We start from the raw sequence: 144,179 nt of genomic DNA, 5'->3' as shown, positions 1-144,179 counted from the left end.
GAAGATTACCTCTAAGTAATACGACATTATTCCCCATTCTGACCCATAATACTCAGAACTGAGAGGTAAATGTCCAGAGACAAATGTTAACCATGTGCTGAAATAACTTTCCTCAGACAGCTTCAACTCCTGATAAATCAAACTAGGTGAGAATGTGATACAGAATTGTTTTATAGTTTTCCAGTAGCTGAAAGATTCCACTATCAGGGAATGCTTCTTTGCTGCCCTTGAGGGGTATGTAATCTATGCTTGCAGCATCTGTCTGCTGTGCAGGCTGTTAAATCACCAGACATGCAAAAAGTACTAATAATAAATCAAGGAGTTATCTTTTGTAACCTAGACAACCCTTTTACATGAGTTTTAATGAAGGGACGGACTGTAGCAATAGTTTACGAGCATCAGATTTTTATCATATGTTTTTGTATTGTGCAGTTGAATATGCTAATGCTATATTTTCTGTTGCTAATATTCATAATTAATCATATGCATGTATTTCCAATGACAAATTGTATCTAATTTGCAGGCATGTAATTCCATTTTTCTTGACACATTCTCAAGCTAATATTTAAAATGAATTATTGTTAGTTAATCAATCACAATGCTTAAAAACATAATGACCCTTACATGTTTTCGTAGTGTGTGAAATTCTGCAAACCCCTTGGTAATATTAACACAGATTTTCCTCTTGATTTTTAGATGTGTAATGAATTTATCATTCTATCATGTTTATTTTTTTGCACTGCTTACATCATGACAAAAAATTGCAATTCTAGTAACTCCTATGAGAAATGGTTTATAATACTTTGGGCCTGATTCACAAAAAGCAGATTTGGACCCATAGATTTTCATCTATGTGCAGCTGCACATTTATTACTTTTGGGGACTCACCAACATTCCCAGAAGTATGCTAGGAAACCTACTCCAGGAACAGGTTTTGCGGCATACTTCTAGGAATCTAATGGGACAACTCCAAAGGACTTCTATTGTCACTGTACAAAGTGGTCCAGAGCTGAGAAGACAGCAGAGGGAAAATGGAACCCCCATGCAAATGCACATAGCTTTTTATCTGAAAGGAAACCATGATTATCTGTATAGCTAGTATGTCTGGGATGAACCCTGACCCTTTGTTGGACTGGGCTCTTTTGCGAGGTCACCCCACAATTTAGCCTTCCATTGCCTCCCTTTGCTGTACCCTTTTTTGTTGCCTTTTAGGATTCTGTACACTTTACACCTGCTATTCAGAGGTAAAGTGCTAGCGCTCTCCCATGGAAACATGGTAAAATTGGCCTACACCTAAATGGTAGACTTTATTTTACTTGTAAGTCCATAGTACATGGTAATACTCACTATAATTCAATGTAGCTAAAACAGAGTTGCTACATTATGATATGGGTAGGAATCCCTCTGAGCTGCCCTGCATCTTTTGGCCCCCAGAGTCTTCTAACCTTGGCCAACCTGTTAAGACAGTTCATAACCTGGGTGTGACTTTTGATTGTACCCGTACCCTAGAGGCGCATGTGATGATAGTGGTGGGCTGTTGCTTGGCCATTATTTGCTCTCTTAGAAAGATCTTCCCTCTATTACCCCATCAGGCACGAAGCACGATACTCAGTCGGGCTGATTATTGTAATGCCTTGCCCCTTGAGTCTCCTAAATTTTTACTGGATAGGCTGCAGAGGATGCAATCTACTGCAGCTAAATTGGTATGAGGCTGGCCGAGACGGTCCTCCACCTCCGGGGCCCTGGCGGAGCTGCACGGGCTCCCTGTGACACAAAGAATTAAGTTTAAATCTTTGTGCCTAGTTTTTAAAGCTCTGCATGGAAAGGGAACTAGTTCCCTTCAACGCAAATTTGAATGGTATATCCCTGGCAGAACTTTGCGCTCCTCCGGGGAAAAATTTATAAACGTCCCCCGCTTTAAAAATGTTAGAGCAGGAGGCATATCATTTGGGGTTGCTGCTGCAAGGCTGTGGAACACTTTACCTTTTGAACTGAGACAACTCAGTGAACTCCTACCGTTCAGAAAGAACCTAAAAACATGGTTATTTCCTAAGAATTAAGGTTGAGTTATAGGGAGCTTTCGCCACGATGGTCAATTTGAGTTATGAGCACCAAGATGCCTGTTAGGTGATAGTGCGCTATACAAATTAAATAAATACAAATAATATAGGTAACCAGAGCCTGTAAAATAAATGCTACTAGTGGGCTGTAGCACTCATTGTGCAATCCACTAAAGTAGCACTGTAAACTCCTGTCAGTGCAACCTTTAGTGCAGATTCAAAGTGTTATTTTGACATGGTAAAATAAACCTTTTGTCAGTCCTAAAGCTTCCTTTTTAATACTTATATCACACCTAAAGATTCATAGGGCAGGGTGCACAGTATTTAAAAAGTACGATCTGTGCTTTTTAGTTTACATGTCCTGACAGTGAAAAACTCCTAAAGTCATTTTTCTCTTTTGAAAGGCTATCTCTCCCATAGACTAGCACTCACTTGTCTTATTCCACTTAATAGGTGATGAATTCAGTTTGGGAACAGATAAAGAAACGCATCTACCACTCAAATGAATTTTTAACTCCAAAAATCCCCTCTGAGGTACGTTACCTAAATAAAGAAATAAATAAACTGGTTAGAGCCCAATATCTATCCTTTATTCCTGGGCGTAGACAAAGAATTTCCCTTTTGAGAAGAAGGAGAAAAAGGATAAAGGCTAGATTAAAACGTGAGAAAGAAGATGCTCTTTGGATCAAACTCCGTGAAGCATCAAAGAGTGGGCAGTCAAAGACCTTTTGGTCACTAATTGGGGAGGGATGTGGGGTAAGAAGCAGACCCTTTCCGATATCTATAAATGAGCAAACCTGGGTTGATTTTATCCAATGCCTTTACAGCAGTAATGGTGAGAAGTTTGATTCCGCCAAATTACAGGAAGATTTATCTCCATATGATCCTCCTTCTGAACTGGAAATCGTTGGTGCAATTAAAGCATTGCGCTCTTCTGGTGCATTAGGCCCAGATGAAATTCCGATTTCAGTACTAAAATTGCATAGTATCCTATGGGGAAAAATCTTATATCCAGTTTTTAAAGTTTGCTATACCGATGGCTTCGTTCCATATTCCTGGAAAGGGAGTTTGTTATTCCCTCTCTATAAAAAAGGGGCTAGAGATTTACCCCAAAATTATAGACAAATTGCCCTCCTAGATGCCATAGGCAAGGTTTTTACTAAATGTTTATTGAATTCTTTGAATGATTGGGTGTCTGTGTCTGCAATACTACCACTAGACCAGACTGGCTTTAGGAAACAGCATGGTACTTTGGATAATCTTACTGCTCTTCAAATCTTGGTAGAAAAATATGTTACTGTCCGTAGAGGAGGCGTTTATGGGGCTTTTATTGACTTCTCTACGGCCTTTGATAAGGTAGACAGATCCTTGTTGTGGAGTAAGTTAATTAATTTAGGGATACCTTCCAGCTTGTTGAAACTAGTTATTGCACTACACACAGATACCTGGAGCAGAGTTTTAATGGGTGGTGAGAGAGGACTATCTAAAGTTATACCCACAAACAATGGACTTAAACAGGGCTGCCTACTGGCTCCACTATTGTTTTCTTTATATATTGCTGACCTCCCCAAGGCTCTATCGTCTTCTAGCAATGGTATTGCACCAGTTTTGGGGAGATCTCCAATTACGTGCTTAATGTACGCAGATGACATCTTAATTTTGGACCTCACCCCAAAAGGCTTGAATTGTCGATTACAAGCTTTGTTCTCTTACGCTGAGGCTCATTTTTTAAAAATAAATACTTCAAAAAGTAAAATAATGTGCTTTCAGGGAAAGAGAAAGTCCAAATATGAAAATTACTGTTGGTCCGTTGGGGGAGAAAGACTAGAAGTAGTCACATCTTATCCCTTCCTTGGGAAGATAGTCATGAATAACTTAAACGAAAAAACCCATACTGAGACCAATAGTAGGAAAGCTCTGGCTCAAGGGAAGAGTCTTATCTCTCTTTACAAAGCGACAGGTAAAAGGCATTTTTCCATATTGCTCGAGGTTTTCCGAGCAAAAATCCCGGCATCCCTAATTTATGGCCTAGAAATAGTGGACATGGCATGCTGGAATTTTTTGGATTCTATCGAAGGAAAAATACTTCGTAACCTAGCTTCTGTAAATACGGCAAATTCTACGTCTTCGTTAAGACAAGAATTTGGACTGCGCAGCTCTCGGGCCCAGGCAGCTGCGAGTGTGGTGCGGTGGGTTTTTAATATAGCTGGAGGAATGCCTGGCACATTGAGGTATCAAATAAAAAATGAGCTGCTGGGTTCCTTTAATGCTTACTCTTCAATTGTAAGGAATTTCAGACAGGCGATCGCTTTATTGCAGCTAGATGAACAAAGCCTCTTTTCACTGTCTATAGCCCAATTAAAATTATCTCTAAAGACTGCGTCTTGGGAGCTAAGTTTTAGAATAGATAGTAGGACAAACAAAGTAAAAAGAGGAATGTTATCTATCGGTAATTCTTGTGAACTAAAAAAACCTCAGCCATATCTATGTTGGAATCTCCCACATGGAGTCAGGCGATTTATCCTTTTGCTAAGACATAACTTACTCCCTCTGAACTGTCTTCTGTCAAAATGGTATGGTGGTTCTGATATTTGTGATCTTTGTAATTTCAATTCCCAGGATTTATACCATGTTGTTTTTGTTTGTCCAGCACTTATGGCATATAGGCGCAAATGGTTAAAACCTATGTGCCTTCAACTGGGTATTTTTACTGCCTTTGATTTTCTTGCAGCAATGCTGAAACCCCCAAATGAAATGTTTTGTTTTAAATTGTTTTATTACTTTAAATGTTTCTTACCATTGTATTGATATTTTTATTCATTTTGAAGAAATTCTGCTGTTTTTTGTTAAATTGTTATGTGGATCTCAATCGAGTTCCGTTATCATTAATAAATAAATACAAAAAAAAAATACAATTTTTTTATTTGAAATCCTCATTAAGATTAAAGTGACTGAGAAATGGACTGGGGCCGTAGCAACCACACAAAGTGCCCTCAATAACTTCTTAGATCCAATTCTGATATCGAGGCTGAGTCTAGAGGATTGTGAATTCCTAGAAGGCCCCCCTTCTTGGGCAGAGATTGCTGCTGCATTAACTATTTTACCCGATGGAAAGGCGTCAGGCTCTGACCTTATTCCAGTTGAATTTTATAAAGTCTTTATCAACGAGACATTTAAAACCGTGCTTGGACACATTTGTACCTGCTCTGCCCCTCCTTGATCTTGGTCACTTGCAAAAATCATTATCTTCCCCAAAAAAGATAAACCTCCCCAGGAAATGAGCTCTTACCGCCGAATCACCTAAATTAACAAAAACTCTAAAATCTACACCAAAATGCTAGCCTCCCGTCTATCAAAAGTAATCGATAGACTAGTTTCTAGATGGCAACAAGGATTAATTTCAAAGAAAAGCACTACCGATCAGGTAAGGAGAAGAAATACATTGTTCGATGCAACTCAGGTTACAGGAGACCCGATGACGCTAATCTTGCTTGATGCCGAAAATGCCTTCGACTGGGTCTCCTGGCTTTTCCAGTTGACCATCATGCGTAGAATGGGGGATAGGGCCCGGTTTCATCCAGGCTGTTAAAGCATTTTATATAAATCCCTTGGCTAGTGTTATGATAAAGGGGGCACAGACTGAGCAATTTGCTATAACACCGGGGACCGCCAAGGCTGCCCCTGTTCTCCCTTGCTTTTTGCTATTTATATTGACCCATTTATCGAGAAACTAGAAATGAATCCTGGGATCCTTTCAATTCACAGGCATGGATTTCACACTGAAATTATGGCTTACGCCGATGATTTAGTGCTTGCAACCCCTGATCCCGCAACGGCAATTGAGGCCATTAAACTGGAGACCCAAAACTTTGGAGAGGTTTCCGGCTACGCTTTGAAAAAAAGAAAAAACTCTGATTATTAAAAATTAGAAAATTTATTGGGCCGATCATAGGGTGATTAGCAAGGCCAGATAACTTGTGGTGAATATTTTGTCCAATACTGATTTGATTGTTGAAGAGAATCTAGCCCCTTTAGCCTCAGAGATGAAAACTTTATACTTCCCGAAACTTTATACTTTTTTTAGAGCCATCCCCCTAGAATTTACAAATCCAATGTTAAAAAAAATGGATAACCTTTTTACACAGTTTGTATGGGCTTATGCTCAGCTCAGAAGATCTTTAAAATATTTAGCACTCCCAAGGGAGAGAGGCGGTTGATTGCTCCCAAATCTAAAGCTATGCTACTGGTCCACCATTCTGCAGCTATGCCCCGTATTGCTGCATGATCACCACCGAGCTTCAATGTCAGAACTTCCGTCTCTGTTTGAACTTCTGTGGGGGGGGTGTTAACACTCTGTCTGTACGTAAATGTATATGTTTCAATATGACAATAAATAAAATAAAAAGAAGATTAAAGAGAGATTTTAAGTTACTATTCGAAATTGCAACTATTAAAAAGTTGTCAGTTTTCTGCCTAAACCTAATGTGCCTTTCTGTTAGGGACCAAGATTACATGACAGTGAATGCCTCCCATCATGCAGTGCTTAATTTAAAAATAAATAATTGCTAGGGCCCTCGTCATGAGTCCACTGCAGCTTGAACATCCCATTGCCCCGGCCAGAACTGCCAATGACAGTACTTAGAAAACTACTAACCATTGCACTGCTACCAGTGTGACAATCCCAACTATTTCAGGACACCAACGCTATAACAGAATTCTGGGTGGCTGGTATTAGTCATTTTAATGTACATTGAATTAATAAACAACTTTTGTTTTTATCATCTTCAATTACACAAACAGTGCCACCATGTGACAGACAGCCATAGGTGCCATGGCTGACAATTATGTGGTGGTGCCGAACACCGGAAACCACTGGCTCAAATTAAGAACAGCTGTCGTGTTTTGTGTATTCTTTCCAGTCAAAAGGTCCTTAGGTGTGGGAGCAGGGTATTCACCTACAGAGCATGATGTCCTGTTCGGTTGTACTCAGCCTTCCTTATCTTCAAAGGGTAGCCTCAGGGCTTGCCCAATACCTTCCTGACTTCTGAGGCCTACTTGCTCTGCCACTGACAAATGCACCCACACATAAGCCTGTCTTCCCTTTGTTACCCTAGACAGTTTGCAGCCAAACCCAGGAAAGGGACAGGTTAGACAATTGGGACTGCTGGTAGTGGTGATAAAAGTGGCATCTTCAGAACCTCTCATCAGGATGAACCTGTAGAAGATTCAGAAGAAGGACTGCTCTACTGTCTGAAGAAGGAAGAGTGCTTTGAAACCAGGCTCCAAGAAGTGACTCCAAGGGTCAGTTGTCTAACCTTCTGTTTGAGCTAAAGTAACAAGACAAGCTGCCAGAGGCCTCCTTGCAACTGCCTAGCTGGTCAGCCCCAACTGGACCTGCCTGAGTCATGTTGCCATCCTCTGCTGGTGTAATTCATAATCCCTAAGGGGTGCCCCCCGGGTCCTGGGCACTTGGATTGCATCAGAGTGCCTTTCTCTTGCCTCAAAACCACAAATGCTGAGCTTCAGGTATGGAACCAGAAGTGTTTGGGTCCTTTGGGTAACTGCAAACAAACTCCTTGCATCACCCGCCAACCATCTGCTATGCCTGCTGAAGGGAATCTCTGGCAACAACCTGCTCTTTTGTCAGCTCAGCGATTCAGTGCCAATGGCAAATATCCACGCCAACCTCCAACATGAAACTCCAGTGATGGCTGACTCTCCGTACCAAACAGCGTCTGTCCATGAAGACCGACCTGCTCCTCGTCCGGCAATAGCCTTCTCACTGCAGCCACCTGGAATCGGAGAAGGTACAAGCTTCAGTAGTACACACTTGGTCCTTGTATGCGACACATGCTCCCTCGCAGTTGGTCTGAATATGTGACTTCGACCCTGTCCAGCACAACCAGATAACCACAATCAGTGCTTTGTGATTTTTGGATCTATTTTGAGTAAAAAAAAAAGAAAATTCTTAACTCTAATCCTGCTTAACAGATGTTTGCAGTTTTGGTTTCATTTTATTTATTTTAATTAACTCAATTTTCTAAATTGGTTTGGGTTTTTTCTTGTGTTGTGCTTTCACTTTATTATTGTTAAAGTACTGCATAAATACTTTACACATTGTCTCTAAGTTAAGCCTAACTACTTTTGTGCCACTCTCGCAGTAGGTTAAGCACAGGATTATTTATTGACTTTTCACTAATTCTCTGAGTGGGGTTTTCCCCCCTCTCAACAAATAGCCAAATCTCCTATACCCTTCCTACCCTTGAACAGGAGTTACAACAGCCCTTTTATAGAACAAGTCTTCAATTAATTTCACGTGAGAAAGGGTATCAAGAAAGTTTGGGAAAGCCCACAAACATGTATGTTTGTGGGCTTTCCCAAACTTCGTTGGCAAACCATGGCTTAGAACTCCCTCCTTGAGTGTGATTTACTAGTGTTGATTTCCTTTGAGGATTCCTGACCAGTATAAAAAAAGGATATTTGTTTCTGATCAATTATTATTAAATTTACCTTTGTTAATCGGGCCCATTATTTTTGTAAGCACTTGTTATATTTTATATGAAATAATATTTGTCATTATGCCTACTCTTTAGTAGATTGCAGCATGGGTCCATGGGGAAATTCCAATTTTAAAGAAGTGATGGAAGAGAGGCGAGAAGGCATTGCCATTAAAGAAAAATAAACAGAAATGTTAAAAAGGAGAACAATAAAAAGGAGAAGGTCCAAATTGCATGGGGTAAATGCATTTCAGACACGCCACCCACCTTTTTCCCAGCCCTCGCTTGACAGATCATGCAGACATTTTCCATCAAGGAGCCTAAACTTTTTGGGGGAACTTTTGTGAAAGACTTGTCAAACAGAGCCAAGATTAATATCAAAACAAAAAATGTGCTTCCTATTGAAACCCGATCCTAACAATAACTACACAATACCACAGTGTAATCAATCTATCTATCTATCTATCTATCTATCTATCTATCTATCTATCTATCTATCTATCTATCTATCTATCTATCTATCTATCTATCTATCTTAAACCAAGTAAAGGGTGTTAATTTAGTAGGCAAGGCTGCATACAGATGAGCTACTTATAAGTAGCTGTGGAGCTACTCGTTGTAGAAGCAGTTGTAAGGCAAAATATAAATTGTCCTGCTGTGGCGCTGCTCATGGCACAAAAAAATAAAAAAATAATTCCTGTTGTAGCAACTGCAGCCACTTCTCGCTTACTCCCTAAAGTGGCTGCCTTAATTTATATATGCCAACATTTGAAAGTGTACATGCAGGACAGAAATGTGTGTATTTTCGGAGCACATAAGCTGATGTATGTACACAAATAGTTGAATTCACAAATGTATATTAAAAGCTGATATTTGAAGTTTGGGAGACCTATTACTAATATTATGACCTCAGTAGCAGAGACATTGCAGCTTTCATTACTCATTATTGAACATAAATATCTCATAGTATAGAAAAGGTTGGATGCCCCTGACCTGGAGACCTGAAGATCTTTGCAGCGTTTCTTCACATTTTGTGCATGTTTTTTTAGTTGTATGAAGTTTCTTGATTTGAAACCAAGCAAAGAAAGAGAACGGGATCCCCTTGCACATCTGTAACTATTCTGCCCTTCAAACGTCCTTCCGCATCATGCAGCTGCATCTAGCATGAGATGCCACTTTGATGTGCACGAGCCTACTCTGATTCTATAAGCGGTGATATTGACTAAGCTGAAGTGCAGAGAAAGGGACAGCTGAGGGTGCTCTGTTTGCCTTTCGAAGCACGTACTTTGTGTAATGAATGACTTCAACACACTGTATAATTTAGTTTTAATACATTACGTTGTTGGTTCAGACTTATCACTACAGTTTGTACAAGATACCAGCATAATTCAGTTTAAAGATTTTATCTTTAAACAAGATTGCCAGGAGATGGTGTCCGGGGCTTTAAAAAATGTGTTATTATCTACAATCTAATCCTAATAGAGTTTAGAAGCGCTGCTCATACAAAGTAAACTATATCTATCCTGCTGCCGGGTGTATTTTAAACATAATTTGAGCTGCAGTTTAATGCAGAAATGTGTCAAATATCTAATCTCCAGTAATTTACAGCCGGTTCTTCCATTTTGTATCCACTATTTTTGCTGCCTACAACATAGGGAAAGGAGTTAGACTAGTTGTTGCTTTAGTGTGGATCTGAAAGGTAGGTCCAAACCCTACATAAGATCAGACCTTAAACATAGCACCTCTCACATATTTTTTATTATTAGATTTTTTTCTGTTTTTACAGGTCTTATCAGGTTTTTTCTGTTTTTACAGGTCTTGATATATTCAATTTCAAATGAGAAAGTGATAAGAACTGCTTCTGCTCTTCACACATGTGTGCATGTTATTTTCCTGCTTTACAACATGCCTGGATATGCCCCACTACTCTCCTGTGGAAACAGAATGGCCTAGAATTTAGGAATAAACGTAAACGTAGTTGAGGAAACAGTTTCAACAAGTATCTATACAAGGTTTAACATTAGTAACAGCCAACAAAACAGAGATTACAAAGTACTGCTCTATTTCATGATGGTTCCCTGAATGCCATACTCGCTCCACCATTGGGAAAAACAGTCTGACATGGGAGTAGAGATTCCCCATTCCTAGAAGATCAGACTACATCTCAGTTACCATCCTAGGGGCATATTATCAACGGCCAGAGATAATTATCACTGGCCGTGCTTAGCAATAGATTTTTTATCGCAGGAAATTATCGCCATGGTAGCGCTGTATCAACAACGCATAGTGCAATGGCGATAATTATTCCTGCAATAGCGGTGTTTTCCATGAAACATAGCTGGTTTTCTAGCGATGTTCCATGGAAAACGGCGATGACCTTGCTGATATGACCCTGTGGTCCTATCAGCATAATCCACCCCGTATGTTGTGAATAGGTAAATCAGGATTTTAGCAGATGTTAGTTTTTGGCAAAAGAAAACGCGGTTTTCGCCAAAAACGAACGTCTGCTTAAATCCTGATGGCCACCTATTAAATACTGTGATGTGCATTTTGCGATAATTCACAAGATATTCCATCAGGGGTATGCCCAGTGACGCCCACTTTGCATCTCATTAGAGATGTAAAGTGAGGCGTCGGCAAAACGACTGCTAACATGCGCTAATGCATGTTAGCACTGGCTTGCAAATAGGGCGATAAGATTATCTTCGCTTTTTTGGCTTTTAAAGCCAAAAGAAACGGAGATAAGGACCTTGTTAATATGCCCCCTAGTCTTTTAAATAGTCTTGCCGGCTTATTCTAGTTTCCAAAGTATTGTAATGTGTAACTAGGTCTTATGTGCAGACTTGCAAATACGTCACGTAGCCTCGGAACTTAGCATAAAAAAACAAGAAAAGGACTAATATCCATAAGAAATACAAACAAAAATCAATCAGGAAAAGCACCATAAAACAATATTGAATAAGGCAAACTAACCTTATGATCTTAAAATGAGTTACACCAAACTTTCTTCCTCTAACGCTGCAGTATTACCAATATGCTGTTGGGTGTCTTACCTCAAACCCAATAACCAGAGAGCGAAAAATTAAGTAAATCCAGTTTTGTGATCATGTAATAATATATCAACCTGCAAGGAGTATATCTTCTCACAGTCTGGCTTAATGAGTAGTTTACAATCTGACTGGTTTCTATACTATTAAAGACCATTCCTGAGGAGATAAACACAGAAATTGATTCAAAACAATTAATCCAGTTTTTACAAAGTAAATCTGTTGACCCTGATAAATATTTAGTTCTGTGATGTTGTTAGTTGTGTAAATGTTTGCAGTTTTCCATCGGTATTTAAAGTACATTCCTCTGTTTTAATCCTAAAAATCCAAATTACTCTCTTTTCGATACATAGGGTTCAAAATCACATCTTCTACTTATTGATGGGTGCTTGTCAGAATACACTAGCCTGAATTCGCAATCCAACAGCAGTGATGAACTTTTACACATTCCTCCATATCCACAGCTAAGCATACAACATATCAGTATGTGGGTTAATAGTTGCCAGAAATTTGATTATTAATCTGACGGTGGGTGACCTCTACCAACGCATTAAACAGATTCCCGTTCTGGGGGTCATTAGAGTGTCTTTGTTCAACCTCTTAAATCTGTAGTACAAGCAGCAAGCAACCCCCGGAGAAGTGGGAGTTAGGCTAAAGCAGTGATTACATTTTCCCAAACCAATCTAGAAAAATAGAGGAAAATGTAAGGAGAAAAAAGATACCAAAATCATAAAAAAGCAGGAAGAGAAACCTGAGATATGAATTGTTAATGTTTAGGACAAAAAGCACCTTGAAAACTAAAGCACCATTGAAAAGCAATAGTATGTGGTTGACCAGGGCCTAGGCACGGTTTCAGGCCAGCCATGGATTGCAGAGGTCAGATATACCAAGCGAGTTGTACCAGTCAAAGATTTTACCTTTGGTCTTAGGTGTCTGAAATGGGATTTAAAATCAGTGTGACAAGGTCCAAGGCTGAAGCAAGCAAGGATTCCTCTAAGTTGGCTATATCATTGTCAAGCTCCCACTGTAGCTGTTGGTTTTGGCATCAAATGCTCCAAGTGGGATAAAGCTGGATTCATACCTGCCAGAGATGCTGAGTCGTTGGCATGAACTTGCCACCTCATACTGTTCCAGCTTTGGACTTAGTCACTATTTTGGTTCTCAGGATCCTGTAGCAGGGCAAGGTTGGAAACTTAGCTACAGCTGGAAATGGCTCCATGAAGCCAGATACCTTTCCTATGAGTTCTTGCTGGTCCTGTTTTCAGCATGCAAACATGTCAGGTTCTGTCCTCCCTTGGATATGACCTCTGTGGACAATCCTCAGCACCATGTGCCCGTTGTCTAAAAGCAGAAGAAATAAACAAGTCCCACATTTCTCCAATTACCTGGGAAGTTCTTTGTGGTCCTTGGGAGAGGATTCCAGGCACTAGAGCTCTTTCTCTTTTGCAGGTGAGGACTCCTGAAGGATCCAATCCTCTCTAGACAGCTGGGCCCCCTTGGAGTACTTGTGCTTCTTGGGTCCCTGAATCGGGCAATCTTAAAGCTTCCTTTTGCAGCATTTCCTCTTTTATGTACTGTAATACCCCTAAATGCAATATAGCTAAACCCTTCCACCTGGTAAAGTTCCAGACAGGTCCATAGTCACACCTTGTTTTGGACGAGCTATCGTCTTCTTTGTTAGATTTAGAACATGTTTTCCTTCATGCTGGGGCTTGAAGCCAAAGGTTCTAAGATGTCTTTGTGAATGAATGGGAGCAGATCCTCTCAGCACCTAGTCAAAAGAAGAAGTGTTAACGCAACTTATTAACAACACTTCTGCCTTTCCAGGTCCAGAGGCCAGGTAACAGGCTGCTAGCAGGCGACATTATCAACTCTAGCCAGTAATGTGTATTGACCCCTCGAGATATGATGAGTGAACTGTTTCTAGGTCCGTTGTGGCTCAGGTATCCCAAATAACATTTTTTTAAGTACATTTTTCACTAAGTTGGATTATACCATTAAGCCAGATTTTCATACATTGAATCCAAAGTATTTTAGGCCTTCAGTCACTGTGGCAGCACCTAATTCAAATATATAATGTGCTACTTTTATATATTAGGCACCCTGCTCTGAGGGCATACAATAAGATTGACTTATTAATAGTTAAAACTGGGCTTTCTTATATGCCATGTGTTCAGGCCCGGGCTGGCCGTTGAGGGCACCGGGCAATCCCGTTTGAACCACAACCCAATTTTAAGAACAACAAATTTTCGAGACCCACCTACCTTTAATGGAAATGCATCCGAGTGATTTTTAAATGTAACTAAAGCATCATGTGGTAGTGCATTGTCATTTACAGAGAGCACATTTTCCAGTGACATGGCCAGTAAATTTGAACAGACATACAGTTTTACTGATCGAACTATATAGCATCCAAATAATAATCAGGTTTCTGTAAAAATGTATCATTTTTGCATCACCGATTAAAGTGTCTTAATTTGTTTTATTCTATCAAAATCTCTGTTTTCAGTATACTTCAGAATTACCCAAAAATGAGCTTCATTTTTGTGTTCTTTACTGCTGAATACATACTAGTTCATTTACAGGTACTTCCATTTTGTTGTTAGTTGCAAAAAAATGACACTCCACAGCTTTTCGTTTCACACTAGCTGTAGCAAGAATGTCACATAATTGCCTTTAAAAACTCCTCCCACTGTAGTCATAGAAAGAAAAGTAAACATCAATCCCAGTGTGAAAAGAAAAAGCATCAATTTGCCAGACTACATAGCCTGACTGTTGGAAATTGGGTTACTGGTTGAGAGGGCTCAAACCCTACTCAAGCAGCCACCGCAATTCTTGTCAAGGTGACGTCATAAGCAACTCCAAATTAACTTCTGCATAAACCTGTGCCCTCTAATGGTTTGGCACAAAAGCAGTCAGGCTTAACATAGAGGCAATGTGTAAAGTATTTATGCAGCACTTAAGGCAGCACTACAAACAGTAATACAATAAAAACACAACACAAGAATAATCCAACACCAACTGAGTACAATTTAATACATTCTTTGAGACCACAAATCTAACCAGTAGAACTGGAGATATGCAATTTAAAAAATGTAGGTGAAAATAGTGCCTAAAAGCACAACACGCCTATTGTGGTTATCTGGTCTCATCATACTGGGATAAAGTCACTAGTTTAGGCTGGCCACAATGAAGTGCAGACCGGATACAGCGACCAAGTTAGGCCCACAGAGCAAAGTACCTTAAATCCCGGTTTGCGGAGCGTTGCAAGATCCTGAGTTGAGGATGCGTTGTGCAGCGGCGATTCTGAGGAGCTGTGGGTCTGTGATGCAGATTCCTTTGGTATTGTCAAGGATATCGTCAACGAGGAACTTCTGATGTGAAGTCCTAAGTCAAAGATGTGTCATACACTGGCAATTTTGAAGAAGCTGTGGGTGTGTGATGCAGAATCCTTCAAAATTATCAAGGATACCATTGACAAGTGGCTTGAAATGTGAAGGCCTGTGGCGGTGATGTGTCACTGCATTTTAAAGAGGATGCAAGAAGATGCATCGAGCTGCGTCGGTTTTGCTCTCAGAACCACAGCTGTGCTGTCAGAGGATCTTTAGGTCCATTTCAAAGGGTCCAGGACTGAGGTGGCACCACTTGGGGAGCAAGACTCACAGCAGACTGAGTCCAGTCACCGGAGTCAAGGTGGTTGGAGCGCCTTCTGTCCATGAGACTCTAATCAGAAGGCTAGTCAACTTGAAGTTACTCTGATGGTCAGCGATCAAAATGCTTGTTCAGTCTATTTCACTCAAGCAGCAGAGTAGTAGTCTTTCTTGCAGCAGAGCAGCACAGCAGTCCTTCTGAGTCTTCCACAGGTCCAGAGGTCTACTGAAGAATTGATCCTGAAGGTCCAGAAGTTATACTTAGTTCCCATTTAGAAGTAGAAGAATGTTCTAAAAGTTTCCACCTCCACAGGTGCTTGAAATTTCCTGCCACCCTATCCCTGCCCAGCTTGGCTGTGGTCACACAAGACTGGTGTCAAAACTCTGTGAGTGTGATGGTCAGAGCCTTTGTGATGTGCAAGTCAGAGATAGCCAATCCTGCCAACACCTATTTCCCCCCTTTATCTCACTGTCTGGGAGCAATAGACAAAGACAAACTGGAAGCTACGCCTAGTCATGTGACCCAGGATATGGGCACACATGTTTTGGGACATATAAATTCCAACTTTCTAAAAGTGGCATTTTCAGAATTATGACTTAAAATCTGACTTTACCATGAAAGAGAGTTTTAATTTACAGTTCTTTAGACACCAAACTCAACATCCCTACTTGCTTCCAATTGAAAGTTAGGTCTAATTAAATATGATAAGGTAACCCAATGTTATCCTATGGGAGAGGCAGGCCTTGCAGTAGTGAAAAATGAATTGAATTTAAGAGTTTGCCACTACCAGGACATATGAGTTTAAAATGCATGTCCAACTTTTTAAACACACTGCTCTCTGCCCAATGGGCTTTGTAGGGAGTCACGTATAAGCAATAAAATGGAAGGTCTAGGCCTGGTATAAGGTTTATTTTCCTATATTGGAATGACAGGTTAAAACTGCATACAGAGGCTGCAAAGGCAGGCCTGAGACACGTTTAAAAGGGCTACTTAAGTCGGTGGCATCACCTGTGCGACAGGCCCTCTAGTAGCAGTTAATTTTATAGGCCCTTGGTATATTCAGTGTCACTTTACTAGTGACTTACACGTTGGCACATTTAATTTACTTGTAAGTACAGCAAAATGTTTGGGGGAGGACCACTGTAAGGATGACAAGTCTAAAACTGCCATTTGATTCTGTCTTTGAAGTATCAACAAATATTGTAAGATAAACACAGAATTTAAAGGCATCTTTACTTTCTTGTTTGGACTTTCCCGAATCACTAAAAATTGGCTTGCGACCCACAGTTTGAGAAATGCTGCTTTTTGTCACATACTGCAGCCACATGTGGCATTTAACTCTGTTTCATTGTTGCATTTTCTGTGCCATCCAACTTGTCTTCATAGGAAACCTAAATAGACCAATTGGGTGAAGCCAATTTTACCAATACCATTCTAGACCCAAAGCATACACGCTGTGGCAATGAATAGCAGTGTCATGGGGTGCATAGTCATAATATCAGCAAAAGTCAGAAATGACAATGCTTAAATGGAGGCTTTGCTCCCATTGGCAAATGTATTAGACCCAGAAAGATGGGAATAAGATAAAATAACTAAACACTGGACACTCCAACTCATCATTCTGCTAGGTACTGGCATCTGCTGGTTTTAGTTGATATTCATAGACAGGATTGATATTTTTAGTACCTTATCACCGTACTGAGTCTGAGTCTGAGTCATCTCTCACTTTCTAAAGAAAATATGGAACTTCACAACATCTTTATGCCTCACACTGTGTTTTCTAGTGGAATTCTGACATTTCTGGAAATGTGTTCAAACCTTCATCAAAATCTCATTCCCTTCTCTTACAAAGGTAAGTACATTGTGTTTTTGTGAGTATACACACTTTCCTTCTGATATCCATTCCATGTTGTCTTGTATTACAACTGTGATATAACATTCAACAGAAATATATTGTTCACACTGATACCAATAATTTCACTTTTGCATCACCAGCGCTACCTTAAACATAGAGGGGCATATGCACAAGAAAATGCCGGAGCGCGGTGGTACACCAAATTTGACAACGCCACGCTCTGACATTTAAAATATTCAGGGATGCGCCGTATTTACAAAAATGCAGCCCACCCCAGTGTTTTCCCTAGCGGTTGCACTAAAAAAGCTGCCGCCATGTTGCAAGGGTGCCTGCGCTGCCGGGGTGATTGTTTATGTGCAGGAAGGGACACCTTGAATAATCAATATTGGCAATTTGAGTTTTTTATCCATGCCGCAGTATACAGCACACATTGATTTCTCCGCTTAGTACCATTCTGCGACCAGGTATTACCTTGTAAATCTGGGGCAGCGTCAAAAAGCAATGTGTTGAGGTGGAACGCCCACTGCAACACCCACTAAACACCCCTTTGCTGCAGAGAACTGAAGCAGAAAGTGGCATATTTACAAGGTGGTGTTAAGCCACGCAGCTGCGCCCTGTGCAGCTCAGAGCAGTGGGGATGGATTGGGGTGAGGGGGTTCGACAATCACCAGGGAAAATTAAATAAATAATTAATTTTCCCTTGTCGTTGTATGATGAAATCCCCCCACCCGGTCCTACTGCCTAACGGCTCTGACCTGCACATGCCGCGTCTGAAGCCATGCTAAGTGGCTCAGCGCCACCTGGTATATATGGGGAATGGCGTGAGGCCAATGGAGCATAAAAAAAAGTGATGCTCCGGTGGAGAAATGGGCTTCTAAATATGCCCCCATATATCCATCATGTATCTCTAAACATTCTTTTCGTTTAATGTGAGACAGAAACTTTGGGGCAGATTTATGAAGGCCTTGCGCCGCCGGTGCGTCATTTTTAACATGGGAAAAAATGACGCACCGGCGGCGCAAGGCCTTCATAAATCTGCCCCTTTATTTTTTCTCACGAACATCTGAATCTTACATACAAAAGAACAGTGTTTGATTTATAAACAACAAACACGCATTCATGTAATCAACTAGAGCAGCATATTTTAGACTCCATCCTCTACATATATGTTATTCCTATGATACGGTATATAATCCATGAACTCAACATGTGCCTTACCTCATTAACTTGTGTGTTTAACTTTTATGCATTACCGTAAATAACCTGTTATACTCATTTAGAAATCACACAATAGTGTATATGAGTGAATAAATAATATATCATTTACATTTATTCAATATATATATTTTTTTATAAAGCGCAAAATCGACCCGAAGGTATCAGAGCGCTTTACATGAGCACCGGTTGCGTTACAGACAGACACATTAATATTTGTTATGCACGGGAAGATTAAGTGATTTGCCCAAAATCACAGGATGTTGAGCGTCCCTGCCGAAACTCGAACCCTGTTCCACAGCTTCGAGGTCAACCGCCCTTGCTGTTCAGCGACACCCTTCCGTTATAATAATGACAGCTTGATTTGTAAGGTTAATAACGTTGTAATGTGGCTCCATTTTGATTTTTGATCAAACCTAGCTTGACGTTAAGCCCTAGTTAAAATGCTATGCATCTGGAAACTGTCAGTAAGTTGTTTGTTCATTTATTTACTAGTGCGTTATCAAGCCCCTCATTAGCTAGAGAAAGGCTCATTATTCTGCATTAGACTGATTTCATGAAGATGAGAAGTTAGCAGCAAGGATAGGGAAATTAAGATTATATGAGTGTCTTGTACTTGGTGTACCAGGAGGATGCACCACAGATGAGCAGATGTGTACCTATATGTGTTGGGAAGGCAATTTAGTGGGTTGCTGGCTCCCTGCAAATGTCGCCTTGTGATTGGCTCTGAACTGTGGGAGCGAATTATTTATGTTCTGGGTCTCTCGATTGTGCTTTTGATTAGTGTTCCATAGCAGTTAGAGGGATACTTATTCCTGACTTGGAACAGATACCTCTCTATACTTTTCTGTATTACCCGAGTGTGAGGCTTCATGCCAAACACTCTTTCTACTTTCTGAAGTTCTACTGAGGTTCCATGATGCTGGCACCTTCCTTGATTCCCCTTCAGGAACTTTCATTGCTTGATCTAGTTAGTGATAGTTTCTTTATTGAACATATGAGTTGGGTTATTTGCATTCTTTTATACTGGCTATTCACAATCTGTACTTTACAATACTGAGATGTATAGCCTTTGGACATATTTTGCATTATTTCAGGAATAGAATTATGATTGACCTTTACCAATATATTGATTTGTTATAATTTACTAATCTAAAATAAACCTTTATGGTTTCATACTATCTCTCTGTCATTATTGTGGAACTTAATTTGTGTCACTTAAATGGAATTGGATTCCAAATGCCAACTCTCCCTCAACGCTTCAAGTCGACTCCCAAAAGTCTTTACAACCAGTGGGGGATTTAGTTTGATGACTGTACCAAGACATAAAGGTTTAAACACCACTGTTCCATCACTGACTGGAGACCTTCATTAAACAAACAGTGGGGTATTGCAATCTAGAAATTTTAACATCAAATATATGTAGAGAACTTAAGGCAGTAAGTAGCCACAAGATGTGATATTTCAAAAACTATGTGAATTATTAAGTTCCTGCCCCTAGAAAGAACAGGAGTCCACTTGGCTCCTGGCTTTAAAAATACATTTCTTTTGGGCTTCTCCATATGATTGCACAGGCAAAACTATGAACCAGCTTCTGAAAGGTTTAGCGTCAGTCAGCAGTACGTCTTTAACGTTAATCCAACACTAAACCCATTTTGAGATTCACAAGCTAATGCAAGCAAATATTTGTTTTGGCTTGTACAGAAAATGAACGCAAAGCAGCGCAAAATGCTGATTTGCCTTACTCTGTTTTAAGGGGGAATTACTTCGGTGGTACATGGGCGTTTCCATGCCACTACCCATGCTTTTTTATGCTAAACCCAATTCCCTAACATTAATGGAAATGGTTTAGCCCCAAAATTAATGCTGATGAAAAGCAGGCATTAAATTGAGAAATGTTTACATTTTCTGTGCTTTTCCAACTTTGCATGCGGGCTGCACTGTGCAGCTCACATACAAAGTAGGAAATGCTTTTGGACCTGTCTAGACATAGTATTTTTACAGGGGGGATACCCTTTCTGTACAAAACTTATGCTAGACTCAGGCATGCACCCTAGTGCCTTGTCGCTAAAATGTGTGCCTGGTGCAAGGCAGCTGAAATCAGCAGCGGAGCTAGGAAGAGGGGAGGGGAGGAGGGTGCCACCTCTCTGTGAACATGCGACTCTACTGTTCTCTCCTTGCCACATAACTCAGCACAGGCTCTTCGCAGGCTGCGTTGTGTTTCCGCGACAGTGTGCTGAATCTGGGCTCATTTTTCTTGGAGACCCGTTGCACCAAAAGAGGTCTGAGATCAAAGTGTAATCAAGCACCTAATAGAGTCAGTCTGGGAAAATTTGACCGGTCCTTCCTTTCTGCAGTGCTGTTTTCCGTAAAGCATGGACATCGCCGCATGCGTGTACAACACCCATGAGTAATTACCTTTCATAAAAGCAATGACTTTACCGTATGACTGCTTAGTCCACCCCAGATGAGAACTAAACTGCAGATTATGAGTCACTCAGGAAGTGCCCCACAAAACAATGATCAATGAGCCCGCCTTCTGGAGACCCACATGAGACACAAACTAAGCAAACTGTGCACTGCAAATTACAATGAGGGCAGACCTAACACCTATTTGATCGGTTTGTCGTATATGGTAAACCGTGCTCTGCTAAGTTTCACTTCACAACGTACAAAGGATAGGGTGGACAGATTTTGACAAGCAAAAACCAGGACAGGCCAGACATAAAAGTAGAACTAAAGTCTTTGGGATTACTTCTATATCTGGCCTGTCCTGTTTTTGTCCCTTTTTGGACCTCACTAGTACCTCTACTGCTAGTTCTTTTATCACACGGGCACAAACAGACAATCTAGGCTCCACAGTTGTTTGATTTACTTTGCACAACATTCTACTTATATTTGATCTACCTCTTTTGTTTCGATTTACTTTTCACATTATGTCATGTATACTTGGTCGACTTTTTTCTATTTTGATGTATAATTTTTCATCACTGATTGTAAAGCGCTCTGATATCCGCAAGGGTCTGGTTCGCGCTCTATAAAACTTTCAAAATAAAAATAAATAAACAAACTTTACAGAAAAAAATAATTATAATAAATATATATATATTATCAGCCCGTCCCGACGTTGTCCCGGTATCCCCGCTGTTACGCTGACTCTCCTCAGCCTCTTGAGAGTTCAGTGCGTGACAGCATGCATGCGATGCTGCGCGTGTGTGAAAGAGAAGCCTGTTTATTTTTTTTATCCCTGCTGGTAGGCTGACTCTCCTCAGCCCCCGCCTGAGCACCACTGGTACGCTGACTCACCTCAGCCCCCGCCTGAGCACCGTAGACGCTGCGCGTGTGTGAAAGAGCAGCCTGTTTATTTTTTTTTATCCCCACTGGTATGCTGACTCTCCTCAGCCCCCGCCTGAGCACCGCTGGTACGCTGACTCACCTCAGCCCCCGCCTGAGCACCGTAGCAATATGTTATGGTGTGTGTTGGCTCCAGAACGCATCCAGGATTTCCGGCCCATTTTCTACTAATGCCGCCCGAATGCCTTGCCCATCGCTGTATGCCCATGCCCCGACAGAATGCACAGGCCCACAAGGAAGTAGTGTGAATGCTTTTTTTTTCCACGAATGCCGCGCGAATGCCTTGCCCATCGCTGTACGACCACGCCCCTGGCAGAACGCACATGCCCACAAGGAAGTAGTGTGAAAGCTTTGTTTTTCTGAATGCGATTTTAATGTCTGAATGCCGCGCCCATCGCTGTATGCACATGCCCCCAGCACAACGCCCCGAGCAGAACGCCCACGCCCACAATGGACTACTTTGCCCCTAAGGTTCTTTTACCGTTCTAATGTATATGGTGGGCAGCTGTATAGCCTATGTCCATCTGCTGCAACTGTCCTTTCCAATGCTGTATTGGGTGTTGTGATTGGTGCCTTGGTTCCTGAGATTACCCGCCTCAAAGGTTTGGGCTCTCTATTTATAATATTAGTATTGATATATGTGTATATATACATATATATATATATATATATATATATATATATATATATATATATATATATATATATATATATCCAAAGCTATTTTTCGCTCTGAACCCCTGCCACTCACAACGGAGGGCCCAGACGGGATAGCGAATCCCAAGATATCTCCAAACTTGCATCCACAATTTGGTAAAAAAGAGTGGAGCTGAAATAAAGAGCTCGTTATTCTGCAACAAGTTGGCCTGGACATTCCTTTTTTACCAAATTGTAAGTTTGTAAATTTGTAAGTTTGGCGATATATATATATATATATATATATTCACTGAAAAAACCATAGGTTATAGACCATATATAGTTAGGAATTAGCATTTAAAAAACCTTATTTTACTCACACAAAACCATTGAAATTCCATATATAGTTAGTTGCACTAACTATATATCGCGCACCCGCAATCCACTGCTGATGATGTCACATATTACATCATTCATGACATGGTCAATGACATCACTGATGACATCACTGATGACATCTCAAATGACATCACTGATGACATCACTGATAACAACATCCAGTGATTTTATGTTTCTGTAAAGTTTAAATATGTCTTACATATTGAAGAATGAGTGGATGTATAAGTGTCTTGTCGAAGGATTTAGTAGGTGCATGACTGACTGTATGAGTGAGTGATTAAATGTGTCTCACTGAGTGCATGGGTTAGTGACTAAACTGTCTTAATTTGTGCATCATTATGTCTGTTGTTCTGTAAACTGCTGCATGTGTTGATCAGTAGCTATATGAGTAACTATATGGGTTATTGATTGATTGTCCAAGTATTTGTATGGGAGACTGAGTGTGTGTGTGGCTGGCTGGGAGGTGTGTGACTCTGTGCAGATCAATGTGTACTTATATCAATGATTGTATAACAAGGTAAGTATGTGTTAGTATATTTTTGAAAATGTAAGGTGCTCTATGTTTAACTGTATAGAAAAGAAAATGAAAGTGTGATTGATTCTTTACAGGACTGACTAGGTGTGTGAGTAACTCCATGGATGAGTGGCAGAGTGTGAGTGTCTGTATAGGTGTATGAGTGCATATGATAGTGTTGTAAAGATGAGTGATTGTATGTATGAATGATTGTATGGGTGAATGAGTGAATGTGTGTGTAGACGTAGGAATCAGTGAGTACATATGTAGTAACTAGTATTGGTGTGTCAATGGTTTCAAAAATTATACTCTGTATTTAACACTGGGTGAAACAGAGGTTATATTAAAATGTGAGGAGATGCATTGTATTGTCACATGAATGATATCATCAGTGATGTGGTCATTGATGTCAAATGAGATGTCATCAGTGATGTCATCAGTGATGTCATTTGAGATGTCATCAGTGATGTCATCAGTGATGTCACTGACCATGTCATGAATGATGTAATATGTGACATCATCAGCAGTGGATTGCGGGTGCGCGATATATAGTTAGTGCAACTAACTATATATGGAATTTCAATGGTTTTGTGTGAGTAAAATAAGGTTTTTTAAATGCTAATTCCTAACTATATATGGTCTATAACCTATGGTTTTTTCAGTGAATTTTCAAGGTTTTGTAAATGCTAATTCCTAACTATATATGGTCTATAACCTATGGTTTTTTCAGTGAATTTCAATGGTTTTTTAATAGCAAATATCATAAGCTGTCGAATGTCAAGTACGTGGTAAGTGAAAACATTTTCGTGTTTATGCACACTGATCTGCTTTGAATGGTGCCCCCCCCCCTCATTTCTATTAGGAGTACTCTCTCTTTGCACATAGTGAAGGGTAGTTAACGCAGGCCTTTGCCCCCGTTGTAATACGTCGTGCCTGCTTCTCTCTCCATTTGATTGATTGTTATCCAAGTATTTACTGTTTTAGAATTGGTTCTCTTTGGTTCATTCTCTATTTACAAACAAACACAGAGTCGCAATACTCTGTTTAGTCTTTGCAGATAACGAAAAATCGTGTAAAAAAAAAAGAAAAGGAATCGAGCAAAATCAGTAGGCCACTAATGGGATCTCTTTTTGACCTCGCTAAAATAGAAACATTAGGAACAACCCCTCATGACAAATACAAAACTAGTGAAATGAACTGAACTCCACACAATGATGGCTGCAAAACAGCTCGGCTCCGCCACCCACCCCGCCCAAAATAACGATAAAGAGCGGCTGCCATGATTGGTTGCGGAATGGCCACGACGGAGCTACGAAATGGTACTGCTCTCATGCTAACCCCAGCTTCAGTCTGAAACATCCAGAAACACTGTAGACTACCAATTCGATCAGTTCCGGTAGCGCCCCAATGTAACCCGGTAGAGAAGAACTAGCCCTCCCCTCTTTGACTGATGGTTCTTGTTGCCTGTCCCTTCTGTTGTCATTTAACAGAACTATTTAGCCTGCTGAAAGGGGTTGTGTTCCGACCGCTGGTTGGTGGAGACATTTTGACTATATTCTGGACCTGCGTTGTCGCGTAATGCGTCATATGACGCGCCGCGTTAGCGCATCCGGAAGTCATCCGGGGCGCGCAGCGCGTAACGTAAGCATAACAAGTCATGTGACTTGTTAATAAAACTTTTCATTGGTTCATTTTACTTTTCTTATTCTAATGATGAAAGGCTTGGTCATATGACCTAAAAATTACGCTTTTTATTACTTCCGAACATTATTTTTTCTTAAATATATGTTATAATGTTCCAGGCTAATGTACTTTCCCGGAAAATTTACAACTGTCCTGCAAGTAAAATATATTCTTTTTTCGAGAAAAAGAGCGTTTCTTCGTCCCATGACGGAGCCGTTGAGCAAAAGAGGGTCGACCTGCTGTCTTAGTCGCCGATACGCCTGAATATGAGATTCTTATCGATCACTTTATGTTGCAGGAATAGAAAACACAACAGCCCTTGACCATTTATCTTTACTGCGTTCCTTCGTATTATACCTTTTACCCTTCATGTAATTGGTCTGCTTTATTTCACTTGCCTTTTAATGATTCTAAAACAGTGACTATTATTAAAAACTTTACCAATGTATATACTACTACCATGTTTTCTTTTAAAAACCTTTATTGTGAAAATTTCATTATACAAATACGAGCCTATAACCACGTGGGCCGGCCACGGAGCAAACTGTAATCGTATATGATGAGTAGACATTTACACTGTAGAGGAACGTAACGGGCGGGCCATTAGGTTGCAAGAACTAAGGTGTCTAACAGTTACGGAATCGGTGGACGTACATTTTATAATTAAAATACGACAGGGCCAGTTACAATAAAATTATCTAGATATACATTTGCGGGCAAGTACCATGGGTGACGTTAATTCGAACTTTCAATAGTACAGTAATCAATATCACATCAGAACTTAATATCAATAGGGATGTCGAAATATTCAATCAATTCTCGTCCCCGCCCGCCATGTGCTTCAAAACTGCATACGTATCTCGTGATTTCAAGGTTCTGCAACCAGTACACAACAAGGAGTTACGAGTCCCATTTATTCCAGCGCCATTTTGGGCGAGGACGGGCAGGTCCAGGATATAGTCAAAATGTCTCTACCAACCATCGACTATGATGATGTTCATATGCTGTATTTATTAGAGTAACACTCATCTGTCCACATGAAATTAATTTGCCACAATCTAAACATGTCATTTTAATCTTTCCAAAGTTCTTCTAAATATTTGGGACCGTTTCCCTTGCCTCTGATGCTGTCAGTGCCACTTCTTTGATGAATGTACTAGCAGGTCAGGGGTTCTCCTCCAAATCTCTCTTTTATGCAGCACTATAATTAATTGGTGCCACCTCTCCATATGACGATGCATGGTATAGTTACCATAACTATATTTTTTTTCGGTTCCTCTGGAGAGTTCATCGTGGCAGATGAAGCGTGTAACGTACCGGGCATTTACCTTTTTTTGCATGTACAGGAAATGAAAAAAAAATCGAGCGTCCGAGTTCTAAGGTGTCCCAGGGCCATTTTAGTGGACCAGGCCCAAATCCAAAGAACAGGCCGCCATTTTGAGAGTCCTGTTGCAGCCGCCTGTCGCTGTAGCATCAAGAGCAGCCGAAACTCAGCTGAATGGCAACTGAAACGGTAAAGGGGCACCCCACTACAGCAGACGAGCCTCCACCTAGGAAGGCCCGTTCACGCCGCCTCCCCCCCCCCCCTTCGGGCACCCCACGCCGTTATTCGGAGCAGTATTGTAGGATGGCCACACCAGTGCGGCAACTTGCTAGACATCACCTCGGTGGTAACCGAATCTCAACGCCTTGTGGTGTCTTCTATTCAGAAAACATTGTTATGCTGCCTTCGACCTATTCGCCGCAAGTGCGCACGCAACTCAGCTGCATAGCTTGCTAGACACCACCTCGGTGCTAACCGAATCTCAGCGCCTTGTGGTCTCTTCTATTCCCAAAAAAATGTTGCGCTGCCTTTGGCCCCACGCCAAGTTTCAGCATTGTAGGATGACCACACCAGTACAGCAACTTGCTAGACATCACCTCGGTGCCATCCGGATCTCGGCGCCCCACTGCAGATGAAGTGCCTCTCAACTATGAAACCACCACGGTGACATCCGGATCTTGGCGCCTTGTGCTGGTTCCGGCCTATTCACACATCGGTCCGCTACTGACGCCATCTCACAGGCTAATGGGGCGCCCCACGCCGAGTTTCAGCATTGTAGGATGACCACACCAGTACAGCAACTTGCTAGACATCACCTCGGTGCCATCCGGATCTTGGCATCTCAACGCCTAGTGGTATCTTCCATACAGAAAATATTGTTGCGCTGCCTTTGGCCCCATTCGCACATCGGTCCGCAACTGACACCATCTCACAGGCCAACAGGGCGCCCCACGCCGACTTTTACCATTGTAGGATGGCCACACCAGTACAGCAACTTGCTAGACATCACCTCGGTGCCATCCGGATCTTGGCATCTCAGCGCCTTGTGGTGTCAGTCAGAAAATATTGTTGCGCTGCCTTTGGCCCCATTCGCACATCAGTCCGCTACTGACACCATCTCACAGGCCAACAGGGCGCCCCACGCCGACTTTTACCATTGTAGGATGGCCACACCAGTGCCACAACTTGCTAGACACCACCTCGGTGCCATCCGGATCTTGGCATCTCAGCGCCTTGTGGTGTCTTCTATTCCGAAAATATTGTTGCGCTGCCTTTGGCCCCATTCGCACATCGGTCCGCTACTGCCGCCATCTCACAGGCCAACGGGGCGCCCCACGCCGACTTTCAACATTGTAGGATGGCCACACCAGTGCGGCAACTTACTAGACACCACCTCGGTGCCATCCGGATCTTGGCGCGTTGTGCTGCCTTCGGCCTATTCGCACATCGGTCCGCTACTGACGCAAACTCACAGGCCAACGGGGCGCCCCACGCCGACTTTCAGCATTGTAGGATGGCCACACCAGTGCTGCAACTTGCTGGACACCACCTCGGTGCCATCCGGATCTTGGCGCGTTGTATTGCCTTCGGCCTATTCGCACATCGGTCCGCTACTGACGCCGCCTCACGTGCCAACGTATTTTCTCCGCATTTTATACCCTATGCCGCATAACAGGTCATGTGACTTGTTTATAAAACTTTTCATTGGTTCATTTTACTTTTGGTTTCCTAATGATGGAAGGCTTGATCATATGACCTAAAAACAACACTTTTCATTGGATGAAAACTTTTTTTTTTCCCAAACGATGAAAGCCCCACCTTGTTTCTGGATGTTTCAGACTGAAGCTGGCGTCAGCATGAGAGCACCACCATCTCGTAGCTCTGTCGTGGTCATTCCGCGAGCAATCATGGCAACCGCTCCCCACCAGAAGCCTACAGGAGTCGGGGGCCCCCAAAACTTTTGATGAATCCTCAAGGCGGAGGGGACGCTTTCGAGAATGGGGTCCAAGACCTAGCAGACAAGCGTCCGATTTCCAAGGTGTCCCAGGGCCATTTCAGTGGACCAGGCTCAAAAAGGAAACAGCCTGCCGCCATTTTGAGAGTCCTGTGACAGCCGCCTATCGCTGCACCGCAAGAGTGGGCGCAACTCAGCTGAATTGCGGCTTTTGACACAGTGGACCAAAAACGGACGGAATGGCAACTGAAACGGTAAAGGGGCGCCCCACTACAACAGATGACACTCCACCTGGAGAGGCCCGTTCACGCCGCCTCCCCCGGGGCGCCCCACGCCGTTATTCGGAGCAGCATTGTAGGATACCAAAACCAGTGCGGCAACTTACTGGACATCACCTTGGTGCCATCGTTCTGCTGCCTTGGAACTATTCGCACAACAGTTTGCTACTGATGACCCACCCCCCGCGACGCCCCACGCCGGAAATCTGGACGTTGTGCTGCGTTGGGACTATTCGCACAGCCGACCGCTACTTCGTTGTTTTTCCCTAAAAATGTTTATATGTTATTACTGTTTTTGTTTTCTTGTATATATTTATAAGTTATTAAAGTTTTATAATCTTACTACTTTGTCGGAGTGCTATATATTTTTAATGTGACACATAATTGTAAAAACTTTGATGTACAAAGAGTCATCCCTGGAATCTTCCGCTTCAGGCTCGGTCCCCTCCCCAATCACAATAGAGGATGGTTTTCAGATAAAAGGAACGCGTCTGCTGTGACGGATCTCATCGAGTGTGGGCCTTGATCTACTATAACTCCTTTGAAGAGGGGTGATTCTTTACAGCTGGGGCCATAAACTACATCTGCAGGGCTAGCTGATACCCTAGGACCGGCCTGGACAATCGGACACAGAGGAAAAGGTGTGTCAGAGGGTGCGGTAGTGAATAGGGCGAAAGGGAGGTGTCGGGCGGGCACAGGGTGTGATTCTCAGGGAAGAGCAGCGCAGATGGGGGGAGGTTTATTACCCATGCATAAGACAGAGAGCGGGGGTGACCACTGCCTGGGGGAGATGCTTGCGAGGGTGGGGAGCCATGCTAAGGATCGACAGCGTGCACAGAGTGGGTCTGGTCAAGGCATCTAAAATGGCTGCCGTGCACGACAAAAGTGTGGCATTTGAAAAAAGACAAGATGGCGCAGACAATGTTTTTCAACACTTCCTGATTTCCTTCGAATCGAACGTTAACAGACGTTGGGGCATATTACCAAAGTTAAGCGATATTTATCCCTCACGATGCTTAGCAACGATTTTTTTACCGCTAAGCATCGTCAGAAATTATCGCAGATAAACCTTGCTATTATCAAGGTTTATCGCAAATACGATAAAAAACGACCGCAATGCATTAATATCGCTGAAAACTCAGCGATATTCATGCATTACCGAGCTAATGCTCTTAGCCATGTTATCCACCTCCCATTGGATAACATGGCTAAGAACTGCTCAGGGCAGGTGCTAGCTTTTGGAGATATTCGCGCTTATCGCGAATATTTCCAAAAGTTGATAATAGGAGATAGCGATGTTAGCGACTGTTTCCAGTCGCTAACATCTTGGCATGCCCACTTTGCATGTCATTAGTGATAAATATCACTCACATGCAAAGTGGGGCCCAAGATGGTCGCTATCTCCTACTAGCCGTCGCTAACTGGTGTTAGCAACAGCTAGGTAATACAGATATAATTTTATCTCCGCGAAGCGGAGCGCTGTTACAGATATATATCTTGTTTTTGAACGTTAATTTCTCAAAATCCACTGAAGCACATATATTGAGACCTAGCAAAGGCACATCGAGCTACCAGTCCCTACAATTTTGCCAAGTTTCGTGCAAATCCATTCAGCCGTTCGATTATTATTATTATATTTTTTTTTTGCCCCGCGGGGCCCTTTTAAAACCTCCACATCAAACCTAAGAGGTCAAGGAGGATCTACTATGCCCCCTTATGGTCATTTGCCCCTTCGCTTTGGCCTCCTCTTGTCTCTCGATCCTACCGAGAGACAAGATGGCGGCCGCTACGGACTGTTTGCAATGTTTACAGACGCCGGAGAACCAATCAGCTTCGCAAACCTCCGTTACGCGAAGCGGAGCGCTGTTACAGATATATATCTTTTTTTGAACGTTAATTTCTCAAAATCCACTGGAGCACATATATTGAGACCTAGCAAAGGCACATCGGGCTACCAGTCCCTAATATTTTACCAAGTTTCGTGCAAATCCATTCAGCCGTTCGATTATTATTATTATTATTTTTTTTGCCCCGCGGGACCCTTTTAAAACCTCCACATCAAACCTAGGGGGTCAGCGAGGATCTACTATGCCCCCTTATGGTCATTTGCCCCTTCGCTTTGGCCTCCTCTTGTCTCTCGATCCTACCGAGAGACAAGATGGCGGCCGCTACGGACTGTTTGGAATGTTCACAGACGCCGGAGAACCAATCAGCTTCGCTTCACAAAGCTCCGTACCGCGAAAAGTCCGCGAACCGGAGCGCTGCCCGGTCCGCTGTTACAGATTTATATCTTTTTTTGAACGTTAATTTCTCAAAATCCACTGGAGCACATATATTGAGACCTAGCAAAGGCACATCGGGCTACCAGTCCCTACAATTTTGCCAAGTTTCGTGCAAATCCATTCAGCCGTTCGGGCTAAAAGTGAGGCCAACCGCCCTATGGAAAACTCAATGTTAAAAACACGTTTTGGGACCCCCCTTTTTTCTCGGCCCCCCCTTGACGAACCCCCCCCCCAAATTTTCAAGGGCTGCTCAGAAACAAAATGTGCCATTTTCCTGAAAATTTCAGCCAATTCCGTCCACAAACGCCAAAGTTATTAGACATAGAATTTTCAAAAATCCCATAGAGAAAAAATCCTAACTATATATACCTACTGGCGACCGCCAGTAGGTAATATATATATATATATATATATATATATATATATATATATATATATATATATATATATATATCTCCAAACTTGCATCCACAATTTGGTAAAAAAGGAATGTCCAGGCCAACTTGTTGCAGAATAACGAGCTCTTTATTTCACATATATATATATATATATATATTTGACCCCACCACTTTCTCCCTCACTTCATTGATTTTTGTTTTTTTCAAAGTTCTTTTTAATTTCCTTCTCTGATGGGTTATCAGCTGCAACAATGCTGCCAGGCCGCTTGCTTCCCAACTCATCCATCGTTCTCCATCCCCTTCACCGCCCGCCCGGCTCTTTTTCATTTTAAAAACAATTGATTTTTCAAGAGCCACTAGCACCAAGCAACTCATTTATACATATTTGCGAGGCATATTTTATTTCTTAATTTACGGTTTCCAAATAACTGTCCACATCTTGGTATGGTAAATAAATGATAAAATGCAATATAAAATAAAACATAATCACAAGATGTCCAGTGTATTTAAGCAAACATGCACATGCACTAGTGGCCAAACCTGGAGGAAAAAAACATTCCAAAATGACTACTATAGTGTGTATGGATGCATAGGTATCCTTAATCAACGGAAGAGGTGCTGTAGAGCATAGACTAAACCTCCTCGCACACAGACTTTACATAAACTATACAGCCCAGCTCGATTGGATTAATCTAAGAGCCATCCGGTCCTGTAAAGCAGAGAGGGCCAGATGTACAAAGCATTTTACTGGTCTCTAACAGCCCATTGGGCTCTTTGCGACTGGTAAAATACTTTTTGACATGTACCAACTCAATTTTGCGAGTCAGTAAACTATTACCGGCTCGCAAAATAGGGTTTGCAAGTCGCTATTCGAAAAAGGCGTGTTAAGGGCATCCCTTCCTAATAGCAAGTTGCACTGGTATGTAGGGTTGTTTTGTGACCGGGAATGTGGTTGCAAAACATTCGCAGTTACCACCAACTTCAAGTTGGTTGTTAAGCCATTCGCAGATTGAAAGGGAAGGGGTTGTTGGGAATGGGGGCACCAGCATTTTTTCCTTTAGGAAAAACCGGCTGCATTTGGAAAAAAAAGTTGCCTTATTTAACAGACATGGTGGTATGCTGCCCCCAGAAGGCCACCATCCCTGTGTTATTCCCTACACCCAACGGGTCACAAATTGCAACCTGCTTCATGAATATTGATAAGGCACGTCACTTGCGACCCATTTAAGAATCGCCAATTTGTCTGAGACACATTAGTGCATTTCATTTTGCAAGTCTAAAAAATTGCAATTAGAGACTCACAAACTGGAAAGTTCATAATCAGGCCCAGAGTTCTTTAAAGCAAAAGGATTATTTTCTCCTTAGGTTGACAGGAGGATTCTTATATTGATCCAATCAAGTTGGGCTCTGTAATGTGTGGATGCATAGGTAGCGAACTTGAATATCAAAGTTGTGCTTACTTTAGGGGCTGCTTTCACAAATGCCAATATAATCTTTTTCTAAGTTATTCCAAATAACTTTTAAACAATAGCTTGAAAATGCGACATCCCTGCCTGGTGTCTCGTGTGATCCCAATTTGTTCAAACTGAGACGAATGTTTGACAGCTGAGTCATGAAACATCTATATAATGCTTGTAGCCACCTTCGACAATGAGATCCAAACATCATGCTTTTAAGAAGATGCCATAAAAATAGTGAGGGGATAGCAAAAATTGTTTGGATTACATATAGTTAATCTTCATTACTTCGATTCTTCCATACTCATCATAGTAGTTACTTCTGTGAGTAATATGACAGCATTACTGCCACCTGTTCACCTATTCCAAAGCATGTTTTCACTTTCTATTACCACAAAAGGTGCCCACCCTTAAAACTCTTGTACCTCTCCATCACTTCCTGTACGTTACAAGCCCTTCAAACTAGGCAAATGAGAAAGTAGGGAGGGAGAAAAGGTCGTGAGTACTGGAACCAGCTACACCTTACTTGACCCATTCCATACTTTTGTGAGGTAATCCCAAGCAAAAATACCCCTCATCAGACATAAATAAAAATCAGAAAACGTGTTTAGGCGGTTACAGAAGAGGAGCAAAAGTAATTATTCGTCCCCTTTCTCTTTTAAAAATGGGCAGTCACTGAACATAGAAAACTCAAATTACTGTTACCGTCTTAAATTCTGCATTAGAGTGACATGATAGGAAGTGAGGTAGGGGTAGAAGAGTTTTATAGTGGGACTGCTGTCACATTACTCACAGAAGTAATGGTTTTGAATGGCTTTTTGGCATGCAGTGGAATCATCTTTACTTTTACCCCAACACAGCAAAGATGCTATTATAATATTTATGGGAGTTGTTTCCCTTGACCCTGGTTCCAGGCAGGTCGCTCCCAATGCAGCACATCTCCACCTGATTGTGCCCGTGTCTTGAGCCCAGCTGCTGCTGTTAGTTCGAGGCACACCTCCACCCGCAGGCTACCACCTGCACCTCATCCCTGGTGGCCAGTGGTAGGCCTTAGGTTTGCTTTTTGCCTGTTTTTACTGTTGTTTTTACTGTTGTTGCCTGCTCTGTACTGTTTATTTGTGTGCTTGTTTTTCTTCCTCCTTTGATTCCCCCTGCTTGTTGTTCCCGTTTTTGCCTCCGTTCCTTCGCCGATCCCGCTTTCCCACCGCTGCGTCCCCTGCGTCCCCAACCCCCCGCTCCCATTCGTCAGCTCCCCCCTTCCAGCTGCTCCTCCCTCCCACCTCCCCTTCTTATAGCGGCCGCTGTGCGGCCACGCCTTAGGCAAGCATGTCTGCGCCAGTCCACGCCTGGACCGCGCCCAGCGCCAGAACCCCTGGCCCCCACAAGCACCACAACCCCCGACCCTGCTACGATGACAGCACCCTCCACGCACTCAACACCGGACGAGCACACTCCTACTTCGAGGCCGCACCGAAGTGCACCCAAGGACCTTTCTCCTGTCGGAACTGCAGCTTCACCAGCGACAGACCCGCCAATCTACCCACCAGGACAGGACGCAACCAATTCAGATGCATACTCTAGAACATCCGCTCCGCACGTAAACACGCCATCGAACTCTGGGACCTGCTTGACACGTCCTCCACCGGACATCTCCTTCCTGACAGAGACCTGGATGAACGACCCCTCGGCACCCGACATCGCCATAGCCATCCCAGACGGCTACATGGTCACCCGCAGAGATAGCACCAACGGAGTAGGAGGTGGAATCACCATCCTTCACAAGTCCACCCTCAAGGTCTTGACCAACTACGATGACACCCTCAACACCGCCGAACACCTACAAATCCAGATCCACACTGATCCCAACACCACCCTGAGAGGAACTCTGATCTACAGGACCCCAGACCCCGGCCACAGTTCAGCGACCCCATCGCCGATGTCGTCAGCACGCACGCCCTTGCGTCCTTGGACTACATCCTCGTCGGGGACCTGAACTTCCACCTCGAGAAAAACAACAACACCAACTCCACCACCCTGCTCGACAACGTTGCCAACCTCGAACTCAAACAGCTCGTCGTGACTCCCACCCACTCCGCCAGACACACACTTGATCCCATCTTCTCCGCAAGGCCCCACGTCTCCTTCAGCCACACCACCGAACTCCACTGGACCAATCATCGCTGCATCCACTTCACCTTCCTGAAACCCATCACACACCACCGCACCCAACGGATCCCCCGCCGCTGCTGGAGCAAAATCACCGAAGACCAGCTGCACACCACCCTCGTTCGAAGCCCACCCACAGACCACAACGACCCAGACGCCGCCACCAGCAACCTCAGATGCTGGATCGAAGACTGCGCCAACACCCTCGCCCCAATCAAGAATCCCTCCAACAGCCGCACCAACAAGACTGCGGCTGGTTCACCGCGACCATCAGACCTCCAAGCAAAACTGCCGAAAGCTGGAGAAGAAATGGCGCCACGTACAGACACCAGAGAACCAAGCTGTCCACAAGAACACCATATGCCAACATCATCACCTCATCAGAGCCGCCAAAAAGACCTCCGTCAAGGACCGCCTCAACAACAACGCACACAACAGCAAAGAGCTCTTCAACATTGTGAAGGAACTCTCCAACCCCAGCACCAGCACCAAAGACACCCCACCTTCGCAAGACCTGTGCGACTCACTGGCCTCCTTTTTCCACCACAAAATCACAGACATCCACGATAGCTTCCACAACCAGGCCTCCACTAAAGCCAACGCAAGCAAACTAAGAAAAATGGGAAAGGAGGAAAAAATATCTGGAAAAATTCAACAATAGGGGACTGCTAATTCTCCTATATTGGTGGCACTAGTCCACTTATCTACCGTTTTATCAATGAACATACCATCACGACTAATGGAAAATGTGAATATACATTTTAATTAACATAATCACAGGAGAAAATTTTTCAATGATTTCAATAGATATCAAGTTTACATTATACACAAATATACATACATGTGTACACAACTATATACAGCAACAAAGGAGAAAATACACAATAATAATACATGCAATACATAGTCACAAACAAATCCATCTTCACCCGGACAAATTTATTAAAGCAAAAGTTAAGTGTCCTCCTATTAATTCTAGGAAGTACACTTCGAGGTAGTCAAACACAATTGGTTCAAAGCAACAGATATAGAACCTAAATATGAGGAATGTGTAAAAAGGAATAATTTCACTTTAATATCAGGCCTAAATCAGACTCCTCCTAGTGGAAAGTGTTGACGCGGTCACGTTTCGGCCTTCCAACAACTCTGGCCTCCTCAGGACAGGGTGATAAAAAAACAGCGATAGACCAAATCGGGCGGCATCCTTCGAGGTTAAAAACACAGGAGCAATTCTTGCAAAGGATGTAGTACGTCAGTGTGGACCACTCTCACACGGTGCTTTCAGTCAGGGAAACCAATCCCGGGAACAAACAACTTTCAACAAGTCAGCTACGGGTTGCCCAGTGATTCCGGGAATCTCTGCTCCACACAGCAGATCGCTAGCCACTACAGCCAACGACACCGCATACCACAAGGGCAGCCCCACAGCGACCGCTTTCTCACCTGGACCAACATCAACGACGACAACACCATCAAAATCATGAGCACCATCCACTCCAGCTCCCCGTCATACCCGGGCCCCCATCTCCTGCGAGACCGTGACCTTCCCGGAAAGCTGGAAGCATGCCGAGATCAACGCCCTGCTCAAGAAGCCCAAAGCAGACCCCAAGGACCTCAAGAACTTCTGGCCCATCTCCCTGCTTCCATTCCAGGCGAAGGTCATCGAGAAAACTGTCAACAAACATCAGATGACGTTAAAGTGCACTCACTTGTTGACATGATATACAATGGGCCAAGGACAAGATGCATATCGTATTTGAGTTAATTTACATAAGCCTAATTGTTTTTCAAATGATTGCAATCCAGAGTGATGGAAAGAGGCTTATCTTTAGGTCTTGCTTACAGACAACATTAGCAGTTTGTTGGCAACAGACCAATTCTATTCTATTAGACCTGATATCTTGGGGTGGTGTGCAGGAATTCTGCTCTGGAACAGGACTATGCTTGGCACCATAGAATATCAGTATGTAGGGACTGAGTCACCTGAGTGTCCATGAGTCCGGGTCAGAATAGTTATGGTGCCTCACTTGCCCTTCTAAACTTACCAGAGAAACAATTGAATTGGCACGCCCAGAACACAACTATCTCGACCCTCTCAGGAATCGCAGTAACGGGATACACCTTTTCGCTCTCTCACTCATACTTGTCCACAAAATGATAACCAGGAGACACAAAGAAAGTTTAGAATGTTTATTCCATCTATTGTGCTCGAAATGCAGTATGCGTGCCACAGTTAGAAAACAAATGCATAATAAAAATAGTGTCAGCATGGTTATTAATCCATATACCATGTAAAGAGCTATCATTTTATAGGACAGAGTGACCTAAGCCGACAGACCCCTTATCTCCGCATACACAGATGGATGCTCTACATCTAAGCGGACGCAATGCTCTTGTCTCAGAACTGTTGTTCCATGTGTGTCTTTGTGGCTAAAGTACTCACCTATATGATAGAATGTGTATGAGCATAAACAACAGCTGCATTCTTGTTATGTCTAGGTGCTAGTGCCTGGCCAGAAAGAATAACAAGGGACATTGTTGTTTGCCCTTGTCGTTGGTGCTCAGATTAAATCCCAGGAAAAGAACAGAAATCGAAACATTATGCAAGTTCCGTATGAAAGTACAATGTGGCACAAAGGCCAGCTTGTTTATATAGTAAGTTGTGCAAAGGAAAATGAAGCCTACAACATGTACAGTTAGGCGGATATAGGGAAAATACAATGGGCCATGCAAGAAACCCATGCCAGTGGTATTCCTCTTGACTTTTTACCCAAGCCCCTATTTTCTTATGGACTTGGCCTTAGGACTCTGGGCACTTTTCTCCTGCTAACCAGTGGTGAAGTGCATGTGCTCTCTCCCTAAAACGTTGTGATATTGGTATATACCTAACTGGCACAATCAATTTCCTTATAAGTATCTAGTATAGGGTACTACAGGTACCAAAGGCCTTTAAATATGTTTTATTACTGGGCTGCAGCTCTCATTGTGAAACAAACTAAAGTAGCCCTGCAAAACATGCTTAAGGCCTGTCAATGCAGGCTATGGTGCAGTTTTAAATTGCCATTTTGGCCTGGCAAAATGAGCCTTTAACCAGGCCTAAACCTTCCTTTTTAAAGCTTACAGGCCACCCCTAATGTAGGTCCTAAAGTAGGACACATGTACTTACGTTTTACCTGTCCTGTCAGTGAAAGTCTCCTAAAAGTAATTTTACACTGTATAAAGCTATCGCTCCTATTGACCTATTACACTTAATAATTGATAACTTTGGTATGGGAATAGATAGAAAAAATCATGTTCTACTCATTTGAATTGTAATCAAAACCCTCTTTAATGGTAACATCAGATTTTAACTTACTATTGTGGGGATACCACTTTTAGAAAGTTGGAATTTTTTCTGCATAAACCAAATGTGTATTTCTGCCAGTGTCTTGGATCACGTGACCATGAATGGCTCTCCTGAGGTATGTTGTGTATTCCTTCCTGACATGTGACAAAAGAGGCCTGTGTGTAGAAAGGGTGGGTTTTCCTTGCACGATGGCTGGAGAGGAGTTGTGCCCTGCATTTGATGCTAAATGAACTATTGTACAGGCTCTTGTTACTTCACCCCTTAACTATTGTAACATTATGTATTTAGGGGTGACTGCCAGGAACTTGAATATCTTGCAGAATGTTCAGAATGCAGCAGCTCGGCTGATTCTGAATATCCCCAGGCTGGCATCAGTAGGGGAAGCCTTGATGAAACTCCATTGGCTCCCTATACAGGCTAGGGTTACTTTTAAGGCCCTATGCTTTGGACATAGGATTCTCCATCAAAAGGGGCCGAGATTTTTGCTCCCTCCTATGACTACGTATCAACCTGCTCGTAGCCTGAGATCGTTGGGCACAGCCAAAGTGACTGTGTCCAGGGTATGTAAGGCTCGAGCAGGAGGGAGATCCTTTGACTTCCTGGTGGCTAAGACATGCCATGTGGATCTATGGATGTGTGCATAGGAAACTCTGTTTAGGGAAAAATTAAAAACCTGGCTGTTTCAACATTCGTATGGAGGACGAAAGTAGTTTCTCTTTTGACAGTCTGGAGGTCAGTGGCATTATTTAGGCTGCTAGCTTGGTCAGTTGTTAGGGATCTGTTGGTGTTGTAGCGCGGGGACACTCTGATTTGGAATAACCAGGCGCTTTATAAGCTAAATAATAATAATATTAATCAATTACACTTCAAAGTATCCTGACTGCAGCATACTTAAAGCAATCTGACACGACGCTTGCTCTTGCCTTTATCCCCCTTGACATTGTGAAGACAAACCCAGGAGAAGGGGAAAAACTTACCAGAACCAATTTGGGAGTAGGCCAGGGAATTACACCCACACAAAGGCTGGCACTAGGTATAAATATGCCACCATCAGAGCCTCTCTTCAGAGAACTCCTTTATCTGTAGAAGATTCAGAAGAAGGACTGCCCTGCTGTCTGGCACAGGAATACTGGACCTAATTGCCTTGAACCGAGGTGTCCAAGAAGTGACTCCATGAGTCAGTTGGCTGACCTCCTTTTTGAGCTGCAGGAACACAACAAGCTTCCAGAGGCAATCCATGCAATTGCATTGCTGACCAGAACCAACTGGACCTGCAGAGTTCTGATGGTGGCCTCTGCTAGTATCTGTTGGAGTAATTGCTGATCCGCAAGAGGTTCCCACCTTGTCATGGACACTTGGCTGTGTACTCCTCCTGAACCCCATATGCAAATCCAGCAGCTTTGGGATCTTCATGGCTGCAAACTGACTCTTTGAGCAAACTACAACCGTATGGGATGCCCGCTGATGCTAGCGGCGACTGCTGTACGCATCAGCCACAACAATCTGCATCAGCAGCTACAGTACCTTTTGACTGCTAACATGAAGCTCCAGAGAACACCGGCTCTTGACACCACAAAAGCAACTGTCTGTGACAGCCAACCTGCTCCTCTTGCTGACACCGATCTCATTGTAGCTTCCTCCAGTGCTTAACTCCACCTGCAGCCCCTCCGGTGCACCTGGACATGAAGGTAAAATCTTCAGCGGGATGTATCTGGTCTATGTGTCCTACCAATGCTCCATCGCAGGCCCCCTGAATTTGTGACATTATCTCAGTCCAGCGAGATCAAATAACCGTGAGTGGCACTTTTTGCTTTTTGATACTATTTTTAAAAGAATGATAACTCAGGTTCTACTTATTAGATGCATTTTTGTCATTTTGGTGTTATTTTATTTACCAAATGTTACCCTATCCATCTAAATTGCGTGGATCTGAAACTAGACTTACCTGAGCCCTTCTGTTGGCCTCTCCTGGAGTGAGTCCTGACCCCCAATAGGCATCGGAAAGCACTCCTCGCTCCCTAACTAAAGGTTTCTACAAATCCAGAACAAAGCAAGGCTAACCCCCTCAAATCCTCGCAGTGCAGGTGAAAGCTTTATCGGAACCAATGCAGAGAAACGGAAGCCTCACAAAGTGTCGCATAGACCTCACACCAAGGGCAGTAGGTACAACTCCCAGCAGGATGAATTCCATACAGCTCGTGGCCTAAGCTCCGTTGCATTCACCTGCACTAGCGACTTTGTCCCTGTCGAACATGACCAGATACCATAGTTGGCACATTCTGCTTCTTGGCCCTATTTTTTATGAAACTGTTGAAGATTTAATCTCAGGTTCCACTGAGGATTTTTGCTGTTCTGATATAGTTTAATTTATTAAATTGTATTCAGTTCTTTTAATTTGATTTGGGATTTTTCTTGTGTTGTGATTTCACTTTATTACTCTTTGAGTACTGCATACATTCTTTACAAATTGCTTCTAAGTTAAGCTTGATTGCTTTTGTGCCAAGCTACCAGAAGGTTAAGCAAATGTTTACTCAGTGACTTTTGTGGTTTACCGAGACAAGGCCAGTGTTTATTATTTGGGTGAGGCTTCCAGTCCACTCAACTAATAACTCAATTTCTTAAATTTGTAATACGTAATTGAGTATGTCTTGTTCACACCTTGCTCAAAATCCGATGGCTTTTTTGCCTTTGTCAGTTCCCTTCCATTGTTCTAGAGTATTTCAGTCTCAATATCCTTCCACTACTGATGCCAGACACTGCATTTCTGTGTATGAGGGACTACTTTTTTCTTCTCTCTGTCCATTCCATTTTTTTAACGATTTCAAGATGCCCCTCCATGCATTTTTTAAATCAAAAGAAAAAATATTGTAGGATGTCTGTCATAAAGCAGACATCTTGAATGACTTTTGTATTCCTTTATGAAAAATCAGTCCAAGATGGCAGCCTCGCAAAGCAAATCTGTCTTTGTCATGTGTCCTGATTGAGACCTATTGGTTTTACTAATGCTTGCTTGCTGCTCCGAAGAAATCCATGAAATGGTCATACTAGTGGCAGGTGCACCATCAGAATAAGTATTACAAAACATAGCAATTATAATTCACTGTTATGAGCACCGCTCCTTGTGGGCAGGGGCATACACTGGTAAAGCTCCTAAGCTGTATGAGGAATGTTAGGTAGCTTCCCGTCTTCAAAGAAAAGAAACAGGCATGTGCCTCTTACTCCTCACCACAAAACCTAAGGACTTTTAGGAGTCAGAAAACTCTGCTAGAGACTCTATCATCTGCAGGAGGAGTATTGTATAATGTATTGTGTAATCCCCTCCCTGCCCCTGGACCAGTAGACACATACAGTTGTTGGTATTTTACAATAAAGGGTTATTTATTATGCAATATTCATACATAAATCTTATGAATCAGAACAATGGTAATTATCACAGTAATTACACCCGTCATAATAGGATAAATATCAGCAATATCTCAAACATTTTATATCACTGTAGGAAAATGAACCTTTCCGAAGGGTCACCTCAAACTTTTTGCCTTCCTTCTCTTTTTCTTATCACCTTTTTATTGGCCTTAGAACTCTGTGCCCTTTATGACCAGTGCTAAAGTGCAAGTGCTTCTCCTTTAAACACTGTGACATTGGTGAATATCCAACTGACATATTTAATTTACTTGCAAGTCCCTAATAAAGTGGTATACCATATACCCAAGGCCTGTAACCTAAATGCTACTAGTGGTCCTGTAGCACTGGTTGAGCCAGCCACACAAGTTGCCTTTCAAACCTGTCTCAGGCCTGCCATTGCAAGACCAGGGTGTGCAGTTTACTACCACTTCAACGTGGAATTTAAAAACACTTGTCAAATTTTAATCTCCCTTTTAATTACACGTAAGTCACCCCTAAGGTAGGCCCAAGGTATCCCTTAGGGCAGGATGCTGTGTAAGTAAAATGTAAAAGGTAGGACACGTACTTTCAAGTTTGACATGTTCTGGCAGTGACAAACAGCTAAATTCCTTCTTCACTCCAGTGAGCCCTACTCCTGTCATAGGCTAGCATTGGGAATTCCTTAAAAACACTGATAAACTTTAATTCATGATTAGAACGGAATACCTACATCATGTTTCATATCTATGAAATAGTAATGATAAATCCTCTTTGATGGTAAAGTTGGATTTAACATTACTGATTTAGAAATGCCACTTTTAGAAAGTGTACATTTTTCTGCTCTTACTGCTCAGTGTGCCTTGCAGCCGATCTCCAAAACACCTCTGGGTGAGTGACAGCTACACTTTGTGCATTCCCTCTGCACAGCCATAAAGACAGGAAGAATGGGTGTGACCAAGAACTCATCTGCATTCATCTGCATTCTGATAGTTCTCCCTGGGCAGGAAGAAAGGGGGGAGCTGACACTTACACCTGAATAGGGGCTCCTGTGGGGTGATCAGTGATATTCTGATAGAGAAATGCACGACGGCAATACACAGGGTCAAGGTAATGTCAGAAAGGAAACGAACCATATACATCAAGAACTAAGTCGATTTATGAAATTGTATATATACAAAATAAGGTAGTAAAACAATACATATAAAAGGTTACAAGGTGAAAAATATTCTGTACAACAGTAGTGTATGGTGTCCCAGTGAAAGAACAATTGAACCTAAGCAAAGGAGTGACAATTGAGGTGACATATGTACAAGGGTTCATTTTTTAGAACATTTTGGTGACCATGCGAAATATAACACTGTGGTCTACAGTAATCTATCCAATCATAGGTACTGTGTTTATGGTTCGCCTTTTCGAACTGTCGACAGCGTTTCGACCCAATTTGGATATTGGGTCTCCTCAGGACCTAGCAATGGTGGGACACCAACAAGGAAATAAGAGGATACTATAAGCAGATGAAGACAAGACATGTTGTGATAAATTAAAAATAGGGATACTGTCTATTCTGGTGTACTCTTGGCCTAATATGGCCGGGGGCCCATTGGTAGAGCTAGTTCCATGTCTAGCGTTTCCCTGCGTACTGGTACCATGTTTTGACTTCCTCTTCCCTCCTCGGTCTAAAAAAGGCTGACCTGGGGGTTGTCTGAGCGGCTCAGTCCTGGTTGGGCGTCTGAGTCGCTTGAGTCTCCTGAGGACACGGAAAAAAGTGACCGGCTGGTTCCTCCTGAAATTGCCCCAAGTGTTCTGTCTGTTCTGTGCTCCAATTGTGCTGTAATAATCCTCTCTTAAGTAGGGGAAAGCCTTTTCTTTTGTGAAGTTTTTATTGTCTTTACTGACTTTGTCTGTCTTTTTCTTCAACTTGAAGGAGTTGAAGTCTTCAATAGCGCTGCGGGGGCTTCTACTGCTTATCCAGGTACAGTTCACAAAAGTGTGCAACATTTAGACGTTGTTACACGCGCATCCTCCTACGTATTACTAAGCGTCAATTTATTTTCCGCAGCACGCACTACGCCTCGGATTATACTAAGTCATTACCGGGCCAGCCGAAATTCATACCATCAGACCCTTGACCTTGCCAGGTAGGTCACTCCCCCCCCCCGCTGCAGCTCCACCAGCTCTGTGCCCTGCACCCTTGGTTGGTTTTCCTACCTATCCCTGGGCGCTGTTTTCCTCCCCCCGTGCCCACTGCTCTCTCTTTTCCCGCTGCTGCTGCCCCTGCGACCCGCCCCCCCTCGCCCATTCGCTCGCCTCCCGCCTCCCTCCTCCCAGCTGCTCCTCCCTCCCAGATCCCTTTAAGATGGCGGTAGCTGCGCAGCCACGCAGCGCCTATGCCAAGCCCGTCTGCGCCCGTCCGTGCCTGGACTGCGCCCAGCGCCAGAACCCCTGGACCCCGCGTACGCCACCACGCACTCAACACCGGCCGAAACCACACCTGCTTCCAGGCCACCCCGAAACGGACCCACGGACCCTTCTCCTGCCGCACCTGCAGCTTCACCTGCGACAGAACCACCAAACCCCCAAGGACTGGACCCAACCACCTCCGCTGCATACTCCTCAACACCCGCTCCGCACGCAAACACGCCGTCGAGCTCTGGGATCTGCTCGACACCTCCGCCCCAGACCTGGCCTTCCTGACCGAGACCTGGTGTAACGACTCCTCGGTGCCCGACATCGCCATAGCCATCCGGAACGGCGACAAGATCACCCACAGGGATCGCGCCAACGGAACTGGAGGAGAAATAGCCATGGTCCACAAGTCCACCCTCAAGGTCGCCATCCATGCAGACGACACCCTCAACACCCCTGAACACTTACACTTCCGGATTCACACCGACCCCAATACCACCCTCAGAGGAACACTCATCTACAGAACCCCCGGACCACGGGCTCAGTTCAGCGACTCCATCGCCAACCTCGCCAGCACCCACACCCACACACTCACCTCCACGGACTACATCCTCCTCGGGGACCTGAACTTCCACCTTGAGAACAACAAATACGCCAACTCCGCCACCCTGATCGACAAGCTTGCCAATCTCGGCCTCAAACAACTCATCACCGCACCCACCCACACCGATGGCCACACGCTGGACCCCGTCTTATCCACAGGCACCCACGTCGCCTTCAACCACACCACTGAACTTCACTGGACCGACCACCACTGCATTCATTTTACCTTCAAGAAACCATCCACGCACCACCGCACCCAACAGCTGCCTCGCCGCTGCTGGAGCAAAGTCACCGAAGACCGGCTGACCACCACCCTCGCCCAGAACCCACCCACCAACCCCACAAACCCAGACGCCACAGCCCGCAACTTCAGATAGAGGATCAACGACTACACCAACACCCTCAAGAAACCCTCCAACAGCCACGCCAGCAAGAGAGCCACCTGGTTCACCAACGAGCTCCAAACCTCCAAACGGAAATGCCGGAAACTGGAGAAACTATGGCTCCATGAATGCACACCGGACAACCACGCAGCCCACAAGGACGCCACCCGTAGACATCACCACCTCATCAGATTAGCCAAGCGATCCTCCTTCAAAGACCGCTTGGACAACAACGCACACAACAGCAAAGAGCTCTTCAGCATCGTAAAGGAACTCTCCAACCCCAGCGCCAAACGCCAACAACATCCCACCCTCACAAGAACTGTGCGACTCACTAGCCATCTTCTTCCACTGCAAGATCGCTGACATCAACAACAGCTTCAACACCACAACCACCCGACTACGCCAGACTCCACCTCCCCTGTGAACACCACCAGTGCCATCTGCCTGACCTCCTGGTCCAACGTCAATGACGACGAGACACGCAAGGTTATGAACTCCATCCACTCAGTATCTCCGTCAGACCCGTGCCCACACCACGTATTCAACAAAGCAGACACAGCCATCGCACCCCAACTACGGAAGGTCATCAACATCTCCTTCGAAATAGCGACATTCCCGAACACCTGGAAGCACGCCAAAATCAACGCCCTCCCCAAGTAGCCCAAGGCGGACCCCAAGGACCTCAAGAACTTCTGGCTCATCTCCCTGCTCCCATTCCTGGCAAAAGTCATAGAGAAAATCATCAACAGGAAATTGGCCCGCCACCTGGAAGACAACAACATTTGGACCTGTCCCAGTCCGGATTCAGACGAAACCACAGCACCGAGACAGCCCTCATCGCCGCCACAGACGACATTAGGCGTCAAGTAGCCAACGGCGAACATCAGCCCTCATCCTCCTGGACCTGTCGGCCGCCTTCGACACGGTCTGCCATCGTACTCTAAAGACACGCATCCTAGAAGCCGGAATCCAAGAGAAGGCCCTTGACTGGACCACGTCCTTCCTCTCCGGCAGAATCCAGAGCGTCCGCCTCCCACCCATTCCGATCCGAAGCCACTGACATCATCTGCGGCGTCCCCCAGGGCTCATCCCTCAGCTCGACGCTGTTCAACATCTACATGGCCCCCTCACACAAGAGGCCCACCATTATGACCTCAACATTATCTCCTACACTGACAAAACTCAGCTCATCCTCTCCCTCACCAAGGACCCACAAACCGCCAAAACCAACCTCCACGAGGGAATGAAGGCCGTCGCCAACTGGATGAAGAGCAACCGTCTGAAGCTGAACTCGGACAAGACGGAGGTACTCATCCTTGGACCCACCCCCTCAGCCTGGGACGACTCCTGGTGGCCGACCACACTGGGCACAGCACCAACACCCACCGACCATGCACGCAACCTAGGATTCATCCTCGACTCCTCCCTCTCCATGGCTAAACAGGTCAACGCCATCTCCTCCTCCTGCTAAAACACCCTTTGCATGCTCTGCAGGATCTACAAGTGGATCCCGACCAAAACAAGAAGAACGGTGACACAAGCCCTCGTCAGCAGAAGACTGGGCTATGGCAACGCACTCTATGTAGGAATCCCAGCCAAACACCTACGACGACTACAACGCATCCAAAACGCCTCCAACCGACTGCTCGTCAACGTCCCCCGCCGCAGCCATATCACCCCCCACCTGAGAGACCTACACTGGCTCCCCGTCGACAAGAGGATCACCTTCACGCTCCTCACCCATGCACACAAAGCACTCCACAACGCCCGACCAGCCTACCTTAACAGCAGATTCAACTTCTACACCCCCACCCGCCAGCTCCGCCTTGCCAGCCTCGCCCTCGCCGCTGTCCCCCGCATCCAACGAACGACCTCCGGTGGCAGATCCTTCTCCTACCTTGCCGCCAAGACCTGGAACACCCTCCCTACCCACATACGTCACACCCAAGACCTACTCGCCTTCAGAAGACTCCTCAAGACCTGGTTCTTCGAGCAGTAGCAGCACCTCCCCTACCCTCAGCGCCTTGATTGATTAATCACCACCTCTCGTACACAGTGCATTAACCCTCGCTCACCGGTAAGCATCCTTGCTTTTTACCATCACAGCAAGTTGTTTCTTTAAACACCCAATTCCACTAACACAATTTTCTTCCCCCAGAGAGCCCTACGTATCATCTACCGCTCTACTGCAGTGTCTAACGTCCTGCCGAGCTTCTTGGCGGCTTCTCCCACTCTCCTGCCTGTCCTTCATTACCCTTACATGGGGTAAGGTTTACCCTCTTTCAGAATTCCTCTATACCTGACCCACCATGCGCACATGTTTGCCTTACTTAATACCAAGTAATTTTGCCATTATTTTCACAGCACTCGGCCGGGTTCCCTGTGAGTTCTCTTTTTTCACTAATATTCATGGTGCCACTCCTTCTACCACCTTGAAGCAAAGGCCCTCCTTCAGGTATTTTGACATGCAGACCTGATGCTGACATGTCGGCAGTATCCCACATTGGCCACACGCTGATAGTATCCTCCTATTTCCTTGTAGGTGTCCCACCATTGCTAGGTCCTGAGGAGACCCAATATCCAAATTGGGTTGAAACGCCGTCGACAGTTCAAAAAGGCGAACCATAAACACAGTACCTATGATTGGATAGATTACTGTAGACCACAGTGTTATATTTCGCATGGTCACCAAAATGTTCTAAAAAATTAACCCTTGTACATATGTCACCTCAATTGTCACTCCTTTGCTTAGATAGATTACTGTAGACCACAGAGTTATATTTCGCATGGTCGCTGCAATGTTCTAAAAATTGAAACCTTGTACATATGTCACCTCAATTGCCACTCCTTTGCTTAGGTTCAATTGTTTTTTCACTGGGACACCATACACTATTATTTACTATTTAGCTGTTGTACAGAATATTTTTCACCTTGTAACCTTTTATATGTATTGTTTTACTTCCTTATTTCGTATATAAACTATTTCATAAATTGACTTCTTTCTTGATGTATATGGTTAGTTTCCTTTCTGACATTACCTTGACCCTGTGTATTGCCATTGTGCATTTCTCTTTCAGAATATCACTTATCAGCCCACAGGAGCCATTGTTCCCTCGCTAGCTTGCATACCCAGGCTCCCCCTGAGTAGGGTTCCCTTGTTCCTTTCCCACTTACACCTGAATAGGCAGTGTTTGTGTACTTCAAGGGCCTGCTTTGAAGTCAATGCTACTTCAACGGCACATTTGGGTATAAGTACTGGAGCTCTGACCTTAACAAGACGGTACACTACTGGACCTGAGAAGAACTTTGCAGGAGTAAAGACTACTACTGTGCTACAAGGATTAATACTCTGTTTGACTGACTGTTCTGAATGAACTGCTTCTCTGTCTTGCAGAGCTACCCTGCTACCAGCTGATCTCTGCCCTACTAAGACAGGGACTGTACCCAGAGTGACTGCAAGGACTTGCTGGCTTGCCCCCTGTTCTGAAGTTTCAGGGCCATTAAAGCCAGCTGGACTCTGCCATCTGTGAGTCCACCCTTACCTGAGATGCCAATCATTTCCTGGGCCTCAGAAGTGGGTTCTGCAGCTGTTTTGCTTCAAAATCAACACAGTGACTACTTTGGGCCGATTGGAACCGCCGAAGTGCCCTTCGATGCTGATGCAGTGCTGATCCGAGTGCGGCTCACTGACGACACTGGACCTGACTGCAAGGATCGATGATGATGAAGCGCCTGCATTGTAACAGGTTCAATGACAATGCAGGATCCGACTGTAAGGCTCACCGATGACGCTTCGATCAGACTCGTAACTGATGCATAGAGTCTTCAAGACTTGCTCCATCCACTGTACTTTTACAGTGGGCCCTGCATGGGTCTTGTAGTTGGCCTGTCTTCCATCTCAATCGACCGGAACCTTGGCATTCCCTAGTTCCAGTGCGACCTCAAGTAACCCCTAAGTGCTATTTGGGTCTAAGCACTACTTTTGATTTGTTCTTTAAAAATTGACAACTCTGGTTCTACTGGTTGGATTTTTGTTGTTTTGGTCTTATTTGCTTCATAAAATTAGTCTCTATTTTCCTAAACCTTTGTGGAGTATTTTTGTGGTGTATTTATTGTGTTGCTGTATGTGTGTGATGTCTAAATACTTTACACGGTAAACAACCTTTACAACGAAACTTTTACAACGCACTACCATTACAACGCGGTCATTACAACGCAAACCATTACAACGCATTGCGCTGGGGGGCGCTCTAGGATAGGGAATAGGTTAATTTACTATCCAATAACCTTCCCTAGTGTCCACGGGGACAGGAGTTGGAACAGTAAATTAAACTATTCACTATCCAACACCCAAAAGCACTATGCGTTGTAATGGATTGCGATGTAAAAACCGCGTTGTAAAGGCAGGCGTTGTAATAGCCTGCATTGTAACGTCATACATCCACTTTACACATTTCCTCTTTGGATAAGCCTGACTGCTCTGTGCCAACCTAACAGAGGGTTATCTATTAGTTTGTATCTAGCTTACTCTGACTAGGATTGTGGTCCCTACTTGGACAGAGTGCATAAGTCTGCCAACTAGAGACTCAATTTCTAACAATCACATGTTCCTACTCTGTTGATTAGAGTAGTTCCTTAATAATATCTATTATATTACTCATGGTTATTGTACTAGTTGAATGATTATGCCTGCATACTTCAAAAAGCCGCCAGGATTGAAGTCAGAAACAGTCCTTCAGAATTTACCTCTAACACTCGGTCCTCGTGTCTGCCCTCACATATCTTTGGTAATCATTATGGGCCCGATGTAGGTGGCAAATACCGGTCGGAAACGGCCGAATTCGGCCGTTTCCGACTGGTATTTGGCATCTTGAGATGTAGGGGGCCAGATTTTACAGATTCTTAAATTTACCGAATCGGTAAATTTACAGAATCTGTAAAATACCGAATCGGTATTTTTACCGGTTCGGTACCTTCCAGATGTAGGTGGGACTCTTCAGAGTCCCTAAGGCCTTACAGAATCGGTATTTTACCACCCAATCCAATTGGGTGGTAAAATACCGATTCCAGGTGTGCATGCACATGTGTGCATGCACACCTAGCCATGTGACAGACAGACATGCCCTTAGGGCATGTCTGTGTGCCACATGGCAAACATGCCCGTCTTTGGGGTGCTAGAGGGTGTCAAAGTGACACCCCCTGCACCCTTGCTAAAATCGGTATTTACCGATTCTGTAATTACAGAATCGGTATTGCCCATTGATTCCTATGGGCTTCAAGGCCCATAGGAATCAATGGGCAATACCGATTCGGTATTTACAGAATCGGTAAATACCGAATCTTAAAGATTCAGTATTTACAGATTCTGTAATACCTACATCTCCCCCCTTCATATTTATCGACTCTTAAATACCGAATCGGTAAAATTCGGTATTTAAGAGTCGGTAAATATGATTTACTTACATCTGGCCCTATATCTTCTCTCACAATGATTTTCTATGGAGAGGGGAAAGGGAACACCTTTGCAACCATATCATCATTCTTGAACACTAGCAGGCTTCTTTAGCAGAAGCACATGGAAGAAAGCAAATGATGCCATTTTATTTTCTTCCCAGTCTGATTTATGCAAGACTGGATAGCCTTGCATCTCTGACCAGTGGTGTAACAAAGGTGCCATGGGCCCCCTCATGCAAGGAAGGCAAATGCCCCTGCCCACAGTTTGGTACTGAACAGCAGCCATAATTTGGATCCAAAGGACCCTTCTTGGCCCAGGGCCCTGGTGCACTATTGGTAGCTGTACCACTTGGTCTATCATTTCATGTTGTCCTGCAGCTTTACTGAGAGTGGACAATTTTAGTTCTCTATTTTGATATAGCGAATAATGTCAGCTGAAAACTCTGAAAGAAATGTTGTTAGACCTGTCAGCCTTAGTGTGGTCCTCCCCCCAAACTTTTTGTCTTCCTCCTCCATTTTTCCTGATCTCTTTTTTGCTGGCATTAGAACTCGGCACACTTTACCACTGCTAAGCAGTGGTAAAGTGTATGTGCTCACTCCTTAAAACATGGTAATATTGGCTTATCCCCAGTTGGCATGTTTAATTTACTTACAAGTCCCTAGTAAAGGGCACTATATGTGCTCAGAGCCTGTAAATGAATGGCTACTTGTGGGACAGCACACCAATTGTGCCACTCACTTAAGTAGCCCTTTAAACATGTCTCATGCCTGCAATTGCAGAGCCTGTGTGTGCAGTTTTAAACTGCCAATTCATACTGGCAAAAGAAATTTTTGTTTGCCAAGCCCAAACCCAAGTCTTTTTAATACATATTTCACCCCCTATGGAAGGCCATGCACAGCCCAGAGAGCAGATTGCAAGGTATTTAAAAAGTAGGGCATGTATTTGTTTTGGGAAACATCCTTTACAACGCAACTTTTACCACGCAGTGCCTTTACGACGCAACTTTTACAATGCAAACCATTACAACGCATTGCGCTGGGGGGCGCTCTAGGATAGGGAATAAGTTTAATTTACTATCAAACACCTTCCCTAGTGTCCACGGGGACTGGAGTTGGAATAGTAAATTAAACTATTCACTATCCAGCACCCCAAAGCGCTATGCGTTGTAAAGGTTTGCATTGTAAAAACCACGTTGTAAAGGCATGTGATGTAAAAGCATGCGTTTTAATGTCCTACATCCATTTGTTTTATATGTCCTAGTACTGAAACACTCTTACAAGCATTTTCCACTACACCAAGGCCTAATTCTCTCCTTGGATAACATTTGTGTTGCCTTATTACATTTCATAAGTGTAATTTCCAAATGGGAAGATAACCAGCTCATGTTTGGTGTCTCTGACTTATGGTGAGGTCGGATTTTTATGTGGAATTCTGAGAAGGCCACTATTACAAAGTGGTCATTCCTCTGCCTTGGCCATTTAGTGACTGTAGCCTGTTTCTGGACACATGACTGGGTATAGCTGACAGTTGAGCTTTGGTATTCCTCCTAAACAGCCACACACAATAGTAAGTTTAGGTATGCCTGGATGGGTCATGGGGGGGGTGAGTGTCTGAAAGGTTTTCAGTGCTCCATCCATTATCTCCTCTTGTGTTTGCTTTGTTTGCCCTAAGTTGGCAGGGTATGCCCAGATGTGGGTCCCTTGCTCACTTTGCCACTGGATTCAAGCTACCCTGGCTGATGAAAGGTGTTACCCAGAAACCGGTCCCAGGATGCTTGTTTCCGGTTCAGGGAAGACCTGGCTTGGCAGTTTGTGCTGGACTGTCCCCATGAAGCACAGCGTCAAAACTGATTTGCATATAGCTGGGTCACTCTGAACTGAGGTGGCGAAGTAAGCTAAATGATGATGATGGATTCAACCCAGATCTGTGACTGGGGGTGAGTGTCTGAAAGGTTTCAGCGCTCCATCCATTATCTCCTCTTGTGTTTGCTTTCTTTTCCCTAAATTGTCAGGGTATGATCCTTGCTTTCTTTGCCACTGGATTCAAGCTAGCGTGGCTGATGAAGGTGTTATCCAGAAACTGGTCCCAGGATGCTTGTTTCCAGTTTAGGGAAGACCTAGCTTGGCATTTCGGGTTGGACTGTTCCCATGATGCAACGATCAAGGATCATTTTCAAATAGCTGGGTCTGAACTGAGGTGGCAAAGTGAGCTAAAGAATGATGATGAATTAAACCCAGATCTGTTATCGGGGTTGAGTGTTGAAAGGTTTCAGCGCTCCGTCCAATATCTCCTTTTGTGTTTGCTTTGTTTGCCCTAAGTTGGCAGGGTATGCCCAGAGGTGGGTCCCTTACTCACTTTGGCACTGGATTCAAGCTAACCTGGCCGATGAAATGTGTTACCCAGAAACCGGTCCCAGGATGCTTGTTTCCATTTCAGTTCAGACCTGACTTGGCAGTTCGGGCTGAACTGTTCCCATGAGGCTCAGGGTCAAGACTGATTTGCATATAGCTGGGTCTGAACTGAGGTAGCGAAGTGGGCTAAAGAATATTGATGGATTCAACACATATCTGTGACTGGGGGTGAGTGTCTGAAAGGTTTCAGTGCTCTGTCCATTATCTCCTCTTGTGTTTGCTCTGGATAGGTCATCACTGGCAGGATTGGAGGGAGGAGCTGGGCACAGCCGCACTTACACCTAAATAGACTGTGTGCTTTGGAGTGTGTGGAACTGACCTCTGCCTCAGGATTGTGGATTGCTGTGTCCTGCTCATCAAGGAGCCGCCTAGTGCCTCGCCGGACCCGCTTCGCGGGTCCCGCAGCGCTCGAGGAAATCACCTGGACTGCTGCTGAGTGTTGTAACATCGCTAAGGGAAGCGCGGGGCAGGCAAGTGTGTCGGCGGGGCTGCGAGCTTTCTGGCAGGGACTCCAGTGTCCAGGAGTCCCTGCGCGCCCAACTCGCAACACCTGGGCTGCTCTCCCCGCTGGCCACGCCCCCCGCCAACGGAGTAAAAACTGACTCGGCCCATCGCTTACTGGGACCCCTTTGGAGTGTGTGGAACTGACCTCTGCCTCAGGATTGTGGATTGCTGTGTCCTGCTCATCAAGGAGCCGCCTAGCGCCTCGCCGGACCCGCTTCGCAGGTCCCGCAGCGCTCGAGGAAATCACCTGGACTGCTGCTGAGTGTTGTAACATCGGTAAGGGAAGCGCGGGGCAGGCAAGTGTGTCGGCGGGGCTGCGAGCTTTCTGGCAGGGACTCCAGTGTCCAGGAGTCCCTGCGCGCCCAACTCGCAACACCTGGGCTGCTCTCCCCGCTGGCCACGCCCCCCGCCAACGGAGTAAAAACTGACTCGGCCCATCGCTTACTGGGACCCCTTTGGAGTGTGTGGAACTGACCTCTGCCTCAGGATTGTGGATTGCTGTGTCCTGCTCATCAAGGAGCCGCCTAGCGCCTCGCCGGACCCGCTTCGCGGGTCCCGCAGCGCTCGAGGAAATCACCTGGACTGCTGCTGAGTGTTGTAACATCGCTAAGGGAAGCGCGGGGCAGGCAAGTGTGTCGGCGGGGCTGAGAGCTTTCTGGCAAGGACTCCAGTGTCCAGGAGTCCCTGCGCGCCCAACTCGCAACACCTGGGCTGCTCTCCCCGCTGGCCAAGCCCCCCGCCAACGGAGTAAAAACTGACTCGGCCCATCGCTTACTGGGACCCCTTTGGAGTGTGTGGAACTGACCTCTGCCTCAGGATTGTGGATTGCTGTGTCCTGCTCATCAAGGAGCCGCCTAGCGCCTCGCCGGACCCACTTCGCGGGTCCCGCAGCGCTCGAGGAAATCACCTGTACTGCTGCTGAGTGTTGTAACATCGCTAAGGGAAGCGCGGGGCAGGCAAGTGTGTCGGCGGGGCTGCGAGCTTTCTGGCAGGGACTCCAGTGTCCAGGAGTCCCTGCGCGCCCAACTCGCAACACCTGGGCTGCTCTCCCCGCTGGCCACGCCCCCCGCCTATCAGCCCATAGCGGAGTTGCACAGCGTATAACAGCCCGTAGGGCCTCCGCTTCGCGGGAGCGCGCCGGGAGAAGCCCGGGACAAGGGCGGGACCGTCTAAGGCCGTCCAAGGCCGGAGTAGGCTGGGCTGGGCCTACTCTTTTGGCTGTGTCTTCTGGCTTTTGGCCCAAGTAAGGGATATAGTGCCCCATAGTCTCTATTGAACTCTAGACGCCATGCCGTCCCCAGCTAGGGAAAGCACCCCCATGAAACAGTGTGGAGTTAAAAATAAGACCTTAGAGAATTACTTTCCTCGGGCTGTGGGGGAAGGGGACAAGGAGAGCACTTTAAACCGGCTTAGGGCTGAGCGGAGACGCTCTATAGATAACCTGAAAAATAGACCCCTTGGAGAACATCTCACCACGCCTAGTGTAGAGTTGACCCCAATAGATGATGTCCCAATCCTGTTGAGGGATTGTATAAAAACCCCCCTAGCGTCACCCACGAGTTCTACCCCAGTGAGCAGTATAAGCCCAAGCAAGGTGACTATTGATCTAATTTCTCAACCTCCCCCAGCCTTGAAACCTAGGAAAGCTAAACCTAAGCCAGCTGCAGCACATGGAGTTTTTGGGCCCCCCCCAAACAAACGCAGGAGAAAGGTGAAGGGTGCACAGGGAAAAAACAAACCCAAAATCCCTCACTGTGAGTTTGGGAAACCATCTAAACCCCCCACACCGACTGTGATAACAGTGGAGGAGCCACATCCTAAACCTGCTGCACAGGACAGTTTGGCCCCCGGTTTGATGAAAGATGTAGTAAATAACATTGCCAATGCCCCCCTTTCTGTCGCCCCGCTAGGCAACTTGGAATTTCTGCTGAGGTCACTACTGTTACCAATTAGTGAAAGCATTAAAAAGGTGGAAATTAGATTAACCATCCTTGAGGCTACACTAAATAGCATGAAAATCCCGGTCAACTCTCAAGGAAGGCCTCCTGAGCTCATCGCCACCCCATCAGCCCCTAAACATCCTTCAAAAAACGCAATGAGCTTAGCCCCGACACAGGTTGCGATTGTGGCTGCCCCACCACAATCCCAGAGGAATAACCCCGCTCGAATGAAGACACCTAATCCTATTGGGCCTACCCCCCCTGTAAACTCTGTTCCTCCACCACAGCCCACAGATAGTGTCGTGCTAACACCACTAATGAAGCTTCCCCCCAGGCCACGTAGACCTAATTTACCACCAGAGGCAAATGACCTCACTGTGGTCATGGCGGGCGTTCCTTCGCTAGAGGTGGGTGAAGCAGAGGACTTTTGTGCCCTAAAAAGTAGGGTAATTAAGTGGTTAAACTTGAACAGACCCTTACCAGTACATTTAAATAACGAAATCATAATGGTTAGAAGGGTTCCATGGGTGGGGAGAACTCGCAAATCCATTATAGGGGATTGCATATTGGTGAGCTTCAGGGACGTTGGAACTGTCTCTCACATATGTCAGGGAAAGAATAGATCGCAGGTGTCAACCATTCAAACCCTTCATGTGTCTTTCTTCTTCCCCCCTATCCCTGTCCCTGCCCCTGTACATACGCTTCGTACCTATGATAACTGGGAAAGGGTCGGTCGGAGAGGTGATCGTCACGAATTTAACTCCAGGCCTGTATTCAGCCGCCCAGAGCCACCCCTTCATACATTCAACCGGTTTCACTGTCTGGATGGCTTAGAGGGGTTAGTTGACAAATGGATAATGGTCCTCGGGGAGAAGGGGGTAAAGGGGTTCTGAAAGAAGAGTGGGAGGTGCACAGTTCGGTGGCAAAGCATATGCCATCAAGTTGTGGCATGACGCCTGTGCTGGATGAACCCAGGGCAGTAGATATTGGATGTATAGGAGAGGGACATGGGCCGGATATGGAAAAGACAGGGTGTGAGTTACAAAGGGGGCGCCAGGGGGGAGTGGAGCAGGGGGGCGAGGCACTGAGAATTATTTCATGGAATATAGATGGTCTGGCTGGAAAATTTGATAACAAAGAGTGGCTCGACTATATCAGGAAATTCCATGTAATCTGTCTGCAGGAGACTTGGGCATCGGAGAATAACTTCTACTTGCAAGGGTATAAGTGTTTTTTTGTACCCGCCCAAAAATCAAGATCAGGGAGAGCCATGGGAGGATTATCTATTTATATAGACTTGGGCCTTCCGGGCAGTTGCTCTTGCCTAGACTGGAATTCCCACAGGATCCAGGCAGTTAGGTTTTCAGGGAAGGGGCTTAGATTTGTAGTTATTAATATCTACAACAATGAGACAGCGGGAACCCCCACCCCTCTTGCTGCTGCATTGGATCACAGGTTGGGTCAGGAAACAATGGGCCAAAAAAAGGGGCAGACACACGCAATGTTGGTTATGGGAGACTATAATTGCCATCTGTGCCCGGCACTGGTTCAAAAAAACCCAGACTGGTCCCAGTGCCCCATGGAGAAGGGGCCGCACTTTTCCCATACGCCAACAGGGTTAGCTTTCAGGACGCTCCGGCTCAAGTATGATCTTGAGCATACTATTAACATGATGGGGACGCAGGAGGATGGTACACAAGGGCAGAGGGTGCTCATCCTTCATAGACTATATCCTGGTCTCAAGATCACTGATAAATAAGATAACTAGTGCAGGGATTGAATGGAGTGGCTTCAGTGACCATAACCCTCTCGTCTTGGAGTTGTTGTACAGGGTGGGCCCAAGAAATAGAGCTCAACACACATTCACTGAGAGGGTAACAGATCAAGGCAGGAGACTAAAGTGGTCCAAAATTGACGGGGAAAAGTTTTACAAGGACCTGGTGGACGCCGGCAACTTGGCCATTAACGATTGTTTAGACACAGAGGTTCACGGATTGAGGCTTCTGGAGGCATTCGATCAGATCGCCAAGTTGATCGACGGTCTACTAAAGACTTGTGTGCCCTTAAAGAACCACGGGAATCCTCGATGGTTCGATAAAGACTGCTCCAAAGCTTTGAGGGAGCTGAAAAGCTGCCTTAAATCTAAACCAAGGGTCCCCCATAAAGTGAAGGCGTTCAGAGAAAATTATAAAAAAGAGATTAAGAGGAGGAAACTTGTCTTACAGGCAGAAGCGTGGGCAGATTTAAGAGAAGTAGGGGAAAGAAAGGATCTAGTGGGTTTCTGGAGGATTATTAATAACCCGACTTTCCAGGAAAAAGACACCCCAGAGATAGGGGCTAATATCCTCCCAGAACAGTGGGTTACCCACTATAGGAGTCTGTATAACCATGAGCCTGGCACCACTGTAGAGTTATCGGCTAGCCCAACTCAGGCCCCATCGGTTGAATTTACTATTAAGGAGATCACCGCAGGGATTGAGGGTCTGACTAAAAATAAAGCCCCGGGGCCCGACGGAATTCCCCCAGATCTGTTTCTGAGTAACACTGAACTTTGGGCCCCTTTAATGACAAGGGTCATTAACACTGCTATTACTTGCGGCCTGCCTCTGTCCTGGTCAAAAGCGGTAATTGTGCCGATTTTTAAGAAGGGCAATAGGGACGACCCCAAGTGTTACCGCCCGATTTCCCTGATTGATGTGTCAGCAAAACTTTTGGGAAGGGCAATTCTTAATAGACTGTCCGAGTGGACCGAAGAAAATAACATCTTCTCGGACACTCAATACGGATTTAGGACAGGGAGGTCCACTAGTGACCAATGCCTGAACCCTTACATGCTGACTGCCAAATATACCATGGCTAGTGATGAATCCATTTATATGGGTTTCATGGATTTGGCAGCGGCATTCGATCACGTCAATAGGGAGAAACTGTGGGGCATGATGTTTAGCATGGGGATTGAGAGTGGCCTAATTAACATTTTGAGGGAATTGCACAGTGACACTACGGCTAAGGTCCGTTACAATAGGGAGGGGGGATTGACCAACTCATTCCCCTGTATGAGCGGAGTTCGGCAAGGCTGCATCCTTGCCCCTTTTTTGTTTTCCCTGTATATCAATAATTTGGAGCAGTTTTTGTTAGGTTTAAGGGTTGATTGCCCAAGGGTCGGGTCGCGTCATATTCCTGTTCTGCTTTACGCAGATGACGCGGTGCTGATTGCACGTACACCCAGGAGCTTACAAATCTTGATCGATGGATTCGTTAAGTTCATGGGTGCCCTGGACCTTTTTGTTAATCTGGGTAAATCCTATGTGCTCCTGGCGGGGAAAAAACTTACCTCCAAATTTACTTACACAATAGGGAGTCACATTGTAGAAGAGGTCAAAACGTTTCCCTATCTTGGTGTAACATTTGATGGCGCCTTACAGTTTGATTCCTTGGTGGAGGAGCGTTGTGGTAAAATGATCGCATCTAACGGGGCAATAGCTAGCTATGGCAGGAGGCTAGGAAGATGGTCCCCGGAACAGGTGATGAACTTGTACAGCTCTGTATCATGCTCCAAAGTTATTCATGGGGCAGAAGTATGGGGCTTCGTTAATACCACAAGAATCCAACGGGAAGAAAACAAATATTTGAAATCAATCCTGAGGGTACCTCAAAGCACCGCAGGATTCATTGCCCACAGGGAGTTAGGGAGGCCATATATAGAAGACCTGGTAAAATTGAGGCCCATAGTAGCCTGGTTAAAAATCTGGGTCAATCCTGATGCGTCACTCAGTAGAGAAATCTTATCGGATTGTTTGGAGAGGGACAAATGTATGCGTATCCCCTGGTTCCATTATGTGAAGAACACCCTAGAGGAACTAGGTTTTGGGAACCTCTTTACTAACCCTGCATCAATTGTAGCCCAGAATAAGTTGCAAGTAGGGAAAAATTTTCTAGAGCGGAAAAACCTATGCAGAGCTGAGGCGGAAGGGTGTAAAAAGACAGTGAGGGCCCATATCCTAGTGAAGAGCGTGGAGGGTATGGAACCATACTTGTACCTCATGTATAACGCACAGGACAGGTTCTTGATGTGCCGTTTCAGGCTGAACCTACTCCCATTCATGTTGGCATCACCAGTAGGATTTGCTAAAACAATTGAACAGAAGGGGCCCTGCGGCTGCGACAACAGGTCTCCGCAGGACTCCCTTCACTTTGTTTTACTTTGCCCCTTTTATACAATGCCCAGACGCAGATTCCTTGTAAACCTCTTAAAAAAAAACAAATTGGCCCACGCTAGGGAGGCACTAGTATTCTTACAGAAAGCTTCGGACCCCTTAACATTATGTAGTATTATGAATTTTATTAAGGTAGCGGTCCGTTTAAGATATACCAGGGGAGAAGAATGAAATGTCTTAAATTTTATGCCTTTTAAGTGTCATACACTGTTTCACTGTTTGTATTTTATGCTTTGTTTACACTCTGTACAAAGGATCTTGGAAATGTTTAATGACTTTTTACTATGTATACATGTGTGTGCTTTTATGGCGATTTTTAATCACCGAATAAAGATTCTTTGATGATGATGACTGTGTGCTGCCTCTATACAAAAAGGTTGCATATTGCTTGTAGTTAGTTAGAGACTGTGCAGGGAAGGCAGGTTGCCTGGGGACTTCAAAGGTAAACATCTAGAAGCTTATCCCCCACTTCAAAGGCACAACTGAGTGTAAGTACTGGGCCTGACACACCAACTCTTCAGTACACTTCTTGACCGGTGGATGCTCTGCCAGGAAGAATTATTGCTGTGCTGTTACAAGGACTGCCATTCTGCTGGACTGCTGCTCTAAAGGAACTGCTGTCCTACTGACCTGCTGCCCTCTGGCCTGAGGAAGAAGAACTGGACCTGCAACTTTATCCTGAACCCAGAACCCCAAAGTGACACAAAGGGCCAGTCTGCTGCCCTCTTAATCTGAGACTTAGGATCATGAAAAGGTCCCCAACCGGCCCCCTGGAGCCAGCTGCAGTGAGTAACTGACCCATCAGTGGTTCCTTTCTGGTCATGGACCCTTAGTGTGGCTCATGGGCTCTTGAACTCAAGTGTTTGGACTCTGCGACTGATAAACTGGTCCGTTTGCACCACAATTGTGAGACTTACACGAAAACCAATGCGAGCCACCATAAGCCCATCTCTTCACGCTGCAAGCATCAATCACCCGTGGAGAACCCCCAACACGAAGCTTCAGCCCTCCCATCTATGACACACGGCCTGCTTTTCGCTCCATGTTGCCCACCATCAGCGACTCTCTCCTTGCTCCCTGCAACCCTCTCCAATGTGAACAGGACTAATCTGGGACTGTATCTGACCCTCTCTCCATTGCAATCGGCCTGAACTTCTGACATTAAGCATGACCAGATATCTCCAGTTGGCACTTTATGCTTTTAGGTGCAGTTTTTCCTTTTATTCTTAAAAAATTAATAACTCTGGTTTTAATGATAGGATTTTTTATCATTTTGGTCTTGTTTTTATTAAGTTCAGCTCTATTTTTGGCATCTTTAAGTTTGGTGTTTTCACTGTTTTACTCGTCGAAGTGTTGGCCAAATACATTACACATTGCATCTGAGTTAAGTCTGAATTCTCTGTGCCAACCTACCAGGGGGTTGAGCACAGGTTAATTTGAGGTTTGCTTGTGCCCTACCCTGTCAAGGATTTTGGTTGCTGCTTTACCAGGTCTCACATCCCAGTCCATCTCCTGGCACAACAAGCAGCAATCACCCACAGAGAACCGCCAAAATGAAGCTCGAGCCTACCCTTATGCGACACCCAGCCTGCTCTTTGCTCCACGCTTACCCTCTCCAATGGGAACTGGACTCTTGGCACAAAACTTGAGAAGATGAAACATCAGTGGGACTAATCTGGAACCTGATATGACCCACATTCCATCACGATCAGCTTGAACTTTTGACTTAAAACTGGTCCAGTGTGACCACATAGCTCCAGTTGGAATTACGTTTTTTTAACCTGGTGTGGGATCTTTTTGTGTGGTGTTTTCACTGTTTTACTCAGTTGCGGATGGTGCCTTTTTAAAGTGGTGAGCGTAAATATGGAGGGCGAGTTTGGTTTACCCAAGTGACCCATATAGACGTAAGGAGGGTTTAGTGGCATATCATAATTTTGTTTTCAGTTTTACATAACGCAAACGCGACCTGAAGCACTTTACATGATTTTCCAAGAATCACAGGATAATCAGCTGAGGCCGAGACTCCAACCGTCGTTCCCCGTTTCAAAGTCGGTATCTCTGACCAAATCATATACATCAAAAGACATATATTTCTGCATGTAACCACAATTTCAGAGGGTCATGCTTTGACATTATATAAATTTTTAGACTGTCATGGTTTATGGTGTCACACTTCAACAATAAATTTTTATTTGCTGCAATATTCATAGAGTGAACATAAACATTTGGGTCACAGAGACCTTTAAAGAGAACTTCAAAATATGTCAAATATATATTAGAACCAAAAAAAATCATTTAAGATACATGAGAACAACAGACGGAAATTGTACCTCTGTCCTGACCTGCAAGCCTCGCTTCTTCAGTGCTGTTTGTCTGTCTGTCTGTGGACAGCTCTGGATGCCCTCTGCTGGCTGATACAGTGCTCCGGGTGAAGTGCTTAGTTTCAGATCTGCTGGGACGGGAAACATCCTTTACAACAAAACTTTTACAACGCAGTGCTATTACAACTCAGGTTTTACAACGAAAACCATTACAACGCATTGCACTGGGGGGCGCTCTAGGATAGGGAATATATTTAATTTACTATCCAACACCTTCCCTACTATTCACGGGGACTGGAGTTGGAATAGTAAATTAAACTATTCACTATCCAGCACCCCAAAGCGCTATGCGTTGTAACAGCATGCGTTGTAATGTCATACATCCTGCTGGGACAGGTTAGAGCCAATCCGGGCTCTCCCCGATCCTGCCCAGCCCCCGAAATTTGGAGGCTCGGCTCCTCCACAGGATGGAGCTACCTCCCCGCCAGAGCCTTCATCCAATGGAGGGTTACACCATGGGGGGATTCAGCTGAACCGCCGGTCAGGTCCCATTGCAGGATCATTTTTTAAAATAAATTAAATGATCAAACCACGGTACAATGCGGCAATGAGAGCAGCTCTGCCATGCCATTGCTGCAGCCTGCTAAAATTTCTCTCTTCATGACGTGCTGCTCAAGGAGGTGGGGAGAGAGATAGAAACCCTGTGTTGCCTCATGCAGACCCCTGGTGGCCACAACCTCACTCTCAAAGCCAATCCTGATGCTGCTCCTGCTGTTACCGCAGTGCCAGGATAAGTTTGCAAAGGTGGCCTCACCGCACATTTCTGAGACCGGGGGATGCGGCTTTGAGTCACCCCGGTTCAATAATGGGTAGGGAGACGCACCTCCATTGCACTTGTCGGGCTGGCCGTAGAGAGGCTTCCGGCCAGCCCGACATGCACACTTACGACAGATGAGTGTGTGTGTGTGACTTCAGTATGTTTGTCAAGAAACTTCAGCCCCACCAACCTCAGGTCTTCCCTGCAATGGATTTGAACCCGCTTCCCCGGCTCTGCTTGGCTGAGGGCTGACGGCCAAGGGCAGATTTAGCGCAAAACACTTGAAGATGATGCTTACTTGCTTGTTTTGCTCACATTTGGTTGGGGGTCCTGGGCAGAGGGCAAAATACGAGTGGGGCAATGCGCCAGCACCCTAAGGAAGGCACCACCACAGTTTTACTCTTTGAAGGGTTGGCCAAATACTCTACATATTGCCTCTAAGTTAAGCCTGACTTCTCTGTGCCAAACTACCAGGGGGTTGAGCACAGGTTAATTTGGGATTTGCTTGTGCCTTAATTTTTGAAAATGGGTTATTGGTAAGAGAAAATGTAGGCCTGCCACTGGCAATAAAGCCACTAACACATGACAGGACCCAGCATAGGTCTTAGAAAATTATTCCTATGTTCAACCCTTGGTAACGTGGCTGCAAGCAGACAGGCTTAACTTCAAAGACAGGTATGTAAAGCATTTAAAAACACAATTTCAGTAAATAATTAAGACATAACACATAATAAAAATCCAACACCAATTTATAAGAATAGGAAATATGTTTATCTTTAAAATGACACCAAATGACAAACATCCAGTGTAGGGAAACGGAGATATGAATTTTCAAAGATTTAATGAAATATAGCACATAGACGATTATAGCACCATATTGCGATACCTGTTTGCGATAGACCGGGGCGAAGTAAAAGTTTCAGACCGGGTGCGATGGAGGCCTGAGCGGCTACAGCCCCTGGCAGGTCCCGGTCCAAGTTTCTACCTGTACACTTAGAAACTTTTCTGGAGCTTTTTCTCTCAAGGCCCCTTGAAGCTCCCAGGCAATCCGGTGATGGTTCGCTGGCTTGACTTGTGATGAATTTCCCTCGAGCGGACGTAGAAAATATTTCAAGTTTGCTTCAGTGGGCCAACCCAGGAATCCAGGCCTACATGTGATGGAAGTTAGGCGGCTTGGCTCTCGCGGTTGCTTACGACTTTTCTACGAGCAGACTTCGAAACTTTTCTGGAGCTTTTTCTTGATGCTCCTCATGTAGCCGGATCCGGTGAGGGTTCGCCAGCTTCAGATTTTCTCTAGTCCCGGTCAATCTCTGGAAGTCAATGCTATGGAGCTTTTAGCGGGATGATCCTGGATTGCTTGACCGGCTCGCGGTTGAAGGCAGGCGGCATGGCTGGCCAGGTTAAGTCGGTCCCTCTATGGAGCTTTTTTCCAAAGTTAGTTCAAACTTCTCCAAACTTCTTGTACTTCTTCCTGAAGTTCCCCAAGAGGTCCTAAAGTTCCTCAAACTTACTCCAAGGGTCTGGAAGCTCCAAGATGGTCCTTGAAAGTTGAGGACTTCCGTTCCCACAATACACTGGTGCAAAACCTTTACAAATCCACTGATGGGTCTCCAAGGTGTAGATTTAGTTGGTGATGTTCCAGTTGAGCTTCTTTTAACCTATAGCTTTCAGGGAGTCCACTCTTTAGTACTTTTCTAGCAAGATAATCCACAGGGCTGCAGTTTCAGATGGTACAGTCTTTATAAGTCAGGCCTTGGAGTTCCTTGCACAGCAACATCTTCTCAGCAGGGCACGTCTTGCTTCATTCAGTTGCAAGCAGCAGATCTGGAGGGCTCTGCCCATCTCAGATACTTATTCAAAATTCTCTGGGTCAAACACCAGGTCAGTTCTCACCAATAAGAGCAGGGTAACTCCTCATATTTATAACCACATCTTGTAGAGTGTGGCAATATTTTGTCTCGCACCAATCTTCTAAGTCCATAATGGCTGATGTTCCAGCAAGGAGGCAAGAGCTGGCTAAACACACCCCCTGGGATGGCTTATTTCCATGAACTCTTCCCCTACCATCTGCACATACCTTCCTTAAGCCAAGCACTGACTCTGGGTCAAGAGTGTCAGTGAAACTGAAACCCAGGCCTCCCCTCTGCCTTTGAAGAGCATGGTTTACGACTCCACTCCCTGGCCTGGCATTCCTATAGACCAACCCACTGCCCTCCCAGCAGAGTTGATGACCCTAGGGGTTCCTTATCACCTCTTCAAAGCAGCCTGGCTAATCCACTTAACTCTAACCAATCAGGGCAGACCACTGAAAGGCTGAATTTGGTCTTACAAACAAGAAAATCTTTTAACTTCTTGTATGTACACTTTAAGAGAAAAAGGAAGTCTTTGAATGGTCCAGCTAGTCCTGGTCCTCTCCGAATAATTTTTATTAATCAATAACTTCCTACCATGTTAACCTATGGGCCAGGGCCTATAAAACATATTTTAAAAGTATTTCCCTAATTTCTACAGAACCCCACCCCCTGTGCATCTAGGGGAGACGACTTGAGGAGTTCTGAATCTGCAGAAATATTGCAGATCCTCCTTACCCAGTGCTCCTAGCATCAAAGTCGAATTTGAGCAGCACTTTAACACAATGTGGGGAGTGAAATGAGAAATTTCACTTTACCCAGACATATAAAAACTCATTTTTATAAGGGTGTACCTTATAGATACTTGACCACCCCACCCCAGGGATACCTAGGGGAGACCCTAATGGTCCCTAATATGCCACAACATTGTAGGTTTTCCCTTTTTAAGTGCCCTTACCACCAAAGTCGAGTTTGGGCACAATTTACTGTTTAAAAGCTGTCCTGGCACCCAGTGCTGCTTTGAAACTGACTAAAAGTCTAAAGAACGGTGATGGATTAAACCCAGATCTGTTGACTGGGTGTGAGTGTTTGATTGGTTCAGATGCTCCATCCATCACCACCCCCCTTTTGTACCGCTTTGTTCGCCATAAGTTGGCAGGGTATGCTCAGACGTGAGTCCCTTGCTCACGTTGCCACTGGATTCAAGCAAGCCGGGCTGAAGATGGCTGAAATGCCAGAAACCAGTCCTCGGAAGCTTGTTTTCGGTCCAGGGAAGGCATGGCTTGGCAGTTCGGGCTGGACTGTTCCCATGAGGCACAGGGTCAGACTGATTTGCATATCGCCATGTCTGAACTGGGGTGGCAGAGTGGGCTAAAGAACAGTGATGGATTAAACCCAGATCTGGTGACTGGGTGTGAGTGTTTGATTGGTTCAGATGCTCCGTCCATCACCACCCCCCTTTTGTACCGCTTTGTTCGCCATAAGTTGGCAGGGTATGCTAAGACGTGAGTCCATTGCTCACTTTGCCACTGGATTCAAACAAGCCGGGCTGAAGACGGCTGAAATGCCAGAAACCGGTCCTCGGAAGCTTGTTTCCGGTCCAGGGAAGGCATGGCTTGGCAGTTCGGGCAGGACTGTTCCCATGAGGCACAGGGTCAGACTGATTGGCATAAGGCCATGTCTGAACTGGGGTGTCAGAGTGGGCTAAAGAACGGTGATGGATTAAACCCAGATCTGTTGACTGGGTGTGAGTGTCTGATTGGTTCAGATGCTCCGTCCATCACCACCCCCCTTTTGTACCGCTTTGTTCACCATAAGTTGGCAGGGTATGCTCAGACGTAAGTCCTTTGCTCACTTTGCCACTGGATTCAAGCAAGCCGGGCTGAAGACGGCTGAAATGCCAGAAACCAGTCCTCAGAAGCTTGTTTCCAGTCCAGGGAAGGCATGGCTTGGCAGTTCGGGCTGGACTGTTCCCATGAGGCACAGGGTCAGACTGATTTGCATATGGCCATATCTGCACTGGGGTGGCAGAGTGGGCTAAAGAACGGTGATGGATTAAACCCAGATCTGTTGACTGGGTGTGAGTGTTTGATTGGTTCAGATGCTCCGTCCATCACCACCCCCCTTTTGTACCGCTTTGTTCGCCATAAGTTGGCAGGGTCAGACGTGAGTCCCTTGCTCACTTTGCTACTGGATTCAAGCAAGCCGGGCTGAAGACGGCTGGAATACCAGAAACCGGTCCTCGGAAGCTTGTTTACGGTCCAGGGAAGGCATGGTTTGGCAATTCGGGCTGGACTGTTCCCATGAGGCACAGGGTCAGACTGATTTGCATATGGCCATGTCTGAACTGGGGTGGCAGAGTGGGCTAAAGAACGGTGATGGATTAAATCCAGATCTGTTGACTGGGTGTGAGTGTTTGATTGATTCAGATGCTCCGTCCATCACCACCCCCCTTTTGTACCGCTTTGTTCGCCATAAGTTGGCAGGGTATGCTCAGACCTGAGTCCCTTGCTTACTTTGCCACTGGATTCAAGCAAGCCAGGCTGAAGACGGCTGAAATGCCAGAAACCGGTCCTCGGGAGCTTGTTTCCGGTCCAGGGAAGGCATGGCTTGGCAGTTCGGGCTGGACTGTTCCCATGAGGTACAGGGTCAGACTGATTTGCATATGGCCATGTCTGAACTGGGGTGGCAGAGTGGGCGAAAGAACGGTGATGGATTAAACCCAGATCTGTTGACTGGGAGTGAGTGTTTGATTGGTTCAGATTCTCCGTTCATCACCACCCCCCTTTTGTACCGCTTTGTTCGCCATAAATTGGAAGGGTATGCTCAGACGTGAGTCCCTTGCTCACTTTGCCACTGGATTTAAACAAGCTGAGCTGAAGACGGCTGACATGCCAGAAACCGGTCCTCGGAAGCTTGTTTCCGGTCCAGGGAAGGCATGGCTTGGCAGTTCGGGCTGGACTGTTCCCATGAGGCACAGGGTCAGACTGATTTGCATATGGCCATGTCTGAACTGGGGTGGCAGAGTGGGCTAAAGAACGGTGATGGATTAAACCCAGATCTGTTGACTGGGTGTGAGTGTTTGATTGGTTCAGATGCTCCATCCATCACCACCCCCCTTTTGTACCGCTTTGTTCTCCATAAGTTGGCAGGGTCAGACGTGAGTCCCTTGCTCACTTTGCCACTGGATTCAAGCAAGCCGGGCTGAAGACGGCAGAAATACCAGAAACCGGTCCTCGGAAGCTTGTTTCCGGTCATGGGAAGGCATGGCTTGGCAGTTCGGGCTGGACTGTTCCCATGAGGCACAGGGTCAGACTGATTTGCATATGGCCATGTCAGAACTGGGGTGGCAGAGTGGGCTAAAGAACGGTGATGGATTAAACTCAGATCTGTTGACTGGGTGTGAGTGTTTGATTGATTCAGATGCTCCGCCCATCACCACCCCCCTTTTGTACCGCTTTGTTCGCCATAAGTTGGCAGGGTATGCTCAGACCTGAGTCCCTTGCTTACTTTGCCACTGGATTCAAGCAAGCCAGCCTGAAGACGGCCGAAATGCCAGAAACCGGTCCTCGGATGCTTGTTTCCGGTCCAGGGAAGGCATGGCTTGGCAGTTCGGGCTGGACTGTTCCCATAAGGCACAGGGTCAGACTGGTTTGCATATGGCCATGTCTGAACTGGGGTGGCAGAGTGGGCTAAAGAACGGTGATGGATTAAACCCAGATCTGTTGACTGGGTGTGAGTGTTTGATTAGTTCAGATTCTCCGTCCATCACCACCCCCATTTTGTACCGCTTTGTTCGCCATAAGTTGGCAGGGTATGCTCAGACGTGAGTCCCTTGCTCACTTTGCCACTGGATTCAAGCAAGCCGGGATGAAGACGGCTGAAATGCCAGAAACCGGTCCTCGGAAGATTGTTTCCGGTCCAGGGAAGGCATGGCTTGGCAGTTCGGGCTGGACTGTTCCCATGAGGGAACAGGGTCAGACGGATTTGCATATGGCCATGTCTGAACTGGGGTGGCAGAGTGGGCTAAAGAACGGTGATGGATTAAACCCAGATCTGTTGACTGGGTGTGAGTGTTTGATTGGTTCAGATACTCCGTCCATCACCACCCCCCTTTTGTACCACGGGGTTGAAACTGACCTCAAGCTTCAGCAAAAAGCTGCTGGCCTCTAAACTGCCATGCCTCAGGGTACTGGGGACTGGGGCAGGGGAGTTTCAATCCCCTGCCCTATTAGATACTAGGGTCTATGGGGTAGGTCATGCCTATTACAGGGGTACCCCACCATACCATAGTGTACCCTAGTGTATGTTGGGTGTTTTAACTGTATTATAATATGTTCCTTTCAGCTCAGCACTGGCCCTGGGCCTGGTTAGGCAGAGCCCAGGGTCAATTAAAATCAGTTACCACTAGCATCAGTCAGCAAAACGTTGCGGGGTTTCCAGGGCACAGGATGACTTTGCAACACTTACCCTGACAAGGATTTTGGTTGCTGCTTTACTAGGGCTCACACCCCAGTCAACCAGAAAGCCACATTTTTACAAATGTCTACAAATATTATAGTGATCTCAGATCACAGACTGTTAACCTTATCATTCAAAATATTTAGTTTTCTAGGTCGTTAGCCTGATGCACACACCCTCTAAAGAGTTAGTGCTCTCATGCTAGCATACAATCTTCACTGGTTTGTATGTCATATATAAGGTTTACCGGAAAGTCTTAAGACATATGACACGGATGTATGACGATACGACGCATACTTTGACAACGCGTACCGTTACCACGCTAGTTTTACAACGCAAGTCGTTACAACGACTTGCGTTGAGGGGCGCTGGATAGTAAATAGTTTTATTTACTATTGCAACTCCAGTCCCCGTGGACTCTAGGGAAGGAGTTGGATAGTAAATTAAACTATTTACTATCCTGGAGCGCCCCCCAGCGCAAGTCGTCGTAACAAGTTGCGTTGTAAAAGTAGCGTGTTAACTGTACCGCGTTGTTAAAGTTTCGTCGTAATGGATGTTCCCCTATGACACACCTTGCTATTGATCAGCAAAGAGAAACATTACACGCAACAAACATTTTCTAAAATAGCATTTTTTTTTGTGGTGCTAGGTTACAACTTAAAAGAGGCCATTTTCAGCAAGACACTGTCTGACATTTTCCTGTGAAAGCGTAATAATTTTGGAAAGCAGAATGTAGTTGTGTGATCAGGCTCATTTATCTCCACAGTTATAGTTTCTCTCTTTGAGGTGCCGGGCGCTAAAATGTTTATGCCACAATCATGCAAATCAGGGCCCTTTTTGCATGTAGTAATGAGGCAACCCGTTGCCCTTCGAGTGCAGTGAACAGGGAATAGGGCAATTTCATGCTCCATTACTTGATTGAATTGTTTTCTCTGGGACCTAAGCTGCTCCATTTGACCTAACATTCATTTCAATATTTTTTATTCAATATTTTTGCATGGCAGTGTAACTTCAGCTATCTACTTTTGAAAATACGTTGAAAATGTGTATGTAGATTTGTGTGGCAATTTTTTAGTTAGTTTGAAGTACTATTACTTCCAATGTATTTAGTGCTTCACAATCAAACTGGTATTTTATGCCCAAGTTCTTCCATGGTGTTGAGAATTTTGATTTAATTCACATATAATAATATAAATTGCAATTTAGTGTCATCATCATTGAGTTACTTTTGTTATAATGCGGAATGAGAATAGGTAGAAGAGTAGAGTTAAATGACTCCCCAACAAGTAGAGTAATCACTCAACGCCATGAACAAGCACTTGTGCTATGTATTAGGTTGCTTGTGTGTGTGTGTGTGTGTGTGTGTGTCTATGGGTGTGTGGGTGTGTGTGTGTGTGTGTGTGTGTACATACATAGGATTGAAGTAAACAGCAGTTGGTGGGATGCAGCTGTGTGGTATGCTTTATTTGACATGGTTAGTAGCAATGAACAAGGGCATGGTAGTTTAGGGAAAGGAACATCTACCTTGTAGGCCCTTGTGAGTGTGTATTTGAGCTTGACATGAATAAAAGTGCCTTTTCAAACAATCACATCTGAGCTGCACATTAACTATTTTTAATAGCAGTACCAACTTTGACAGAAAGACTCATCAAAGACTAAGTGCCTGATTTAGATCTTGGCAGGACTCCTGTCGTCCTTCCGTGGCGGAGTATCCAAGTACTCCACCAAGCTGATGATATCCCACCAGCCGTATTTATATGTATGCTGGCTAAACTGTTGTCCACATCAACAGACTGTTTTCTGCCACGTAAGTGGCACACTGTCTTCGAGGTGGCTGACTCCTCTGCTGGCTAACAGTACTCCGTCGCAGTCAAGTCGGCAGGTTTACCCTGAGTATATTTAGATGACCCTGTTGTGCTGGTGTTGTTCTAGTGGCAGTTTGCTGACGGAGAGAGTCCCTGATGAACTGTAGACTGGTAAGTACTACTGATTTATTTGTCAATGCACATATATGTCGAATCTGCTTCTATAGTATATGTCAGTAATGTGCCATGCCCCATTTCTATGGACAATGGGGTTCAAGATGGAAACGGAAGTGGGAAACAGAAAAAAAGGTACATTTGTTTCTCATTTCCTTCAATTCTGCCAACTCAAAGCAGGAGGTATCCCTGCCTCAGTATCCTCAATAGAAAGGCACATTGTGATTGGACCGCAGACAATCTTGGCTGGACTCCCACAGACAGCCATGACGCCATTGACTCAGGTGAAAATTCGTAGCGGAATCAGCGCCACTAGGGAGGTCTTTCATCCATGGACCCGCTAGCATCTAAATGGAGCAGGCGGACTGTTGTGGGCCGGCGGTGAAACCGTTGAAAAAGTGATGGCCAAACCAGATCCCTAAATCAAGCCCTACATTTCTTGATAGAGATGAAAACAAGTGTACTTACTTTATCTATCCAGAACTCTCACTGACATCCAGGATACATCAAGGTGATTTGCCAGATGAACGAATGGCACGACCTTGGCAGATGTTGCCCTCGCCCCAACATTGTAATGTTGGAGTCATTTCCCAGAGCACTGTCCTTGGTGGCCATTACTGGGCCAAAATGTATTGAGTCTTGCTCAAGGGCCTGGGTTTCCCAGTATGGAAACAGAGGAAGAGAACGATGCGCTCCCCACCTAAAAGCCTTAAACTGTTCATCACCTGTGTGATATGGAACTCAGGAACCAATGGTGTACAGGTTAATTACTCACCTCAGAAAGAACTGGACTTTTAGGAAGCAGTCATTAAGAGGATCAACTAAATTGAGCTAACCCCATCAGTGCTCTAGGCCTTTTCCCTTCATGTAAGACATAGTCAAAGTATTACTCTTCACAAACCATTGAGGTAGATCTCTCATTTAAAACTCCAGACCACTTTGGTGATAATAATATTAGTCTTAGCTCTGAACGACTTAACTAAACCAGAAAAATGAATTAAATCTAACCACAATTGATTACACATCTAGTGAATTTGAAACAATTGTAGTCAATCTACTCTACACCTGCCTACTTTTTGGGGACACACAAGAGGGATGCTCAGAATTTCAGGAAATCTAATGCCCTCTTAATTTATACTAAAAGTGGTGGCTTTCAAGGTGGAGAATGCTCAAACAAGCCCTTTTCATTTGAAAACCATTGGGAGTCAATTGCCTAAATTTGGAATGTTGGCAAGCATGCTGCCCACTATTGGTACCTCCCGTTCCATCCTCTCTGAGTTTCTTATGAATCATAACCTTGTCAAAAAGCCAGTAATACACAGATCAAATGTGTTATCCCAGTCTGTTACCTTTTCCTGGGACATCCCATATTGGAACATCTCCTCAAACACTGATATGTAAATTTAAGAAGTTCATTTCGACCGCGTACACAAAGTCCTTTTCATCAACCACTCCTATGGAGCAGCGTAATGTTAGGCTCCACCCTACAAACGGCATATATGTATACCCTACACTTAAACTTGTGCAATTCCGTTCAGTAATACAAGCTGTAGCCATGTCTAAAGTTTACTATGGGAAATTGATTTTCCGACCTCTTTTTTAAAAATTTCTCAGGAACTACTGAATGGATTTACACCATTTAACAAAAAGGTCTCTCTCTGAACCCCAGCATGGTTCCACTTCGCCGGTTTATGCAGCACTCAGAAAGGGTGCGATCCCCTGCGGCAGAGCCACGCCGCTCAATATTTCCACACAGTCCTTTCAATTGGAAGGAAAAATGGGCGGCACTCCCGTAGTTCTTTTGCAATTTTTATTTTCTTTTTCTCTTCTTCATTTACAGGGATACAGGCGAGAAAGCAATCTACGCGTTTCGATTTCTCCTGATAACTTGCTCACGATCAACTGACCACTTGATACCACCGCATACAAGTATTCAAACAGTTGTTAGGTAATTTCCCATGGTGTTACATCGGCCTCGCAATGGGTCCCTTCCATCACAGCTTAGTTTATGTTCATTATCGCAGCCGGCGGGCATCCCTTTAAGTTAAGCTCCGAGCTTCAAACAATCCCTTGACACGTAGGAATGCCTCTGCCTCACGGATCGTGGGCCCATTTTCAGGTGTGTCAGACACCTCTTTAACAATCCAAAAGGAAACGCACGCTCTTACAGCAGCGTCACACAGGTCACACCAACTGCTTGATCACGGTGCAAACCATGATCAAGCCCAGCAGGGTGAAATGCGTAGGTGAAGGAGGAGAAATGGCTTTGCTAATGTGAAATATTGGTGAACTATTGGAAAACGAGGCCTGTCCAGCCCCGTCACGCGCACCAGCTGTGAGAAGTGCGTCCTTCGTGTGGGACATGTTTGGTGATAAATATATCTCTGATGAAGTAGCAACTACGAAACGCGTCAGGCTGACTTTCACTGTTTGCTGTTTTTTGCATCCATTTCGCAAGCTGCGCTCCTTCAAAGAATAAAAAGCTGAATTCTTCACCTTGCTTATGGGCCCCTCTTTTCCTTTGGGCAAACTAGGTTTCGATATATATATGGAATTCCAGAAGCATAGCATACAGGCCTCGAACAGATTCATCAAGAGAAAATATCAACCAATGACTGTGGCAAAATGTCTTAAAAGAGTGATTGACAAAGAAAGAAATCAAATTTTACATGGAACTAAAATAACAAAAACAGAAGAGAAAATCAGACTAATCACATCTTACAGTGCAGAGAGAGGACTAGTGACAAGGGCAATCAAAAAACATTGGGGCATTCTACGTTCAGATCAGACTCTGGCCAAAATCATTGGGGAGCATCCAAATGTTACCTTTCGCCGAGCAAAAAACTTGGGTGATCAATTGGTTCTCAGCCATTTCAAAGACATCTCAAACCTCACCTGGTTGCACCGCCAAGGATTTTGGCCTTGCAGACAATGCAAGGTATGTAGAATAGCATCAGCAACCAAGGAAATTGAAATGTTCGGAGGTAAGAAATGGAAGATTAAACATCATCTCACGTGCAAAAGCACATTTGTTGTGTACATGGTAACATGTCCATGTGCAAAAAGCTACATTGGAAGCACCATCTTTGAGGCCAAAAAACGCATATTAGAACACACGCGAGCAGTCACCCATGGAGATCAATCTAATGCCATTGCTAAACACATGAGTCAACACCATGATAACAACTGGGAAACCCTAAGATACTGCGCAATTGACCAACAGGCAGATTCAGAAAGAGGTGGAAACCGTAGGAAAGCATTGAGGCAAAAAGAATCTAAACACATCATTGCCTTCAGAACCCTAGAGCCAAGAGGCCTCAATCAAACTGAAGAACTGCACTAATTGTAGAAACCAAGTAAACCCCATTATAAACTGAATACAAAAATGAACAATCCCCTTTCTTGAATGAATATACTCACCAGTGAGATTGTAAAAAATGAAAGAACAAGAATGGCAAGTGAAATAACAGTCACCAAAGACTTTGAAATTATAAATTGCCATCACTGTATGAATTAATTCACCCCAATTCCTTAAGCAAATAACTCTAAATGTTTATTTCTTTTAAAAAAAGTGCACCTTAACACTTATCACGTGTTAAAACTACGTTTCCCATAATGCAACTGCATTTCACTTGTTTTTTCACTGTGCACTAAACATAAAAGTAGGCTCGTGTTAAGAGCTCAACACCCGTGACCAGGCCTTCGGCTGAAGGCGAAACGCGTTGGGTTTAGACGAGGGAGCTAAAATAAAGCTGTTGGTTTAAAACTACTCTGCCTGAGTGAGTGCCTCCTTACCAACCGGTGTTGAGCCGGTTATCTGTATGCATCTATAACAACTGGTTCTGTCGTCTTTAGGAGTGCACCTCACCGTAATCAAGAGCGCCAGCGTTCCACCCCAGAACCAAAACCTGAAAGCATATATATATATTTTTTTTTTTTTCAAGAACAACTTGAAAAACATACAAAATCTAGGGCCTTAAAAACCGAATATTTGACGCACAATGTCAGAATTGAAAAATACCTGATTTACAAACAAGGTAATTTGCTAATTGACTGGTGAAATTGACAAAAATGCTAGAAGGGATGAAATACTGTGATGCTTTTGAAAAACTTAAGGTTATAAATGCACTTTTCAATGACATGCACTGTATTATGATGTCTGCACTTTGGAAAAACTGTGCATATATTTAAAGACTACATGTCCCAGAATTCATGGGCATGCTACAAACAGGAAATGACATAAAACAGTTGCAAAAAGTATTACCACCTACCGTGACCAAGGCCGTTAGGCTGAAACACGTTGGTGTGCAGACTAGGCTCTGTTTGAATAAAACTTGAAATCTAAAAGCTTCTGAGTGCGGTGTTTCTTTGATGAAATATATATATATATATATATATATATATATATATATATATATATATATATATATATATATATATATATTACCTACTGGCAGTCGCCAGTAGGTATATATAGTTAGGATTTTTTTGAATAGGGATTTCTGAAAATTCTATGTTGAATAACTTTGGCGTTGATGGACGGAATTGGCTGAAAGTTTCAGGAAAATGGCACATTTTGTTTCTGAGCGTCCCCTGAAAGTTGGGGGGGGTTTCGTCAAGCGGGGGCCAAGAAAAAAGGGGGGTCCCAAAACATGTTTTTAACATTGAGTTTTCCATAGGGCGGTTGGACTTACTTTTAGCTCGAACGGCTGAATGGATTTCCACAAAACTTGGCAAAATTGTAGGGACTGGTAGCCCGATGTGCCTTCGCTATGTCTCAAGATATATGCTCCAGTGGTTTTTATGAAAATTAACTTTGAAAAATATATATTGGGCTACATTGGGCTATATATATGTTAGAGCCCAAATGTAGCCCAATGTAGCCCAATGAAACCCCTCATTTTGTTCCTTTTCAAATTAAATGTATTAAGTGTTACCACTTTATTCCAATCAAGATGACTTCAGGTGTGCCATACTTTTGTCATAAGTAAGACTGTTAGCGTTCTAGTTGTTCTTTAGAACACTCTGGGACATTCTGTCATTGGGCTATAGTTGGGCTACATCTGGCTGATATTTGGGCTACATTTGGGCTCTTTTGGCTCTGGTGGCCATCTTGGGAGACTGCATATCAGAATTTGTTTAATAAAATATAAGAGGATTTGAGAAGTCACTCAAAATGTGCCCTAATTTTTCTTTTTTCAGCACTAATCATAATTTCTATGGCAAAATGAACCCCCTCATTTTGTTCCTTTGCAAATTAAATGTATTAAGTGTTACCACTTTATTCCAATCAAGATGACTTCAGGTGTGCCATACTTTTGTCATAAGTAAGACTGTTAGCGCTCTAGTTGTTCTTTAGAACACTCTGGGACATTCTGTCACTGGGCTATAGTTGGGCTACATCTGGCTGATATTTGGGCTACATTTGTTTTTTTTGTCTCTGGTGGCCATCTTTGGGCTACATTGGGCTACATTGGGCTACATTTGGGCTCTAACATATATATAGCCCAATGTAGCCCAATATATATTTTTTCAAAGTTAATTTTCTCAGCAACTACTGAACAGATTTACACCATTCAAAGAAAAGCGTAATCTGCGAGTCGGACTCTACCTTTCTACCAAATTTCTTATAAATCCATTCAGCCGTTCGAGCTGTAGCCGTGTCTAAACGTCCTATGGAAAATAACATGGGGAAAACACGTTTTGGGACCCGCCTTTTATCTCAGCCCCCACTTGACCAATCACCCCTAAACTTTCAGGGAAGGAGCGGAGCGGAGCAGGCCATCTTCTTTGAGAAATTCGCAAATATTCATCCACCGGCGCCAAAGTTATTCTCAATAGAATGTTGCAGATTTCCTATGGAAACTAGGTCGCCAGTAGGTATATATAGTTAGGATTTTTTTGAATAGGGATTTCTGAAAATTCTATGTTGAATAACTTTGGCGTTGATGGACGGAATTGGCTGAAATTTTCAGGAAAATGGCACATTTTGTGTCTGAGCGTCCCCTGAAAGTTTGGGGGGGTTTCGTCAAGCAGGGGTCGAGAAAAAACGGGGTCCCAAAACGTGTTTTTAACATTGAGTTTTCCATAGGGCGGTTGGACTCACTTTTAGCTCGAACGGCTGAATGGATTTCTATGAAACTTGGCAAAATTGTAGAGACTGTTTGCCCGATGTGCCTTTGCTAGGTCTCAAGATATGTGCTCCAGTGGATTTTGAGAAATTAAAGTTCAAAAAAATATATATATCTGTGACAGCGTCCCGGTTAGCGCCCCGGTTCGCGTACCAGACGCGTAATGGAACTTCGCGAGGAGAAGCGGATTGGCTCTCCGGTGACTGTCAACATTCTAAACAGTCCGGAGTGGCCGCCATCTTGTCTCTCGGTAGGATCGAGAGACAAGAGGTGGAAATAAACAAAGGGGGAAATGAATGAAAGGGGGCAAGGTAGACCCCTCCTGACCCCCTAGGATTGATGTGGGGGCTATTAAAGGGCCCCGCAGGGCAAAAAAATAAAATACTTTTTTTTTTTCGATGCACCTACTAAAGCCTTCATCCAGACACTTATACATCCACTCATTCTTCAATATGTATGTATGTATAAATTGTTTTGTAACGCGCACTGTTACTTGGGAGTATCCTGGCGCGATGGAAAGGCAAAAGTGAGCGAACAAGGATCGTCATTATGTCCTGCTACTGAACAGGTGGGTTTTTAGATTTTTCTTAAATTGGGCTACCGATTGACTGGAACGCAAATGGAAAGGAAGAGCGTTCCAGGCTCGAGCCGCTATCACTACAATGGATTGTCCACCTAATCTAGTTCGCTTGAACCTAGGAAGGGTCATTTTTAATAGCGAGGATGACCTAAGAGCTCTTGTGGGAACATAGAGAGTAAATCTCTTCTTTAGATAGACCGGTCCTTGGTCATGGGTGGCTCTAAACACAAGTACTAGAGCCTTGAAGATGATGCGTTGAGGTACTGGGAGCCAGTGGAGGCTGGACATATGAGACCGAACACTCTTCCATCTAGGAACATTAAACAGAAGGCGAACAGCGGCATTCTGAATGACCAACAGACGTTTGATCAGATAGGCCGGAATGCCGCTGAACAGAGAGTTCGCATAGTCCAGCCTTGCCAAGATAAGTGCTCGGGCTACAGTCTCCCTAGCCTCCCTAGGGAGCAATGGGAAAAATTTCCTGAGCATTCTTAAGGTGGCAAAACAGGTCCCGGTTAGTTTTCTTATATGGTCCTCAAATCTTAAATCCTCCCCAAACCAAACCCCAAGATTTTTTGCCGGGCCGCCCATCTCCTTGGGACAAGGGATATCCGGGGGCCACAGTGAGTTTTTAAAACTAGAAGGGAAGGAGCCATAAAAGAGGACCTCCGATTTGTCCTCATTACATTTCAACTGGGCCATGGTTAGCCATTGAAACACTAAGGACAAGCAAAGATGGACCTTTGTAGTGTCCAGATGGTCATCAGGCCAGGTGAAGAGCAGCTGCGTGTCATCAGCATACCCTATAATCTTAGCCCCATACTGTTCCGCAAGACACACCAGGGGGGTAATGTAAATGTTGAACAGCAGGGGACTAAGAGTAGATCGCTGTGGAACCCCCGTAAGGAGTGGTTTTGGTTCTGAGGTATGAGGTGGCACCCAGACTTGTTGTGTCCTACCCGAGAGGAATGAGGACAACCAGGCCAGGGCATTGCCACTCACGCCAATAGCAGAGAGCCTGGCAGTGAGGAGCGTATGGGGGACGGTATCAAAGGCGGCAGAGAGATCCAGTAAAATCAGGACCGCTCTGCCGCCTCCGTCCAAGCACTCCCTAATCGACTCCGTCACCTCTACCAGAGCCGTCTCCGTACTATATGCTGCCCTGAAGCCTGATTGAGCTGGATGCAAAACATTTGAAGTCTCAACAAAGCTTTCTAGTTGTCGAAAGACTATTTTCTCACAGATTTTAGTCAGTGCGGGCAGCAGGGAAATAGGCCGGTAGTTTCCAGGAACAGTGGCATCAAGGCCTGGTTTCTTCAAAAGCGGCAAAAGCTTAGCCTGTTTCCATTCGTCAGGAACCACTGTCGAGGAAAGAGAGAGGTTCACGATCTGAGTAACCTCCCCACAGACAATACTGGCCACCTCTGATAGTACCCGGAAAGGGCACGGATCGGAGGGAGAGCCTGATTTAAGAGACTCAAGAAGAGGCAAGACATCATCCTCTGACACCAACTTGAAGTCGGTGAACTGTTGAATATCGGAAAGATGTGACCTAATAGAAAGGTCCCTCCCTAGGCTCTCAGCCGGTGCCTCAGATGTAAAACCCTGCTGAATCTTTGCTATTTTATTTACAAAAAAATTAGACAGAGTTTCGCACCATTCTCCAGAGGAAGGAAGAGTGGTGGTTTCTGCCACAGGGGACACAAAGCTTTTAACAATAGAGAAAATTTCTCTACTGTTATTTTCCGCTTTGGCAATTCTTCCTGCATAATAGAGCCCTTTAGCAGTTTTGATAGTGGCATAATAGTTTTTTTGGGCTGCGCGCAGAGCGGCTTTTGCGTCTGACCTATATTCCGGCCTCCAGACTCACTCCAATTTTTTACAGCCCAGTCTTAATTCCCTCAGCTCAGGCGAAAACCAGGGCTGAGAGGGGCTGTGTCTAAGCCTGGTTGCGGTAACACATTTGGTGGATGCATTCGCCGCCCGCAATACCCACCCATTAAAATCATCAACCGCCTTGTCCAACTCGGGAGTGAGTATCAGGTGTGTTTTTTGTAGTTCCTGGCCGAACACCGGCAGGTTAATTTTCTGAGGGTGGCTGACGGGAAATGTCAAAGCTGATCTGCCTACATTGTCAACCTCCCATGAGAACCTGACAAGATCATGGTCCGACCAAGTGACCTTTTCCGGGGCCATCATCTCAATGGGGAAGTTGGAACACACCAGATCTAAGAGATGGCCTCTGGTATGAGTCGGGGACGTCACCCATTGTTTGAGCTGTGACAAATCCAAAGCTTCCTCCAGTCTGCGCGTTTCCAGCAACCCAATGTTGTCTACATGGATGTTGAAGTCGCCAACCAGAAGGAATTTGGGATAGCTCAGGGCTCGGGGCACTATACAGTCCTCCAAAGTTTCAATAAAGTGGATGGCAGGGCCTGGGGGCCTATAAATCAGGGACCCCCCCAGCGTAAAGTGGGGACCAATAATAAGGGAAAAATGGAGGACTTCACCCTCCACCCCCCGCTAATTGCTCCGCGGCAAAGTGCCACTCTTCTTTAAAAATTACTGCTATACCCCCCCTCTACCTACAAGTCTGTCTGCTCTAGCAATCTTAAAACCTCTGGGGACTGCCAGTTCGATGGTCGGAGCGCAGGAGTCATTGAGCCATGTTTCTGTGATGAAAAGTAAATCGAGCTGACCATCCGCCAGTACATCAAAGATGTCAGCTGAGTGTTTCACCATAGACCTAGCGTTAATTAGGCCCGCTCTGACAGTTGTAGTGCGGTCTACACCAGTATCTGAGCGTGGGGGAACGGAGGGGTGAAGGGCAAAACCACAGTTTGGACATGTCATTACAGTGCACTCTGGTACTCTCTGTAAACAGCAACTTTTATCAACAGGGGGAGCCAGTTTCAGGAGGTCAGTGCGAGAATAAACAGTCCTATGGGGCCCAGGTTGGACATGTGAGTAAAGGGCAGAGTGGCTGGCCCTGGGCCCGTCCGAGGCACGGACGGGCACAGACGGGCCCTCCTTTGGCGCTCTTTCGGCACGCAGACGGCGCGCCCGCTGCGCGAGACCGCTGCGCGCTCGAGGGCACATCGCTATTTGTATCTCAAGCCCCTCCCCGAGCTGGACCGCTAACTCGAGTCCAGCCGGGGTCCGGGACTACCTAAGATGGCGCCCGACCTAGCCCTCCACGTCAATCGGCACAGGTAAGCCGCGGTGGAACGGGGCCCAGGGGGACCGGTGAACAGCGCACGCACACAGCGATACACAGTTTAACAGTAAAAACACATACAGCACAATTTGTGAATCAATTGGGAGTGTTTAAAAATTATTTTTAAAAAGGTCAACTAAATGATAAGCGTGACGCGAATAGCAGAAGAGATTCCCTCGCAGTCTGCTTCGCCGATCCCAAGCGCTATTACAAGGTGCTGCCACCACCTAGGTCAAACGCACAGGCACGCCTGAATCAATTCTATTTGTAGCTCAAGCCCCTCCCCGAGCTGGACCGCTAACTCGAGTCCAGCCGGGGTCCGGGACTACCTAAGATGGCGCCCGACCTAGCCCTCCACGTCAATCAGCACAGGTAAGCCGCGGTGGAACGGGGCCCAGGGGGACCGGTGAACAGCGCACGCACACAGCGATACACAGTTTAACAGTAAAAACACATACAGCACAATTTGTGAATCAATTGGGAGTGTTTAAAAATTATTTTTAAAAAGGTCAACTAAATGATAAGCGTGACGGGAATAGCAGAAGAGATTCCCTCGCAGTCTGCTTCGCCGATCCCAAGCGCTATTACAAGGTGCTGCCACCACCCAGGTCAAACGTAAGACATATTTTAACTTTACAGAAACATACAGTCACTGGATGTTGTCATCAGTGATGTCATTTGAGATGTCATCAGTGATGTCATCAGTGATGTCACTGACCATGTCATGAATGATGTAATATGTGACATGATCAGCAGTGGATTGCGGGTGCGCGATATATAGTTAGTGCAACTAACTATATATGCGAATTTCAATGGTTTTGTGTGAGTAAAATAAGGTTTTGTAAATGCTAATTCCTAACTATATATGGTCTATAACCTATGGTTTTTTCAGTGAATATATATATATATATATATATATATATATATATATATATATATATATATATATATATATATATATATATATATATATATATATATATATATATACGTGTGTATGTATATATATAATATATACACACTCACTTCTCCCTCCAAGGAACACGCCGTAGTCTACAGCGTATTCCTTGGAGGGAGAAGTGAATGTTCATTTTAGCAAGGGTGCTCCGTCCCTCGCAAACGCCGTGGTAGATAGATAGATAGATAGATAGATAGATAGATAGATAGATAGATAGATAGATAGATAGATAGATAGATAGAGTTATAGATATATATTTTTGTGTGGTCTAACTTCATTACCATGTGTGGTACATTTAAATGATTTATTAATATGTCATCTTTATGATTATTAAGAGTTCACACATTGGTGTATTAGATTGAACAATAAACTGATACCGTATTCATTACACATTCATGTTTAATAATGATTGTTTGCTTGCCACTGATTTCGCTTGACATTAGGCCTTACTTCAAAATGTTTGCTTTAAAGCTGTCAGTATGCTACATTCTCTCCTCTGCAGGTCTGAGATTGTGCGCTAGAGGAACAAAGGTTACAGAGACGTTATGATTAGGCTCAGATTTCACTTATACTAAATCAGTAAAATTCTGCAGCAATAGTTTCCACAGCTAACTATAATTTACTGCCCTGCAATGCACTGCTTATGACCTCACATATTACATCACTCATGACACTCATGACATGGTCAGTGACATCACTCATGACATGACTTTTCTTTGACAGGGTAAGAAAGTTCCGAATGAATGGACCACCAAGGTCTTTTCTGGTTTATTCAAGTAGAGGATCTCCTCCATTGGCAGTCAAACAGGTATTAAGTCGCCTCACATGGCTTGGCAGGCGGCATTTCACAAGATGCTGGTGACCCTTAAGTAGCCCCACTGTTGAGATGCTACTCATTACACGATTCAGCCATGCTCTCCTCTGTTACAGCCAATATAAATCATGTTGGGAAAAGTAAATGCTAGTGTGAGTCTAAGGAAGACTATTTTTGCCAGACATTTTTGACTCTGGAACACCTCCACATTCTTGATGAAAGTTCCCATACTCCGGATTCAGTAAATATGTTGAAGAGTAATATTTATGAGATTCTACAGAGCATTGAACGGGCTCCAGAGGGCATCATAGGACTGTAGAAGGAGGCTGATAGGAGATACACACAGTAGATATACACATAGTTGTTGTAAACATTGGCAACAACTGTTTCTCTGCTGCAGAGCTGTTAAAAAGAAACCTTTCCCACCAACCATCTGCAGTCCAGTACTTTAGCTCCAAAGTTTAAAAGGGTTCTAATGCCATCTGAAATATGTCTGCTGAAACCCTAGACAGTTTCCACTGGAAGATAAGCTCTTACCCCAACCCATCCTGAAACTGGAGTTCTCAACGAATGGACTCTAACTTGTAACTGTCTGAACAGACTAACGGTCAGATGGTAGATGGAAATCGTAGGCCGGATCGTTGGGCATGGTCCCTTATGCACTCAATAATGGTGGCAGGATCTACAGATTCAGGAAGATTCAAATGGAAATACTACAGATACAAATGTAGATTAATACATGGGAAAGAGTAAACAACAGAGACGTTATTAACTGAAGGGCTCTGCGGGACATCAAATTACCAACAAGAGCAAAGCTTGAGTTGTCTATGGTGTCACTCAGACATCGAAGCTGAAAAACATCCCCGTAACTCACTCATTTTTAATTTTCTGTTATGTATGGCCCATTGAAATCATCTGCACCTGCTTTTAAGTACTAGGTAGGGACTAAGGAGTAATGGGAGACCCATGCACAATGTGGCCTCTCCTCTTGTCACTGTCCCAAAAAAAAGCCTCCTGCCTCCCACTCCGCCACTCTTTGTAATGTAATGTAATGTAATTTGTACATGTAAAGCGCACAAATACCCATGGGTGTCCTGGTGCTGTAACGCATACCGCTGTGGAACCCTTCCTGGCTTTTCCCTGTGAAATGACCACTCCTGGAGCCAGGCATCCCAGCGCTGTTGGGTCTGCTGTGGAGATTAAGCAAGCTATTGCCCAGAGTTGCAGAGTGGGACCCATGATTAGAATAGGCACTGAGGCGAGAATTATCAGGTCCGAGGAAATTGAGCCCAAGACCCGCCGAGGCGGGAATTGAACCCTGGTCTCGGGCCAGACCTCTGCATCAGGGTCTGCCGCACTAACCATTGAGCCACACTTCTCCACTTTGTGATGTCCTTACACCTCCTCTTTCTTCCCCTCCTAATGAGCTCTCTGCTTTGCCAGTGCTGCAATCATGTTACTACTGATGAAATTTATACCAATGTTAATAATGATACATTCATATGTAAGAACGAAATTGCATCTCTATTAATAAATTCACCCGTCATGAACTTTCCATCAACCCCGACTCAAAAATTCGTGGTCTGGCAGGCGCTGAGACCAAGGCCCGAGGTTGCTGGATGACAGGTCAAAGGTGGGGTGGCACGTAGTTGGCAGACAAAACAGACAAAAGCGTGAACAAGAAATTTGGGTAAGCGCAGCGACACCACAATGGTCCAGGGAGATTCGCCCAAATGAAGTGCATATGGTCGAGTGGAGTACGCATTTCCAACCGTAAAGTCAGATGCCACTTGAAGTTAGGAACACAAAGCCAATCAGGAAACAACACATACAGTACACACGGGAATGACGCGCCCCTCATGCCAGATATATAGACAAGTTACCCACTGGCTCCCTTTGTGTCCGCGCGAGGTCGAGGGCCACCTTTATTTGTTATCAGGGGCCTTATTTATGACTCCCAAAACAAGGCCCACATTCTGTCAAACAAAAAAGGATTAACGGAAGCACTTTATGATACCCACAGAAATGTATATAACCTTGTTCAGATTTATTGTACTTTGAGACAGTCCTCAGACCCACTTCTGTAACTGTTCTCCCGGGCCAAAGTGTTTAATTAACCCAACTGTTACTGTTTTACCAAATGCCTCTTAATTTTTGTTTTCCAAAGTAAATTCACATTTGAGCAACATTTTGGTGAGCCAGATAGGAGAGATTGGTACTTTGGACCCAATTGCAGCCAAAAGAAGGGGACCCCTACCCGGATGGATTTACATTTGCGCATCAAGGAAGGTGAGCAGACACTGGATTGATTGGAAGTTCTGCTGAATCCATGCGGTGGCGGTCTATTCTGAAGCTGCCATCCGTGGGTAAGGAACCACATCTAATCTTTAGTTGCCACATTTGGCATATGGCAAACTAGGAAGAAGCGCAAAAATTGAACCTCAGTGCGCTGCGACTGACAGAAATCTGGCATGTTGCCTATTTTACGTGTCTGAACTCAGTAGTCACTAGGTGACCTCACAGGCATTCCTGCAGAGATCATCTTTTTTCAATAGTCAGCACCCTAGAAAAGGTGACTATTGGTTGTCACTTGGACGACTGGGCATGATACATGGTTAAAGCCTCACTGCTTTAACTGATGGACGGGAAACAGATGGTATGCATGGGCTCTGGGTGTGATAAAGGGGCATCACCTCAACCTTATTTTTAGTCTAAAAGGGTTTTCTAAGTGCTACCGGATTCTTTGCACTGTAAGTACCTGAAAGAAGTGAAAGGTGCTCACTTGGACCACTGGGCATGAGACAGATGGTTCGCTTGGCCCCTGAGTGTGATACAGGGTGCGATTCGGCCATTAGGGAAAAAGATTTGAATCTGGGAGATCAGGTGTAGGTTGTGTTTGCCCAAGAAGGACCTGTGGTTCTTCGAGTTATTCCTTTTCTCAGCAAAAAAGAATTGCCATTTTCTTTGTCAAACTCACTTTATCCCATGTACCTCGCTGGGTTTCCCCTGGTCACATGATAGCATGCGCTAAGAGCGGGCTAAGGTATTTTTTACAAAGTCATCATTTTTTTCAGTTATTTCTTTATTATGAGTATTGCGATTGATGCAAGGTATATTTGATGTTGTAGTGCTGGTAAATATTGCAACTGTGTTTTGTCCTAAGAGTTTTATATTGTAATGATTCAATGCGGAATGTGAAGGTGCTGCTATTCCTCACAATCGTTATTTGATGCCAAAGCAATTATTATTTTATGCCAAAGTCAAAATTTGTTATTCCATGACAAATTTCATATCACTTGCTTAACAATTTCACTTTCTTCTTGGTTGTGACCCTTCATATGAATTGTTATTTGCTTGTGTGAAATATTCATGTTGATACATCTGAGCTCATAGTAAGTAGTTAGAACCAGTAAACCCCTGTGTATATATTTTTCCCACGATTAGAGCAAACTAAAATATTCACTAATTAAGAAAAACTAGGGCGCATTTGTCCTCTAAAAAAGTACCTAACTCAGCATGGAATCGCCACTAGAACACATTCAAATTAGGTTCAGCACACAGGATGAAAAACATAACAAGTTTTGCCATCAATGGATCAGATACACACGTTTCCCTGGCCAGAGGTGGGAAATTTTGACACTAAGGCAATCACAAACATAAGAACATAAGAACAAACATATGGACCAAAACGCTGCACAGAAGAAGGACAGGAGAGAGGCACTAATAGAGCTTGGGACCATCTTTGAGGAGGCCTAGAACGATAATCCCATCTCACAGACAGCAAGCAATCCTTCCAAACCTCCCCCACCATATGCAGGTATAGAGATGCTCTCCCCAATGTCTACCCTCTCCAAATTAGGATGGATTAACCCACCAGTTGAAGGAACTGAAGTGTCCCTGACCGAACAATGACCTGTTAGGTCTAGCCATGAGAGCCTAACAGGCCAACAAACCCAGGCAGTCCCAGTGCTGCCCCAGTCCAGTGCGTGGGCTTCCAAAAGTTTGACCCCTGTCCATCACGCTCAGCCCCCTCAAACCCCAGCGGAGCAAAGAACACACACTCCCATTGGTTCAGGCAAGCACACTTGAGTCACAGGTAGGTACATAGTGGTCTGGACAGTGATACAATTAGTGGGGGTGAGGTAAGTGGTCCAATTCCTCCAGGATACAATTGCAATAATGAGTTTATAGGGTTAGCCCAGCCAACAAAGGGGGGAAAGCAGGACTCAATGCCCAAAGCAGAAGAGGCACCCAGAAACCCACACCCCCTACTGTCCATCTTAGGCCCATCAGACAAAGATCCAACAGTCATGGTACTAGTGAGCAATACACCATACAGTTTCCTAATAGACACAGGGGTGACGTGGTCATGTCTAAGTGAAGGGATAGTCTCCATGTCAAAAAAACACAGTAATACGAGGGTTCTCGGGTATCTGACAGAGATCCCCTTCATGGAAACTCTAAAGCTAGAGGTAGTGGGAAATAGTGTAAGGAAGCAGTTATGATATTTTCCGTCATCCCTGACTAATATACTAGGGCAAGACCTAATGACGAAGCTCAAAATGCCCATCCAGTTTGCTGATGATAGAACTATAGCCTTCTCCTCCCCGGGATCTCTTTCCCTAGAGACGTTTTTATTCGAGCACACCCACATCACATACACACAGGCAATGATAATGTCCACCAATAAGCCCTGCTTTGCTGAGGCAGTCCTAGAATATGCAAATAATTTCTTTGCATTGAGCAAACTTGCTCAGCAGTGGGCATGTGGCACGCACCACCTTATGGTCCAGACAGCTAGAAAGGCAAGGACCTTGATAGCCAATAGGATACGTGGGGAGGAAGAGAGTCGGGACTGCATCATGCACACACCAGGTGGGTCCCCGGGGAAAGGAAGGAAGAAGGGATAAGACATACAGGGGTAATAGGGGTAGCAATCGGAGCATACGCGCCTCTTGGACCTCCAAATTCAGCTTCTGTCACCACTTAAGAACCTCCATGCACAAGGAAGTGGCACAGAAGAGGCTGTCTGGTGCTATGTGATGCATTCACCATACCTATATATCCCTTTCAGCTGCCAAATAGGGTACCCAAACATGTAGCCATCACAGAAAATACTACATGTAGAGTAGATGGAAAACCACCACACAAAAATGTCCACACAGACCCCAAGAGGAGGGAAGATGAGCATGAGATTGGCAGGCAATCACACACCGCCAATCAGCGACCCACTAGGAAGGCACCCAAACAAAGCTAGCCCAGAGAAACACCGCTAAATTATTCTAACAAAAATTGAGAAAGACCGCCCTCGAGGTGGCCGAGTTGGTCACAATTGTCCAAATGGCACCTGTCTTGAAGGGGGCTCAACCACAAAACCCCAGAGGGCTTCAACAGAACTATAACAGCAGAGGCCAGGGAGATTGGCAACAACAGATCAATAAACCACCGCACAACCACACCACCACAACAGGGATCAGGTAGTTGGACAAACGCGTGGCAACAGCATCAACAGACAGGCAACCCAGCCCAGCAGTGACCATGGCCACAACTGCGACATGGAGGGGTAACAGTCTGGGAAGGTAACGCCTTCCCACAAATGCAATACCCAAATGTATAGTAAGTTAAAAATCCCATTTCACCCCCACTTTAAAGTCCACTGTACCAAAAATCAAAATGAAGTACCAATGAAACGATATTAGGAGCTCAGGCCGTAATTTGTTCTCGAATTTCAAAGTGTTTCTGATTTTAACACTTGATTCTCCATAGAGCAGTGTCCCTCTTAAAGTCCACATTTGTAAAGCGCACAATCACCCGTAAGGGTCTCTAGGCGCTGGGGGCAGTCGGGAAGATTAAGCGAGCTATTGCCCAGAGTCACATGGTGCTGGGCTAACCTGCCGCCGGAGCCGGGGATCGAACCGTGGTCCCCAGATTCCAGCGTCAGTCGCCCTGGCCGCGGCGCCACACCTCTCCCACAAAAATCTTCCCTTTTCCTCAAATGTTCCAATCATCCAAAATTCTTCACCGAGTCATGCCTCCACAAAATAACGACAGAGGCGTGTGGCCGTTTAGAAACCCCTAGCCACAGCTAGGAATAGCAGGTTCAAATACCCAGGAAGAGATGTGGTCCGAGTGAGAGGGGAATGCATGAAAGATGGGGGTCCGCAATATCCATCACAGCTCCGAATGAGAGTAGAACACAGAATGTGCTCATCCCTGGATCAGGCCTAGCAATCAGCCAACACACCAGGCTTTACATACATCAGTTGGAGAAAATATTAAGTCAACCTCGGACCCAGGAAAATGACATAAGCAGGGGTACACGGAGGCCACCTAACAACATTCTGACCACCTCTATTCTTTTCATGACAAATGAGATAGTGGGTCACATGAGACATAGGGAAGTGCCCAACATACCCCTAAAAAAATGCGCAAATTAGCCAAAAAAGAAGTCTCCAGAAAAAAGGTTCAGGCAAGACACCTGACACCATGAGGGAACGTCGCGGTGCATGCCGTGTGCCAGGGACTAGAGGGGTACACAAGTACCCTAGGGCACGTTGCAACCACCAACAGCACTCAAACAGCAACAGACAACCTCATTACATATTGTCCTGTGCACATGTAGGTCGAAAGATACCACCCAATTATGGCCGGAGGGGAGCATGCTTTCCCAAAAACAGCATAAAGTCGGATGCCACATGAAGTTAGGAATGCACAGCCAATCAGGAAACAGCACTCACAATGATCACGCTCCTCTCATGTAGGTCATCTTGACACGTTACCCATTGCCCCATTGTGTACACGCAAGGTCGAGGCCCACCTGCATTTATTATCAGGGGGGTGCCTAATTTATAACAAAGAAATTTATAAAACCTTGCTCAGATGGATTGTATTTTGAGAAAGTCCTCGGACCCGCTTCTGTAACTGTGCTCCGGCACAGTGTTAATTAAACCAACTGGTCCTGATTCGCAAAACGCCTCTTGTCTTTTGTTTATTCAAGGTAAATTAATATTCGAGGAACACTCACATGCTCTAGGAAAACCCTCCGAAGCAGCCTGGAATTCCTTTATGCATTGCAACAGTGGGTAACCATTTTTGTTGACCACTGTTGCTATGTCATAGAAGTGAATTACCAAATTAAGAATTCGGCATACAGGCTAGTTCAAGTAAGTGAGTTATTATACTAGGTACAAGCCAAAAATATTTGGTCATACCCCCGCCATAGCTTGCCTTAGAAAATATGGGCATTGACTAGGTTTTAGCATACTCTAGGGCAATATCGCAAGCTGGGTTAGCTACATTTACGTATAAACAGAATGGAATCCACTTAAAGAGTGGTAGTGATCCCTAAAGTGATGGGGAGCACACAGTGTTGTTTAAATGCCCCTCACACACCAACAGGCCCCTTGGTGTCATGCTTCATCATCGGGGCCTTCGCAAACCTCTACGGGATGCGGCGTGCTACAACTCACGGATACGCAGGAGCACTTAGTAGTGAACTATGTGTATTGTGGCCCAAGGACCCTGTGAAAAAATTGAAAAAGACTGAAAAAGACACACACTCTCGACATAGACATACATAAAATGGTAATACATAAAGTGGTAATGCGCCAAAGTCTTGATCCCAGAGATACTGGCTGTAAAAAAGAGAAAAAGCTATATAGCGAGCTTACTTATTGTTTGAAAAAGTCTGACCTCATGAGCCCAAGCGTGGTATTGGGGGGTTCATTCCTCACTGCTTAGTATAGCAACCTAAAAAATGTTTAAGGGTAGGTTTTAGGATCAAATAGTTGTACAAACAGAAATAAATGACCCTCGATTCAGCAGGTGGACTCACGGTTACTGCACGGTCTAGTCGACTGTCTTCCCCTCAACGCGGCTCCGAAGAAGTGAGCAGTCAGGCTAGGTGAAGGTTTTTATACACTGCCATGCGCATCAATTAGTGGGTTCTATTAGAAACGGAAGCCTGCCCATACATGGGTGTAATGCAGAGGGAAGGTCCGGTGAAGCGCTGTGGATAAATGCGCGATGCGGGCACGTACTGCGCATGCGTTAGTGGATAGTATCTCTATATTCGCGCATGTGCGTTATTATTGCAGCGCCACTCCGAGGGGCATGAGCTGTAATAAGACGCTAAGTTCTGCGCATGATCACCTCGTGAAAAACGGGACATAGGCAGAGACAGTCTCACCTCTACCCATTCTAAGTATCATGTGGCTATTTTAAAGGGAAAAGCAGTATTCAACTAAATTACAACTAAATTATAGAGAGACATAGGCAAATCTTGGTGCCACAGACAGTCACATCATTACCTATTCTAAGTATCACGGGGTTTTTAAAAAAAATTCTTTTGAAACACAAGGAAAGCAGTTCCAATTAAATTACAGTGGCCATCATGTGGGCAGGGTCAGCGAACCATTTTCTCTACTAGAAAAAAAGGTCATCACAGATCAACGTAACTGGCTCCAAGGGATGGAGTCATTCAGCCCGGTGGTGGCTGTCCCAAGGCGGAACACCCACCTCTGTTCCTTTTCAAATAGTTCCGCCTCTGTGGGGAGCTGTTCAATTACTGTCCAGTGTATTTCATTCACACAGTGTTGAAATTCAAGAAAGTGGGCTGCCATTTTTGTGGTTGATTTTTTGCATCTTATATTACTCTTATGCTCATTGATCCGTATCTTGATTTGCCTTGTCGTCATCCCCACATATTCTTTTTTGCAGGGGCACGTGATAAGATACACAACGTTCTTACTGTTACAGTTGGAAAAAGTGCGTTGTTCCCAACTGGTGCCATTAGCGAAGGTGATGGTCTTACTCTTCCTGGTCAGGTGACAGCTGTTGCAGTTGCCACACGGATAGTGGCCCTGTACTCCTTGTAACCTTGTTTGTTCTACTCATTTGTCAGGGGGTCTAGTGTGGACAAGCATGTCTTTTAAATTCCTGCCACGTTTATGAGCAAAAAGTGGTTTCTCTAGGTCCAGTGAACCGCTTGTCAAAATGCACCAATGTTTATTGACCAGTTTGGAAACTTGGTTCGATACTGGGCTGTAAGTGGTGACACAGACTGTTCTGCTCGGTTGATTTTCTCTCACAGGTTTTTCTTCCAAAAGGGCTTCGCGGTTATTATTCCCCGCTCTTTTCATTGCCTTCTGGATAACCTGGTTCGGGTATTTTCTCTGTTTTAGTTTTTTACGAAGGTCCATTGCCTGAGCTTTGTATTTCGTTATGTCGCTGCAATTGCGACGTAGGCGTAGGAACTGCCCGTATGGTAAGTTCTCCCTCAGGTGACGCGGATGGAAACTGTCAAACCTGAGGAGGCAGTTCCTCGCAGTTGGTTTGAAGTGGGTCTCAGTTTTTAGCAGACCAGTCTCGTAGTAGATGTTCAGATCTAAGAAAACCATAGAACTGTTCGACATCTGGTGGGTGAATTTGAGGAATGGGTTCTGGATGTTGAGCCACTGCATGAATTCAGTGATTGATTGGCCATCCCCTTCCCAGATCACCAAAATGTCGTCGATGTAGCGACGCCACGTGTGGATTCTTTCCCTGAAGGGATTGTCTGGGTGGAGAATTTTGGAAGATTCAAGATGGTGGACGTATAGTCCCGCCAGACTAGGGGCAAAAGTACTCCCCATGCTGGTTCCATGGCTTTGCCAATAGAGAGTTCCCTCATATTCGAAAAAGTTCTTTGTAAGAGCTAGCGAGATACACTCCATGACTACTCCCCGAGGAGTCTGATATTCCCATCGGTCAGAGTAGAGTACTTCCTCGATAATCAGTAGTGTCTCGTCATGTGGGAGGCTCGTGTAGAGACTCTCCACATCAAGGCTCAACAGCATTTGTGATTCAGGGTCAAAAGGGTGGTCCTGTAGCAATTGTAGAACCGCTTTTGTGTCTCTCAGGTATGTGTTGGTGGCTTGTACTAAAGGTCGTAAGAAGGCATCTGCGAACTTCGACAGTGGCTCGAGGATCGATGAAATACCAGACACAATGGGGCGGCCTGGTGGACTTTCAAGGTTCTTGTGGACCTTGGGTATGGTGTAGAAGTAGGGAGTCCGGGGTTTTTTTGAACAAGAAATTCTGATTCATTTTTAGTAAGCCAATTATGCGCCAAGGCTTCCTCAATCATCGCCTCTATTCTTACTCGTATGGCCTCCGTTGGGTCTACTGCCAGTACTCGATAATTCCTTCTGTCAGAGAGGAGTCTCCTGCATTCTTTATCATATGCAATGGTGGTCTGTATGACTACTGCTCCACCTTTGTCTGCAGGTTTTATAATAAGATCTTTATTTTGTTTTAATTCTCTGATCGCTTCATTCTCTCGCTTGCTCAAGTTTTGGAACACCCTTTGTTTAGTGTCTATTTTGCTCAGTTCAAGCATAATGGCATTCACAAATGCCAAAACTTCCACTGGGAGTTGGTGGTCTAGAGGTGTGAAATTAGATTTAGGTCTCAATCCTGTATCAGAGGTTTCTTGAGAAGTTTCCTTGTCTTTAAAGAAAGCCCTCAGTTTGATTGTTCTGATGAAATCCTGGATTTCTTTATGTAAAAGGAAAATGTCAGGTTTATTGGTTGGAACGTACCCTAAGCCTTTATTGAGTACTTCGAGTTGCAAGAGGGATAGGGGCCATGGGGTTATATTGATAACTAGGTCCCCCTGTTGCTCGTCGATGCTTGGTTCCCAGTCATGCTCCTCGTGCTCACCCTGGGGTCTGCTTCCACTGTAGGTTGCCAGTTGACATTGTTGCCCTTTCTGTTCCTCCCTCTGCGGGTACCCTGGCCCCAAGATAAAAAAGGCTGGACATTCTGGGGTGCGTTCGTTTGGTCTGGCACCCATTGAGGATACATTTGTCCCATCTGTGGCGGGCCAACTTGGTATTGGGGAAATTGAAAGGGATTCTGGTATGGATTGAATTGAGGTCCCTGGAAACCTCTCCATCCTCTCTGGCGAGGGAATTGAGATCTCTGTTGACGGAAACCCCCCCTCTGTTGTTTCTTTTGATGGAAACCACCCAAGTTTGTGCTGGTAGTACTACCGTCCGAACTTATGCTGTCAGTGTCAGTTACATTCCCTTTCATCACATAATCAGCTTTTGTATATGGATATGCTCCCTCAGGGGTGAAGCGGTCCTTATCCTTTTTCAGTTTGTTATATTTGCTTTGTTTCAAGGTAGCCTCAAAATCCCTCATCTGCTGATTGAGTTCTTCCAAACCTTTCTTTAAATCTGCTGGTGAGATGAAAGCTTTTAGATGTACTTCCAATTTCTGGATTTCTACTTTTAATTCCAAAGATTTTCTTGTAGCTGTTTGAACTATCAAGACTAACCAGTCTCTGGTACAATGCCAGGAAATGAGGGACCAAGCTTTTTTAAAAACGAGGTCGTCCTGGAAGATGAAAGGTTCGTTTCTGACTAGTAAACCCTGTGGAGATATTTTGTTCCTTAGGTATTCCCTCATTAATAGGCCATGTAGGGCCGCCCTTATCTGTACTTTTCTCAAGTTCATCAGGTCGGCCCAATCTGTTACTGCTGGGCTTGGGTCACTGTTACTTAGACCTTCAAAAGGATTAACATCAGCGAGAATTCTATCGATGTCGTCCTCACTGAAGGTTAGGCCGTGTTCGTCCTCCATGCTGGTTTTTGGAGGGTGGGAAGATACAAGGCGTTGGATGTGGTGTATGTCGAGTGTCGTAGTGTGGTCTACAATGGGGAAGGGGCTCCCACAGCTGGGCGCTGTCTAGAACATAAACATAACAAAAAGAGGGAGGGAGAGAGATAATAGTGGATTCAGTCTCCCATGATATTCGTATAAACAGAATGGAATCCACTTAAAGAGTTGTAGTGATCCCTAAAGTGATGGAGAGCACACAGTGTTGTTTAAATGCCCCTCACACACCAACAGGACCCTTGGTGTCATGCTTCATCATCGGGGCCTTCGCAAACCTCTACGGGATGCGGCGTGCTACAACTCACGGATACGCAGGAGCACTTAGTAGTGAACTATGTGTAGGTGTGTGGAGGGAGGGTGTGAGTAAAGGGGTGAGGTGAAAAAGGTGAAAGATAAAAATACCAGGCTCGTAGGAAAAATTATTTATTATACCCTCGGCTGGTACTGTTAAAAAGTTCAAAAAATAGGTTGAACAATATACAAATTAAGGTATATCAACCTTTGAATAGCGTCAACATGTTTCGGAGTACTGCGACTCCTTCTTCAGGACGAGGATCTGCACATTGATCCCCACCTTACTCACATGGGTGTGAAAAGAATGTAAAAGGGTATTTTACCAAAAATGTCTAGGTGAAATGTACCTATCAATGTTGTATGTACGCTCTGTTGCGCCCAATAGGCGTAAGAGGAATCTGTGGTATAGAAAACATACAGAAAACATCACAGTCGGATGTCCAGAGACAGGGAAACAAAATCAATTTCCTGTTATTTTAGGGTAAAAATGGACCAGAAATTGTGGCCCAAGGACCCTGTGAAAAAATTGAAAAAGACTGAAAAAGACACACACTCTCGACATAGACATACATAAAATGGTAATACATAAAGTGGTAATGCGCCAAAGTCTTGATCCCAGAGATACTGGCTGTAAAAAAGAGAAAAAGCTATATAGCGAGCTTACTTATTGTTTGAAAAAGGCTGACCTCATGAGCCCAAGCGTGGTATTGGGGGGTTCATTCCTCACTGCCTAGTATAGCAACCTAAAAAATTTTTAAGGGTAGGATTTAGGATCAAATAGTTGTACAAACAGAAATAAATGACCCTCGATTCAGCAGGTGGACTCACGGTTACTGCACGGTCTAGTCGACTGTCTTCCCCTCAACGCGGCTCCGAAGAAGTGAGCAGTCAGGCTAGGTGAAGGCTTTTATACACTGCCATGCGCATCAATTAGTGGGTTCAATTAGAAACGGAAGCCTGCCCATACATGGGTGTAATGCAGAGGGAAGGTCCGGTGAAGCGCTGTGGATAAAAGCGCGATGCGGGCACGTACTGCGCATGCGTTAGTGGATAGTATCTCTATATTCGCGCATGGGCGTTATTATTGCAGCGCCACTCCGAGGGGCATGAGCTGTAACAAGACGCTAAGTTCTGCGCATGATCACCTCGTGAAAAACGGGACATAGGCAGAGACAGTCTCACCTCTACCCATTCTAAGTATCATGTGGCTATTTTAAAGGAAAAAGCAGTATTCAACTAAATTACAACTAAATTATAGAGGGACATAGGCAAATCTTGGTGCCACAGACAGTCACATCATTACCTATTCTAAGTATCACGGGGGTTTTAAAAAAAATTATTTTGAAACACAAGGAAAGCAGTTCCAATTAAATTACAGTGGCCATAATGTGGGCAGGGTCAGCGAACCATTTTCTCTACTAGAAAAAAAGGTCATCACAGATCAACGTAACTGGCTCCAAGGGATGGAGTCATTCAGCCCGGTGGTGGCTGTCCCAAGGCGGAACACCCACCTCTGTTCCTTTTCAAATAGTCCCGCCTCTGTGGGGAGCTGTTCAATTACTGTCCAGTGTATTTCATTCACACAGTGTTGAAATTCAAGAAAGTGGGCTGCCATTTTTGTGGTTGATTTTTTACATCTTATATTACTCTTATGCTCATTGATCCGTATCTTGATTTGCCTTGTCGTCATCCCCACATATTCTTTTTTGCAGGGGCACGTGATAATATACACAACGTTCTTACTGTTACAGTTGGAAAAAGTGCGTTGTTCCCAACTGGTGCCATTAGCGAAGGTGATGGTCTTACTCGTGACTCGCTCCTGTCCCTCGGGCTGAGTGGTCGCTCCCCAGTGTCCCCTCGTGACACTCGGTATCGTTGTGCTGCTTTTCCTCATAAGAACTGCCTAATTATAATTGCCTGCTGTGTGCCTGCTTGCCGATTAGACTTATTTGCACTTTCAGTTATTTTATCTGCTGCTTTGACTGTTTGTGCGCGTTTTTCCCTAGCGCTCCGCTGTGCTCCCCCCTCCGCCTCCATTTTGTTGTTGTTGTGATCCCTGGAGCCCGCCCCGCCTCCCAGCTGAGCCGCCCTCCCACTGACCACATCAGCGCTCCAGTACCTGATAGCGCCGTGACTCGCTCCTGTCCCTCGGGCTGAGTGGTCGCTCCCCAGTGTCCCCTCGTGACACTCGGTATCGTTGTGCTGCTTTTCCTCATAAGAACTGCCTAATTATAATTGCCTGCTGTGTGCCTGCTTGCCGATTAGACTTATTTGCACTTTCAGTTATTTTATCTGCTGCTTTGACTGTTTGTCCGCGTTTTTCCCTAGCGCTCCGCTGTGCTCCCCCCTCCGCCTCCATTTTGTTGTTGTTGTGATCCCTGGAGCCCGCCCCGCCTCCCAGCTGAGCCGCCCTCGCCCCTCCCCCTCCACTATCCATATATGACAGTTCTTCCCGCGCGCAGCGTTCACGCGCAGCGACCGCGCCCAACCCGCGCCGAAGGTGCGCCAAAGGTAAGCCCGTCTACGCCCGTCCGCGCCTGGACCGCGCCCAGCGCCAGACCCCCTGCCCCTCACGCTGCCCAGCCCTCCCGCATTACCTACGATGCCGCCACCCTCCTAGCCCTTAACCCCGATCGCGCTCCCAACTGCGTCCAAGCCGCTCCTGGACACACCCATGGACCTTTCTCTTGCTACGCCTGCAAATTCTGCGGCACCGACAACATCTCTGCTACGACCACACCACAGATTCCCGACCCCAACCACCTACAATGCATCCTTCTCAACACCCGATCTGTCCACAGGCACGCCATTGACCTATGGAATCTACTAGACACCATCTCTCCAGACGTCGCCTTCCTAACAGAAACATGGATGAACGCTTCCTCCGCCCCAGACATCACCATTGCCATCCCTGAAGATTATAAGATCACACGCAAGGACCGTACCGGCCACACAGGAGGAGGAATCGCTATCGTCCATAAAAAATCAATCCACATCTCTACCAGCTCTGACGTCAACCTCGCCAACTCTGAACACCTTCACTTCCAGATCCACATCGACCCCAAGACCACACTCAGAGGCACCCTCCTCTACAGACCACCAGGACCCCGCGCAAAATTCAGTGAAGACATCACGGACTTCATCACTCCACACGCGCTCCCCTCCAAAGATTACATCCTTCTGGGAGACCTCAACTTCCACCTTGAAAAGCACAACGACCGCAACACCACCACCCTCCTGGACAACATCGCCAACCTCGGACTTAAACAACTGGTCACTTCCCCCACCCACATCGCAGGTCACACACTCGACCCCATCTTCACCTCCAGCAATCATGTCTCCTTCAGCCACACTACGGATCTCCTCTGGACTGACCACAGCTGCGTTCACTTCACCTACAACAAGCCGAAACCCACCAACCACCTCCAACCAACTCTGCAAAGAAACTGGAACAAAATCACTATCGACCAGATCTCCTCATCGCTCCTTCTAAACACCCCAGCCCACTCTTCTAACCGAGACCAAGCCGCCGCCAACCTCACCCTATGGCTATCCAACACCGCCGACATCCTAGCACCACTGAAAAAACGTCAAAGCAAACCTGGCAACAAGAAGGCCTCATGGTTCAACGAGGATCTTAAGAAGTCCAAGAAACTCTGCCGCTCCCTTGAGAAGGCCTGGAAAAAAGACCCACCCACTAGCACCAAGGACGCCTTCAAAAACGCCACCCGCACACACCACCAACTAATCCGAAAGGCCAAGAAAACAGCATTAAAGGATCGACTAGACAACAACGCCCACAACAGCAAGGAACTTTTCAACATCGTCAAGGAATTTACCAACCCCTCGGCCAACTCCAACGACATCACCCCCTCTCAAACACTCTGCGACTCCCTGGCTTTATTCTTCCACAACAAAATTGCAGACATCCACAACAGCTTCGACAACCAACCCGGAGATCAACCCACCCAACCATATGCTGAACATTCTCCCCCCTTGAACACCCTTAACGACTGGAACCCAATCTCCACTGAGGACACCATCTGCCTGATGAACTCCATCCACTCAGGATCCCCCACAGACCCATGTCCTCACCACATCTTCAACAAAGCAGACTCCGTCATAGCACCGCACCTCCGAGACGTCATCAACTGCTCCTTCAACTCCGCCACCTTCCCGGAAAGCTGGAAACACGCTGAACTCACCGCCCTTCTGAAAAAACCCACAGCGGACCCCACCAAACTCAAAAATTACCGCCCCATATCGCTCCTTCCTTTCCCGGCCAAAGTCATCGAGAAAGCTGTCAACAACCAACTCGCCGCTTTCCTCGAAGCCAACAAATCCCTCGACTCCTCACAATCTGGCTTCCGAGCAAAACACAGCACTGAGACCGCCCTCATCGCAGCAACAGACGACATTCGAACTCTACTGGACAATGGAGACACAGTCGCCCTCATCCTCCTCGACCTCTCTGCAGCCTTCGACACAGTCTGCCACAGCACCCTTTTACAACACCTCAGAAACATCAGAATACAAGGAAAAGCACTTGAATGGATCACCTCGTTTCTCACCGGAAGAACCCAGAAAGTCCGCCTTCCACCATTCAAGTCCGAGGCCACTGAAGTCATCTGTGGCGTACCACAAGGATCCTCACTCAGTCCCACCCTCTTCAACGTATACATGAGCCCCCTTGCGACCATCGCTCGCCAACACAATCTCAACATCATCTCCTACGCGGATGACACTCAACTGATCCTTTCTCTCACCAATGACCCCAGCACCGCCAAAACCAACCTTCACGAAGGAATGAAAGAAGTTGCCGAATGGATGAAACACAGCCGTCTGAAACTGAACTCAGATAAAACAGAAGTCCTCATCTTAGGTACATCCCCCTCTGCATGGGACGACTCTTGGTGGCCGGAAGCCCTCGGAAAAGCACCCATCCCGACAGACCACGCACGGAACCTAGGCGTTATCCTGGATTCTTCACTCTCAATGAACAGACAAGTCAGCGCCGTATCCTCATCCTGCTTCAACATTCTTCGCATGCTCAAAAAAACATTTCGCTGGATCCCCACCGAAACAAGAAAAACAGTCACCCATGCTCTGGTCACGAGCCGACTGGACTACGGAAACACCCTCTACGCAGGTACTACCGCAAAAATCCAGAAGAAACTCCAACGAATCCAAAACGCCTCAGCCAGGATCATATTAGACATCCCGCGTAACGAACACATCTCTGGCCACCTGAAAGACCTCCACTGGCTACCCGTCAATAAGAGGATCACTTTCCGACTGCTAACCCACGCACACAAATCACTCTACGACATCGGACCAGAATGCCTCAACTCACGTCTGTCCTTCTACACCCCCCCCCGCCAACTACGTTCTTCCAACAAAGCCCTCGCCACTGTACCCCGCATCAACAAGACCACCATGGGAGGAAGATCCTTCTCATACCTGGCAGCTAAAACATGGAACTCACTCCCCACTTACCTTCGCCTTACCCAGAACCACCTAGCATTCAGAAAGCAACTTAAAACGTGGATATTTGACAAGTAATCCTCCTCCCCTCCCTAAGCGCCTTGAGACCCTCTGGGTATGTAGTGCGCTATATAAATTATTTGACTTGACTTGACTTGACTTGACTCTTCCTGGTCAGGTGACAGCTGTTGCAGTTGCCACACGGATAGTGGCCCTGTACTCCTTGTAACCTTGTTTGTTCTACTCGTTTGTCAGGGGGTCTAGTGTGGACAAGCATGTCTTTTAAATTCCTGCCACGTTTATGAGCAAAAAGTGGTTTCTCTAGGTCCAGTGAACCGCTTGTCAAAATGCACCAATGTTTATTGACCAGTTTGGAAACTTGGTTCGATACTGGGCTGTAAGTGGTGACACAGACTGTTCTGCTCGGTTGATTTTCTCTCACAGTTTTTTCTTCCAAAAGGGCTTCGCGGTTATTATTCCTCGCTCTTTTCATTGCCTTCTGGATAACCTGGTTCGGGTATTTTCTCTGTTTTAGTTTTTTACGAAGGTCCATTGCCTGAGCATTGTATTTCGTTATGTCGCTGCAATTGCGACGTAGGCGTAGGAACTGCCCGTATGGTAAGTTCTCCCTCAGGTGACGCGGATGGAAACTGTCAAACCTGAGGAGGCAGTTCCTCGCAGTTGGTTTGAAGTGGGTCTCAGTTTTTAGCAGACCAGTCTCGTAGTAGATGTTCAGATCTAAGAAAACCATAGAACTGTTCGACATCTGGTGGGTGAATTTGAGGAATGGGTTCTGGATGTTGAGCCACTGCATGAATTCAGTGATTGATTGGCCATCCCCTTCCGGAGTCCCTACGAGTAAGAATAGAAGCGATGATTGAGGAAGCCTTGGCGCATAATTGGCATAGACATACATAAAATGGTAATACATAAAGTGGTAATGCGCCAAAGTCTTGATCCCGAGATACTGGCTGTAAAAAAAGTCTATGTCGAGAGTGTGTGTCTTTTTCAGTCTTTTTCAATTTTTTCACAGGGTCCTTGGGCCACAATTTCTGGTCCATTTTTACCCTTAAAATAACAGGAAATTGACTTAGTTTCCCTGTCTCTGGACGTCCGACTGTGATGTTTTCTGTATGTTTTCTATCCCACAGGTTCCTCTTACGCCTATTGGGCGCAACAGAGCGTACATACAACATTGATAGGTACATTTCACCTAGAATTTTTTGGTAAAATACCCTTTTACATTCTTTTCCCACCCATGTGAGTAAGGTGGGGATCAATGTGCAGATCCTCGTCCTGAAGAAGGAGTCGCAGTACTCCGAAACATGTCGACGCTATTCAAAGGTTGATATACCTTAATTTGTATATTGTTCAACCTATTTTTTGCACTCTTTAACAGTACCAGCCGAGGGTATAATTAATAATTTTTCCTACGAGCCTGGTATTTTTATCTTTCACCTTTTTCACCTCACCCCTTTACTCACACCCTCCCTCCACACACCTACACATAGTTCACTACTAAGTGCTCCTGCGTATCCGTGAGTTGTAGCACGCCGCATCCCGTAGAGGTTTGCGAAGGCCCCGATGATGAAGCATGACACCAAGGGGCCTGTTGGTGTGTGAGGGGCATTTAAACAACACTGTGTGCTCCCCATCACTTTAGGGATCACTACCAATCTTTAAGTGGATTCCATTCTGTTTATACCAATATCATGGGAGACTGAATCCACTATTATCTCTCTCCCTCCCTCGTTTTGTTATGTTTATGTTCTAGACAGCGCCCAGCTGTGGGAGCCCCTTCCCCATTGTAGACTACACTACGACACTCGACATACACCACATCCAACGCCTTGTATCTTCCCACCCTCCAAAAACCAGCATGGAGGACGAACACGGCCTAACCTTCAGTAAGGACGACATCGATAGAATTCTCGCTTATGTTAATCCTTTTGAAGGTCTAAGTAACAGTGACCCAAGCCCAGCAGTAACAGATTGGGACGACCTGATGAACTTGAGAAAAGTACAGATAAGGGCGGCCCTACATGGCCTATTAATGAGGGAATACCTAAGGAACAAAATATCTCCACAGGGTTTACTAGTCAGAAACGAACCTTTCATCTTTCAGGACAACCTCGTTTTTAAAAAAGCTTGGTCCCTCATTTCCTGGCATTGTACCAGAGACTGGTTAGTCTTGATAGTTCAAACAGCTACAAGAAAATCTTTGGAATTAAAAGTAGAAATCCAGAAATTGGAAGTACATCTAAAAGCTTTCATCTCACCAGCAGATTTAAAGAAAGGTTTGGAAGAACTCAATCAGCAGATGAGGGATTTTGAGGCTACCTTGAAACAAAGCAAATTTAACAAACTGAAAAAGGATAAGGACCGCTTCACCCCTGAGGGAGCATATCCATATACAAAAGCTGATTATCTGATGAAAGGGAATGTAACTGACACTGACAGCATAAGTTCGGACGGTAGTACTACCAGCACAAACTCGGGTGGTTTCCATCAAAAGAAACAACAGAGGGGGGGTTTCCGTCAACAGAGATCTCAATTCCCTCGCCAGAGAGGCTGGAGAGGTTTCCAGGGACCTCAATTCAATCCATACCAGAATCCCTTTCAATTTCCCCAATACCAAGTTGGCCCGCCACAGATGGGACAAATGTATCCTCAAAGGGTGCCAGACCAAACGAACGCACTCCAGAAAGTCCAGCCTTTTTTATCTTGGGGCCAGGGTACCCGCAGAGGGAGGAACAGAAAGGGCAACAATGTCAACTGGCAACCTACAGTGGAAGCAGACCCCAGGGTGAGCACGAGGAGCATGACTGCGAACCAAGCATCGACGAGCAACAGGGGGACCTAGTTATCAATGTAACCCCATGGCCCCTATCCCTCTTGCAACTCAAAGTACTCAATAAAGGCTTAGGGTACGTCCCAACCAATAAACCTGACATTTTCCTTTTACATAAAGAAATCCAGGGTTTCATCAGAACAATCAAACTGAGGGCTTTCTTTAAAGACAAGGAAACTTCTCAAGAAACCTCTGATACAGGATTGAGACCTAAATCTAATTTCACACCTCTAGACCACCAACTCCCAGTGGAAGTTTTGGCATTTGAGAATGCCATTATGCATGAACTGAGCAAAATAGACACTAAACAAAGGGTGTTCCAAAACTTGAGCAAGCGAGAAAATGAAGCGATCAGAGAATTAAAACAAAATAAAGATCTTATTATAAAACCTGCAGACAAAGGTGGAGCAGTAGTCATACAGACCACCATTGCATATGATAAAGAATGCAGGAGACTCCTCTCTGACAGAAGGAATTATCGAGTACTGGCAGTAGACCCAACGGAGTCCATACGAGTAAGAATAGAGGCGATGATTGAGGAAGCCTTGGCGCATAATTGGCTTACTAAAAAAGAATCAGAATTTCTTGTTCAAAAAAACCCCCGGACTCCCTACTTCTACACCATACCCAAGGTCCACAAGAACCTTGAAAGTCCACCAGGCCGCCCCATTGTGTCTGGTATTTCATCGATCCTCGAGCCACTGTCGAAGTTCGCAGATGCCTTCTTACGACCTTTAGTACAAGCCACCAACACATACCTGAGAGACACAAAAGCGGTTCTACAATTGCTACAGGACCACCCTTTTGACCCTGAATCACAAATGCTGTTGAGCCTTGATGTGGAGAGTCTCTACACGAGCCTCCCACATGACGAGACACTACTGATTATCGAGGAAGTACTCTACTCTGACCGATGGGAATATCAGACTCCCCGGGGAGTAGTCATGGAGTGTATCTCGCTAGCTCTTACAAAGAACTTTTTCGAATATGAGGGAACTCTCTATTGGCAAAGCCATGGAACCAGCATGGGGAGTACTTTTGCCCCTAGTCTGGCGGGACTATACGTCCACCATCTTAAATCTTCCAAAATTCTCCACCCAGACAATCCCTTCAGGGAAAGAATCCACACGTGGCGTCGCTACATCGACGACATTTTGGTGATCTGGGAAGGGGATGGCCAATTAATCACTGAATTCATGCAGTGGCTCAACATCCAGAACCCATTCCTCAAATTCACCCACCAGATGTCGAACAGTTCTATGGTTTTCTTAGATCTGAACATCTACTACGAGACTGGTCTGCTAAAAACTGAGACCCACTTCAAACCAACTGCGAGGAACTGCCTCCTCAGGTTTGACAGTTTCCCTCCGCGTCACCTGAGGGAGAACTTACCATACGGGCAGTTCCTACGCCAACGTCGCAATTGCAGCGACATAACGAAATACAAAGCTCAGGCAATGGACCGTCGTAAAAAACTAAAACAGAGAAACTACCCGAACCAGGTTATCCAGACGGCAATGAAAGGAGCGAGGAATAATAACCGCGAAGCCCTTTTGGAAGAAAACCTGTGAGAGAAAATCAACCGAGCAGAACAGTCTGTGTCACCACTTACAGCCCAGTATCGAACCAAGTTTCCAAACTGGTCAATAAACATTGGTGCATTTTGACAAGCGGTTCACTGGACCTAGAGAAACCACTTTTTGCTTATAAACGTGGCAGGAATTTAAAAGACATGCTTGTCCACACTAGACCCCCTGACAAACGAGTAGAACAAACAAGGTTACAAGGAGTACAGGGCCACTATCCGTGTGGCAACTGCAACAGCTGTCACCTGACCAGGAAGAGTAAGACCATCACCTTCGCTAATGGCACCAGTTAGGAACAACGCACTTTTTCCAACTGTAACAGTAAGAACGTTGTGTATCTTATCACGTGCCCCTGCAAAAAAGAATATGTGGGGATGACGACAAGGCAAATCAAGATACGGATCAATGAGCATAAGAGTAATATAAGATGCAAAAAATCAACCACAAAAATGGCAGCCCACTTTCTTGAATTTCAACACTGTGTGAATGAAATACACTGGACAGTAATTGAACAGCTCCCCACAGAGGCGGGACTATTTGAAAATGAACAGAGGTGGGTGTTCCGCCTTGGGACCGCCACCACCGGGCTGAATGACTCCATCCCTTGGAGCCAGTTACGTTGATCTGTGATGACCTTTTTTTCTAGTAGAGAAAATGGTTCGCTGACCCTGCCCACATGATGGCCACTGTAATTTAATTGGAACTGCTTTCCTTGTGTTTCAAAAGAATTTTTTTAAAAACCCCCGTGATACTTAGAATAGGTAATGATGTGACTGTCTGTGGCACCAAGATTTGCCTATGTCCCTCTATAATTTAGTTGTAATTTAGTTGAATACTGCTTTTTCCTTTAAAATAGCCACATGATACTTAGAATGGGTAGAGGTGAGACTGTCTCTGCCTATGTCCCGTTTTTCACGAGGTGATCATGCGCAGAACTTAGCGTCTTGTTACAGCTCATGCCCCTCGGAGTGGCGCTGCAATAATAACGCGCATGCGCGAATATAGAGATACTATCCACTAACGCATGCGCAGTACGTGCCCGCATCGCGCTTTTATCCACAGCGCTTCACCGGACCTTCCCTCTGCATTACACCCATGTATGGGCAGGCTTCCGTTTCTAATTGAACCCACTAATTGATGCGCATGGCAGTGTATAAAAACCTTCACCTAGCCTGACTGCTCACTTCTTCGGAGCCGCGTTGAGGGGAAGACAGTCGACTAGAGCGTGCAGTAACCGTGAGTCCACCTGCTGAATCGAGGGTCATTTATTTCTGTTTGTACAACTATTTGATCCTAAAACCTACCCTTAAACATTTTTTAGGTTGCTATACTAAGCAGTGAGGAATGAACCCCCCAATACCACCCTTGGGCTCATGAGGTCAGACTTTTTCAAACAATAAGTAAGCTCGCTATATAGATTTTTCTCTTTTTTACAGCCAGTATCTCTGGGATCAAGACTTTGGCGCATTACCACTTTATGTATTACCATTTTATGTATGTCTATGTCGAGAGTGTGTGTCTTTTTCAGTCTTTTTCAATTTTTTCACAGGGTCCTTGGGTCACAATTTCTGGTCCATTTTTATCCTTAAAATAACAGGAAATTGATTTTGTTTCCCTGTCTCTGGACGTCCGACTGTGATGTTTTCTGTATGTTTTCTATCCCACAGGTTCCTCTTACGCCTATTGGGCGCAACAGAGCGTACATACAACATTGATAGGTACATTACACCTAGATATTTTTGGTAAAATACCCTTTTACATTCTTTTCACACCCATGTGAGTAAGATGGGGATCAATGTGCAGATCCTCGTCCTGAAGAAGGAGTCGCAGTACTCCGAAACATGTCGACGCTATTCAAAGGTTGATATACCTTAATTTGTATATTGTTCAACCTATTTTTTGCACTTTTTAACAGTACCAGCCGAGGGTATAATAAATAATTTTTCCTAAGAGCCTGGTATTTTTATCTTTCACCTTTTTCACCTCACCCCTTTACTCACACCCTCCCTCCACACACCTACACATAGTTCACTACTAAGTGCTCCTGCGTATCCGTGAGTTGTAGCACGCCGCATCCTGTAGAGGTTTGCGAAGGCCCCGATGATGAAGCATGACACCAAGGGGCCTGTTGGTGTGTGAGGGGCATTTAAACAACACTGTGTGCTCCCCATCACTTTAGGGATCACTACCACTCTTTAAGTGGATTCCATTCTGTTTATACGAATATCATGGGAGACTGAATCCACTATTATCTCTCTCCCTCCCTCTTTTTGTTATGTTTATATTAGCTACATTTACTGCATGAAGTACTGAGGGACGGCCATGGACATAGCTACCAAAGCTTACATTTCTAATGAGAAGTGATATGATTTTGGCCAACTACACCTGTTGGGGGATTATTGTACACAGAAGTTAGGAAGTTAGTCGATACCCATTTTGGATGTAGGGTGTACACATATGGACTGTTGTAAGTCTTCTGACAGTAAGGGGTACACCAGCAGAGGCTGATTCAACTGATTGGACAAGATATGGGACTGGTGGAAGAGTCATTTGGGACTTGATTAATCCAAGAAGTAGTGCTAAGGGAGCTATGTGTTTTACACAGCAGGAGAGTTGGTGAGTATTGGGGTTTACAATTATATTTGATTTTTTTCACACTAATACTGTTTTCTATATAATTGTATGGATATAATATATGCTTTACCACAAGGGACTACTGGTGACCCAACATCTATATTGAAAAGCCTTTTGCTCTTGTTCCTATGTGTGTTACAAAAAGAAAAAATGTATTTAAGCATCGTTTTTAAAAAAAACTGCCATCATATGCTGATTTATCGAAGTAAGCTATTTAGTAGAAGTTTACAGCTAACTTTGCTTATTGTATTTGACTTTGTTGCTGAAGTTGACTGCCTTACAATGCAGTGGCACCTACACTGTGAACTGCACACCTAGGGGCCCATTATGATGGCGGGCGGATTGCCCCCACCAGGCTGGAGGTGGCCATCCACTCGGTTTTTCCCCCCCGCCATATTAGTATGGCGGGGGGACCTCGGCGGACGGAAAGACCGTCCGCCACTTTTCCGCCCCGGTCGCCTTGCGAGTGAAGGTGAGTGGGGGGTGCACACGGGGGGTACCTGTGGTACCCCCCTGCATTAGCATGATCAAAGCGGTGCCTGCTGCTTTGATTATGCTAATGCGGAAATGCTTTTTTAGCATTGTGGCGGGCGGTGCACAGAGCACCGCCCGCCACAATGCTAAAAATACAGGATGTGCCCGCCACTGTGGCGGGCACATCCTAATAGTCCCCACCGGCCAGCAGGTACAGAGGCACTCACTTAGGGACTGATTATGAGTTTGGTGGTGCAGGTGCGAACCACCATGTCAGCGGCCCGCTGCAACATCACCAAACCTGTATGCCCATGCCCACCGGATTATGAGTTTCCTTGTGTCTGGCGGGCTTTTTTTAGTGGTCCCATGGCAGTGCCTCGGAAAATGGGCACCACAATGGGAATGCCCAAAACGTTCCTGCGTGGCATGGACTGGAAAGTCCACACCTTGCAGGAATTAGGGTGCTTGCCCACAGGGAGGCACATGTGTCCCCCTGCATGCATCCCCATGAACATGGGCAACAGGGGGTCTTGCAGGGTCTCCTTTGTTTCAGGACTGTCAGCTTTTTCATGGAGGAAAGACCTCCATGACACCGCTTGCAGTCTTGAATTTCGCAATAAGCATTAAGGTGCCGCAGCGGCATCACCAGCATATTACTGATGCCCTCACCGCCGCACCACCACCAGGGAATGGGGGTTCCCTGGTGGCTGCGGACATGCAGTAATTAGGTCCTAAATGTCTTTTCTTGTTGAAGTGGACAAATCACAATAAAAGGCTAGCTAGCTGGGTCTTGAAGCCACACGGAGCCTTTCCTGGAACTTTTGCTGGGGATTCTGCTGAGCCGAAGAGCGGGTCCCTCTCTTGCCGTCACTGAACATCTGCTGACTGTGGGGAAGCGGGACTGCGAGGACCAGGGTTCTCAGCGCTCCTGACATCGCGCGCACCTGGTGCCTCTTCCCGCCCCTCTCCCCCCCCCGCTCTATATTAAGAACATCAATCCCGCAACCGCGGGACGCGCGCGGGCGGCGCCGGGCAAAGCCCGGGCCAAGGGCGGGCCCGTTTGAGCCCGTTCGAGAACGTTAGAGACTGGACTGGGCCATCCCACTTACATCAGGAACATCCCCATTTCCCCTTTCCACTTTTACTAGATCAGCTGTCCTCTCCCAGCGTCCTCTAGTCATATTGCTCACTATGAGTAAAATGGAGACGAGGAGCAAAGCCAATTCGGCAGTCAATGGATCCACGACAATTGCCCCCACACAAGGTAAAATTGATAACTATTTTTTAAGGCAGGATCCCTCTTGATAGATGACATCACTCTTCTAGAAAGACGCATTTCGCAAGAAATAGAGTGGGTTAGGAGGTCATCGATGGGCCCTATAGCGATGGCAAAAACTCCTGAGGATAGGCGGAATATAGATAGCTCACAGCTTGGTGCTTGTGGTGGGGCCCAGCAAACCACTAGCATAGACCTCTCTGAGGAAACTCTAAGTGATCTTGAGGATATGAGCCTTCTCTCATTGCCACTGACACAAATTACTCAACCACCAAATGCAACAAACATGGGAGAAGATACTGATCTAACCACCCAAAGCCCTATACCATCAAGGGAAGAACCCCCCTCAACAACTGACACCCCAAATTTAGCAGGGCCATTAAATGCAGATCGGGGTTTAAGGGAGGGTGCCATACAAAAAAGGAAAATAGGGAAACAGAGTAATAAGGAAAGGAAGGGAAAAAAAGTGAAGGTAGGGCCAACATACAACACACCCAGCACAGACCATACTACCCAGGATAGAGTTTCACCCGTGATATCGATTGACCCTCCACAGGAATCATCTAGTGACACTCTCACTGATCTGCTACCTCCCACCATCGAACACAATCCCGAGTTAGCTGAAGAGGACATAACATTAGCTGACATAGGGAAACTCTTTAAGTCAATCTTAAGCCCCCTAGAAGCCCGCCTGATCAAAATGGAAGCGAGGTTAATCAAAATTGAGAAAACCGCATTACAGTTTATGGACAGTTGGAAACCTGGGGCGTCTGGCCCCATACTTTCTAACACTGATCCAAAACATAAAAAGAACCCCGACCCTCCAGAACTTGTAAAAAATACCGAGGCTGTAATAACTTTACTGGGTGCTAAAAACGCCAAATTACATAGTAATCAATTATCAAACCTTAAAGCCAAATCATTTACGCCAGCGACTTCTCCAGGTGTCCCTAATAAGCAACCTCCTACTGCACAACAACAATCATCTTCAGTCACCGATAACATGCAGTTTAACACACAACATAAAAGTCCTTCCAAACCTCCCTTGACCATCAATCAAAATGTTCAAGACCTTAATAACTTAGTGGTAAAACCACAAAGAACAGTTACTGTCAATCTCCCGCCTGAGGTAGCCCCATATACCGTCATTCTAGCCGGGGCTCCCGAACTAAAATCGGATACAAATGAGACAGGGGAGTCATTAAAAAACAAAGTTATCAACTGGCTTTCAACACACAGACCTCTTCCCAGAGGTATGACTAGCGATATTCGCATGGTAAGAAGAGTCTCGTGGGTAGGCAAGAGACCTAAAACAATCAGTGGTGACTGCATACTGGTGAGCTTTAAAGAACCAGGAACAGTCTCATTTATTTGTAGTCCCTCTTTGGAGGACGAGGGGAATACTATTCACCCAGTCCCTCTTTCGTTCTTTTACCCAGCAAATGAACATGCAACCAATGACCAGAGAAGAGGATACCATCAGAACTCACAGGGAAATTGGGAGGGCAATCAGGGAAGGAGGAGACCCCCCTTCAACCAAATGCGAAGACCCCCTGACCATCCGACTATATACAACAACTTCCAGGGGTGGGAGACTGTAAAGAGAAGAGGAATGGGAATGGGTGGATTTGATAGAGAAGTGCCTTGGCCTCCAAGATTCTACCAGCCACCACTTCTACCTCTGACTAACCGATATGACTGCCTTGAAATGGTGGACTGACATCTGGCCTTTGTAGAAGGTGTATATGGACAAACACTAGGGTTTGATGAAGGCAATCTTGATACCTTTAACTCTATGGAGGAGATATCTACTACTAGGAATTTAGACCCACCCCAACAGAGAAAAGAAAGGGGAATTATCCTGGAGGACCCATCCATGGCCGAAGGGCATAAAGATATGGCATCTCGAACAGCCTATATAAGTCAAACGGTCAATGAATCTTGTACGCAGACTGTCCCACAAACTTTAAATTTGCTTTCCTGGAATGTGGCAGGCCTGGCCAACAAAATAGACTCGGACTCATGGGCCGAGCTAATACATCCAAAAAGCGTCTGTCTCTTTCAAGAGACTTGGGCTAGGGACGAGACCTCCTCTAGGGGTTTCCAGACATTCTCAATTCCTGCTACCTGGGGTGGGAGAGGCCGACCATCTGGAGGCTTGGCAACCTGGGTGGCCTCCGACTTAGGCTGCTTAGCTTCACGATATATAGTGGATTCGGAAGACATATTGGCCGTCCTACTTGAATGGCCGGGTCCCTTTAAACTATTAGTCATAAATATTTACTCCAGGCCAGTTCCAATAGCTACTACCTCTAAAACCATAGAGGTACTGTCTCGCCTCCTAGAAACCATCCCAGGGGATATATCATACCTAATAGGGGGGGACTTTAATTCACATTTCGAACCATTACCTGGATTACTTGATGGACCCTCCCTAGAAGAGGATTCAAGTTGGCAGGTTCCTTCGACAGAAGCACCCCCTCCTAGAGCATGGACACCACTGGCCGTTCAAATAAATACACTAAATCTCACCTACGGTTTGAGAGCTTGTAACGGCCGCACTAGGTCTGATATCCCGTGCAAATGTACATTTAACAAAGTAGGGAGGGAATCCAGATTAGATTACTTCCTGGTACAGATGCATGTATGGAAAAGGGTAGTGGACTTCAAAATAACACCTAGGCAGGATAGTGACCACAACGCTTTAGAATTAGAGTACGCCATCCCCTGCTCGGAGGTGAATGTGTTAAGTAAGCAAGAAGTGAGAGAGGGACACCTCCTGGACAACAACAGGAGGAGGATAAGATGGGAAAGGCTTGCCTCTAGCGAAGAGAAGTTAGCATCCCTCTACGCTGGAATTATCCCTATCCTCGAGGAGGCCTTTGACTTATGGAACCTAGACTCCCTAAAAGATACTAGTAAGGATTTAGCACAGGTACACGAACACCTAATCAGGAAGCTTGAAGCTGATCTCTTTAGTACCAGACGACCTAGAACCCAGGGACCGACCAAAAACACTTGGTTCAACAGTACTTGTCGACTGGCTAAACGAGACCTCCTATCCATCATGAAAGAAGGAGGCCCAAGGGAAGAGATCCGCTATAAAAGGAGGGCCTACAAAACACTTATAGCCAATGCTAAAATAGAGTGGGATGTACAGCACTGGGAGAATCTATCGGAGTCCCTAGCTAAAAGAGACTCCCGTAGATTCTGGAGAATAATCAACCATGGAAGCGGGGATCTTCCCACGGCAATTGAGCCCAACATTGCAGCAAATGTTTGGCAAGAACACTTCCAGCAGCTATATTCCCCCGAGAATGAGGAGTTAGAACCAACATTACCCACTACTCTTGACACATACACCTCTGACCCCTTCACCATAAAAGACATTAGGATGGCGATAGCAGGGCTCTCCTCTGGAAAGGCGCCGGGCTTGGATGGGGTGCCGGGCGACCTCTTCAGGCAGGAACCTGGGATTTGGGCACCCTACTTCATGGTTTTATTCAATGCAGTGCTGGGGGGAATGAAAATACCGGATACTTGGCTGGGAGCGGAGGTGGTCCCGATATTTAAAAAGGGGTCGCCCCTGCTCCCCGCCAACTATCGCCCAATCAGCCTCATTGATGTGTCTCAGAAGCTGTTCGGCAGATTAATTCTCGATAGGCTGCAAAGCTGGATGGAGGAGACCGAAATTCTAAGCCCTCTCCAGGCGGGATTTAGAAAAGGAGTCTCAACAGTCGACCAAGTACTTAGATTGAACATTTTGTATTGGAAGACGGTACATCTGGAGGGCGGGTCACTGTATGCGGTCTTCGTGGACCTCCGCGCCGCCTTCGATTTGGTCCCTCGGGCTAAATTGTGGGCGGTGTTGGCTGATTTGGGTGTCCCTCGAGATATCCTACAGATCTTAATCAGGCTACACACAGACAATTCGCCTGTGTAAGATATGGAAAGGGCGGTAGGCTGACAGATAGGTTCCCTGTTCGAAGAGGGGTAAGGCAGGGCTGCGTGTTGGCGCCGACCCTGTTCTGCCTATTCACGAACGGGGTGATAGAGCATTTGAGCAGGATCCCCAATATTGACGCGCCACAATTGAACAATAGCAGGGTGCCAGTGATTATGTTCACGGACCACACCCTGCTGCTGTCAAAAACACCAATGGGGCTACAGAGAGTCTTGAGGGGGTTCTGCAACGAAAAGGGATTAGAAATTAACCCCTCCAAGACTAAATTCATGATTCTTAATCACAAACCCAAAAGCTGCCCAAATCCCCGCCTGGGATCTACAATCCTAGAAAGAGTCTATGAAATTGAATATCTCGGCATAACCCTTAACCAGAACCTGACCTGGTTGCCACACAAAACAAAAGCAACCACAAAATTAATTCAGAGGGCTGGTGCCATTACAAGAATCGCCAAAAAATCACCTCTTCGTCCACTGGCACCTGCCATACACATTTATAAAGCCCAAGCCCGGGGGGGCATCACTTATGGGGCCGAGTTATGGGGACACACACCGCTAAAGACCATACAAGTTGCAGAAAACAACTTCATTAGACAATTGACTGCTCTTCCACCGAGTACTCCTCTTCTCCCACTCAGAATGGACTTGGCACTACGACCAATTACGGAGGAACTGGGCCTCAAACTTTTGACTTACTGGAGGCGCTTGTGGAGCAGCCAGGACCTGGTACACTATAGAAGTGAATTGCAAGACCTCCTCAGACTAATCCACGTGGCCAAAATCCCATGGTTAAAGTACATCAGGGACATGTGTACGACCCTCGGAGTCCCAGAGTTATGGTCCAATCCGGAAGTAATGTCTGTAAGGCTCCCGAGAAAAGAACTTTCCAAATTATTTTACAGCTTCATGCTCCAGAAATCTCTGAGTTCTATACGGGAAGGATCCTTAACCGATACATTTATCAAGGCAAAAGACTTTTACAGTCCTGAGTACGTCTTAGACGGTATGACGCCAGTGTTTGCAAGGAAGATCTTTATGCAATGGAGGTACGGTTCTCTTCCCCTGAGGTCCCTTACCAAATCTTGGGACGGCAACCTGGACTCGGAGAACTGCCCAGCATGTAATTATAAACTGGAAAGTGACCTTCACGCGGTCCTCTTTTGCAGAGCTTATAGCAGAATCAGGAGCTATTGGCTGGTCCCCTATTTAAGGAACCTGGGCTTCCGAACTTATGCCCCAGCCTACAGAGTGCTCAAAACAGACTTAACAGCTCCAACTGTGTTCGTAATGGAAACATTTTTGACAGCAATGTGGAGATTACGAGCAAGAATTATAAAGGACTCTGACGCTGTATGAACTCCTGGCTTTTAAACCAAATATTTATTTATTTTAATTAGATTGCAATTGTGATTTGGGTATTTTAAAACACATAGCTTATTTCATAATGATTTTAATGGTGGCACTTATTTGTACATCTTTTATGATCTCTCATGATCGTAATAAAGATTATTTGAATTGAATTGAATAAAAGGCTGCAGTACCAGACAGGTGAAAAATATGTCACCCCAAATTCAGAGGGGCATAAAACGTAGCATCAAAGAGAGACACTGTTGGGGTTAGCTATGCAAGTGATTGCTTCGAGGCCCTGAATTTTAAAGCGCAAACAAAGGGTGCGTGTGAGAAAATCTTTCCAAAGTCCACACTTTCCTCTGAAATAAATGTCTTTCATGGTGACTCATCAGTGAGTTGTTTTCCTAGACAACAAAGGGAATCGAAGCTAGCAACAGCACATAATCTGTTACCATGCGCATACAGCTTGACATTAAGCAGTAGAGGTATTTGTCACACATGCTTTTCTTTTTAGAAGTCACATTTCTTGAGGGGGAAGGGAGTGAAGGGTCTACGTTTGATGCGCAAGTAAAAAAACTGTGAGCCTCAATTACCCAACTTGATACACTTTCTTAATTTGCATGAACAATTATTAACGAGTGCTTATAGAGCGAGTGTGTGCGTACACACAATGACGTGAAGCATAGCGCAGTGTATATGGTAAACGCTTACTGTCATGAAACTCCAATTAGTCTTCACATTTAAATTGCTAATTTAATTAAAATACGAAATTAAATGTAAATTTGAGTTTGGTACAGAGCGAGATGAGCTCCCCTGCGGTTTCTTGTGCCTCTTCTTTTTCTTCGGTTGTAGTGGTATTCCGTGAGACAAGCTAACCATGACACCTACTCTGCTTTAATGAGTGACGGCATTACAGGCTGATTGACGAGGAGTTTCCTACTGGCAGTGATATCTTTTTACAAGTCTTTATGTCAGCAGTTCTTCAAAAAATCATTAGAAATGCCAATAGGTCTGGCTTATTAAAGAAAGAGCCTTGTATGTCATTGATGGAGGGGTTTTTAAGTACCGCAACAGGGCAGGGGTCACTGGGAGATCCCGACCGAGCTGCCCGCAGTAGGCTTATGACCTCATCAGTCTGTAGTGAACTAAAACCCTCTAATCTATCCGATGCCAACCTCACCCTAGATTCAAGGCAGATTGCTGCATCCCTTACCTCTCCTTGAGAATTGGAGAAGGAGGAAGAAATCCCTTTCACCTTATTCCGAAAGAAAGAGGCTAAAGATTAGCACAAAGCCAGACTGCTGTGTATAATGGGTTTGGTAGGGATCCTCAGCTTCGAGATGATCCTAAACAATTCTCTGGAGGAAGAGTTGGCCTTCTTTATCTGTTCAGCAAAGTAGGCTTTTTGGACTCAACTATTCATTTCTTATAGATGGTGAGGCTTTCTTTGTACTTTTCTTTATTATTGGAACTATAACCATTCCTCCATAACCTCTCAAGTCTCTTGCAGTCTGTTTTATGCTTTTGAGATAGCTGGGTTGTTAGTAAAGAGACCATCCAGAGTGTGCCCTGCAAGATACGTAGCTTCTTGAACAAGCTATCTGAGGCCTAGTTCTGATGTCATTCGAGGAGCTCCTCTGTGTCTCTGTCTTTGGTTTTTTCTAGGTGAAATTTCATATCTCCTAAAATCGTAAAACAATTGGAATGAAGACTGAGCTCTAACAATGAGTGGAAGTTAGCCAGAAAATTGTGTCTGGGGCCTGGAGTGCAGTAGATCAGAAGGCCTTTAAGAGTATCTTGGTCCAAGGGAGTAATATGGCCGACCATCGTAGACAAGGTGAATGCATTTGGAGTGCTTAAGAGGACAATGGAAGAGGTCAAGAAGCGTTGGAATAATGTAAAGCGCAAAACCAAGCCGAAACTCGCAAACACACGGAAGGCAGCAATGCAGACTGCAGGTGGGAGTCAAGCGCCACAGGAGGAGCTGGACGAGATGGAGGAAATGGTGTCCACAGTCATCAGTGGGGAGATGGTGTCAGGAGTTGGGGGCCCGGACACTGCTCAACATGACCAGACACAACAGCAACAGGGTGAGTAACGACCAGGGACTGGAGGGGACGGGGGAGAGGGGCACACATGCACATGTAAGTATAGCACATCTGTGGACAAACCATGCCCCAGACCCCAACTCCCACCAAGAGACATATGCACCCAAGTATGCAACATCTTAGCACTGTATAAGCACAGAAGTCAGAGGCACACCGCATGTAAGGGATTAGGGGCAGCCAAATCAGAGCTGCAGGGGCGACTCACCCAAAATGTGGCACACACTCATCAATTGCAGACCACATCAACATTGACAATAATGTGGCACAATCCGCAACACGTCCACAACAGAACGAAGGACACAACTAATGCAGCTTGTGTGCAGAAACTGGGCAATCACATATGGCATCACAGGGAAATGTGAGTTGACAATGTACAAGTTCAAACATACATCTGTGATGTTGTTGAAATGTCCACTGTCCCGCATCATATAGTTGCTCCCCACAAACATTCACTATGTACACTGTCATTCAGTCTGAATGTAAACATGTACAATGCGTCAACATACATGTGAACACAATGTTAAACGCATCTCCCCTTCACATTGCAGAGGGAAATTCAACACCTCCTGCAGAACAGTCCCAACCTCTCTCCTCTGATGACGAAGAGGACCACCACACCTTCGACTCCGACACTCTCCAACAGCTCGTGGAGAGCCTCCACAGCCCAGATCCAGGAGCAGGGTTGTGCAGCTGCTACATGGAGAACCCACCTCCGTACAGAAGACACAGCGGCAGCACCCACCACCACGGCTGCCTCTCAGGACTCCCACAACAAACACATGGCCTTCCAACGCCATGTGTTGGGGTGCCTGGAGAAGCTGGTTGAACAGATGCAGGTGGGGTTTGACCGCATCGCAGACAAACTAGACACCATACGTGGGTGTCCAAGTCCTACCAGGGACCACTCACAGCCCCTAACAGACACCCACAGTCCGTGGGTCCATGCCCTCCAACGAACCATGGCTGACCTCGCCAGAGTCCTGACCCTGCGACAAGAACTACTGTCTAGACAGAGTGGCTCCAGCGAGCTCCCCCGGGACTTGGGACTCCTGCGGTGGCTCATGGAGAACATGGAGTTAACGCATGCGGAAAGAGCGGCTGCCACGGTTGCACACCAGTGAGAGGTAGCTGGGTGCCTCAATGCCATAAAGATCCTCCTCATGGCATTGCTGCCACAAGGCCTGGCGCTGATGCATGCTGCTGCTACCACTCCATCACATCTCCGGCCCATGATGTGTCAGTGCCACACAGTGCAGCGAACATTCCACCTCCGGCCCCTGAGGTGTCACTGCCACACAGTGCTGGAGACAGAACACCACCACCCACATGTGAGGCACATGAAACAGCAGAGGACGAAGATGCGGATGAATCTGCCCTTGTGGTCAGAAGGAAGCTGTAGCATTCATTTTGCCATATGGCCTGTTTCTGCTTGGTTCTGACCTCTGCATCATTACCTTCCACTGTCCCCCGATGCACTCTGCGACACTCACCTTGGATCCCCGATATGGACTGCCATATTCTGTTTGGTTACCAATGACACAGCAATCAGATTGCAGACTGAACTCCTCCTCTACGGATGTACTTGTCATTTCCTTAAGGACTCTGGCTGGCCCTCCACAGGCTAACAATGTAAAGTGGGGTTTGCATGGCCCTGTAGTGCTCCACCTGCAACACTCCACTGAATGTGCATTAAACATTCATTTCCACACCGAGGTGTCATGATCTTGCAAGTGTGGAGGTATGGATGCATGTAGGGTCAATGATTTCACCTTACGTCCATGTTGCACATGTTGTGGGACTTTGATCACAGGGTGACACATTGCCAATTGCGTGCCAGGTGGAGCCAACACTAGAAGGAGACACACGCACTAGTTACTTCCTTGTCCAGCCCAGGACAGAACCACGCCCAGAGCCCCGGGGTCATTGTTCACACCATTAAGCTGGAGTGGCATATGCCAGGCCAGCCCACTCCGCTTACACTCACAGGGGGGGATGACAACGCTACATGTGCCAGGTCTTCCCTGTAGGGATCTGCTGCTCACAGGTCTAGTTGTCAGCATGCCACAGCCACTCCCTCATGGCTGGTTCACACCCATACCACACCCATCCAGCACAGCCTTCACAGGACATGTGACCCTGCCAATAAAAAGTGCCTGGTGCACGTGCTGGGTGCCATTTCCACTCTGTAACTGGGTGTCTCAGTGTGGTTATCATTTCTGCGTGAGGGCCTAGGGCCCGGGCACAGCACATTGCCCAGTGCTGGGGGTGACATGATGGCATCCGCACCGTGGGACTCAGTAATAAAGGGTCCATGGCTTGCAGTGCACAGACTTGGTGGCACCGGGTACTCTGCGGCAGGCACAGGCACAGCGCCAAGGGATGGTGTCTTTTGGTGCACTGAGGTAGGGACACCTTAAATGCTTAGCAGGTGTGCAGCCTGTGGCGTCGCCTTGCGGTTCACAGAGTTAGTGGCACCTCTAGGGCTGAGCGGGTGTGCAGCCTGCGATGAGGCTGTGTGCACTGATATGCACTCATATGTTCTCTGCCATAGCGAAATCAAGACCCAGAATCAAGTGTGTGACCTGGTGACCCACGGTGCGGGGCTCCATGATGTGGAGGGTGTCATGGTCACGGGCCTCGGGCTTGGAGCTCCAACCTGCACGTGGAGGGCCCTCTTGGAGACACGCCGGTGGCGGAAGGTGAGCAGTGAGGGCTGGTTACGCAGGGGCAGGCAATCTCCGCTGGGCAGAGGGAGGGGCTGGGGTGCAGCAGCCTGTGTGCGCAGGGGCGGGCAAGCAATGATGGGGTGTGCTACTGTAAGGACTCTGCCATTCATGTCTCTGGCAACTGTTTCAGATGAGGTACCTGGGGGACTGCAGTGTGTACTGGCACGTGGTTGGAGACACACCAGTAGCTGCAGGTGAGCAGTGAGGCCTGGGTCCGCAGTGTCGGCACTCTTTCTCCCTCTCTTTCTCTCTCTCTCCCTCTCTTTCTCTCTCCCTCTACATCCCTCTCTTTCTCTCTCCCTTTCTCTTTCTTTCCCTCACTCTCTCTCTTTCTATCTCCCTCTCTCTCCCTCTCTATTTCTCTCCCGCGCTCTCTCTCTTTCTATCTCCCTCTCTCTCTCTCTTTCTCTCTCCCTCTCTTTCTCTCTCCCCCTCTCCCTCTCTCTCTCTTTTGCTCTCTCTCTCTGTACTTTGATGGGCGCATGACACACCTTCTTATCTGTATCTTGCAGGCTGTGACTTACAGAATGCGCAGACAAGACCTGCGTGCCTCTTCAAGATTGTTATTTTTGTTTAATCTGTAATAAACGTTTTATTTGGATCATATGATATGAATGTATAATTTCCATTTTTCTGGCCACACCTGTATGTTAGGTATTGTGATTGTGCGACTTCAGGCGATTTGTTTGGTTCATGGTTCCGTGGAGTTGATGTGCATTCTCTTTGTCCAAAGGGAGGGGGTGAGGTCCAGGGGGGGTGGCGGTGGGTGTTCTTGCCGTATTGGGGCTCTAGGCTGCATGTTCAGTTGCTCGGGGGTATCTGTTGTTCTTCATGTTTGGCTATGGGCTGTGCTGCTGGTTGTCGCCCGTCTTTACACCAGGTCGGAGCAGGTGTTAAAATCCTGCTGCTAGCGCGCCTTACCACATGATTTGTGATCTTATTGCCGATCATTGAGAATGTTGTGGAATGGTGTTGTCACTGCTTTTTGCTTGGAAATGCCTACTCTGCATCTCATTAGCTATAGTTGTCGGGGTCATCTGTGGTGATGTTTTTTGAGGATGCTATCACCGGAAAACTGGTGATATTGGCTGTTTGCAACAGCTTGTGAATAGGGCGATAAATTTATTGCGACTTTGGGTGCGATAAAGTGCTGATAACTCAGAGATAGGTCCTTGAGAATATTCCCCTCTATGTATCTATCTAGGTATATATCTTTATATATGGATGTATATATTATTTAATAAGTTATTGTATTTCATGATGCTGGTAGACACTAAGAAGAAATTCTAGCAATAATTATTACAGTGCAAATCTTCTCTCTGTTAATCAGACACAGTAACCAACACAAAAAACTGTCCCCTACAACGATAGTTTGTGGCATTTCCTTTAAAAAAATCTATCTGTAGGCTTAATACATAGAAATAGCAATCCACCCTTAAATGCCTATTGATTTTAACGTATGCATTGCAAATTAGGTAAGCCAATTTAGTATGCCAAGGTTTGTTGCTTTCGATCAACTGGTTTTTGGACTTTTATAGTGGGTGAATATCACTACCTGTGTCTCACTCAAGGTAATTTTCTGATAATTAGACTGCATGTATTTACCTAGCTAGACGCATCAAAGTACCATGGTCAACAGCTTTAAGCCAATTTTGGTCCCTACCAAGACAATCATGAAACAAGTCCTGAAAAAACACCCACTTGGTATCACAAGGGGATATAGCTTTAATCCTAGAGTTCAAATTAGATTGGATAAGGAAGCCTCACCCACTAGTTGTGGCATGCTTTAACACTGGTAACCTCATCCCATCCTGGTAAGATAGTGAGAGAGGTGTGGAACAGCGGCCAGTGCGGCTGACTCTGGAGCGCGGGCTCACGGTTCGAATGCAGGCAGCAGCTCAGCTCAGCATCATGTGACTCTGAGCAATGGTTCACTGAATCTCCTCAATGGTACCCAGCATCTTTAAACCCTTAAGAGGGTGATATGTTCACGCTTTACAAATAGGAGTTATGATTGTGTGGTAACTCTCAACCTCATTTAGAGGGAGTTCTTTATAAAAAAAACTAACTGGACAAGATGGGATCTAGACAAACTACCGTTATGGTAAATCCAGGGTAATAGTTGTAATAAAACCTGCAAGGGGATAGTAAAAAGGTGCAAGGACCCAACCACCTATGTTGCGTCAACATGTTTTTGCTCACATTCATGCCGGTACCTGTCCGGAGCAGTCATGAGGGCCAAAGGAGAGCCATATTTAAATTTTTAACACTAAGGGGCCCATTAGGATGGCGGGCAGACTTCTGTCCGCCCGCCACCCTAGCGGTGCTGGGACCGGCCGCCAGTGGTCGGCAGTCCCGCACCGGCGGTTAGGATGCCACCACCACAGTGGCGGTGGCATCCTCCATTCCCAGCATTGTGGCGGGCGGAAAGGCTTGTTCCTGCTCCCATGCTAGACACTGCTACCATATTAAACCCTTTTCCACCCAGTCGACTTGTCGACCGCTCGGAACGTCGGCGGACGATCTTCCCTCCACCATACTAATATGGTGGAGGGAAATGGGTGGCAGGCGGGGAAGGATGTAGGGCAGATCAGAACCGCCATGGGGGCGGTGGCGATCCGCCTGACATTCTAATAGACCCCTTAGTGTAAAGTGCAGAGTTGTCAGAATGTGAATCCTAGCTTGACAACCCAGGTAACCACAGTGTTCTAACTCTAGGGTACTAGAGCTTCATTGCCTGAAAGGAGGTGGTATCCTGTGTAGTCACACATTTGTCAAGAGGTATACCGCTGGCAAACATAATTAGCCTCCATTGCTCTGCCGCATGGCTGTGCAGTGGTGGCTAATTAGGTTTGTCGCCGGTATGCCCATTAAGGCAAGGTGCATGCTATTTAAAAGTGGGGAATGGAGAGTTGGATGTTGAACATTTCTTTACAGTTAAATATCACGAAAAGCTATCTTCACGGTAGCAAGGCTGGATGGTTCCTTAGAGAAACATTGGACACCTTTGTTACATTTGTTAAATGCTAAATAGCTAGAGAAATAATTCAAGGACTCAAGTTAATAGCTCCCTAAATTCCAATGTAATGCTGAAATTAAATGTTATCTACCTATTGAGGCAGATTTGTTAAAAAGTTACAATTTTCTGTCTGAAGCTTGTAAGCTTTCAACTGTCACCTGGCACTGGATGGCTCCCCTTTGGTGAGATGTGTATTGCTGACAAACAGCGGCAAGGGCTTGGATCTGGTGATGTGTTTTTGTTCCTTGAGTAGGATGGCCTGGGGGCTGTGCCTAGTCCCTTCCTGAGTGTCAAAATATGTCTACCCTGGTACTGGCAGATGTACCTCACACCTAAGCCTGCCATCCTTTTGTTGTCCTAGACAATTTGACCTAAAAACCTGTGGGGGGGAGAGCTGCCCCAGAACCGGTTAGGAAAGACCACAACAAAGGGTTTGCCCATTATCATAGCCAAGCCAGGATCTCTGAACAAGAGAAGAAGGATTCTGCCATGTTGGATTATCCCAGAATGCAGTGCAGGAGGTTCGGGCAGGGGTGGAAGGATGATGTGGCATCCTAATATTGGCCCGGGGTGTCTGGCAATGGGAACTTTCCACCTACACTTTTATACCCCTGCACAAAGAAGAGATACAGAGCAAGACCCTAGACTTGGACAGTCTTGACACCAGAATCGTGGACACCTGGAAAGAGAAACCACCTGATGCTCCTGATGGACAAAGTACATTACCTGCAGGAGACACCTAGCTCTAAATAGATCTCTCCAGGGCCAGTGGAGACAGCCCCTGAACCAATTGGGAAAATATCTTGACTCCGCTGCCATCCCAAGTGCCCTACTGGACATCAGGGATTCTCTAGGCCTTGATAGTGTGGGTAGGAAGGTGCTCTTCTTCTAGGAGTGGAGAGGCTGTGCAAGAAGCACCAAACAACAGGAGAAGAACACCGGGAGCCAGGAGAGGGGAAGACTAGCACAGGGAGCCAGCAAAACCATCTCCCCACAACCTGCACCCCTTTTAGAGGCCAGGAGGCAAGCTGAAAAGGCATATGGTGGTTAGAGCTTGCCACCAGGTGTAAAATGAGCCTCAGATCAAGGAAATCAATCCAATGGGATCTGCCTTATGATCCAGCAAAGACTGGCCATTTAAACATGCATGCACAAAAGATGGATCGCGTGGGGCTCTTCTGCTTCTCTCTAATTTATCGCATGATTGTCCAGTACCCGGGATCAATGCATCCTTAATTCATCCTTTGGCAATAGAGGAGTGTGTGGAGCACCCCCTTACTAGAGGCTCTTTCAGGCCCAGGGAAAACATTCACAGGATACGACATGAAAAAAATAATGCTGGCTGTGCGGCAAAGACACAGCCTGGCAAGTTCATTTGTTGGGTCCTGGATCCCGACCCTGAAAGCAGCCCCAGCATGGGGCAAGGCTTTCAATCGCACTCCACCTCTGTTCCCAGCAAAGTAACATCCTGTCAATGAAGGTTACCAGTTGGTCTAGGTCCTCCTAATTTAACTATGCAGTATGTGCCATGCTCTGAAGCGTCTGTCTGCACTATGAACTCCTTAGAGAAGTCAGAAGCCTTAAGTAGGTGTGCTGTACACATGACCTCCTTGAGGGTATCAAAAGCTTTCTGGTAGGCCTCTGTCCAGATCACCTGTTTGAGCTGCTTCTTCAAAGTCAGCTTTGTTAAGGGAGCAACAATTGTGCTATATCCCTTAACAAACTCCTATAGTATTGTGTGAGTCTCAAGAAGGCCCTATCTTCAGTGTGTGTTTTACAGAGTTGCCAGGCTAGTATCATCCAAATCATGCCCTGGGAGGGCTGCACCTTTTCCCCACCCACTATGTGGCCCAGATAAACTAGTTAACCCTGCCCTGTCTCGCACTTACTGGACTTGATAGTCAGGCCCGCCTGCTACATCGCCTGAAGCACCTCTTTCTGGTGGTACTGGTGTTACCCCCAGCAGGAGCTGTAGACAGCTATATTGTCCAGGTAGGTGACATAGAATGCATCTTTACCTGCTAGGACCCTGTTGACAAACCTCTGAAAAGTGGCAGGTACATTCTTCAAACCAAAGGGCATCACCCGGAATTGAAAGTGTCCCTCTGGGGGTTGAGAATGCATGCATCTCTTTTGCTCCCTCAGTCAGAGCGATCTGCTGGGACCCTGCTGTTAAATCAAAAGTGCTGAGGAACTTGGCAGCATCCAGCCTGTTTATGAGCTCATCAGCTCAGAGGATGGGTGTGTGTCAGTGTTCGTGACAGAGTTGAGACTCAGGTAGTCCACACAGAACCTAAGTTCTGGAGTGGTGCCCAGTGGGGCAGCCTTGGATACCAGGGCTGGACTGGAAACTGCTGGAGGACTAACTCACCCATAAAACCAGCATCTTGGAGACTTCCTCCTCAATACTGGCATTCACCATATCTGAAAGCCTGTACATTTTGTTCTTAACAGGTGGGCTGTCTCCATTATCAATGTTATGGACTCACAGGTGTGTGAGCTCAGGGGTTAGGGAGAACAGAGAATCGAACTGTTCCAGCAACTGGTAACTGTCATTTTGCTATGCTGAGGTAAGTGTAGGGAGAGCTTGACATCTTCCACTGACCCATTGTGTTCCTGGGCAGACAAGAGATCATGGAGAGGTTCGCTCTCCTCTTCCACGCCTTCATTTTTCACCAGGAGCATGCTCATTTTGGACCTATTCCCTATAAGAGGGTTTGAGATGGTTCATGTGGAGCACCCTTAAGGGGTTTCTGGAGGTTATGAGATCCACCAAGCAGAAGGACTCCCCCTTTCACGCGTTCACCTTATATGGGCCGTCCAGTGAACCTGAAGAGCTCTGGGTTCCACAGGCTCCATAACCCACACCTTCTGGCCAGGCTGAAACTCTACCAGAGTGGCCTTCTGATCATCCCACAGTTTCATAGTCTCTTGAGTGGCCTCAAGATTGTTTATTCCCTTTTTCAAAACAATGTACATCTGGTTGTTGAGGGCTAGCATGTAGCTGACCACATCCTTTGGGGGTTTCCTGGCAGCTTGCTCCCAACCCTCCTTTACAAGTCTAAGAGGTCCTCTGACAGCGTGGCCATAGAGTAGTTTAAAAGGGCTAAACCGCACTCTTTTCTGTGGCACCTCTCTGTAGACTAAAAGAGGGCATGGAAAGAGGATGTCTCACTTGCGCCTCATGAATTCAGGTAGGCTCATTCTCTTGCCTTTCAAGGTTGTGTTGAATCTCTTCACAAGACCGTTCATTTGGGGGTGAAAGGGTGTGGAGAACTTATAAGTTACTACTCAGACACAACCTTTTTGGGGAAACTCTCCATGAGTAAAAATCCCCATTATGGCCCTGGCCACCACAGGTGCAGTCACTGACCTCAGAGGGATGGCCTGTGGGAAGAAAGTGGCATGCGCATTTCTTGTGAGAAATGCGCATGCGCATTTGTCAGGAAGAAGTCAGCGAGAAACTAGGAAGAGGAAGCCCCGGGACGCCGCATCTCAGGTAAGTCGTTTTAATTAGTTTTACAATGTTTTAAATGTTGTTGGGTATTTTAGAAGAGGGCGGGAGGTAGGCGGGTGGCGCGTAGTGGGGCTACGCGAACCGTGTGGGTGGGCGTAGATTTCCCCCCCCCCCCTTCGTGGTGCTTCGCGTAGCCCCACTATGCCCACTATGCCCAGGGTTAGTTACAAGCCTTGCAAGCCTTCCAAAGGTCTTGTCTTGCCCCAGCTGTCCAGCCAGGGGTATGTCATGAGGCAAACTCAGTAGGAAGGTCCTGTAGCACTGTGGGGCCACCAGAATATGAGCCACCCGAGATCCAGGATCCTTAGGCTTGCTATATAAGATGTAATTCTCCCAATAGATCAGGTGAGCTCCAGAGGTGTCACTTGCTGCCTGGGCCACAGCTTGCTGTCTCAAGCTCTCTAGAGTGTGGCATTATTTCTGTGCCTTGCAGAATTACTCCCCAATGGGCCCACCCTCAATTTGAAAACTAGCAAGCTCAGGCAGCTCGCCCAGGGTGGCAATATCCTCCCTCGTTGGCTTAGGGGCACCCACCTCAGATTCCCTGTCAACCTCGATCGTGGGAATTTCAGGGGCCGGTTTCAAATGCTCCTTGCTTCTCTCTTTCTTGGCAACTGTCTGGGCCATTGTTTCAGACGCTCTTGACTCCCTTCCCAGGCAGCCCCAGACTTTGTGGTCATACAGACCCATACAGGCAATCCCAACATCTCTAAGTGTGACCTGACCTCTACCTCCTTTCAGGTAGTGTGCTCTAGATATTTGACCAACAGACAATCTAGAGGAATGGCAGGGCTCACATCTACTTTTAGACAACCTGAACCCCCACTCTAAGGGAATCAGAGCCACTGGTAGATGGCTCTCATGATTGTCGATGACTATGATTTTGGTGGAATGTGTTAGGGAGCCTCCACTTGTTGGCCATTGATGGTGACTCACTACCTGTCCTTAGAAGTGTTGGCAGGCATGTGGGCTATTGGCACTATCTTCTTGTCCCATAGAAAATCTAGTGTCCCCTCTGTCTGCTCTCTAAAGTTTACTAGGGTTACCTCCTCTCTGATTGCTACCCTCGCCAACCCAGGTGTCTGCCCACTGGTGAGGGGGAGGGGCAGTCCACTACCCTTAGGGAACTTTCTCCTTCCACAGCGCGGCGCCGTCTGTTAGCTGCTGCTGCCATCCCTGCCTGATGCTGCTGGCGCCTCTCACCCAGAGGTCAAGAGTTTGAGGCCCTCCTCCACCCAAAGGCCCCTGCTTGCGCCTCATCCATGGTGGTCCAGTGGTAGAGCGTCACTGCTCTGCTGCCTACTGCCCTCCTTTCTTCTGTTTTCTGTCCCTCTCTCTGTTTCTTTTATATGTCTGCCTCTGCCCTTGGTTTTGCTGTCCTCTTGCTTTCTTTGGCTTCTTTGTCTTAAGTTAGTTCTGTGAATTGGGCCAGCAGTGTGTTGCGAATGGAAAGTAACTGTATCATATTTATATATTTATTTGTATTGTGAAGGCAGATGCTCAGAGATATTTAATTCCGTTGCACATTGTTAAATTTCGGGGAGGGAGGGAACATGACTCAAAAAAAGCAAAGACTCAAGTGGGACATGATGCTGCTCCCCTTCCTCAAGAATGGTAATAAACAGAATATTTCCTCAGTGCATTTGTAAATGTGGATTGTGCCATTACATTTATTTTTCATGTTTATTTGTTCAGTATACGGACGCAGGACCTACTTGGATTGGCGCTGTGAATTCAAGGTAGATTTGTTTACTGTGCATTATCTCGTGAACTATGGGTAAGAGCACTCCTATGACTACGCGATCCAGCTCAAGGCGGAAAAAATGTACTACCACCCCTTTTCCAACCCAGAGTGCAATAGACAGGATGTTACAGAAGACTATAGGGGTGGTCGTCACTGCTATTGAGAGAACTGAGAGACGGCTCTCGCTGCCCCCTAATATGTGTTTACCTTCATAAACTACTAACACCTCTGTAACATTGGCAAATATCTCAGATTCTATGCTTATGGATTCCTTTGCAGCGTTTCCTAGGCCCGCAGATATCCATTGTACCCCACTAATATCATGTATACCACTTGTATCCTCTCCCTCGGCTACTAGGTTGTCATTAACACCTTTATTTCAACTGCCCCTTATATCGGTGGAGTCCTCTACTTTAAATAACGATGTTATTAACTTAGAGGGCTCGGGGGCTTCTTTATTGGCGAATTCCAACATATCTGTTGGACTGCGCAATGAGAGCCCCCCTCCAAGAAAAAGGGGTCTGAAAAATATTCTGAAAAAAATTAATATTATTAAAAAGCCAATCAGGGTAAAGGGTAAAGGTAGACTTAGACAGCAAAAATCAGCCTCTACCGTTCAGGGACAATATGGGGAAGTAAGCGTGGGCCATCCAACTATTTCTGAGATCAATATTAGCACTGACAGTGCTACGGTTGATCTGGAAACATTACCACCCAACCCCGTAGGTTTTATGATTCACTTAGAGCAGATGCTGAGATCCCTAATCTTACCACTGCTGGAAAGAACAAAAGTTCTGACAAATAAAATCGAGTCTCTAGAAAAATTGGTACTGGGCAATTCGGACATACTGAAACAGCTCAATATGAAGGATTTGAACAGGGATGCAGCGGCCCCTGCTGTAATTCTTACTATAGCTAGTAGCGTCTCTAAACCTCCCCAAAAAACACTTACCTCAGTAATAGAAGGTGGAAAGCGACCAAGACAGCAACCTTTAGTCCCAGATAACAGAGCCCAGGTATCTAATAAAATTGCCAATAAAACGGTGAAAAGAGAGGTTCTAATAGACAAAACAGGGGTAAACCCTGTAGGAGGCTCAGCAAAAAAAGAGTATTGATATTTAGAAGGTCAGACACCCATGCATAGACTTACCACCTGAGTCAATGCCTTACACTGTGGTACTGACGGGTGTCCCGAAACTACAGAATAATAGAGAGGAATCCTATGCAATTTTAAAAAACAAGGTGGTACATTGGCTAAATACATACAGACCTCTCCCAGGACACGTACAAGCAGAAATCCTAAATGTCCGAAGAGTGGGCTGGATTGGACATATATATAAAGACTAGCAGCCCGTCCCGCCGTAGTCCGGGAGCAACAGGCTTCCCCGACCCCCGCCCGCCCCGACATTGTCCAGCAGCCCGGCCCCCGCCCGGCCCATCCCCCGCCTGCCCCGACTCATGCCTGCCCCGACCCCCGCCTGCCCCGACATGGGTCCCCTTACCTCAGCCGCCGCTCCTCCCGCCTGTCCGCTACTGATATACTGCTTTAAATATGTCTGTTCTTCTTTGCAGAGGTGTACAGCTGACCAATCCTTTCTACAGAGTGTACATTGGCTGGGAAAGCTTACATCATAGCTAATCTTTTTGGCATAGAGGTGTGTTAATGATTGCTGTTTCATCATAAAAACACGGGATCATTCTCTTTTCTCCTGCAGCCCGGGCCCCCGCCCAGCCCGTCCCCGCCCAACCCAGCCCCCGCCTGCCCTGACATGGGTCCCCTTACCTCAGCCGCCGCTCCTCCCGCCTGTCCGCTGCTCGCACCGCCGCTGGCCTGTCCGCTGCTCCTCACGTCAGCGCTTCTCCCCCGCGCCATGTCCGCCGCTCCCTTACCTCAGCCGCCGCTCCTCCAGCCTGTTCGCTGCTCGCACCGCCGCTGGCCTGTGTGCTGCTCCTCACGTCACCGCTCCTCCCCCGCGCCATGTCCGCCGCTCCTCGTCGTGCTCCTGGACGCCGCTCCTCCCTGCGATCCTGATGTGAGCACGCACGTCGCAGCCGGCGCTACTTCGGAGGGACTACTTTTTTTTTTACTGTACATTTTTTAAATAACGTTTTTTTTTTTTATTTATATAGCCTATAACCATCTACACAACCTGACGATTCGAACGGTGTAGCGGGTGTGTGGATTGGCGCTGTGGTTTCCGAGTTTACCCGCCTCAAAGGCTGAAAGTTCTTCCTTTATTATAGTAGTATAGATTTACCTGTGGACTGCATAATTGTAAATTTCAGAGATAGACGCACTGTTAGACACATTTGTGGGTGAAATCCACTTGGAGGGACTTCTGGGATTCAAACCCAGGATCTGTCTTACTTTTATCCACTAATGAGCTGCAAGGTATTTAGATCAAACCTCTATCGGCAAGGAGAGGATTGGGATAGACAGGGTGTCATGTTTAATGTCCCAACATTCAACCATTTCGCTGCTTTACAGGGGATGGAGGACATTGACTGACTCCCTGAAATTACAACCATCCAAAAACCTGGAATATCAATAACCCCAATCGATATAGGTTTCGTTTTTGATCTGAGAGATCCAATTGCGATAGAGAGCAAGGATAAAGAAGGATCTACAGATCCCATAAGAAAGGAGCAACCCCCTAGTATGTCTAGCAGATTTAGAATGTCAGATAAAGATCTATCTTGAGAGATTACATTGGATTCTGTGGGTACCCCGGGCACGCTGGCCAGTTTAAAGAAGAAGGACACATTGGCACTGGTTAGCTGGAATATAGCTGGTCTAAGGTCAAAGCTGGGAAACGAAAACTGGATTAATCTTGTGAATGCTCAGGGTGTTATGTGTTTACAAGAAACCTGGACTACAGATCCAGACCATGTTAATGGCTCTAGGACCTATTTTTCCCCACCCATTAGTTCATCCCATGGAAGGGCAAAAGGGGGAGTATGCACATACGTATCAAACATGTTGTCATATACTAAAATTGATGTTGTTTTCAGTGACAGGTATTATCATATTCTCCATATTTCCAGTGATTCTGAGTTCTCTTTGGTTTTAGAGAATTTTTATAATAATATCCAGTTGGAGGAAATGGATAACATTTTTAAACGTTTAGGAAGCCATATAAAAAGCCATGCTGACCCGAAGACCTAGAGATGTCGGCGTAATTTGGGCAGGAGATTTTAACTGTTCCCTATGTGCAAGAGCCGAAAGAGGCACTTGTGGTGTTATGCTCAACAAAGATACCTTCTTGTCCCACTTTGAACATACCAAGTGTGGAGATCACATAAATGAGATCATGTTTGGGTCTGATATAGGGTTCGTAAACACACTGGCCAGCCCAGAATGTCCATTCGTTCCCACTTTTTGTGGTAGTGGTGCTACAACAACGATTGATTATATAATCATGACTGTGAGACATAGGGGGATGATTCAGTCTTTTAGTACTCTTGATAATTCACTGAGCGACCATTATCCTCTTAGAATAGTACTGCATAGTACTCATAGTAGTTTACGTCTGTTAGGAACTCCAAACGTACAATTGGATAAAATTACCTTGACCAGGAAAAATGGCTATTCTTTAAAATGGTCAAACATAGTCCCTGAGGATTTTCTCAAAAAACTAGTGAAGAGCACCCTGCCACAGCTTGAGGCATGCACTGACGCAAATATCGATGATGGCGTTGTTGTAAATAATGTTTTATTAATTGTCACACAAATTAAAAAACTTCTCTGGGTTAAAACTAAAGGCCCTATAAAGCCCCGAGTAAGCTGGTTTGATTCAGCGTGTACTAAAGCATACTCAAATCTAAAATATGCACTACACGCGCCAGACAAAGACAGGACGCTAATTAAGGAATGCAGATATACCTATAAACAGGCGCTAAGAAAGAGGAAAGACACTATAAAACAGGCAACTTGGGACGCTCTGTGTGAGGCCTCGTTAAGTCGAGATTCAGTAGCATTCTGGAAAGTTGTAAACTCTCCTTTCTCCAACTACAATAGTACTCCCACAATAGAGGTAGCAATATCTGCACCGGAGTGGGTGAAGCATTTCGGAGAATTATATTCTGTTGAAAGTCCATTAGGAGATTGTTCATTTTTTATAACTCCTAATAAAGAAGATTCCCACTTAAAGAATACTCTGGCACATGATGATTTCTCTGCAGAAGAAGTCAGCGCTAGCATTAAGGCAAGTTTGGGGGGGCAAAGCACCAGGCCCTGACGGGGTCCCGGTAGACCTATACAAAAATGATATCGACTTATGGGCCCCGATCCTGGCTAGAGTTTTTAACTTTACTTTTCAGAATGGTCCTCTGCCATCATGGCGCGAATCATTGATAGTTCCAATATTTAAAAAAGGGGACAGACTTAGCTGTCAATGTTATCGTCCTATTTCACTTCTGGACAGCACTATCAAAGTTTTTGGAAGGGTCATTTTAAATAGGCTGCAAATATGGGCGGATGAAAACAAGATAATCAGCGATTTACAATATGGGTTCCGGAAAGGGCTTAGTACAATTGACCAGTGTTTGAATCTATACATTTTAATAGAAAGAAATATACAAAGGCCAAAGAGGGTCGATTATTTTTAACTTTTATAGATTTAACCTCTGCATTTGACTGTGTGTCACACAGCAAACCTTGGATGGCTCTGAGCAACATGGGGGTAGACATATTAATTATAAACTTTTTAAGGGAATTGTATCAGGGCGCATCTGCGAGAATCAGATTTGGAAAAAACGGTGAATGCACCGACTCTTTTGGTATAGCTAGGGGCGTACGACAAGGCTGCATGCTGGCCCCACTCCTCTTCACACTTTATATTAACGACGTGGAGAAATCTCTTTTGAAGGAATGTAGGGATTTGCCTATGGCAGGAGATAGACCAGTGCCCGCATTGTTGTACGCCGATGATGCTGTCCTGATCGCCCGAACCCCACAGAGAAAAGCAGTTTTTATTGGCACGACCCCAGTTGATTTTACTCCAACTTTTTCCTATTTAGGAGTTTTGTTCGATCACACTGGTAATTGGAATATTACAATCAAGACAAGAAAACTGTTGTATTGTAAAGCCATAATGGCGTTAAAATTTTTTTGCCATAAAATGGGCAGGAAGCCTATAGGGGAAATGCTAACTGTATATAAGGCCACTTGCTTAGCAATAGGGACTTATGGCGCGGGCTTGTGGGGGTATGCCAATGTGACATGCCTACAGGTGGTAGAAAATCTTTTTATGAAGTACCTTCTGGCTGTCCCGAGAAATGTATCCACGTACGCTTGCCACATAGAACTTGGGGAACCATATCTAGTAGATATTTTAAGAACCGCCCCGATATTGTTATGGCACAGAGTCTGGACAACTGACGAATGTGGTCTAAATCGCCTGATTTTGAATAATGTGTTAGGCCTAGAAAAGAAGAACAAAATTTGTTGGTTGTCATACGTGAAGACATTTTACGAGGATCTGGGAACCATATATTATTTTAACGACCCAACCTCTTTAAGTAACATCTCAAGGAAAGCTCTGAAAGAAAAGTGTATGGCATTCTTACATGAACGCAGAGTACAAACAGAAATGAAAAAGAAAACTGTAGTTGCACATGCACAAATTGTTATTTTTAACAAAATGCAGCCATATGTCAAACTCCAGATGAGCGATTACGAGAGGTTTTTATTAACTCGCTTTAGGTTTAATTTACTGTTTCGGTTATTTAGTTTCCCGGATATGAAGGACTGGTCAAAACACCTGATCAAATGTCCTTGTGATAACCTTTCAGAGCAATCAGACATGCACATTCTTTTCTTTTGTAAATTTTACATTAAGCCTGGACGAAGATTGGTTATTCCCCTATTGAAGATTATGGATGTAAATCGCTGTCGCCCTGCCTTTTTAGCTGTACAGAAACTGGACAATATTTTAACTGTCGTATTTATTTCCTAGTTTAAAAAAAATTCTTTTAAATTACGAAAAATAATGGTATCCTGAATTATAATGTACAGTCTATGAAATTACGCTTAACTGTCTCTGGAACTATGTAAACATTTTTGTTTTATATTATGACAAAATGCTTATGTATTTCTGATAATTCGACAATGGTGCTTATGATGAATTTATTAATTGAATGTGATTTTATTTGAACTTTTATGGTTATTGAGTTTTAATAACCGAATAAAGAATTTGATTGATTGGTAAACTGGACTATAGGAACACCCTCTATGCTGTGATCAGCAAACAACTCACTGGACAACTTCAAGCCACTCAAAATTTGGGAGCCAAAGTAACATTCAACCTACCATGCCACACATGCATCACACTGCACATTAAATAACTCCACTGGCTCCCATTACACAAAGGAGCCCATTTCAAACTCCTCTCATGCACCTTCAAAGCATTACCTAGTACAAGTCCAGCCTGCCTTCATAGTAAAATACACAAACCATACAGACACCTCCGCTCGGACGAACTCCTACTTGCACACATTCAACACATATACTAGTAGCCATGGTCCTTGAGGTCTTTTAATAATGCTGGCGATGGCCAGCACCTTCAGTGCCATTGAGCAGTTGTGGCTAGGGCCTCCCAATCAAATGTTTGGGCTCTGGCTTCTATTTATATGAAAGGGATTTTGAAAATAGGAGGCAAAAGGCAAAACATTTGGGGATAAACCTGCAAAAATGGCCAAGTCTAACAGGTTTGATTTATAAAATTACAGGGTTTGCAACCACAAAAACTGGAAGGCAAAGGTTGCATGAAAAGGGATTCCCTTCTCCTCATTAATCACAGTGAAATGTGTCAATGCGTTATAAGTGCAATTGTTTCGCAAAAAACCATTGCAAACATACCAATTTTCCCAATAGGAGGTGCTATAAAGTGAAAGCTGTCCATGTAGGACAAGGGTCTTCAAAGGGCGGGGCCCGCCCCCCTAGGGTGGTCTCTAGTCTTCCTAAGGAGGTACCAGGCTCTGGCCAAAAGGAGCATTATGCATTAGCATAATGCTTCTTTAGGCCTGAGCCTGGTGCCACCTGTTTTAAGTAAAAAAATATAGCAACAATAGGCCACTCTGTAATGGGCCATCACTAAAAAAAAAATCATGTATATCCTAGATAAGAGTACGTGTCAAATGGGAAGGGAATTCAAATGTTCTTGAAAACCCCCACCTACTTTTCTAGTAATCACTCTGTGAATAATTCTTCACGTCAGTAAGGCCTGCCTGACCAGCATATGCTGTTTAGCAATCATGGATTTAGTTGCAGTGACAAAGCATTAACAGAACTTAACTACAAAGTTTAAATAATTTGAGACATATTTGAACATTGCCAATTTAATTGTGTAATTGTGAAAACTTCTGAGTGGGCCCTGATTGTTTTATATTTTTTTACTGGAAATTGCAGCATTAAAAAGTTGGAAGACCACTGATGTGGAACATGCGCCCACACGGGCCAAAGTGGAAGCGGGCTCAGCACATTTTTAAGGGCTCACGATGAAATCCACAGTAAGGTTACTTAGGGAGATGTACCCCCTCCTTCCTTAATTCTGCCACCTTTCCTCCTCTCCCGTAGCCATGATCTCCAGCAAGTACGTTGCTTGTCACTTTGTTGGCATATTTTGTCCAAGTGGTCCCTTTGTATTTGGGTTTTACTGACCAGTTTCTTGTGCTATGTTTATAATTTGACTATGTTTTCGACCCAGGTTCCTGTGTTCCTTGGGGTACTGTTTTAGCAGTCTGGTCTGCTTGGATTTTTCTCTTTCACTCAGGCTTCATTGGTTGAAGTTTTGTTTAAGGCCTAGTCTAAGGTCAGACAGGCAGATAGATTTTCATAAAGGGCTGTGCAGAGAAGCACTGCAGGAGCTGATGTAAATGAATAATCATATTGCAAGTGTCTACTGCAGAAAGTGTGAGTCCGGTGCTCTGCTTGTGCTTAAGGCTTCCATCCTCATTGCTATTCGTATCAGTATATTCGTATCAGTATTTTACCGCTGTTAATCTCTATGCTAGGGTGAGAAATTAGAGTGAAGACTGACTGTGCATGAATCCTGTTGCTCTTCAAGAGCGCAAGTGCTTGGTGCCTAAGGACCTCAAGTGCTTGATGCTTGAAGATCTCAAGTGCTTAAAGAACTTAAGTGCTTGGTGCCTAAGGACCTCAAGTGCTTGATGCTTGAAGATCTCAAGTGCTTAAAGAACTTAAGTGCTTGGTGCCTAAATACCTCAAGTGCTTGATGCTTGAAGATCTCAAGTGCTTAAATAACTTAAGTGCTTGGTGCTTAAAGTCCTAAAGTGCTTGAAGATCTCAAGTGCTTAGTGTTTAAGGACCTCAAGCGCGTGGATGTCTACTGAAGTGTCTTAAACTGCGAGGCGCTAGTGAGGGTGAAAGTGTTCCACAGGGTTGCTCAATAAGCATCTGTCATTACCATCTGAAATTGAGTCCCACACACCAACAAACCATATTTTCTAGTTAAAACCTGATATCATCTAAAAAAAAGTTACACAACCTCAATGTAACCAGGCTATTTATTCAATTGTGCCATACTAAAGGATCATATATCAAGCCTGCGAGATTATGAGGACATTACAGGATTCAATAAGCAGCAGCAAGCCCTGGATAGCTACAGTGCACCAGCTGAAAAGGGCAGCATCCCACCTCTGAATACAGACAGACAGTTGATAACCAGACACCGGCTCAGTGACGACAAACTAGAGTTTGATGGGGGTGCACGGCTAGAAGTGGAAACCCAGAGAGGCAACGCGCAACGCCAAGAGGGCATTGGTGACACACTACACTAAAAGTATTCTCTTTTTCACTGCCCAAGGTATATGAAGATCAATGTAGCAGCAAAGTGTGCTTCGTTGTAAGAGTACCCCAAAAACTAACGAGCTTAGCTGCCAGGTATGTTACATTCCTTGTAAACCCAACACGCTGTGGCAAAGCCAACACATCAGGCTTTTTTGTTAATGAAAGTGTTTGGTAATGTTAGGCCGCTTTGGTTGTGCTGCCCCAGATGTACTAGAAAGAAAATCCCAACATGAAGCACCATCTTGGGCAACCATGATATGGAAGCTGGGAGTAGAGTCTCATATGTAAATAGTCTGATTTAACACCTGTAAGCTGCATCCTCAAAGAAGATTATTATGAAAAAGAGTCTCATGAACAGGTAAGAAGGTGTTGGATCGAGAATCCATTTAAATAATATGGTTTATTGTCTCAGGCACAGGACTGATCCTCGCTTCTTTTTCTGATGAAGATTCTTCTTTTCTTTTCTCCACCCCTAAGAATATGTGCAAGGGATCTTGGTCGCCGTTCATGAGAAATCATGAGCTAGTCATCACATAAATGATAATCACAACCTTAATTCTAAATTTAATTAAACATGAGAGTTTAAATTAATTTTAAGGGTTTCATTTTCATTAAAGGTTTAGTAAAATAATTGACATTTAATTCATTTAGTTCAATATCTTATCAATTAACAGAAATAATAAGACAAGTATGGTTAGATCAAAATCATTTCATATATAGAGCATCAAGCGTGTTCCATGATGGAAAAAATCCCAATTCCAACAATGTGACGAAACGGAGTCAATTAGAACCCATAAAGAGTTCAAGTTTGAGAGGAAGAGTGAGATAGAGCATAAAGCTCAAATTCAATCAGTGTCATCAGAACTTCCCATAAAGTGAGGTTCATGAAACTCTGTTTAGTTTCAAGCAAATAAAGCACAAATGATCATGCAGTAGCAAACTGCAATCACCAATCAGTTCAAAAAGGTGCCAAATACACTTTCTGCATTCAGCATGAAAACGTTATTATTAATCAGAAACATTTCCAGAGTTATGTGAATCTTTTCATTGAAAGGCGTAGTCACGGACATTTCAGCTTTTGAACATGTAATGCTGCTTTCAGCAGATTTCAAATGAGTCATCTATGAAAGAATGCTGCTTTTAAACATTTTGAGGCCTTGTACTCATAAGTATAACTGCTTAATATTTTTGCACATTTGTAAACATCTATTCGGTTTAGAATAAATTTCATGTTAATTTTGCACATATGATTTTAACTATAATATTTAGCATTTTTAATAAATCTCTTTTTCAAAGGCACTGGTATTTAAATGCTATGGTGCACATTCATTTGGCATTCTACTGTGCTCCATCTAAGAACTTAGGAAAAGCAAAACACGTGTCTGGGGCTAAGAAAATGAAATATTGTAAGAAAGGAATAGTTATCAAGCTAAGAATTTGAAATATTTTAAGAAATGAATAGTTATCAAGCTTTACTTCATTGGATGAACTGCTCCTTTGTAAAAGATGGACCACATTTACCATAATGCACTGGGAGGGCTACTGAGCCGTGTTTCACTTGAAGCCCTCAGCTGAAGGCTATTGGTGAGTGCCAATCCAGTTTTGAGTGTTGTCAAATGGAATAGGAGAGGGCGGAATTCGAACAGTTTCACTCCATGAAATTCCACTGAGTTAAATAAAAACTCAACGAAAATCGCTTGAGTTCCGCTATCTGGCGGAATTAGGCAACTCGCGTTGCTTGTGCTTATTTTTTGCGCCAGCAGCTTGCTCTGCACTGGAAAGTCAGCACAAATGGCACCAAGCCACTGTTTGTAGAATTGATTTTGCTGCTACACAAGTTGATTTTCTACATGAGCAGCAGCTTTTTGCTGGCGAACAGTTGCGACTGACTGCGTTGTGGAATTCTCACCGGTGTAAGGTGCGAGGTCAGGGCCTCGCACGTGGGTGCTACACGGTAATAATTAGACACAGAGATGAGTTACTCGCTGGTGCCGGAAAAACCCCGAGCGGTCTTCCGCCCGTTTATTTATACCTCGGGACTAGCCCGCCCCGAGGGTGTAGGGCTGCGTGTATGATATGGTTACATTGTTTGGTTGAGGCCGGGTGGCTCTCTACATCTCTCCTTCAATTTAGTTCATTACAAACAGTCAAATCAGTGGCTAGGGTGATGCCCAGGCGAAGTCTCTTAGTCTCTGACTTGGTCCCGGATTGGGTCTCAGGTGGTATCGGTTGTTGCGGCCAACTGGAGAGCCAGCAACCCCAGCGAGAGCGAGAGTGATTCTGGGCATGCCGCTTGAGTTATCATGTGGAAGAATTCCTCAACTCCTTGGCCGTCGGCGAGCAGGAGTGCTTTCTTTGTCACATCCGGGTGTCTGGACAGATAATCTGCGGGGTTGTGGGCCCCAGGACGAAACACCAGGGTGAAGTTGTAGCCTTGAAGTTGGACCGCCCACCTCTCGATGCGCGGAGGCGCGAGCCTGGAGGAGCCGGTGAAGAGTGGCAGCAGTGGCTTGTGATCAGTTACCACAGTAAAGTCCTGGCCGCACAGGTATAGATGAAAATGCTGGCATGCCCACTTGATGGCAAGGGCCTCTCGCTCAATTTGAGCATATCTGGTATCAGTGTCAGTGAGCGCCTTGCTGGCGTAGGCCACGGGTTTCCACTCATCCTTGCCGTATTCTTGTAGCAGCACGGCTCCCAGACCGACTGGGCTAGCGTCCACAATGAGCTCTGTCTTCCTTCGTGTTTGAAAATACGCCATCACAGCCTTGTCTAGGAGGCTCGCCTTAATGTCGTGGAAAGCTTGATTCGCCAGGCAAGTCCATTCCCATTCCTGATCCTGGCGCGTGAGCGCCCTCAGGGGTTCTGCCAGGGCGGCCAGGTTGGGGATGAATCGGCCACAGTAGGTGGCCATGCCGAGAAAGCTCCGCACTTCGGATGGGTTTCGTGGAGTGCTCGCGTTTTGTATGGCCTCCGCCTTTTTCGGGTCCACTTTTAGACCGTCCCTGGTGAAAGTATATCCGAAGAAGTCGACCGCTTCCTGGTAGAAGGCGCATTTTTCCTTGTGCAAGGTTAGTCCTTGGTCCGCCAGCCTTTGCAGCGTGGCTCTTAGATGAGCGTGGTATTCCTCTAGTGTATTCGAGTAGATGAGTATGTCGTCGCTCAGGTTGATGACCCCACTCAACCCCGACAGTACCTCTCTGATCGCGTTTTGAAACACCTCGGCAGCAGAGGAGACACCGAAACTTAGCCTCTTGTATCTCCGGAGCCCGACGTGAGTAGAAAAAGTTTTTATGTATCGACTCTCCGGTTCGAGCTCCAGTTGGTGGTATCCCGCATTGAGATCTAACTTGGTGAACCACTTGGCTCCATTTAGGTCGGCGATGATGTCGTCCATTGTCGGCGTGATATGACGCTCACGTTTCACAGCCACGTTGGGAAGTCTCATATCTACGCATCATCTGATAGCGCCAGGCTGCTTGGGTTTCGGCGCTACGACAAGGGGTGACACCCAGGGGGTCGGTCCGGAAACTTTTTCGATTACTCCGAGGTCCTCCAGTCATTTGAGTTCAGCCTCTACTTGTGGTCTTAGGTTGAACGGCACCCTCCGGTGCCTTAGAGCAACAGGACGCACTGTGGTGTCGATATGTAGTCGTACTTTTTTTCCTTTTAGTTTCCCCAGGCCGCTAAAAAGCGATGGGAATTCTTGTAGAATGCTGTCTGCGTGGGATTGGTGGACCTGGTTGGCAAAGAACACTAACCCTAGATCTTCAGCCGTGTGACAGCTGAGGAGTGTGCCTTTCTTTCCTTCCGTGATGTGGAATCGAGCTTCTGTTGAGTAGTCGCCGTTGACGATGACAGTGCTGATGACTCCTCTCAGAGGTAGGGGGTCTGTGCCCCCGTAGGTATATATACGCGTGCTGGATGGTGCCAGCATTGGTTTGGGCGACATCTTCTCATATTGTTCGGAGTCCATCACGTTCACTGATGCTCCTGTGTCTATGAGCGCTCTCATTTCAGTCCCTTCTATTGACACGGTGCACATGGGTGGAGGCCTTCTTCTGGTGGATACTCTGCTGACGTAGGATATTACATACACTTCGTCGTCCTCATCATCTTTGTAGTATGGTCTCCTGTCCTGAGCCTGGCTGTCTGGGGGAGGACGTTCTGGTTCCAGCGATAACTGTCTCACTCTTTGCGTTACAGATCTTCTTCCATATCCTCCTCGGGATCTCGGGGCGTTGGGCCTGTATCTTCCACCTTGACACACCACTGAGAAGTGGTTCATGCGCCCGCATTTCAGGCAGGTTTTTCCTTTTGCGCTGCATGTCGCGTTCGTTGGGTGTTCCTCCCCGCAGTAGGCACATTGCGCGTCTCGCGACTGCCACTGTCGCGGGCGATTGTTCTGCGGCCGTCTCTGTAGTGCGTCCACCCTTTCTTCTTTGATTGGCGCCATCTTGGGGGAATCCGGACGCACCATCGGTGATCGCAGCGCTGTTTCCATCTCTTATGCCCTTGCGTCCGAGAGTTCGTGGGATCGAGTGAGGATAAGTATCTCGTCCAGGGATATTCCCGGTTGTCGAAGAATCAGTTTCCTGAGCAGTTTTGACCGACAACCCACGATGATTTGACCGTATCTCCTCCCTCGGGTTGGTGAAAGGGCAGCTCACGGCGAGGCGGCGCAGTCTCGCGTAGTACATGTCCATCGACTCTGTCTCCGTTTGCCACGCCCTCTTGAATTTGAACTTCTCGAAATCCAGATTTAGTTGGGGGTCAAAATGTGCGTTGAGGGCGTTAACTGCTGCATCGTAGTCATCTTCTTCGCCCGTGTTCGGTAAGGTCTCGAATAGGTCATAAATTTCGGGGCCTCCATAGAGGATGAGGAGAGACCTCATGACCGTGCCATCCGTTTCCCGGGTCCCTTTGAAGTATAAGTTGAGGCGGCCCAGCCACGCCTTCCATCGGGGGGCCGCAGTCGCCGGGTCAGCTGCTTCGCTGAAAGGCGGGATGGGAGCCACTCCTGTGTGGGCATGACTGTTCACCTGTGGTCTCACGATGAGCTGCTGGGCTGGCCCTGCGGGTCCAGGGTTTGTGGCTGGTGCTGCCTGCGCAGTTCCCTGCGACGCGTCATTCATCAGGCCTTATGCGAGCACGTGCGTGCCTGGGGGACTGGGAAGTAGTCTGGGCACCGGGCAGATGCAGGTACAGGGTAGCAGTGGAAGCTGAGTTAGGCGAATTACTGCCTTGCGGAGGCTATGATCACGTGATATTTGTGATATTTTGTGATATTTGTGGGGTATTTCTAGAGCGCGGCGTTCGCTCCGGAGGGAGCATCTTGGCGCTGAATGATCCTGAAAAAAAAACCAGTCCAAGAGGAATTAGATGGAGGCTTTGGAGTAATCGTCAGGGAGAGTAAAAATCCAGGTCTTAAGAAGCTTTCTGAACGTTTTTTCCTGGGTCAGTTGTCTCAGGGTTTTAGGCAGTTTATTCCAAGCTTTCGTGGCCAGGAAACTGAGGGTTTTACCACCCTTTGTTTTCAAGTTGTATTTAGAGGGGAGGATGAAATTGTCATGGGTTGAGCGAAGGTGTCGACTGGGGGTATAGTGGGGAAAACGCCTGGTGAGGTATGTAGGGCCAGTTTTGTTGTATGCACGAAAGGCAATGATCAAAATTTTGAAGAGGATTCTTTTGTGAAGGGGTAGCCAGTGGAGGGATTGAAGCGCTGCAGTGATGGAAGATCTGCAGGGTAGTCTAAGGACTAAACGCGCGGCTGTATGTAGTACGCTTTGCAGTTTCAAAATTGTGCTCTTTTTGGCCCCTGCGAGCAGGCCATTGCAATAATCCAGGCGTGAGATTATGAGTGCCACTTTCACCGTTTTTCTGGCGTCAATGGGGAGAAAATCGAAGAACTTTCTGAGAGATTTGATCGTTCCGAAGCATTTACCTGCGACGGTGCTGGCATGCTGATCAAAGGAGAGGTCGGAGTCAAAGATTACGCCGAGATTCCTGGCGGATGACACTGTCTGAGGGGGAGCAACAGAATTGTCCGGCCACCAGAGTGCTGGACAAAAGGAGGTGTTTTTTCTGATCGGGAGGATCTCCGTTTTACTCGAGTTACACTTCAAGTGATTGTTGTCCATCCAACGGAAGACTTCGGTCAAGCAGTGTTTAAGATTGAGTTCTGCTTTAGTGGATTGATCCTCTAGTGGCACAATGAGTTGTGTATCATCGGCATACGAGGTGACAGGTATGCCGAATGATTCAATCAGGGTCAGGAGGGGAATGAGGTAAATGTTGAAAAGGAGAGGGCTCAGGATGGATCCCTGCGGGACACCTGAGGAGACCAGCTTATCTTTGGAGTGGAAAGGGCCCAGAGCTACGGTTTGAGATCGGTCAGAGAGGAAAGACTTTATCCAGGATAGGGCGGAATCAGAGATGCCAATGTCCATAAGTCTATTGATGAGGATGGAGTGGGAGATGGTATCAAACGCCGGTCGAGAAGGATGAGAATGGAGTTTTTCCTCTGATCTTGTAGGGTTTTTATGGTGTCAGACAGTTCGATTAGTGCGGTTTCGGTCGAATGTTTGGGCCGAAAGCCCGATTGTTGGGGATGGAGAATGTTGTTATTATCCAGGAAGCGTTTTAGCTCACTAAGAACTAGTTGTTCCGTTATCTTCCCCAAGGCCGGGAGCAGCGATATAGGGCGAAGGTTGGTGAGGTCTGTCGGGGGTTTATTAGCCTTTTTCATGAGGGGTTTGACAATTCCCTTTTTCCAACGGCTGGGTACTAAGCCTGAGCAGAGCGATGAATTGATTAGATTGTTGATGGTCGGGTTAACCAGTGCACCAGTACATATATGTAAATAATCACACTTGACTCATGCATGCGCCAATGCTTGTTAGCTGCAGAGGGAATGAGGCCTATACTGAACCACAGGCGTGGAGGCAGGGTAGAGTCAATGAGGCAGGTCCCACGCCGGCAGGAAGGTGCAGGGCAGCCAGATCAGCCCTAGAGCAGACGTGCACCGTCGCTCGTCTTCGCCCCTCCCCCACCGGGGCAGCGCGCGACAGGCAGCACGCTAGACTGAGGCCCAGAGCGCGCTCAGACAGGGGGGGCCTGGCTAGGCCACGGAAACGCCATGCAGGCGTGACGCGAGAGGGCGCACTCACCCGGTCAGAGCACGCGCCGAGTCCCTCCGGCTGAACACGCTCCCGAGGAGGAGGCGCGTGGGCGGGTCTCGAGCAGGCGTGGGCCGCAGCGCTTGCAGCGGAGACACAGGCTGAGGGCGGGCAGCGCCGGAGATCTCCGCAGTCGGATCAAGGCGAGGTGAGGGACTGCAGACACGCTTCAGCTGAGTGAGGCACAGCACGCGGAAGGACAGTACCGGCCTCGTCGCCAATGTAAGGTGCGAGGTCAGGGCCTCGCACGTGGGTGCTACACGGTAATAATTAGACACAGAGATGAGTTACTCGCTTGTGCCGGAAAGACCCCGAGCGGTCTTCCGCCCGTTTATTAATACCTCGGGACGAGCCCGCCCCGAGGGTGTAGGGCTGCGTGTATGATATGGTTACATTGTTTGGTTGAGGCCGGGTGGCTCTCTACAACCGGGTGCCCTACTAGTGACCAGAAATCGCAGTAGGGGACTCCATTTATCATGTGTGCTCATCAACTTACCATTGGCACATGAGCGTTAATGGAACTTGGCCCAAACTCTACGTTACATGCATAACACGTGGTGGCCAAACTCCGCCAACAGAGCAGAATTTATCACCACTCCTAAAATGGAGGTTTCTACTTAAAAGACAACTACAGCAAAATAGTGTGCATTACACTGTTGGGTCCGCAGAAAAAAGAAAAAAATAACACTCTGGCTGTAGTTCAACAAAAGGACTACCTGAGACCAATCACAAAACTTAATGGGAAAAACAGTGATGCAATGTTATCTTCTACCAAATTCCCGGCCAGTCAATGGCAAATTTGAAAAACACGTAAAAGGTGATGGCAGAATGGAGCTCACCTGAAGTCTGCTCTTTCACTGTAATTCTTATTGTACGTTTTTTGAAAAATTGAGGACAGCAACTCATATAGAAAACTACAACTAGTAATAGTCATACCCAAGAAAGAATCTCA

Source organism: Lissotriton helveticus, chromosome 4_1 (assembly GCF_964261635.1).
Source record: "Lissotriton helveticus chromosome 4_1, aLisHel1.1, whole genome shotgun sequence".
Classification (NCBI taxonomy): domain Eukaryota; kingdom Metazoa; phylum Chordata; class Amphibia; order Caudata; family Salamandridae; genus Lissotriton; species Lissotriton helveticus.
This window is presented reverse-complemented; position numbering follows the sequence as displayed.